The 144,179-nt window shown below is 40.4% G+C and overlaps 3 protein-coding genes across 3 annotated transcripts; all 3 read left to right on the top strand.

Annotated features, from left to right (window-relative positions):
• The first annotated feature begins 64,301 nt into the window (after window positions 1-64,301).
• Window positions 64,302-67,574, top strand: Npvf (neuropeptide VF precursor). The gene is made up of 3 exons (XM_042684958.1): window positions 64,302-64,439; window positions 65,657-66,063; window positions 67,523-67,574. The coding sequence occupies exons 1-3, from the start codon at window positions 64,302-64,304 to the stop codon at window positions 67,572-67,574; spliced, it is 597 nt and encodes a 198-aa protein (XP_042540892.1).
• A 14,691-nt stretch (window positions 67,575-82,265) lies between these two features.
• CUNH7orf31 (chromosome unknown C7orf31 homolog) lies at window positions 82,266-116,883 on the top strand. The gene is made up of 10 exons (XM_042685011.1): window positions 82,266-82,527; window positions 83,212-83,366; window positions 93,886-94,062; window positions 97,739-97,810; window positions 99,961-99,990; window positions 103,786-103,967; window positions 106,835-106,923; window positions 111,172-111,343; window positions 111,620-111,711; window positions 115,785-116,883. The coding sequence occupies exons 2-10, from the start codon at window positions 83,233-83,235 to the stop codon at window positions 116,589-116,591; spliced, it is 1,755 nt and encodes a 584-aa protein (XP_042540945.1). The 5' UTR covers window positions 82,266-82,527; window positions 83,212-83,232; the 3' UTR covers window positions 116,592-116,883.
• An 8,184-nt stretch (window positions 116,884-125,067) lies between these two features.
• LOC122112201 (cytochrome c, somatic) lies at window positions 125,068-126,835 on the top strand. The gene is made up of 3 exons (XM_042685060.1): window positions 125,068-125,175; window positions 126,397-126,573; window positions 126,665-126,835. Exons 2-3 carry the CDS (start codon window positions 126,405-126,407, stop codon window positions 126,811-126,813), a joined length of 318 nt encoding a protein of 105 aa, XP_042540994.1. The 5' UTR covers window positions 125,068-125,175; window positions 126,397-126,404; the 3' UTR covers window positions 126,814-126,835.
• Window positions 126,836-144,179: the final 17,344 nt, after the last annotated feature.

Genomic DNA, 144,179 nt, shown 5'->3' with positions numbered 1-144,179 from the left:
TTCAATTATTTCTGGGTCACTGCAGTACAACAGGGACCAGATGAATCCCCAAGAGTCTTTCTGCAGTAGCTCAAGGATGCCCTGCAAAAGCACACAAATGGGACTCAAAGGGCACAGGAAGAGATCTTCCTAAGACAATTCCTTACACAACTGGTGCTAGATTGTCATAGAATACTATAAAAATTGGTGGCCGAAGGGAAGAAGAGCCTGGCGGTTCAGTTAATACTGGCAGTAACTGCTGTCTATTAGGACAGATTTGAAAAAAGAGAAAGGAGGATAAGCATCAGGAGACTAATTATAGCACTGATGGTATCTTCCCCTGACAAGGGTTCTAGTCCAAGGACCTCTTTCCAATGTGGACAGGAGGGCCATTTCAGAAGGGCTTGTCCCCTAAAGGATAAAAATTCCAAGACCCTGACCTGACTGCAAGGGAATCATTGGAGGGCTCAATGTCCCTGGTTTCAGCAGACAGTCAGGAACATGGCCCTGGCCACAGGAATTGGTCTCCAGGCCTCCCATCCAGGCTCCTGTTACCACTATGCATACAGAGCAGGATGAGCCTCCTGCTAAGAGCCCCGTTTTTCAGCTATTCCTTCCTCTCCTGGACCTGGATCCTCTGAAAAGATTACTGTTGGAGGCATACTGGACCAGCCACTAGAATGTTATTTCACTGAATCCTTGGCTTGCTCCTGGGGAGATTAAGTCACTCCTTCCTAATTGTGCCTGAAACTCCCACCTGACTATTGGGAGGAGATTTATTGTTAACTCTTACCTCCTGGGGAATTACTTTGTGTGTCCACGTTAGAGGCCCAAGTGAACCCTGTAGTATGGAAGGATGGACATAGAGTAGGCAGAGCCCTAATGGCAGACCCAGTCCAAGTCCACTTTAAAAGGCCCTCTCATTTTCCTCATCAAAGGCTGTATCCTTTGGGGCTGGAGGTGAGAGAAGGTCTCATTGTTATTATAGACAGAAGAAGGGAGTGAGAGAGTATCCTAACCAACACCTTCTGTATTCAGGGACAGTAGAAGAACAATGCCAATCTTATCAACAGGCCGAATGGCTCCACGAACAGCCTAGATCAGTAGCCAAGCTTGGGGCTAGATCTAATCCTGATTACCCTCCATGACCCAGTTCCTGCCCTTTTAAGAATCCTCCTACCAACCCACATGCCCCTCAGTACATGAATGGATCAAGAAAATGTGGTATATATACACAATGGAATTCTATGCCTCCATTAGAAAGAATGGCATTGCCCCATTTGTTAGGAAATGAAAAGACTTGGAAAAAATTATATTAAGTGAAGTAAGCCAGGTCCAAAGAAACATAGGTCCCATGGTTTCCCTTATTTGCAATAACTAGTATATGTCTGAGACAAGCAGAAAAGTTCAGATAAGATGATGTTAAGCAAAATGAACCCCAAGGTAAGGACATAAGTGGTTTTTTTTCTTTCTTGCTATTGTTTCTAACGTATTTATAAGGTGATTTTTTTTTCTTGCTTTGTATGTCCCTCCCCCATGGTATAACCCCTGTTTTCAGTGTATTTGATGTTGGTATTATTTGGGGAGGGGAAGGGAAAAAGCAAATTGTTTAAATAGGGATACAGTTTGACCCATTGCAACAATGAGATGTACAAGATGCTATGTCAAAAAACAAACTTTACAATTTAGGCAGAGTAGGGGGGCAGAGGGAGGGGAGTGTAGTTGTGGAGATGGGAGGGAAGGGCTGGTAGGAGAAAACCAAAGGAGGAGGCAACAATGCTTGATAAGAAATGTACTCATGGGGGGCTGGGGGTTTAGCCCAGCGGAAGGGCGCCCGCCTGGCGCGCGCAAGGCCGTGGGTTCGGTTCTCAGCCCTGGTTTAAAAAAAAAAAAAGAAATGTACTCATGGGGCTGGGAAGTTGGCTCAGTGGTAGAGCACTTGCCTTGCATGCCTGAGGCCATGGGTTCGATTCCTTAGCACCACATAAGCAAAAAGAAAAAAGCCGGAAGTGGCGCTGTGGCTCAAGTGGTAGAGCGCTAGCCTTGAGCTGAAGAGCTGAGGGATAGCGCCCAGGCCCAGAGTTCAGGCCCCACAACCAGACCCAAACAACAAAAAAAAAAGAAATGTACTCATTACCTTGCTTATGTAACTGTAACCCTTCTGTACAGTATTTTCACAATAAAAAATTTATTAAAAAAAAAGAATCCTCCTATTGCTGCTTTTTTGCCCTTGTATTCTAAAACTAGTAACCACATTTATCCTCTCACTGACAAAGGTTAAAAAAAATGATAACCTACTACCATGGATCTTTGGATGTTCCCTTCCTTCATAGCAGGCCCTGATGGTATAGGGAAACCTATGTCACCCCCTTTCAGCAGAAAGGAGCAAGAAAGACCCCTATGCCCTTTCTTCTAACATTTAGGGCAGACAGTGACTGAGAAGAGGAATTTGATGGGAAAACCCATGGTCAGTGAAGGATTGAGGCCTGCCTTATTCCCCAGGGTCAAGCAAAGCACCAGCTGTATGCTCATGTGCTTGTCTACAGACAGGTAATTCCAATTTTGGCCCCAGGAGAAAATAACCCCCACACCCATCAGTCCACTGTGGGTCTGGTCAAGGACATCGCCCTTGATCCCAAGGAGACCTTAGCCAATTTTTTATTCTCTGTTTCTTTGTTAAGCCCTATATAGGCCCACCCCAAAATCCAGTCCCTAATGCAATCTCAAACCCGCAGGAATGTATGTGCCCCTTGAAGTTCCTCAAACAGTCCTCACCTGTTGAGGATTGAGTCTGGCCTATTCCTTTTCCATTTTCCTCCATTTTCCCAACAGTCAGTGCCTTACAACACTTTCACTGCAACCCTTCCCCAGGGGCCAAATCAGTATTGGGAAGTTTATCTGTCCCCACCCAACCAGCTAGGAGGCTCCTGAGTCCTACTGACATTCATAGAAACAGACCCTTCTCTGCCTGGTCCCCAGCTCCTGGAAAATACCCAAACTACTCCTGCCTGCTTAAGCCCTTGCCCGTGTTCCCATGGACTAATCGGTGTTTGCTGTGGGCCACCTGAGACCCTGCTCTAATTCAAAATGGCCAACAGGTCTTGGGGGAGGGACCAGCCAAAATGGACTACTGATTTCCCCTATCTTGCTCTTTGCTCTTTCAAGTGTCTCACTTTGCCATAAACTTTTATTCAAGTTAAACTCTCAAGTTTTTCTGCTGTTTCTGACTTTATTTCTTGAGAACAAGGATCCACCTGCTCGTGTATCACCAGTACCAGCATACACATACATACATACATACACACACACACACATACACACACACACACATCAAGTTGGGTACCTGTGGTTCACACCTATTAATACTAGCTTCTCAGGAGGTTGAGACCTGAGAATTGAGGTTTTTGAGCCAGCAAGAGTGGACAAGACTCTTTATCTCCAAATAACCAGAAAAAAAAAATCTGGAAATGGAGATGGCTCAAGTGGTAGAGCATGAACTGAGTATGAAAAAAAAAGGTAAGCAAGTGTTGGAAGCTTTAAATTCAACCCCAATACCAGCAAAGGAAAAAAGTGCAGTACTTTAATTCTTGACCCCACAGGAAACAATCTGACAAGATCCTCAAGAAATTGAGTATCAGTGTAAATTACTTCTGTCAGTGAGCAAGGGTGATATGAAATGAGACATTTTCAGGGGGAAAAAACAAAGATACTAGATAAACTATAATATTTAAGAGCCAAACTCAAGCCAGATGCTATTTGCTCATGCATATAATACTGGCTAGACAAGAGGATGAGATCTGAGGATCATAGTTTGAAGCCGGTCCAGGCATGAAAAAAAAGCAAAAAGTTCCAGAAGTGAAACTCTGGCTCAAGTGGTACACAGCACAAAAACTAAGGATCAGTGCCCATCCCCTGAATTTAAGTCCCAATAACTGACATGGGCAGGGGGAGGGAAGGGACCACAAATGACATAAGGGGAATTTTCAAGTAACTACAACCAAAAAGGAACTCAGTAAATCAGATAATGCATCATTGGGGTCTACAGGTATTTACCGTGCTAATATGAAAATCATGAGATCATTATGAAAATCAGAAGTGAGACCCTGAACCCATACAGAGAAGGAAGTTAAGACTTAGACTCCTACATACACTCTAGTAACTGTTTTGTGTTCAAAGGAAAGGAAAATGTTCCAAGATATCCCAGGGAAAATGAAGTCTCAAGTGTTTTGGGCCTCCAGACCATATATGTGCCAAATGTAGATACATGCTCCAAATAAGTGCTATCTCCATGGTGTTAGAATCTTAGACCAATAAATTACTGAAAAACGTATTCTAGACAAGTAAAATTCCTCTAACACCAGTAGAAAACATCTCTGAAAGGTAAGTCCTACCACAAGGGCACAAATTGTGCATTATTTGATGCACATGGACCAAAAATAATCTTAACCAAAAATGAACCCAAAAGCAAGAATTAAAACCACCTCAATGGGTGGGGTGTAATTCCATGACAAACTGCTTGCCTAGCAAGTACAACAGCCTGAGTTCAATCCCCAGTACCAAAAAAGAAAAAATTTAAATACATTTTTAATTTAAAAAAATATACTTCTGATATCTAAAATTACCAGTCAGGGCTTCATGCCTATAATCCTAACTAAAAGGAGGCTACATCCAAGAATCATATTTCAAAGCCAACCCAAAAGTCTATGAGATTCTAACCTACAATTAACCAGAAACATTCCATAAGTAGAGATATGGTTCAGGTAAAAGGCCCTGAGTTCAAGCCGCAGTTTCAACACACACACACTCACACACACACACACTCAAATAAGAACTTGAGGGGGAAGGAATATATTGCTATCTAGGGCTTTTAGAAAGCATCCACTCCTGAGAGTGGGATATGGGGCAAGGAATGAGAAAGGTTTCTCTAACAGGTACTGTAAACCTCAGAAATTTGAAGAACATGAAATATGTAGTCGTTTTTGGAGAAAGAAGCCATGGTCAAATATGCTGAAGGCAGAGAGGGATTCAGTAGTACAGATATGTATGTTTTGGGGGGGATGCCATAACAAATACCACATAGTAGACAGCTTGGACAACAGAAATGTATTGACCCACAATTCTGGATGCTAAAGCCCAAATTGTCAGCCACAGTCTCATCAGGGCTGGTTCCTCTGAGCACTGTGATGGAGAATTTGCTCCCCGCTTTTCCTAGCAATCTTTCATATCTCTCAACTTGTGGCCACATGATTCCAATCTTCACATGACATTCTCCCTGCTGCTGTGTGTTCAAACTTTCCCTATTAGCTGTTGGATTAGGATGTACCCTCATGACTGCATCTTTATCATTTTACAAAGACCCAGTTTCGAAATTGGACCACAATCACAAGTACTGAGGGCTAGAATTTTTGTGTCTTGAGTGGAGTACAATTCAGCCCCCTATCCAATTAGCCCCTAGCTGACCCTAACCAAAAATTATTTCCCTTCGCCTTGTCACTGTAGATCCATGCAAAAGTACACTTGCAAGCCAGAGTCTGGTGGCTCACACTGTAATCCTAATAGGATTAAGTAATCTGAAGAGGCTGAGATCTGGGGATCAAGGTTCAAAGCCAGCCCATGCAGAAAATCAATGAGATCCTTATCTCTTTATTAGGAAGCAAAATGCCAGAAGAGAGTGTGGCTCAAGTGGTAGAATTCCAGTTTTGAATGAAAAAGCCAAGCAAGAATGGGAAACCCAATCAAACACATGAAGAAATGCTATACATCGCTGGATATAAAGAAAATTCAAATAAAAACATTTGAGGGCCCATCTCACTACAGTAAGAATGGCCATCATCAAGAATACAAACCACAGATGTTAGTATGAATATGGATAAAAAGGAACCTAATACACTGTTAGTGAAAATGTAAACTTGCTCAACCACTCTGGAAAACAGTTGGGAAAGTCCTCAAAAGACTAAACATATAACTACCTTATGATGTAGCAATACCATTCTTGGACATTTATCCAAAAGATTACAAATCAGGATAGAGCAAAGCCACCAGCACAACCATGTTCATTGTTTCACTGTTCATCATAGTCAAGGTATGGAAACATCCCAGTTGCCCCTCAATGGATGAATGGATCAAGAAAATGTAGTACAAACAATGAAATTTTACTCATCTATTCTAATATTACATCATTTTCAAAGAAATAAGTGGACTTGAAAATTATGTTAAATGAAATCAGGACCAAAGAAACAAAGGCTAGAACTAATATATAAATGTACAAGTAAGCAAGTGTACACAAATGTATTAACTCAAGTATGGTATTTGCAGGGGAGAATTCAAAATGGTATAATTCCTTAGAAAGACTAACTCATAACTTAACTAAAGAAGTGAAGGGCCTCTATGATGAAAACTTCAAAAACCTGAAAAGGAAATCAAAGCCAAACTTAGAAAGTGGGAAAAACATCCCATGCTCCTGGATTGGAAGGATCAATATCGTGAAAATGACAATACTTCCCAAGGCTATCTACAAATTCAATGCAATACCTATCAATATTCCAACCTCATTCTTCAAGGAAATAGAAGAAGCAATCTAAAAATTCATATGGAACAATAAAAGACCCCAAATAGCAAAAACAGAAAGAACAGTGCTGGAAGAATATCAATACCAAATTTCAAACTTTACTACAAAGCCATAGTAGTCAAAACAGCTTGGTACTGGCACAAGAACAGACCTGAGGACCAATGGAATAGAACTGAAAACCCAAAAATGAACCCACAGACCTATAGCCATTTAATCTTCGATAAGGGAGCTAAAAAAAATAGAATGGAAAAAAGACAGCCTCTTCAGTAAATGGTTCTGGTAAAAACTGGTTAATCACCTGTAGAAAACTAAAACTAGATCCTTATATATTACCCTGCACCAGAATAAACTCCAAATGGATCAAAGACCTCAAAGTCAAAGCAGACATCCTGAAAATATTACAGGACAGAATAGGAGAAACCATAGGTCTTCTTGGCAGAGGCCAAAATTTTCTTAATAGAGACCCAGAAACACAACAAATCAAAGAAAGATTGAACAAATGGGATTGCATGAAGCTGCAGAGCTTCTGCATGGCAAAGAACATAGCTAGCAAGATCAATAGAAAGCCCACGGATTGGGAGAAGATCTTCACTAATCATACAACAGACAAGGGTCTCATATTTAAAATATATTTGGAACTCAAGAAATTAAATCCCCCAACAACAAATCCTCAAAGAAACAACCTCCCAATAAATAAGTGGGCTAAAGACTTAAAGAGAGACTTCTCTGAAGAGGAAAGAAGGATGGCCAATAGACACATGAAGAAATGTTCAACCTCTCTAGCCATAAAAGAAATACAAATCAAAACAACATTGAGATTCCACCTTACCCCAGTTAGACTGGCTATAATCAAGAACTCTAATAACAACAGATGTTGGAGGGGATGTGGCCAAAAGGAACCCTACTGCATTGTTGGTGGGACTGTAAACTTGTTTAACCACTTTGGAAAGCAGTATAGAGGTTCCTCAAAAGACTACACATAGAGTTCCTCTATGACCCAGCAATCCCACTTTTGAGCATTTACCCAAACAATTACAAACAAGACCATACTAAGGTTACCAACACAACTATGTTTATTGCAGCATTATTTACCATAGCCAACCCAGATGCCCCTCAGTAGATAAATGGATAAAGAAAATGTGGTATATATACACAATGGAATTCTATGCTTCCATCAGAAAGAATGATATTGCCTCATTTGTTAGGAAATGGAAAGGCTTGGAAAAAATTATATTAAGTGAAATAAGCCAGGCTCAAAGAAACATAGGTCCCATGGTTTCCCTTATTTGCAATAACTAGTACATGTGTAGGCCAAGTAGAAAAAGTCAAAAGCTATGTACATATGACCATATAAGATAATGTTAAGGGACTGGGAAGGTGGCTCAGTGGTAGAGCGTTTGCCTTGCATGCCTGAGGCCCTGGGTTCGATTCCTCAGCACCACATAAGCAAAAAGAAAAAAGCCGGAAATGGCGCTGTGGCTCAAGTGGTAGAGCGCTAGCCTTGAGTTGAAGAGCTGAGGGACAGCGCCCAGGCCCAGAGTTCAGGCCCCACAACCAACCCCCCTCGCCCCCCCGCAAAAAAAAAGATAATGTTAAGCGAAATGAATCCGAAGATAGGGACACAAATTTTTTTCTTGCTTGCTATTGTTTTTAATATATTCACAATGTACCATGTGATTTTGTTGTTTCTTTGTATGTTCCTCCCTCATGGTATAAATCCTGTTTTCACTGTATTTGATGTAGGTGTCCTGAATCTTGTATATACACTTCTCTAATTCGGAGAGTGAAGGGATAAAACAAAATCCTTAAATACGAATGCAGGTTGACCCATTGTAACAATGAGATGTACAAGACATTATGTTGAAAACAAACTTTACAACTTTGGTGGGGGGGGAGTGTAATAATTGTGGAGGTGGGAGGGGAGGTATGGTAGGGGAAAAAACAAAGGAGGAGGCAACAATGCTCGACAGGAAATGTACTCATTACCTTATTCATGTAACTGTAACCCTTCTAGACAGTATTGTTACAATCAAAATGCAGAAAGAAAGAAAGAGAGAGAGAGAGAGAGAGAGAGGGAGGAAGGGAGGGAGGGAGGGAGGGAGGGAGAGAGGGAGGAAGGAAAGGAAGGAAGGAAGAAAGAAAGACAGGAAGGAAGGAAGAAAGAGAGAGAGAGAGAGAAAGAGGGAGGGAGGGAGGAAAGAAAGAAAGAAAGAAAGACTCACAATCAAACAAGATGAATATCAGAAAACTGGTACTTGAAAGGTGTTAGGGAGGGAAGCCAATAGGAGGGAGTCTAGATGAAGAGAGGAAGGGAGGGAGAGAATGCTGTCATAATATTCATATCTTATGAAATTAAGAAAGTTGAGGGGAGGGTTGGGTTGGGAGAGATGGGGGAGAACGATGAGTGATAAAAAGTGTGACATGGATTAAAATGCATTGGTTCATAAGCTGATTTATTGAATGGTAACTCCCGTGTGCAACTACCTAAGAATAGAAACAGATGCTGGCAGGAATGTGGGGGAAAGAAAATCCTAACTGGTGCAACCACTGTGGAAAGCAATTTGGAGATTCCTCAAAAAAACTAAACAAAAAACTACCCAACAATACCAGTCTTGGGCCTTTATCCAAAAGATTACAGGTCAGGATACAGTAAAAACTGCTCATGTACCCATGTTCATTGCTGCACTATTCAACATAACCAACTCATGGAAACAGCCCAGATGCCATTCAATGGACTAATGGATCAAGAAAATGTGAGAGGGCACCAGTAATCTTACCTACTCAAGTCTGAGATCTGAGACCTAGCTCAAAGCCAGCTCAGGCAGGAAGGTCCATGAGACTATCTCCAATTAACCACCAAAAGTGAAGCTATGGCTCAAGTCATAGAGCACCAGCCTTGAAATGTATTGGAGGGCAGGGAGGGTCACTTTTTCTCCTTCAAAAAGCTATGGGACAGCTCCAAGGCCCATAGATTAAGCTCCAGTACTAGCACAAAAAAGTGACATATGCCACTATTAATTTTATTTTACTCATCTATCAGGAAGTCGGGCTCAGAGACAAAGTTTTCATGTTTTCTCTTATGTGTGGATATTAGATCTAAATTATAAATATGTAAACATACAGGTTTGGATTTTTTTGTTTTTTTTTTTTTTTCCGGTCGTGGGGCCGGAACTCTGGGCCTGGGCGCTGTCCCTCAGTTCTTCAGCTCAAGGCTAGCACTCTACCACTTGAGCCACAGCGCCACTTCCGGCTTTTTTCTTTTTGCTTATGTGGGGCTGAGGAATCGAACCCAGGGCCTTGAGCATGCAAGTCAAGTGCTCTACCACTGAGCCACCTTCCCAGCCCCAAACATACAGGTTTGTATGTAAACATACAAACACATTAACTAGAGTATGGCATATGCAAGGGAAGATACCAAAAGTGTATTTAATTTGGACAACTTAACAGTTAAACAAAATGAAGCTAGATCATCTGGGGATTTTTGGTTGGGGGTGAGGTCAGGAGCAAGAAAACAGACAGTGGGCAAATACAGTCATATTCAATGTACATATGTGAAAATGGAACTCGGTAAATTGAGGGATGGATAGGGTTGGAAGGGATGGGGGATTATACTTACAAACTGATTGAATTTTATAACTTTGTGTAACTAAAGATAATTTAAAATTAAAAAATTTTATGCCAGGAGTGTGAGGCCCTGCGTTCAAACTCCAGTACCACAAAAATATAAGTAAAAATAAAAATAACACCACATCAGAAAGTAATTGATCAAGATCATGACTACTATGAATTAGCATGCCTTAGTACAAACAATAATAGAACAATTTGAATGGGAATGCAGTTTTATTTTAACCTCAAAACACATTACTAGCAGGATAATTTACAGATAAGAAAACTGAGGGCAGGGTGGGGATATGACTTAGTGGTAGAGTGCTTGCTCAGAATGCATGAATCCCTGAGTTTGATTCCTCAGTACCACATAGAAAAAGTCAGAAGTGGCACTGTGGCTTAAGTGGTAGAGTGCTAGTCTTGAGCTCAGGGACAGTATTCAGGCCCTGAGTTGAAGCCCCAGGACTGGCAAAAGAAAGAACAAAAGAAAGAAAGAAAGGAAGGAAGGAAGGAAGGAAGGAAGGAAGGAAGGAAGGAAGGAAGGAAGGAAGGAAGGAAAGAAGAAAGAAAGCTGAAGGGAGTAACTTACATAAAGAAACTGAAGTTCATAGCTCATAAGTATCAATAAAATTGAGTACTGAAATCTAGCTCAGTGCTTATTCTGTATCATATTGTTTCAAATGTATGATTAATTGGATCAATTCTTTAACCCACATAAAATAAGATAGAGATGAAATTTTTCTTCTATTTCATCAATAATCACAGAAAAGAAAGTAGGTAATGATCTTTATATATTCAAGAATTCTTTTTGATAAAAAAAGGACAAAGAATTTAGAGACAGCTAGATAAAATAAGAAGCAGGAGGTAAAAGCCTTCTGAATGTTTAGCATGCTGAAAATATAAGGATGCCTTGGAGTTCTGGGATTTTTTCCCCCCAAGACAGACATTAGGCAACCACTAGCACATCAGCTGAGAATAGCTTTCGCTTTTCCTCCTGCAGCCCTTACATGGTGCTCTGACAGCCACATTAAGCCAGTAGCCCACAAGCCCTCACATACTCTAAGGAACTGGGGTATCGCTCAGGCATTGCCACAAAGCTATAATTTCTCATTTCTTACTCCTTCACTAAATTACAATTTAAATTCCATCATTCAAAACTGCCTGATCTTGAGCCAGATACATATATCACCAAAAGGCATTAAAGGCTGACCTTTTATATCCCCAATAAGAAATGTCATGAGTCCATCACAGAATCATAACTCCCTCTCAAATCAGTGCTAAGAAGGATTTGAACTTCAAAGGAGAACTCTCTAATTACAAGTAAAACTGTGGAGTTTTCTGGCAACCTGGCTTAAAATTCTGAATTCTTGGGGGGGGGGGGGGAATGAGATTTTTGTTTCAGAGCAAAAATGAGTAAATAGCAGCATATCACAAAATGCTACATACAAAATTGAAAATGAATGCATTGATGCATCTCTCTGAAGGCAGTCCTAAAATTATTGGAAATTTGCAAAATTAGTAACAGTTCAGCAGAGGCCCTAAAACCCAAAACAATTATCCATTGGCTCTTGTGCTGGCTAAGCTTTACATCTAGTGGCTTCATCAGTATAGATACTACAGAAGCTCTGCCAAGAGTACTGTGGGGTTTGGTGACTTCCGAGCTTGCTCTTGGAATATTTATCATTTTTGCTTGGTAAATAGCTAGCCCTTTGCCAATAGGGAGATAAGCAGGCAGCCTTATCTGTCTCACTATTTTCAAAAGGTTTTTTATTCCACAGCACACTATGAAGCATCTATCTTCCTTACCTCAGATGACCATCATGCCTAGGAGAGTAGAAAGGAGGTTTTGGAGGCGTCTTTTGTAAAGATGATTTATTGAAACAAGAAAAAGCTGCAAAGAAATCAAGGAAGACAGCACTGAAGCAGAGGTTCAAGCGCAATAGCAGCTCTATGCCTCAGTGTTAGAACAGCTGGTGGACAATTCTAATTGAAGAAGGAGAACACTGGAGTCTCCATCTTCATGTATACTAAGGAAAATCCATGAAAAAAATCAGGAGGGTTTCACAGCATTCATTTATGTATTCGTTCATTTTATAAATATGTATTAACTCTAAATATATCTACATATATTATACTACATATACATGATATTTGAGCTAGGCCTTACAATTAGTACAATTTGGACATCTACACTATTGGGAACTAAAGCACTCTTATCTCTAAACAAATGGCTAATTAAATTATTGAACTCGACATGCTTCTCAACCTTCACTGCATCTATCAATCATCTGAGGAGAATTTTTGAAATACTAATGCTGGAACTTCAGCCTCAGATACAGTGATTTAAACGAATCTGAGATGAGACAACACAGTAAAACCTTGACTGCTATTTGGATAATCCCTGGGTTACTGTAAAGTCACTCCAGGTAATGGTCAGCCAGATTTGAAAATCTGGACCTAACACAGGGAAGACATGGAGATCAGGGTTGAGCTACCTTTATTTTCATATCAATACAAGAATCCAAGCTTGCAACATAATGAACTATAGATGGATAACATTTCCCTGCCAAGATGTATATTCCCCTATAAAGAAGTGGGAAGGGAGACTACACTGAAATATCAGCTTTAACATAGGTATCACCCTTTGGGAATTCTATTTTCCAGAAGAGCTAAAACAGGATATCATTTGACACTATGATTGAATCTCTGCTACAGCAGCTCTTCAGAGTAAAAGCCTAGGACCCCCAAACTGACAAATTTGACTTCTACCATATTCCATTGATTTGAGCAATAACAAAACCTGCCCACATTTGAGAAGAGAGGAATAGATCCCATGTCTTGACAGACAAGTGTCAAAAAATGTACAGATTTTTTTTAATTCTACACAACTTGTGAACCTACTATCCCTTCTTATTCTCTCATCAGTTATTTGAGCTTTAAATAGATTTTTCCCAGTTCTTTGAAAGCAAATAGAAAAGAATAATAATGATGCCATTTTTGCCATGTATGCCTTGCTTAATAATGTTTTTTTCCCCAGAAGTCATGATCAATTTTCAATGAACTTCTCTGTCCAGTCTCCTTAGTGGCCAAAAACATACATGTGCAATTGTAGGTGGCCAGGACAAGACATAGTCAGTGAACCAAGGAACAGGTCAGGTCACACACAAGGGTCAAACCCATAGTGTGGGCTTTACAGCCACTCCAGAATCTTTCCACAAATTTTGACTGTTGGAATTCTGCCAATGTCAGCCCCACAGTCCATAATGACCCAATGCCCAACAGTTTCTGCATCACTAAATGTTCTTGGGGCTCAGAAATCAATATCTAATCACACTTAGCCAGAGCCCAGCATTCTGTGTACTCAGCAGCAGGCCGTTTTGGTTGCTGGGTGTATAAAAGTTAACATGAGAAACAGAACGTTTGTTGGAATGAGCTGCATTAAAAATATTACCACCGTGGTGCAAATCACAAGTCAGTGACATTTATTGAGTGCTCACTTTGTGAAGGAACTACACTACCAGGAATTTCAAGATGATACAGAGGAAATAGAATTCCTTTCTTGACCTCAAAAGCTAATGGCACTACTGTTTTCTCCCTCAGCCTTTCGCCAGGAACACAGCATCTCAATTACTTCTCAATATCTTACCAGCTCTAAAATCCTTTTTCAGAGTAATGGGAATGTCAGCTACTCCTGCTATCCTGGCAAGCAACTGCTAGTCCTTTCAGAGAGAAGCACAATGAGAGACCAACTTGGTCTTTTTTTTTTTTTTTTTTGGTCAGTCATGGGACTTGAACTCTGGGCCTGGGCATTGTCGCTCACTCAGCTCTTCAGCTCAAGGTGAGTGCTCTTTACCACTTGAGCCACAATGCCACTTCTGGTTTTCTGATGGTTAATTAGAGTCTCACAGACTTTCCTGCCTGGGTTGGCTTTGAACCGTGATCCTCAGATCTCAGCCTTCTGAGTAGCTAGGAGTACAGACGAGCCACTGGCGCCCGGCCAACTTGGTCTTTTTGAAGCAGTTATAGGCCCTACCTCTGGCCACATCCTTTTTGTCCCTTCTCTATCTCTAAGCTACTTAATTCCCAGTGACTCCCTAGCCAAATCCCTGCGGAAAGGCCTAGAGTAGCAATGATATCCCTTCCCTTTTTCGTAGACGGCTTCCACATCACCTAGGACATAGATGCACCTGACATTTCCTAGGGAAGGACGTCTTAACTTGTAATGTGTAGGAGTCATCTGGGAATTGCTGACATTGCAGGTTCTAGCTCAGAAGATTTCAGGAGGGTAATGCCACGTCTGCTGGTCCTCTCACCACACTGGAGTAGCTAAGATAAACGTTACTGTGGGAAAAGTTCTACCTTCTCCAGGAAGGTTCAAAGGAAGACTTTCAAGGTGAAGGCCATAAATGTCCTCTTTGTGTCCTTCGCTCTCCCTCACGTAAATACTGCGGAATATATTCCAGTTAAGCCTTAAAAAGAGCCTTGGGAACTTCAATTCTCCATATGGCCTCACATGTAAAATATCACCCAGTTTATAAACATTGACAAACAGAAAATATTAAACTGCATTTGAAAGCTTTCCAATCCACACTTACATAGTAATTGTCAAAGAACTCTTCAGATGAGTTGTCTTTTTTTGATACAAACAAACCAAAAAAAAAGAAAGGTACATGTTTACATTCCTTACAGGTCCTGAAAAATTGGAAATATTAAGACAGAAAGTTAAGGCTCAAATCTTTTCTAAATTAACTACATTTAAATTCATTAGAAGCAAGAGGGATTGAGTATTTACATTTATTTGGTTCAAATTATCTATCTATTTTCTACCATTATCTAATGGTAAATATTGAGTTTAAACTTGAATTTCAACTTTATTGAGTTGAAAGATGTCTAGGAGATTTCTAGACCTAACTAATGGTTTAATCTATTGATTGGTTGAAAATCTGAACTGACTGTTAGGTGGTAGCAGAACTGTAAGTGAAGCCTCACTGAAGGAAGTGGGTTGCTGGGGTCATGCCTTTGAAGGGGATCTGAGTACTGGGCCCTTCTTGTGATTCCTCTCTGCTTCCTGGCCACCCTGAGTTATATGCTGCTAATTTCATATTGCCCCTTACCTCAGGCCCAGTACAATGGATCCAGTCAACCTCAGACTGAAACATCTGAAACCATGAGCCAGAATTGTTTCTTCCTCCATTTCAGGCACTCTTCACTACACAACAGTGAGCAAAACCTAACACACTCTCAACTGCTCAAATTATGATAACTTACATTGTTGTTGTATGTAGTTTTTTCCTTGTCTTTCATATTCCTTACCCATCTATCATCTGGGGTCATCCTGTCTCTGAAAGCCTGTAAAACTGGCTCAGCTTCTCCTTCTCCCTCCCTAGAACACTTGCCTTATGAAGCTGAGAAACAAATTAAGTATAATTCTAGCCATTCCTATGTTGTATACTGCCTCTACTGAACTATAATTCTGTTTTTCTCCTTCAACTAATTTATTTCCTCTAGAATCTCCTTAATCAAACCCTATTCCTATTATCATTTCAAGCTAGAAAAAAATAAAGCACTTATGTTTTGAATGACATTCACTGAAGATCCTAAGTTGAAAGCTGTCCAGCTGTACTATAAACAGATTTCAAACACAGATCTTATATCACTATTCTTGATCATTCTATTAGCTGTCCTCCAATATAGCAGGATGCCTCACTTTCTCTACTGTTCTTTTTTTCCTCTCCATACTACCAACTTCTCTTCTTGCCTCAGAACAACTCTACATTCTCAATTCCCAATCTATGCCAATCTTACTTTTGTATTTCACAAACTTAAAATGCTCTCCTATGCAAAAGAACCATCAGGTTATCAGTTTTTCTGTAAGTGGATCCACCTCCTTGGAGCCATATGTAATTTGAAATGGTATTTTTGTTGCATTAATAAAGATGATCTCCCTTGACTCAATAAGATGGGATAGGAAAAGCAAGCATTAGTAACATAATCATAGTAACCTAGTAAGCTGCAGAACCAGGGCTGAGAGCAGGCGTCTCAAATCTATACTGGTGAGACCATAGGTGACATTTTACAGTCGGGGAAGTCATTAATTTTCTGAGGTCTAAATGATAGAAATTTAAATTGCCACTATAAATTACTTGGTTTCTCCAAAGACTTATTTGCAGGGTTAATCAACAACTTTTATACAATTGCTTCTACACAGAGGTCACAAAAGAACATTTTCTCCCAGATTTTTAAGGGTGAAATATCAGGTTTTGAAAGGCAAACCATTAGGCAGGGAGCAATAAAAATGACTTTTTTCTTGCTACCAGCTCTTTTTCATAATTTTAAGTCACAATTACCACATATCTTTAGGAGTAAGGAGAGAGGGTCTGATAAGGTATATAAATGATAGGATTAACCTTGATTTCAGATAACAGCCATTCCAGAGTAATCCCTATTTCTTAGATCCTTCCCAAATTATCAGACCAAAGTCTAAATCCTTATTAATAACCTCATGATAAAATAGGCCATCGAGTACATTCACCCCTATAGAAATGAGCAGTACCACAACTATCACTGATACAGCAGTGTTCTTTATGACCTTTCATTAGGGGACATTCACAGGAAGTTTGTGTGTGTGTGTGTGTGTGTGTGTGTGTGTGTGTGTGTGTGTGTGTGTGTGTGTGTGTTGTGGTGCTTGAACTCTGGGCCTGAGGGCTGTCCCTCAGCTCTTCAGCTCAAGGCAAGCTCTCTCCCACTACAGTGCCACTTCCGATTTTCTAGTGGTTTATTGGAGATAAGAGTTTCACGGACTGGGGCTGGGAAGGTGGCTCAGTGGTAGAGCACTTGCCTTGCATGCTTGAGGCCCTGGGTTCGATTCCTCAGCACCACATAAGCAAAAAGAAAAAAGCCAGAAGTGGCGCTGTGGCTCAAGTGGTAGAGCGCTAGGCTTGAGTTGAAGAGCTGAGGGACAGTGCCCAGGCCCAGAGATCAGGCCCCACTACCGGACCCAAAAAAAAAAAAAAAAAAAAGAGTTTCATGGACTTTCCTGCCCAGGCTGGCTTTGAACCGCGACCCTCAGATCTCAGCCTCCTGAGTAGCTAGGATTACAGGAGTGAGCCACCGGCTCACAGGGAGTCTTTAAGAAGGAAGCTGAGAAAAGTAGGGCCATGAATGTCTCCTTTGCTGGAATGCAGTAGGAATGACAGTGTGATTCAAAGTAAGAGAAGCAAAAAAACATACATAGTGCTAGGCACTGATGGCTTACCCCTCTAATCTTAGCTACTCAGAAGGCTGAGATCTGAGGATCATGGTTCCAAGCCAGCCAGGGCAGGAAAGCCTGAGAGACTTTTATGTCTAATTAACCACCAAAAAGCCAGAAGTAGAGTTGTGGCTCAAGTGACAAGAGTGCTTAACTTGAGCAAATAAAGCTCAGGGATATCACATAGGCCCTGAGTTAAAGCCCTAGGACCAGCACACAAAATATATTCATATATATATACAAAAATATATACACATATATTATTACTTTGTATATATAATTTTACATATATTATATATGTAATGAGAGAGATGAGATTTATTAGTGGAATATATCCATCTGATTATGGAGGTTGAAAAGCCTCACCATAGGCTGTCAACAGGCTGGAGAATGAAGTCCCAAGCCTTCATAAATAGGGAGACTGCTGGTGTAATTCTCAGTTGATTGAATTGTACCCAACCACATTGACAGTGGCCCTTCCACACTCAGCGTACCAATTTATACAACAATCTCTAGAAACGCCCTCTAAGCCCACACATTGTGCTCAAAAACAGAACTGCCTGGCATCCCTTTCAGCTGAAGAGGCACGGGCTCAGAACCTGCTGAAGCCCTGAGAATACTGAAAAGACTGAGCATCACTTCTGCTTTGCCAGCTAAGTGTCTCTTAATCCAGTCAATCTGATGCCTGAAATCAGCTAGTAGGGCTGAAAAGGCAGCCATGTGGCCATTTGCACAAGTTCATGAAAACTTATGTTAGTAGAATCTTTAGGAGAGGGTGATTAAATGTTCTTGTGTACTTTACTGCCACCAACCCTCAAAAAGTGATTCTTCTCCAGTTCAGATCTTTATATACTCTTCATGCCTTACCTGCTATGCTGTATCTATCTATTTATCTATCTATATTATTGTAAAGATACTGAACAGAGGGGTTACAGTTACATGAGTAAGATAGTAAGTACATATCGAGCATTGTTACCCCCTCCTTTGTTTTTCCCCTACCAGCCCTTGCCTCCCTACTTCCCCAACTTGCCCACCCCCCCATGCCTGAAGTTGTAAAGTTCGTTTTCAACATACTGTCTTGTACATCTCATTGTTACAATGGGTCAACCTGTATCCCTATTTAAGCATTTTGTTATTTCCCTTTCCTTCCCCAAATTAGAAAAATGTATATATAAGATGCAGGGCACCGGAATCAAATAAAGTGAAAACAGGTTATACTGTGGGGGAGGAACATAGCAAGGAAACAAAAGAATCCCATAGTACATTATAAATACATTAAAAACAATTATGCTATATTTTTATATGCAGAAATTTTGAATACAAATTAACATGCAGACTCTCATCTAAGGATTCCTGGCAGATTAGAACACCACCTGTTCTTGGCTTTCTCCTATTAAGCATTTAAATTGTTCCTCATCTAAATTGAATTTGCTTTTATTATTTTTTGTTTCCCATATCCCTCGCTGTATGTTAGCAAATAATTGTTTAATGTGCTAAAGCAACACAACACGTGGTTGTTCAGAAGGGAAAGAGCAGAGGGTAGATAACCTGAAGCTCACCTGTGTAAGGTACTTTGTTTTCTCTTCCATAAAATGAGATTAAGATAAGGTCACTAAATTTCTCAAGGTAAAACTGTCACCCCATTTCCCTTTGCTACCTTCTCTTCTTCATATCTCAAAAGAGGAGCCCCTTCAATCTAACTCTACCATTTATATTTGAAATCAAATTCCTCCTCCTGACTTCTAGCAGAATATAGTTCTTTCCCTTCCTTTAATCTTTTTGTTATATTAACTTCTTCCATTGTGTACCAAATGCAAACTGCAATTCACTCTCAAAGAAGCAATTGACTTTAGTGGTTTCTCATGATTCAATTAATAGACTGTCTCTTCAGTGGGTGCACTTGAAAATCCATTCCAACTTGCAAGTGATTCGGACAATATTTTCTGTATTGTTATGGTTGGTGTTTTTGGTCAATAATGTCACAGGCTGGCTAGTTATAAAGAAAAGTTTATTGTGACTTAGAGTTCTGGAGGTACAAGGTCCAAAGCCAGCATTTGGTAATGACCTTCTTGCTAGAAGAATCCCAAGGTGGTATAAGACTTCATACGGCAAAACAAAGGGGGCATGCATATGTGCCCAAGTCTCATCTGTTCTCCATCTTCTCATAGTCACTAGAATTACATCATGGGGGCTCCGCCCAAACGACCTTGTCTAATCCCAGTACCTTCCAAAGACCTCACCACTAAACAACTAGTAGGATTAACATTCTATCTCAGTGCCCACAGTGGCAATCAAACTCCTGAATGAGTTTCATGGGGACAAACCACATCCGAACCATGGCAATAGGTATCAGATTCTAAGGGTTCAACACAGATTCAAGAAAACATTCTGATGTCAGTGGGGCAAGTGTTAGAAATTGACGGATAACACTGCATGCAGCATTTAAGAACTTGTTTGTAAACAACCATATTTCTATTTTTCTTTGAAATTAATCAGAAGCTTTAATAGAGACCTTTTGGAGCACAAGATTTGCATGAACTTATTTAGTTAACATTTTAACATGTGAGTTGAGTCTTTTCCAATAAACTGCTTACCTTTTTGCCTTGATTTGTGATTTTAGGAACTTCTCTTTTTCTTCAGCTAGAGATACATATAAGATGACAGCTCAGCAGGTGCCAGTGTCTCATGCCTATAATCCTAGCTACATAGGAGGCTGAGATCTGAGGATCACTGTTCAGAGCCAGCCGGGGCAGGAAAGTCTGTAAGACTCTTACCTCCAATAAAGCAGAAAACCAGAAGTGGCACTGTGGCTCAAGTGGTAGAGCGCTAACCTTGAGCTGAAGAGCTGAGGGACTGCACCCAGGCCCAGAGTTCAAGCCTCACGACCAACCAAAAAAAAAAAAAAAAGATAATAGCTCTCCTTTTAAAAAGGCTAGACTGAACTGATGATTCTTCTGCAGGTCCAAGAACAGAAAACCAACATTTGCATCTCTAACATGGGAAGTAGAGTTTTGATCCTCTCTATCCCAAAATAGAAAAATGGGTTTTTCTCCTCTGCCTAAACCCACACTCCTAGCAAGCCTCAAGAATAAGGAAAAAGCATTGACAGGCTGACTAAACCAGAAGCAGTTTTCAAAATACTCTCAGTAAATTTTACACTATCAGTAAATTTTACACTTCTGGCAAATCAGAAGAGGTATTTACACAATCATCTTTATATTTCTCTCTGTGGTCATCTACTATGTCTTTACATAATCTTTCTTGCCTTTCATATATTCCAAAAACTTTATTGTGCACTTACTGTATACAAGCAACCATTCTAGGCCACTGCTTCTTAAAGTATCCCCAGATTAGCAGTATCAGTTGTACCTAGGAATGTGTTAGAAGTGCACAGTATCAGGCCTAATCCACACCTACCTAAGTAGATATTCTATAGGCAAGCCTTACCACTGTGTGTTTTAACAAAACTTCATGTGATTTTGATGTGTGCTAAAATTTGAGTCACTATTCTAGGCTTTGAGAACATTGTTTGGCCCCAAAAGATTCTCTAGCTAGTAGTACAGACATGTAAATGACTCATTCCAGTAAAACTAATAAGAGGCTAGAGGAACAGCAAAGTGGGATGATCAGTAGCACTCAGAAGTTTACAAAGTAATATGAAGGAAGGAATCAAGCAAATAACCATGTGTGAGATCTCAGTAACCTCACCTCTCTGGGTCCTGGTATGTTCCAGGGGCAAAACATCCAAAGTGCTGAATGAGTACCTAGTTTAAAAAGATTCCCAAATCTTCATGTTCCATGACTTTTCTCCACTCCTCAAACCTGGAATGAAGTATTAAGAAGACTTGAACAGATCTAGGAAAGGGCTGTTGTGCTTCATTTTCTTTGAGGAAAAGCAGTATCTCTCCTCTGAAGATGAGTACTAAGAGTACCTTTTACTTAGTTCAACCAATCTTTACTTCCTATGGAGAAAAAATGTGATGAGCAACCCTCCTTTCTAATAGAGAAACCTCATTGTAAAGTCTCCATGAATGGGCTGGGATGGTAGCATAGTGGTAGAGTGCTTGCCTAACATCCATGAAGCCCTAGAAGTGGCACTGTGGCTCAAGTGGTAGAGCACTAGCCTTGAGCAAAAGACACTCAGGGACAGTGCTCAGGCCCTGAGTTCAAGCCCAGGACTGGCAAAAAATAAAAAATAAAAAAAGAGTCTCCATGCAGACCTTCATGAAAACATGAACACATTCCTTAATAGCTACCACTTGACCACTGCTTCTTTCACACTCAGAAAGTGACTCGTTTAATGTTCATCAATGATTTTATGACCAAAACATCTTTTCTTTCTAAAGAAGAAACCTCCAAATGTTCTGAAGATATAATGATGTTGAAGATGTGATGATGCTATGGGTTGATTTGTAACTCCTCTCCCCCCACCCTCACCCCCAACAACAACAACAGCAACAAATCATATGGCAATATTCAAACTCCCAGTTTCTCAGAATGAGACCTTATTTGGAATAAGAACAGTTGCAGGTATAATAAACTTAGCAAAAGACAAGGTCATGCCAGAATATGATTGATATCCTTACAAAAAGGGAGCATTTAGACCCACCTGCACACAGGAAGAATGCCATGTGAAGATAAAGGCAGGCCTAAGTGATAGAATTAAACAGACTCTCCCTCACAGTCTGCAGAAAGAACCATTCTACCATCCCTTGATTTTAGACTAACTGTCTCCAGAGCTGAGATACGCTATTTTTTTTTAATCGTGCAGGCCACTTAGTTTGTGAAACTCTGTAACAGCAGTCTGAACAAACTAATACCTGTAGCTTCATCACAGTCTGAGGGACATTGGACATGGTGGCTTTGGTGATATTCTATAGAGGACACAAAGAAAAGTCAGTGTCTCCCTGACTCTACCAAAGACAAAACAAAGTGCTAGCATGGCACAGGCTTCTGTGCTATAGCAGTGAGTCTCTGTGTTACTCCCAGTGAAACAGCAGAAGCCTCTGGCACAGTGTAATGCATAGGAGATCCAGTAGTAGCCCAGAAGGAGGGCAGACAAGTAGGAAGAAAGAGGAAAGTTGAGGCTGCCAACTATCTGAAAAGGCATATGACAACCATCTTCCTCAGGGGAACTCTCCAGAATACACTGGGGCCATTGCTCTGCAGGAGGCACACTTTCTCCATACCAAAAACAAAAGTCACTAAAAGAACCAGTTTAATCTGATCAACATCTTCATTAAGAAAATGACCCATAACTTTTGAGTTCTCTACTGGGATTGCTTTGTTCATCTTGGGAAAAGCAGTATAATCTCACTTCCCATATCATTAAAGCAGAGCTGCTAACTGGAATCATCTTGCATCTGGAGAACACCAGAGTTTGGCAGCATTGCATAGAGGATGGGAGGAAATGTGTTCTGAAAAATGTAAATAGTATCAGTCAGTTATTTTGACAAACTAGTCAAGTATAACCTATACAACTCTTTCAAGATGAAAAAAATGGGAAGTAAAATAAGGAAGAAAGAAAAGCAAATTGTGATGTAATAATATTGAATTTTTTAATTTTTTTTTTTTTCGGTCGTGGGGCTTGAACTCTGGGCCCAGGTGCTGTCCCTCAGCTCTTCAGCTCAAGGCTAGCACTTTACCACTTGAGCCACAGCACCACTTTCAGTTTCTGGTGGTTAATTGGAGATAAGAGTCTCATGGACTTTTTTGCCAGAGCTGGCTTTGAACCTCAATTCTCAGATCTCAGCCTCCTGAGTAGCTAGGATTACAGGCATGAGCCACCGGCACACGGCTTAATTTTAATTTTAATTTAATTCTAATTCTAATTTTCTATATGCCTTAAATAAAATACATTTACTGCAAAACGGAGACTTGTCTGATTCCACAAAGTTTTGTTCTTTTTAATGGATCTATTAGAGCAGGGAAGCCCCAATGTATGTGTGTCGGGTGTCGAAGGTGTGTGTGTGTGTGTGTGTGTGTGTGTGTGTGTGTGTGTGTGTGTGTGCAGTACATATATATTTCACATACATATATGTGCTTGTACATTCATGCCTAATTCAAGCCTCCTAAATCAGCTTGAGACCAGTGTCTCCTGAAAAACTCTGAACACTGACTACACTACAACAGACATAAGGAGAATGGATCCTGTAGGTTAAAGGACTATAGTGTTCATAAATAATTATTTTAAATATATAACAACTCAAGTATATTAGTTTGAAGTTAAAATTATACCACTGCAATTGTATAACTAACTAGCTTAGAAATACCTAGTGTATTCAAAATCTAATACAGCTGTTAATACTTATATATTCTGAATCATAGAAATACTTCATTCTTTCTCTTCTGACCTGACATTTACTAACATCAAGAACTAAGACAAATAATTTTGTTTCTGTTTCTCTTCTTTCTCTTTTTGTGGTACTGGGGATTGAATAGAGGGCTTGATATTTGCTAGGCAAGTACTAAACAACTTCAGCCATGCTCCCAATCCTCTTTGCTTTAATACTTTTCAGCAAAGTCTCACTATATTTTCCCTAGCTGCCACCACATTCTTGCTCTAGATCATGGATGGACAAACATTCTTAGTAACGGACAAGATGGTAAATATCTGCAGTCTTATTAGCCATATAATCTCTGTGCAATTATTTTGCCATGGTAGCACAAAAGCAGCCACCGATAATACATTGATAAATGGTCAAGCCATGTTCCAATCAAATTATTTTTACAAAAAAATAAAACAGGACAGGTCATAGTGATGAATAGATCATGCACAATTTGCTGCCCTATATTTTAGATGATACTCCCTTACCAAAGAAGGACTCTCACTAGTCTTTTTCAAAGACTATCAGACTGTTGTGTATTTTGTCATTCTTACCACTGTTAGGTAAATTAAATTGACAGCCTACTAGAAAGAGCAGCTCGTGGTTTTCAGGCAAGGGAAAGGTCTATTTGCAGGCTGCCTCTGGTCAAGTTGGAAGCCCACGCAGCAGGAATAAAAAGGATGGAACCACAGCCAGGCCAGACTTATCAAGGCCAGGGGCGGAAGAAAGTGTGGCCACACCAGCTGTGGATGTGATCTCAGGGAGGGGGGAGATGACTGCCTTCAAGTGTGTCAGGTACCTAGGTGACATAGGTACTGGGCAGAGATTTAACCAAGAAGAGGGATGAGTCTGCTCTGCCTTCCCAGAGTGGACCTTACAACCACTGAACTGGTTTACACAATAATGCATTAATATGGATTGTTTTCTGGGTGCAAAGAAAAAATATATAAATTATGAACACAGGCTCACTCTTGATATATGCAGCAAAGAGGAACATATCCGAGCACTTGCAGAACTGATATTCTTGCCAATATCTGCACTGATTCAGCCTACACATAACCATCCAGGGTCTGCCATAGCTCTGCTTAGCATAAAAGTTCATGAAATGTTTTATAGATATGCTGCATATTTGGAATCATCTAGAGAACCTTTCTTTGTCTATGTTCCACATCATCTAATCAATTCAGCTCACTTCTCCAAACTAATCTAATATGTAGTCACAACTGTCCTTTCCTTGTTGATAACCTTTATTTATAAGATGTTTGCATCAATGTATTTGCATGGTAGCAATTAATTGCTATGAGGCACAGAAAGTCATGCAATTCCTTTCAACAGTGGCTCATAACTCAAACATTTTTGTTGACTCAGACTCAGGAATCCCTTTAATTAACATTTGATTTAATTATCTGCCTTGGTAATTGAGCTTGGATAGCATTACCACCACATTGTGAGTGAAAAGAACATTGGACTGTGAGTCAAAATGCAAATATTAGTCCCATTTCCATTGCTTTTTCATTTGAGAGCTTTAATAAGCTAATTAAGTTCTCTTTACTTCTGTCTCTTCTTGCATAAAATAAAGAAAATAATACTTTCTCCACTTACCTCGCAAGTTTAATTATCAAACATGGACATAGATTTGAAGGTTACTGTTTATACATATATATATATATATAGTGTTATTATATAGAAAGATATTCACAACATCCTATTAACATAGGTAGCAGATTTGTATTACCATCTAATCATAAGTTTTCTGGAAGAGACCTCAGCAAAATCCTAAATAATGGTCATCTCTGTGTGGTAGAATTATAAGTGAAATTTATTATGCTCTTTTTCTCCTTAGTTGTAATTTGTTTTCTATAGTAAGCAAGCACTACACTATTTATATAATAGTCAAAGGCAAATTTCAAAACAATGGCTTGTTGAATTGTTTTAAAAACACAAGCTAATTCTATAAGAGTTGAAAAATCTAGAAGATTAAAACGCACTTACTGGAGTGTTGTTAAAACTTAGAAGAAGAGATGCAGTAAGCCACCTTAAAGGTTTCACTCTTACATTGCATGATTCTTGGTACTCATGAGTTATCCTGAAAAGCAGAACTTTATGCTTCAGGCAACATTTTTGAAATGCGAATCTCCATGGCTTTCTATTTTTTTGTGTGGGTGCGTGTATGAGGCTTGGGATTTTCCACAGGCTAAATAAGCATTCTATCACTGAACTATATCCTCACTCCTCCAGAGCAATGTATATAAAGGATTTAAATTACCATGAGCCATATGATTAGATGTGAATATTAATCAATTTTGGCTAGTACTGCTAAGATTTCTGTTATGGTGTTCTTAAAATGAACAACTTGAAAGGTTGTTGAATATAGGACCAAGATTTTAAATTTGAAACATTTGAATGTAAATATATAAAGAATATATTGGGCCAGCTACTAGAGAGGCAAAGATTAGGAGAGTCATAGCTTCAGGCCAACCTTGTCAAAAAGTTAGCAAGACCTACCTCAGTCCATAATCCAGGCACAGTGGTGTATGCCTGCGATCCCAACTACACAGGATTACACATATAGAAGGATCATAGTCTGAGGCTAGCCCTAGGCAAAATCATGAAATCCCTATCTGAAAATTACTAAAGCCAAAAGAGTTAAGGTCATGGCTAACATGTTAGTGCCTGTCTAGAAAATGTGAGAAATTAGACATGTTTATTTTCTTTAAAGAGAAGTTAAGGGAGAACTATACAAGAGTTAGATCTTACACTGTACACTGAAATTCTTTCAAATGTTTTTCAGAAACATTAAGGCTAAATCAAAACATGAGGAATATATTTTTTTATATTTTTATATGTGAGGAATATATATATATATATACACACTGTAAATAAATTTCTTTACCATCGTACATTATCATCAAATAGTAGCAGCACAAAAACATTTAACAGATAGTCAAGCTCCCATGTAATAAGAGAAATGTGTATCAAACAGATCTTGGAGATAAGGACTTGTTTCTAGCAAAATCATTAAAAGGACTTGTTTCTAGCAAAATCACTAAAATGTGAACAGATTCTGCTCATATGCCTGACTGTTGAAAGAGAAGGAGAATCTTTTAGGAAATAGGAAAGAAATACAATCAATCAATCAATCAAAGGATTTCATTAACTTCCTGCTTCCATAAACCTATTTTCTCTGTAAAGAGAGACTCAAACATCTGCTCTAGAAAAAGCAAACGGAAAGGAAGGAAGAGGCCTCATAAAAGTACTGGGCTAGTATGTACAAGCACTCATCTGCAATGTTTCCAGAGGCAAGGAGGAACAGCCTGCCTTGAATATCCAAGTGGCACCATCCAGTACGTAGGAGACCCATATAGAAGGGTGGAAAATGAGGAAGCTGGCTAGCACAGACATGCTTTCCTCTCTTCTTCCTGGTTCCATGAGGTCAGGAGCTTTGGCCAGACACTCCAGCCACTATGATATTTCCTCTCACCTAAGCCCCAGAAACAGTGGAACCAACCTACCATGGACTAAAACCTCTGATAAATCATGATCCAGAATAAAACTTTCCTCCTTTAAACTGTTTCTCATGGGTAATTGCCACAGTAACAAGAAGCAAACCAACTTAAGATCTTGGAGGGATGGTGGCAATACCAGTTTTCTCAGATGGCAATTTTTCCCTTTCTTTCTGACCTCATAGACACAGTTCACTTCCCTACTCATAGCTTTTCCTCATTTGGCTCTGCTTCTTCTCATTTCATTTTTGTTGTTGTTGTTGATGATGATGATGATGTTGTTGATGATGTTGTTGTTGAAACAAGATCTCTCTGTATGCCAAGGCTGCCCTAGAACACACATATCTCCTGCTCAACAATCTTAGTGGTAGAATTACAGGTATGCACAACACACCTTTTGAATCCTACAGCATCTTTGACTTGTATGTGCATATGTGTGTCTGTCTGTCTGTCTGTCTGTCCGTCTGTCCTAGGGCTTTAACTTAGGACCTGAGCACTTTCACTTACCTTTTTTGCTCAAGGCTAGTTCTCTACTACTTGAGCCACAGCTCTACTTCTGCCTTTTGGGAGATTAATTGGAGATAAGAATTTCATGGACTTTCCTGCGCATGTTGGCTTCAAATCATGATCCTCAGATCTTAGCTTGCTAAAAAATAGGGTTATAGGCATGAGCTGCCACACCTGGATGACATTTATGATTCTTAAAAGCAAATGGAATCCAGAAAGGCACCCTTACTTCAAGATGTATCTACTCCATTACAGCAGGCTTTAGGAATTTGCATCTCAGGGAGGACTCTGATTTACTTTTGTTGACCCTTTCTTTATAGAGGGGCTATTATCTCTGTACCCTTCTCTATTTTCATCAGTTCCTCCCTTTATCATGATTGATTTAGGATTTTATAATCCTTATTTCATCAAAGTGGAGTTTGTTTTTTGCTTTTGTGCTTTTTGCTTTTGAGTGGTTTCTACAAGGAACTTGAGGAAAATGCCAGATATATACTATAATATTCACAGCAGAAGTCTGGCTTTTTCTACTTCCTCTGGCCCCTTGCTTCATGGCTATTTTCAAACTCTTCTTTTTACCTCCCAACTTTAAGAAAATAAAAGAGCTTCTTGTGCTTTATGCCCAATCTACCAATATAATGCTCTCTTCTTGTTCATACTTACTAAATGCCTACTGTGGATGGAGTTCTATATTCAGATCTAGGATTAACATGTTGGTCAAGATCAAAATTGTCCCTGCCCCCGCTGGGTTTATAATCTAGAAAGAGAACCAAGAACTAAAGAAGCAACATACATAATCAAAGGTCACTACCCCTACTTCCTCATCTTCTATTCACTTTTTGGCTCTCTGCAATCAATTGTCTGCCTATCAAGTCTGCTTATACTGTTCAGATTAAGGCTCCAGGAAAATCTGCTGAGTAACACATCAGTCTCCATCACACATTTCTTCTCCATGGTACACCTTACAATTCTTTTCTTATTGAAATGCATCTCAAATTTCTATGATCTCCCTTTGTGCTCTTTTTCCATTGGCATCTGCACTTTTCAATCACTTGACAATTTCTCATTGAGGTAGTATTCTCTAGAGCTTTGGTCTTGGCTCTATTTCTTCTTCATTCTGTATGTCCTTCCTAAATGACTTCATGTACTCCATTGTGTTGACCACTATTGCTCTTATAAACAACTCACAAATCTGTGCCAAAGCTCAGACTTCTCTCTTGAGCTCCAAGTTTATATAGTAATGACCTACTAGACATCTACAATTGGCTATCTCTCCTTCAGTTCCAACCAAATAGAAAATAATGCTTCCAAAGCTGGGTTAGTGGTTTTCCTATATAACGCATTACCCGGAACTGAAGTCAAACATTTGTCCTTATTTATCTTCCAACTCACTTTGACTGCCTTCATGCAAACCTTCACCAGTTGAGGCCTGGAGAGTGCCATAGACTTTCAGCTGGCTTCCTGTCATATTAGAACCCTTTCCCAGGCAGTATTTCCACCAATGCCAGTGCATTCTTCCTAAAATACATTTGTAATAATGAAAGCCTTTTGTTTTTCCTCTCATTAAATGTTTTAAATCTTGCATGATATAGCCTCTGCCTACCATCATAATTGTGTCTTGTTCTTCCCTCTCTTCCTTGTCCTGCACTCTATGTACCAAATTATTCCTCAGAACCATCATGATGGCTCAGCCCAGTGCCACCTAACATCCTGGAATAATACTTTCTGGAATATTTCTTTTCATGGTATCACTTCCTCCATGTTTCCTCCTAATGAATTCTTGTTCAGTCTATAAGAGTCACCTTAAAGAAAGCTCAGGGACAGTGCCCATACCCTGAGTTCAAGCCCCAGTACCAGCACAAAAAAAAAAATAATAATAAAGAAGAATCAGGTCAATCACAGCCTAGGTAACAAGATCATTCTAAGCTATACATCATGACTAGGGCTAAAGGCAAAGCAAAAGAACTGGGTACTAACCATTCACTTACCCAGGACCCAAACCCAGAGCCCACACATGTGTATGTGTGAAGAGAAGGGCCCCACTTCCTTATTTCACACAAAAAGGTATAGGGTAAAGTCACCCAACATGGGCCCAGAAGACAACACTGGCTCAGGATTAAGGAATGTGAGACAGGTTAGCATGGTAGAAAGAAAAGAAGAGCAGGAATAGGAATACATCATTGGCTAGTAAGACATGTCGAGAACTAAGTTAGGATGGAATCGTGTCTGGCTGGCACTGCTTCCCTAAGGGCCAACATAAGAAGCATCACCTTGGGAGTGATCACCTAGAAGGCTGGTGGAGTCAATTCTCAGGCTGCCCTTCGTCAGGACCTGTGCAAGAACTTATATTAGACACTGGCCTCAACCTGTGGGCCAGCATTGTTGCTCCCCAAGAGGCTCAGGCAGAACAGCATCATTGTTTTTCTCTCCTAACCCCCTCAGGAAAGAGGATTCTATTTTTACTGTACCCTTTGGGTTTTAGAAGGGAAAACATGGGTTTAGGGTCCTGTGGACTGATAGGCCGCCTCCACCAGAGCCATAGCTAGGAGCAGGGATAGCAGTAGCAGAAGGGTTGAGATTTTAGGGTACAGCTACGCTTGCCAGGTACTGGTCAGCCTCACTGCTAACCTCCTGTCCAGGAGGTTGCCTGGGCTGTGTCACTAGACCTTGATTCTTGAGCAGACTCTCCTGGCCTGTCTTCTATCACCGCCTCTGTCCCTGTCTTTAGATTCAGTCCTTCCCCAGCACACCACCTGCTCCTGAGCCCCACCATCTCCCTGTGACAGGGGAACTTTGTGTACTGTGTCTTGGGCCCATTATATGAATCATGAGCAGAGTTCATCTATTTTCAACACTAATGTTTACGAAATAAAGAATATTTCAAACCACAAAAAAAAAAAAAAGTCAGCTCAGAGCTAGCTGTCTCCCAACTGAAACCCTGGCTGCCCCGTGGCCCCCACAAAAGTGTTTTCTCTAAGTTCCTACTTGATGTCCTAGATGCATCTAACAACCTCTGACCCACTGTGTTCGAATTCTGTATTTATTCAGGTGGCCTTTGACTAGGGTGAGAACCATGAAAGTGTTCGTATTCCTCGTTGCACCTCTAGACCTTCCAAAGCTCTCAGGCTGGTGAATGAATGAGAAAGTGAGTGAATTAACAAACTGTGGAAAATTTACATTAGTTGGTAGGGAAAGACATTTTGTAGCATTTGGTGGTGCTAAAAGATGGGATGTACAGTCCTTTCTGGCCATTAAATGTTTTACATCTGCTCTTTCTTGACGTGTTAAAAGTTAAATCAATTTTCCAGGAAAACATGACTGTTGGTGTAAAAGATGTCATGAGGGAGTATCACCCTTCCTAATACTTCCCCACAGATGAAAGGGAAAACTGTGCTTACCATACATATGTGATGGTGTCAACTACAAGCTCATGCCCTTTTTTCTCCACACCTTATTGCAGACTAAATAAGTATATTGGCTAGGGCTCAGGCCGGAAGTAAAGTCAGCATGCTCTTTGCATGTTGGGACCTGGTCAGCCTCAGCTCTGAGTTGAAATAGATGATTAGGGACCAGGAGGGGCCAGGACCAACTGATAGAAAGAGTAGTATGCCCTGGCTAGGCGAAGGTCATCACTACAGCAAGGAAACAGCCAGATCCACTCTGAAAGACAGATAGTGGATTCCAGCAATGCTATGATGAAATCAACAGAGGTTCCAGGACACACCTAAATCCATACCTGTTAATGGTCATAAGATGGGCATCATATCCTATGATAGAATCCCTCTTGAGGGCAAATGCAGAAACCAAAGGCCCTGGGAAGAGTCAAGTGTAGGTTTAAAGTAGACACAAGTTCCAAGAAGTAGCTTTAGAAGATACAAAACCACACACCACATTGAGGGCACTATATATTGACTGTAGAGCAGTGGCATTCTTGTTGCATTAGATAAGAGCTGTGCTCAGCGTTGGGGGTTGGGTGCCCAGAACCACATGCCCTATATAATCCTGGTAACAGAACCAGAACATGTTGGTGAAAGTGAACTTTACACCATCTACTCCTGGCTTCAGAGTACTACAGAAATCACACCTGACCTCCCATCCCAGTAAGGATGCTACGGTCCCTAGCATAGGTTAAATTTAAGTCCTGCTGCTGGCAGTTGTGTTGCTTACATGTCTGAAGAATGACAACAAATACAAATGAGGTATAGAAATAGAGACTTCAGGAACAGCGTTGGATCCTTGAAGGAAGAAATACCCTGGAGTTCCCTTTAGAAGTTTGGACCCCAGCAGCCGGGAGGGTGTGTGAGCTCAGTGCTGTCTGGCACTTGTAGCTGAAGAAGCTCTTCAACAGGAGTGTGCAAGTCCAATTTGGCAGGTGCTCACAGCTGCACTTGTAAGTGAGGGCCAAATACAAAATCTTCTGAAAGAGTCTCACTATTCTCCATGTGATCATCAGATTTTATAATGAGATTTCTTATTTTTTTTTAATTTTTCTGAAGGAGAACATACACTTTTTCTTCATCCCTATTCCATTTTGTTTCACAATCCCTTTACATCACCTTCAACCTTTGGGATAAGGGAGAGGTGAGTCTGGCTGAATGGCAGCTATACCACTTGAAGCCACCTAGCCAAAGGACATGAGAAGCCAGCCTCTGGAAATCCAGGACTCCCTGTTCAGTGCAGAGAAAAGGATTCTGAGACCAAAATTCCATGTGTGCTAAGAAGTCAGCATACTCCTGATTTTCCCTTGGGGTAGAGTCTCCCCTCCCTCCCAGCCCCTACCCTAAACTAAAGCTAGAAATAGCGCCTACTTAGTCCAGTTTTCCCAGCAGGCTCACACAACCATTCTCCATGATTGGCTCTGAAGACATTCCCTGCTGTGTGTTTGTCACAAAAACAAGCTGAAAGCTCTAGAAAGAAGAGTGGTTATTTAAAGGTAAATAGGAAGAGAAGGTTGGAAATGTTTGATCTCATATGTAGATGTAGCCTTTGTGTTCCCTAAGTAATTACTTTTGAGTTTACTTTTTCCTAAAAGTGCACTGAGATTTGAAGGTTAGTAAGAGTGAACACTAAAATTAGGCATTACGTGCAAATGAGTCTCTCAGGAAAAAGAGCCAAATAAGAGAAAGCTGAAAGCAGTATACTAGTTGGAAAAACAAAACAAAACAACAAGGCTTCATGAGTAAACATACAACTAACTCCGGTGTGTCTATCAGACTTTATTAACACCAATTGACTCAGAGTGGAAATCTCAAAGTTCGGGGGAAAGTCTTTGGTTTTCATATAAGAGGACCACATAAAAATCCAGATGCCCCCATATTTCTCCATTACAAAACCTTCTCGTATGTCTGTATTCCAGACAATTTTGAATCACGTTTCTGCAAGGTACAAACTAATAGCCCTGATGACGACTGTCAGAGATTTCATTTGAAAACACTATCAAACCAAGAAGGTGGTGGCCAAATTGGAAAGGATGTTTGATCCTCTCCCAAGTTTCCACGGCTGTGAAGCAGAGCTCAACAGTAAATCATTCTTTATAGTCAGTTCTTCTGTTTCTGAAGAGCAAGAAATCATTTTAGAAGGCATTTCTTTTTCTTTTTTCTTCCAAGAGCTTCATAACCCTGGCACGCAGCTTGTGAAATTGAGGACCAGAGAGAATGGGAATCACAGCCTGAAATAATCATCTCCCAGTCACGGCAATGGATCCTAAGTGTTAAAGGGACTTAAGACTAAATGAGCGTGATGATGTTTCATAAGAACGTTATGTAAATCTTAAATGGAGATAATGCTCTTCTCATTATACTTAGAGTTGTAGAGATTATGGCCCTACCACCCTGCTATAGAATAGTAGCTTTGTTTCATTGCTTCTTGAACCCCCAAATTGAATGGTGTAACCATCACCATTACATGCATGAACTCAGTTTTATTGCTAACTGGGACATATTGAAAAGCATGAGACATTTCCTACCATTGTTCCATTTGCTATCCCTTTGTTTTTAGAACAGTGCATTTCTATTTCCCTTGCTATTTACTCAAGCAGAAGATAGTAGAAAGTTCTTACTCCTCCTAAACTCAGAAATGGGATTCTCCCTCAGAGGCCCAATTGCCGTTTCAAACAGAATATTCTTATTTTTGGAGATTCTGTTTTTAATTCACTCTTTAGAAAGTCTATTTTAGAAAACACACATTCTCTGGAGCTAATTTGTTCTATATGATTCCAAAAAGGGCAAATTCTACCAGCAGGAATTGAGCAAGGACATTAGCGTGGACATTGGAATGCTGTCTTCAGGGATAATGATATTTAACAACTCCGAGATGGAGAAAATGGCCCCCCTAATATCCCAGCTCAGACTTCCCTCTGTTATCACTCTTATGCTCAGAAGCAATCAGATGCATGCAACAATTGCTTTTTAAGCACAGCTGCAGTAACTTAACAATATTTCTCATAACACAAAAGCTTAGGGTTTATGGCTATTGTTTGTTTTGCTTTGTTTTTGAAACCAACTTACACATCTCCGTGTACTCTCACCTTGTGTTGAAAATGTTTGGAAGTAAAGACTGTGAAGGTATATTAAGACTAAGAAGAATGCTTTCTAATCTTTGGAAATGCCTAGAAAAATAATGCATATATAATGGATATGCAATACTCCTGCAGCAAAGAGTGAAGACAGCTTTGCATAAATCTGCTGGTGATTCCGTATTTTAGATAATAACATAAAGTGGCAATGTGTTTGGGGTTTTTTTTGTAGTTATCTCTTTAATTCTATATATTATCTTAAAATCTGAGCTAAGTTAGATATTTTTCCTCCCTTTAACCCACAAAAGCATTGTTTCCAGAGATTTGACTCTATCCTCTGTGGAGGAGGAAAGGACTGAAGAGCAACGATGAATTAATTCATACTGAATTCTCTATGCAAGGCTTTACCTTGGTAGTCTTGCAAATCATTGCTTTTTTGATAAGTATTGTCTGCCCCCTTGTGGAAAAAATAAGAGACTGCACTCATGTCCAGGTACACCCTCTGCCTTCTAGGTTAGCAACTGGTACTGACCTAGCTTCCTATATCTGAGCAAGTTTTTCCTGAATCTCTTCTGTCCTACTTTCTTCCCCCTCCATCTTTTTGTCCTATTTTTCTCTCCTCTACGTCCTTCCCTCTTCCTTCCAGAGCCTTGGAGGTCATGAGTGCTTAAACTGGTGCAGACCTGCTATCTGGGGAAAGGATCTAGATTGTGCTTTAAAGAATTTAGACAGCTCAGTTTTGATGTACAGAGCATAATCGCCTTCAGGAATAATACCATAATACAGAGCCTGGCAGAAACAGAACCCATCTGTCCTGGTGAAGCAGAGAGACTATGGGTTAAGAAACTTAAGGTTAAGCACATGGGTGTATGGCTGAATGGGAGCCCAAGAGTTTGAGACCAGCCTGAGCAATATAGTAAGATTCCCATTTCAGTCAAAAAAGGAGAGAGAAAGAAACTGAAAAAGAAGTATGGAGACTTGTTTCACTGACCTTGCCTCAGTCTGTGGAATATACAAATATAGTATGATGACTTAGAAATCTGGATATAACGGGGGGGGGGGGGCAGATGGGAAGGGATGGGAAGGGGAAACAAAGGAGGAGGCTACAATGCTTGATAAGAAAGGTACTCATTATCTTGCCCATGTAATTGTAACCCCTCTGTAAGGTATTTTCACAATGAAAAAAAAAAAGAAATCTGGACATAGACACAGCACCAGAGAGAATCACGAGTTAAGTAAGAAAAGGATGTTTATTATGCAAGTGCAACCTCAAGATCAAACTCTGTTCTTCCCATGGCTAGATTCAAGTCAGCTTAGTGTCCCTGAGCATCCTGAGCAACCACTTCACCCTTAACATCGTTTCCATCATTATTTTCCTACACAGAAACCTTCAAAGATATGAATCTTCAACCATGCACTGCCCTCAAAGTCCATACATCTTATATATTCACGATTCTCTTGTGCATACAAATACACGTACACCACACCCAACCATAGTCTCAATCTACTTGTAATCTGTATTTTAGCTGCATTTTTTCCCTGCTCATTCCCCAATGTCCAGCTTTTTCTTGTCTCTGAGATTTTACATTTGCCTCCAAATAGTCTAATAGTATGCCTTAAAGTCCACAAGCTTTTGAGAAGCTAGGTCAGTCTAGAAGCCCCTTTTATTTTGCAAAACTGAAATTGCATTAGTGCTTACAAAGCATGATCTGTCAGCCAGGGAGTTGTAAGTTGAGGGCACTTCTTACCCATATGAAAGTCTTATATTGAGATATAATACGTAGACTTTAATACAACTGTAATTTACAGAGCTATTAATCTTCCAAGGCAGGAGGTTGGGTGAGGGTAGAGAGGGTGAAGTGTTCATAAACTACCAAGGAAGAATTCAAGAGGCTTATGCTATTGTCAAGATCCTGAGATGGAATTATAGCCCTATAACTCAAATTTTGCCAGCTCTTTCCATTCTCTAATGGATGTGTTGGGGACTTGGTTTCCGGCACAATTTCCATATGTACCCTGGGGCTTGCACTCCCTTCCAATTATGCCAAGAAGCCTCTTACATAATCCACCTCAGGTTACAAGTCATTTATTTGTATCTTTGTTAGGGGAATTCAGAAGGAGGCTTTCCTCGGACTCAATCTCCAGAAATATGGTGGGAAAACCTTCCATAGATGGCACTTACTTCCATATCATTTCCATGCGCACTGCCCCCAGATTTGACAGCATTGCTGTCACCTCACACAGGAGAAATAATACATCACGCATTAGATTTGGGAAGACCCAAATCTAATAAGTACTGCACCAAATACCTTTGTTTGATCTTTGTAATGAAAATCTAGAATGTTATTTATCTGAATACAATCCATGAATCTCCTACATCAGAATCACCCAGCATGATTTGAAAACACAGAGTCCTAGGCTGCACCTTAAACCCATACAATGGAGCTGGGCATGATGGTGCCTGCTTGTAATCATAGCACTTGGGTGATTTGAGGCAGGAGGCTAACGAGTTTCAGGGGAGTCTAATAAGTTCAAAGATTCCTGGGGATACATCCTTAGAATATGGATGTGTAATAAGTATTCAGTTATTCTTATCTGAGCCACATTGGAGAAGCTCTCTTTCAAGTATTTTCTGCTTTCCTTCATTGTGCTAAATGCTGTTCTCTAAAGAAGAGCTACCCACCTCTGTTCATGTATCTACTCTACCAGACTTCCAACTGATGGTCCTGTAAATGTATCTCTGCACCAGTACTACCCCCTTGTTCCCCTGGTAGGTCCAACCTGGACTTTTCTTACCCATATGAATACTAGGTGAGCATCTAGATTTCCCTTCCACGCTTCTGTCTGACAAAAATTGTCTCTTATCTCTGCCCAATTTTCCAAAGATTTTGCTATTCAATGACTACCAGTTTAATGGCTAAGCTATGCTAAACTATTAAGTATTTTACACTTTAGCTGAGCTAAGGGTCACATTCTGGGACAGATAAAGAGGGTCCTAGCCTCCTTAATCATTCCAGTTCTAACCCATCTTTACCATGTGCTAGCAGCTTTCAAATTTTATTTCAAAAAATGGCTTACTAACTCTGTTAAAGCCCTTAAAAGAGCTTTAGGGGGCTGGGAATGTGGCTTAGTGGTAGAGTGCTTGCCTAGCATGCATGAAGTCCTGAGTTCAATTCCTCAGTACCACATAAACAGAATAGGCTGGAAGTGGTGCTGTGGCTCAGGTGGTAGAATGCTAGCCTGGAGCAAAAGAAGCTCAGGGATAGTGCCCAGGCCCTAAGTTCAAGCCCCAGGACTGGCAGAGAGAGAGAGAGAGAGAGAGAGAGAGAGAGAGAGAGAGAGCGCTTTAGGAACTGAAAAAATAAAATATATATGAACAAAAGAATGGGTTACTGTTATTCATCTCAGGCCCAGCCCTAGTTCATGGATAGGTGGCAGTAATTTTCCTGGTTTTCCCTACATGGTTAGAAGCAAAAAACAAAAAACAAAAACTAAGTTTCTTGCACTAAATGGATGTGGGATATGTCCTCTGAGTGAAGGGCAGCTGCTGCCTATAAGCCACCCTGTTTGTATTTCTCCATCCTCATATGACACCCTAGCTTGCACTGACCACACCTTGTGGGTATGGTCTATTGAAGGTCATCTAGAGAGAATTTTATATAAAGGCAACAGGTCCAGGAAGGAAATCTCTCATATGGCAGAGATGAGACTGGACCTGGACCTTCTGATTCTCAGTGCAGGATGCCACGCTGTCTTGAGGTCACTGTTTCCAAATATCTTTGGTCCATTTTTGTACCATGCCCCATGCTTTGCTGGTGCTTACCTGTGTGGATGGCTGCTTTCCCTGGTGTTTGATGTTATGTTGCCATTTGGCTTGCTATAACAAAGTGGGCCACGTGTGGCTCTTACCTGTAATCCTAGCTACTCAGGAAGCTGAGACCTGGAGAATGGAGATGGAAGCCAGCGGGGCAGAAAAATTGGCAAGACTCCATTCCCAATTCACCTGCAAAATACTAGACTGGAGGTATGGTTCATGTGGTAAGTATCAGCTATAGCAAGAAAGCTGAATAAGAATTTGAGGCCCTGAGTTCAAGCCTTCATACTACCATACACAAAAATAACAGTTGGGACCAATTCCTCCAAAAAGATGGACAATAATCCCAAAAGGATATATGGCAACACATTCAAGGAGTTTTTCCAAAACCCATTATTTCAAAAAGACACAGCTTAAATATCTACACGTTAGGTGATATAAGAATACTGAAATCGGACCCACAGATGGCCTTTCTACATGATTTCCTGGAATGGTTTGGGACAGGAGTTTGTTTGGGATGGGATTTTGTTTGTTTGGAGGGGGAGATGTGGTCTTGCCTTAAAATTCCCATGAGTATGGAAAATGCTAATTGAAACAGAGTACATGTATTCGTTAGCCTGAGCCTCTGAAGAAAAATCTTAAGGGCCGGACACCACTGTCAACTAAATATGATGTACAATATCAATATGTGTAACTTAGCCTAGTAAATTTGCAAACCAAATCTGAGAACATTTGGTGGCTTGATTAATTTGCTTTGCCTACTGGCCATCTGTTCTTGTCTCCAGGAGCTTGGGATGTGGAGCCCTGCTGGCTTCTGCTGACTGAGCAGCTGGAAGCTCTCCTTCTTTAGAGTGAAGGGTGGGTCTGCAAAGGAACAAAGGTCCCCAGACCCTGCTCCTGGGATCCTGCTGTGTGCTTGGAGAAGCAGCTCTTCCCATATGCCTTCATATCTACTTTTAAATCTCCTACCTGGGTTTCAAGCTAATGTACATCCACAGGTTCTGCTGTTTTCTATCTTCTCAGAGAAAAGTTAGGGCACTACTGACAATCAGGCCTTTGTTTCTTTGGGGCTGAGTGGTAGAACGTCCTGTACAAATTTATCATTTTTCTCAATGTATTATTTTCCATAGCAAAACTTGCATCCTATGCAGCACTTTTTCTGAACTAGGTGTTGAAAATATCACTCATCTCCAAATACACTTCACTTGCCTCATTCAGTATCCATCAAAAACGTGCGAAATCCTTGAGGAACGGAGCTAGACACTAGAGATTCCCAAGTGGAAGCATGCTCCTTGGTCCTCAAGTTGCTCACAGGCCAGTAGAGGAAGATAAATGAAGTCATGCTACAAATATGATAGTGTTGCTCAGGAAATGCATGGCAAAGACATGGAACTCTCCACTGAACTAATTCCACTCTTCTTCCATAATTCCTCACCACAAAGTCCGGGACGACTAAATTGGTCATGTGATCACCTTTTCCCCCTCTCAGGAAAACAAGTTCAAATAATGTCTATCTATCACTTCCAGGCCTGGGACTTAAAACATTACACATGTGCTCTACCTCCTCCCTACTTCTCATGAGCTGGAACCTGATAGGCCTTCAGGGAAGTATCAGCCATGAAGAAGACAGTGCCCCTAAGGAATGGGAAAAACAAGACGAATGGGGTCCTGAATGACTCCAAGAGCAAATGGACCCCACTTGTCCATCTTGGACTGTTTTCAGAATGAGAATGTACTGTTGGCTTACCTTGATTAAACATAATTTGTGTACTACATTGGAGGGGCTGAAAAACTGTGGGAAAAGCCGGGTGCTGGTGTCTTACACCTGTAATCCTAGCTACTCAGGAGGCTGAGATCTGAGGATCACAGTTCAAAGCCAACCAGGGCAGGAAAGTCCGTGAGACTCTTATCTTCAATTAACCACCAGAAACCTGGAAGTGGCGCTGAGGCTCAAGTGGTAGAACACTAGCTTTGAGCTGAAGAACTGAGGAACAGTGCCCAGGCTCAGAGTTCAGGCCCCATGACCAATCAAAAAAAAAAAAAAGAACTGTGTGAAATAAACATAAAGTTCTCTATCTGTGGTCTAGGTGTGGTGACTCATGCCTCTACTCCCAACTACATGGAAGATAAAAGTAAGAGAATAGAAGTTCAAAGCATGCCACCAGCAAAAGTACAAAATCTTATCTAGAAAACTAATGAAAAGAAGGGCTGAGGGTATGGTTTAAGAGGTAAAGTTTCTGCCTAAAAAGCACAAAACCTTGAGTTCAAACAATAATACAGGGGAAAAAAAGAAAACCTTGGCACAAATTCATCAAACACTAATGTTGTTTTATATTTTCTTTATCATTCTGTCTATATAGGCAAATGTGTGTGTGTGTATATTTCCCTCTGAACCATTTGTGAAAAAGTTACCTACAAGAAAACTTGTATGTGTTTCTATATTTTAAAAGGCATACTGTTACAAAAATCATAGTTATTAAAATTTAGGGAAAACAATACTGATGTCCAACTATTACACCTTATAGACCTTTTTTTTTTTTTTTACCAGATGTCTTAATACTATCTTTTAGAACAGGAAAAAAAAGAATCTTTTTCATCTTTCATCTGGAAGAAATCCTCAGGATGTCTTTGTGTCATGATCCTAATATTTGGAAGCATAAGGCTGTTATTTTGGAGTCTCTCTCTTTCTCTTTCTCTCTCTCTCTCCATTATATATATATATAGATATATATATAGATATATATATGCATATATATATGTATTCAGACTATTACCCATCATGATATGTACAGAAAGTGTTAATTTACGACCTCTTAGTATCATTACAAATAATTACAAAGCAGAGAGAAGGAATGATAGGTGGGTTATAATGTATTTCTTGTCCTAAATGGTAAGAAATCTTCTGGTCCATTCTCCTCCACATGCAAGCATATAACATACAAGGGCCCCAGTTATCCAGAGATTTAACTTGTTTTAGATCACAATTATTGCTTTCATTTTTTTTAAGTTACTAAGTATGTAGTTTCAATCTTCACATATTTTAGTTACAGCCCAGGCTAATCAGGCATGCAAATTTATAACAGTCTGATTAGAAACACATCATGCTAGACTGTGTCTTTGTAACCATTGCTAGATTAAGAACTCAAGAATGGCTCAGGACCATTATGTCCTAGGTCCCTTTGGATCAAGTTGATACCTGGGAAATGCACTAATCAGACAAACCTGGGTTTGCTATTAGGGAAAAGGCTATTATGCCCATGAATGATCAGCATGGAAATTCTAAATTTTTCCCAAGAGGTCCACATCACTGTGTACCTCCTTCCTACCTGTTCACTATTCAAGAGTAGCCAAGAAAAATAAAACTTTTCTTGAGATATCCACGTGGCCAAACTATCTTATTAAAGTACGCAGCCTAGGAAAGCATGAGGCCCATAGGTCAAAACCCATCTGAGTGGTTTTTGAGAATGTCATTCCAGCTCCCAGCAATAGATGGATGGTAAGGAACACTGAATGTCCATTCAGTCCTTTGACTATGAGTGCATTTGTTAAACGGTCTTTGCAAATGATCCAGAAAGCCTAACACATGACACAACTTTAAGGGACACTGTGGTGGGGGACTAGGGTTGGCTGATTGGACTGGAACAGCAATACCATAACCTGAAACAAATGTCAAAGCAGTGAGGCAAGAATGGTAGTCTCAAAAGGGGGGAGTCCCTGCTTTGATATAGTCAATTTCCCAGGAACAGACGGAGGTAATGTCCCATGAAACGTGGCCTACTTCACCACAGAACAAGCAGGCCAAATCTTGGCAGGAGTCAAAAGAATGGTATGCAGTGGAAGGCCCTGCATTAGAAACGTCCAGTCTGTCATGGTGAATGCGTTGCCATTTCTTATGAGGTGCTAAAACCAGGCAGCCATGTGAGCCATTTCAGCTGCTCAGTTCTAATGGTCTGATCAGAGAGCACACCCTTATGTTGGGCCCAGACTCAAGTGACCCAGACTGTCAATCTGCAGGTACTGTTTGTTCACATCATTCTTGGCTCTAGAGAGGGCTGTCTTTAGACTTCTAGTCTTAGACTTCCAGATCGGCCATTCATAACAGCTCAAAAGTCACAAAGAATCTGGCTTTCAACTCAGCCCATCTTAGCACAACTGGTCTTCTAGAAATGTCAGTGTGGTCAGACGGCTATTGCTGCTACTTGGCTGAATTTAATCCAGGGTTTTTGATAAACTTAAGTGAATCAAGGGATCTACTTCTAACAGCTTTACTTCTAGCAGAGGAGTGGGAGATAAAGTTGCTTCCCCAAAAGATAACTGCCACATTTTCATATAAAACTTGGTGGCATCTCAGGTGCTACCTGAGTGGCACTCTTGGACATGCCATTTCAGCTTGACAGAGACAAGCCTGTTGGACCCTTCTCACCTAATTCTGTTGAGTCCAGGCTGATCTATCCTGGAATAAGACAATCTATCCTGAGAGTCACAGGACTCCATCAGAAAGACTTTCAATTTCAACACTTTAGTAGCATGTTAGCAGCGGCCTGGTGCAACTCCTTTGAGTTTCACAAAATGCACAGCAGAAAGATGAAACATGTTTTGTCAAGTGTGGGGTGGGGTGCTCAAAGAGAGGAGGCAGACAAACAGAAAGGTAGGATGGGTGAATCCAGTCACAATATTCATGAGTAATGAGGGGATGATGGGTAGAATTGGAAGAGACTGGGCGAAAATGATGGAAGCGGTGACATTGATCAAGATGCATTGTACTCACACGTTGACATGCTAAATTAAAACTCACTTTATACAACAACTTAAAGATAATTTAAAAATAAATAGAAACAGGAAAGTTCAGGAAATATGGACTGGGTGAACTTGTTCACCACTGTATAAATTTATGGAATTATCACAATGAAACCTCCTTGTACTATCAATGTATACTAATAAAAATGAGAAGGGGGGGAGGGAAAAAAAGGTAGAAGGAAAGGGAGGGAGGGAGGAGAAGGAAGAGGGAAGGGAAGGGAGAACTTGGTATCTGATCAGAAAGGACATGCTATACCAAAACACAGTCCCTCTTAGTATTATGGTAGTTACTGTGTCCTCTACTAAAGCTGAAGTTTCCCTTTCCTCTGAATGTATATGTTGTTTCTCTTGGATCTGTCAAACAGCCCCTGCAATAGTTCTGAACAGGAAAATTTCCTCTGATAGGTATAGGTATTCACAGCAGAAGTGTGTAAAACACCATGACCAATCATGCATGCAACAGTAGAAATCTCAACAGTGCATTGGAGTAGCCCAGAACCCTCATCTATTAGACCACTCTAGCTTCCTTTCCCAACTTTGTCCTTGAACTCAAGCATCAAGGTGTCTAATCCAAGGGCACACTAGAATCTAGCAAGGGTGAAGAACTTTGTTTTTCTTCTAAGGGACTATTTCAAAACTTAAAACATATACAAAAATATCAATACAAGACTGGGAAGATGGCTCAGTGGTAGAGTGCTTGCCTTGCATGCCTGAGGCCCTGGGTTCGATTCCTCAGCACCACATAAATAGAAAAAGCTGGAAGTGGCACTGTGTCTCAAGTGGTAGAGCACTAGCCTTGAGCTGAAGAGCTGAGGGACAGTGCCCATGCCCAGAGTTCAAGCCCCATGACTGACAAAATATATATATATACATATATACATATACATATATATCAATACTGGCCATTGGCTGCTGACAAAAAGAAGCATAGGTAAGTTCACAACAGTATACTGGAAATGAGCTTTACAACTTGGGGGGGGGGGGGCAAGGAGGTGGAAGGGACAGGATAGTGGGAGAACAATAAAGGAGGGGGTAACAACACTCGACAAGAAATGTACTCATTGCCATAGTCAAGTAACTGTAACCCCTCTGTACAGCATCTTTACAATAAAATAAAATTTTAAAAAAGAAGCATAACTGTCTGTCCTATCATGTAGCAAATTATTTCCCAGGTCTTCCACAGCCCAAGGTCCAGATGTTTTCCACCTGTGGAGCCAGCAATCTGCAGACCCTGCTATTTCCCAGCAGGGAGGACAGAGCTTAAATGCTAGCATAGACTGGACTATGGTGGGAGGGTATGAATCCTTAGCCTTGCTGTTTAATCTTTCAACCCCTCCCCCTAGATTCAGTGCTTGAGTATCAACCCTCATATGCCTTCTGGTGTCCAGCAAGGGCCAGACTCCAGGATCCCCTTTTTCCTTCCCTTGTACAAACGTGTTTACCTTTCCACCATACTCTTCTGCATTACCTTTCAGCTGGGTTTGTGGAACTTTGTCATCTGTCCACAAAAGGAAAAATCAACCACCTCTACTCTGAAGTGTGGTCAGTTGTTGCTTTTAACTATTCAACTCCTAAGTATCTAACTTAACTACTATATTAACAAATAGGACAGAGAAAAATCCTCCCTCCACCCCTATGACCCCTACCTTTCATATGCATACCCTTTTCCCCCATTACTTGGGCAAGATTATCAGCTATCAGTTCCTAGGGACTTCCCCATCTCTCTGAACCTGGTTTATGGAACACTTGCCCTTCCTCTTCCAGAAAAACCACATTTCCATCATTGCATCCTTACTACCAAAACCATCACCACTACCATTTGATTTTGCACTACTTTTTTTTTTTTTATTTGTGAACATACCGTACAGAGGGGTTACAATTACATGGGCAGGATAATGCATACATTTCTTACCAAGCATTGCAGCCTCCTCCTTTGTTTACCCTTCACCTCCCTTCCCAGCCTCCCCCCTCCCCCCCACCCAATCCTTCCCCTCCCCACTGACATTGTAAAGCTCATTTTTGACATGACAATTTGTACTTCTCATTGTTGCAACAGGTTGATTTTGCACTACTTTTATAAGGTAGCCTGTTACTGTTTTGTGGACACTTGCAGAAATCATTGAAAACCTTAGGTCAGTGATTTACAGTAAACATACTTGTATGTGTGGTCTTAGAATTGTATGAGAATAACACTGAACTTCAAGAACACGATGCTTTTATAAAAGTGAGCAGTAAGTATCTTGCTTTTTGTCTCAGAGGGAGCCATTCCCTCCTCAACGTTGTTTGAGACAGTTACAACCCTGAAAAGTATTCTGAGTTAATAGAAATCAGAGGATCATCTTGGCAAAACCCAACCTTCTAGAAAAAAATAATTGCAAATGCCTACATTATAGCATTTCTCAGTACAGCCAGCTTCAAGTTACCTCCGTGGTATCACAAATACATATTATCATCTTTTCATAGTTTGCTTACATGTGAATACAAAAACATTCTTCAAGGATCTCCAAACAATTTCTGGAGAAGTCTGGGAAGAGATTTTGAACTATAGTCATGAAAAAAAGAACCCCAAAAATCAAAATGCTTAGAATTGGCATATGATAGACTCACCCTCTGGAGAGTAGTCTCTCATTTCTCTTTCTGCATCTTCTTTTTTTTGTATGTTTTTATTGTAAAAATGCTGTACAGAGGGGTTACAGTTACATGAGCAAGGTAATGAATACATTTCCTATTGAGCATTGTTGCCTCCTCCTTTGTTTTCCCCCTACCATCCCTTCCCTCCCACCTCCACTACTCCTCACCCACCCCCCCACTGAAGTTGTGAAGTTCATTTTCAACACTGTGTCTTGTACATCTCATTGGTACAATGGGTCAACCTGTATCCTTATTTAAGCATTTTGTTTTTTCCCTTACCCTCCCCAAATTAGAGAAGTGTATATACAAGATGCAGGGCACCGGCATCAAATACAGTGAAAAAAGGGGTTATAGCATGGGGGAGAAACATACAAGGCAACAACAAAATCACATGGTACGTTATAAATGCATCTTTTTAGTGAGCCATTAAACCACTGCTTGTAAATTTGAATCTGTAGTCATTTTTGCATTAACTAGTTTTCATTTTCTTCACCATATATATCACTCTTTTAAATATCCTGCACATTGTTTTATTTTGTGGGTTCTTAGCTTTTTTTAACCATCTCATTGTCCTTAGAATGTAAAAATAAAGCATTTTGTTCACTCTACCCCGTCCCTAGAATGGTAACCATCATGTGGGAGATAGTCAATAAAAATGGAGTCAATACATGGATTCTGATTCTTGATTTAGTGCCTACTCCACCTTTTTTATGTGCCTTTGCATTTAGTTGAATTACAGATGGTAAGTACAACAAGTGGCAAAGAGAAGCTCCGATTCTTTTGTAATTAAAATTTGATTGAATTTCAGGACATCTGATACTCATCACTGCTCTTATATACTATGTGAAATCAAACAAGTTATTAAAGTGTCTCATGCCTACTTCATCTAAAGTATATAAGGATCTCTGAAAGAGCAGCTTCTATTTTCATTATCATGTCTGGGACTATGCAGTGCAGGCTATAAACTAAGGTCAGTTTCTATCTCATCTTTCTTTCTGAAGAGCAGAAGAAGAGATGACCAGAGCTGTAGATTAACATTTATTTCTAGCACCTATTGGAGAGGTTCAGCAATCATGAAGATTCTTTTAAGACAATTTCTTATTTCCTCTAGTATAAGATCTAAACCATTACGCTGAAAAGTTTCCAAAATTCATCACCCATCCATTTTTTTTTACCTATAAAAAAGGGGCCAAAAATACCTACCTTACAGAAGTGTGGTGATAACTACACATCTGGGGTTCTCAAGCCCTGGTATTCCTGCCAGATGGTTAACAGTGAAAAATCCAAAGAGCAGAAATTTCAGAGTTATACACACACACACACCTCAAACGCAATTTCTCAAAGTCTTCCACGTGATTCTGGTGCATACTTAAGGTTTCAGAACCAAACCTCTTCATACAACTACTTAAAGATAAGAAAAACTGAGAAGCACTGACAGATGAAGTCAACTGACATTTGGTTCCCCCTCAAATGTTTGCTTTTTACTTTTTCATGCGGTTCCTTAATCACCCAAATCCATTCCAGCTAAGCTACAAAATTATTTATCTTTATCCTTCTTGACAGATGTGAATATTAGATGGAAAAGGAGGAGATTCTGCTCAAAAACTCAACTGTTAAGGCTGGCTCTGACTCCTGGTTCCTTTTCTCTCTATTTTTATTAGTAATTTTTTAACTTTAAGTCATTGTACAAAGGAGTTTCAATTCAACAAGTCAGATTATGAGCACAATGCATCTTGATCAATGTCATCCTTTCCATTGCCCCCCCCATCTTTCCCAACCCTATTCCTACCTTCAATCCTCTATAATTTTTGCAACTTTACTAAATTTACATTTATTTTCACTAAATTTATATTCTTCTTTTTCCTATGTTCTTTTATTTGTCAATGAGTTGTTTCAATAAACTATTGTATACACAAATGAGTGGCTAACTGGGCAAATTCTAAGAAGGCCTGTAATGCTTACAGTTAGTAACCCAGAACCATTCAACATTGGACTCAGACTATGCAGGTAGCCCTGGACAAATTAGTCTTGGCAGAGTTGAAGGTTTTTCGAAAAACAATGGAGTTATCAAGAATGAATTCTTTGCCTGTAATCCTAGCTACTAAGGAGGCTGAATCTTAGGATTTGCAGTTCAAAGCCAGACCAGGCATAAAGGTCCATGAAATGCTTACTCTCCAATTAATCAGCAAAAATAAAAGCTGAAGTTGGGCTACAATGGTTCAATCCTGTAATCCTAGCTACTGAGTCTGAGAGATGAGGATTGCAGTTCAAAGCCATCCCAGGCAGGAAAGTCCATGAGACTCCAATTAGACATCAAAAAAGCCAGAAGTAGAGGTGTGACTCAAGAAGCAGAGTGTGAGCTTTGAGCAGAAAAGCTCAGGGACAGCTCTGGGCCCTGAGTTCAAGCCCCAGGACTGGCACAAAAAGAAAACAAAGCTGGAAATGAAGCTATGGCTCAAGTGGTATAGCACTAGCTTTGAGCGTAAGAGCTCAAGGACAGTACCCAAGCACTGAGTTCAGGATTGGCGTGCATGCACATGTGAGTGCACGCACGCACGCACACACACACACACACACACACACACACACACACACACACACACACACATGAATCCTTGCCAGGCACGTTGACTCACTCCTGTAATTTCAACTATTTGTCAGGCAGAGATCAGGAGGATCAAAGTTGGAAGGCCAGGCCTAACAGAAAGTTTGCAAAACTCCTATCTCAATCAATAAAAAGCTGGGTGTAGTGTCTGTCACTGTCAACCCAGCTAAATAGGAAGAGTAAATATGAGGAGTGAGGTCCAGGCCAGCCCAGGCAAAAGTTAAAAAATTTTAAAAAAAGGATAGCATAGGGGTGTGGGGAGAGCTGGGAATGCAACTCAGTGGTAAAGTGTTTGCAAGATCCTAGGTTTAATCTCCAGAAAAGCATACAAGTCTGAATTTCACTTTGTGCCTTCTATGTGTCGAGTACTAGACATGCTAGGTATTCTATAGTTGGTAGATGTATTCATAGATGTAGTCACACATTTTCCATTGCTACATTAAAATACCTAAGGCTGGATAATCATAGATTTTAAAAGAGATTCATTCACCTGACCATTTTAGAGGCCACAATTGAGTAAACCCACTGGTTCAGCTGCTTGTGCAGGTCCCATGGCATATCATGATGGATAGCCAGAGAACAGGGAGTGGGCTTGCCCTTCTTTAACATTCTCTCATGAGAGCTACCCGGGGCCCTACATTAATTTCTCCCCTTGGGCCCAAGGGCAGAGACCTAATTACCTTCGCTAAGTCTTACCTCTTGAGGCCAGGGAGAAAGTTTTCAACACATAAAATCTTGAAATACATTGTCTTATTTAAAGCAAAACATTGAATTAATTATCTCTTTCCTTTTGAGCACTTTTAGATACTTCTAACATTTTCAACAGAATTTTGCAACATCCACTCCATACATAGATCTTGCACTGTAATCAAATGCTTGTACAGACTTCTAGGAGAGGAAAAGGACTTCAGAACTTGATTTTCAACAAACTCCATTAGAGCTCCTCCATTCCATTAAGTGCACAACATCAGTTGGAAAAATGGAGTTAATTTTGCTGCAGTTTTAAAGAAAGTGGAAATAACTTCTAAGCAGTAGTGTGCTGTGCTTTGGTGGTAGAAGGTTCTTAGTTCATATTTAATTGAAAAGACAAGTCATTGTTGAATTTTGAAAATCCTGAAAGAGTTTTTAACGTAATTTAATGTAGCGTTTTATAGTTGCTTTTGTAGTTCTAAATTTGTGGTGAATATCGAGGGATACATATGCCTTCTGATCTTAGATTTAATCAGACCTCTGGCTTGCTTGCATAATAGTTTATGGTACCTTTGATGATTTGCAGCCAACCTAGCACTTTTAATAATTTACTGTAAAAGCATTTAATTTTTAATGGACAAGAATAGGTTAGAGGTAACTTTCACATTGGTAAGTGCTTTCCTGAAGAGTAGGCAAAAGAAACAGTATATTTAAATTCCAAACATTATTGAAAGGCATGCGTCTTTTATTACCAAAATCAAATGCATAATTAAAGAACATACCTAACCCAAACTATTGTTCATGCTTTATTTAACCATGAGATAGCTTTGCTTTCATGATGTTATCATAAGAACATTTTTCAAATTCTCATCTGCCATACTGTTTTCAATATTCTTTCCCACTAGCAAAAGCATAACTGCCATATTTTGTTACATCTTGCTAATCAAGAAAAGCCCAAAATGGTTTGTGATGTCTGGTACATTAAAAAAAAAAAAACTATCATTTTACATGAACTTTCCTTCAAAGTTTTTCTAAGATCCCCACATAAATGTGCATACCTAGAAATGATTTCACAAGTAGTCTTAAAAATATCAGAGTTTCCATGTGGGAAGAGAAATGGTAAGATGCCAGGATAAATATTTTTTAAAGGCTTGATGGAGAACAAAAACGTATCTTGCCTTCAGAGGCCCATAAAACAAAAAATGTTGCAATCACCAAATAATCCCTTTCTCAGATATGCCATATGTAAAAATAAGAATGGGCTTTTCAGAACTGCTTTCTGGGGAATCAGCTAACAATCCACAGCTCTGGAAACTCTTCGACCTGTCTTAACATTCCACAGTTGACGGTCCCAAAGCTTACCCTGAAATGGGCTACAAGGAAAACTCTGATGGTCAAGGGTCCAAGGCTGTGAACTGTTTCTGGAATACCTCTGGAATTCAGACGTCAGAGCAATTGCTTGAAAATGTGAAAGTAGTTTCTTTGTTTTGGCTTTCAAGTAGTCTTGAATCTAAGCCCCGTTCTAAAGGATTGGCTCCAGAACACTTGGGTTCTTCTCAAGGAGTTTGTGTCTTGTCAAAATAAACCCATCTAAGATGAGTGTTTGAGGATTCAAAGACCAAAATTTGGTTTCTGAGGGTGAACCTACAGGTGCAAGGTTCAACTGGTTAAGGTTCAATGTCCTCAATCTTCTGGCTTCCTGGGGAGGTTATCTATAATAATTCCTTTCTCTATTAACCAGATTTTCATCTCTACCCCAGCTAATGAACGGGAACTTCTGCACAGGTTTCATTTCCTTTCAGGTTTGAGAAAGCAGGAACTGCTCAGGGGCATCTTAATCAGGTGACCCGATCAGAACCACACATACCTTCTCTTTTCTCCAGCTCTCAAGTTCTTTATCTTGCATAAATAAGTTAGGCTCAGAGAGACAAAGGATGAATGCATATATGTGGGATTACTCTAAATTGAAAATATATATCATATGCGTATATACACAAATGTATTAGCTAGACTATGATATATTTAGGGGAGAATTCTAGTGATGCAACTCCCTTCAACTAAAGTTGAACAAAATAAATTATCAGGAAGTTTGAACTTGTCACAGAGAGCTTCACAAATTTAGCTTTCTCACCAAGCCTTATTCTTGGCCTGGATCCTTACATTATCCCAAATTTAGACCAACCAAATGGATAAAATGATGCACCAATATTTATATTGGTCAGGTTAATGGCACAGAATTGGAGTGCTTAGAACAAGGGAGGTAGATTTTTTTTTATCCTAGTGCATCTTTTACAAAACATAAAAATTATGGAATGAAAAAGGGGCAGGAAGGGGAGAAAAGAAGAAAGAGTGGGAACATGTTCAAATTACAATAAAAATTACAATGCTAAAACCTAGCATGTATCAGAAAAAAAATAAGAGTTATAAATGAAAAAGCTAAAAGCATAATGTAACCAAGTCTATAATTCTATAAATATATAATGGTAGGTTTTAATGAAAGGTGAAAAGGTCTATAAATTCTAGTTTATCTCTTAACAGTTAAAAGAAAGGTATGTTCAGAGTTTCAGACATAGTGAATATAGATGAGAAAATGTATCTTGCTGGAACTTTCCATATGTACCATTTATGTCTGCATCAGAGAAAGACAGACTGAATAACAGCCCATATCTTTTTTGGGGGATGAGGGGGGAAGATTAAGTGATTAACTATTTCACATCTATATCCATTCAGCCAACTACAAGGTGATTAGTCACTATAATGGAAAAAGTACTTAAAAGGGTTCATTCATTACTCACACAATAAACACATACCAGAAAGGTAATCTTCCTGTTTATGCGCCCAAGTTTCATTCATTCATTTATTTGTTCACTCTCTTGGCATTTTTGAGCTTTTACAATGAGCCAGATACTTTGTAGGGCACTGACAATAAAAACATACTTCTTAAAATCAAGTCAATTGAACCTTACAAATGGAAAAAGGAAATTTAATTAGGTCATGAACTAAACATTAGCACTTTTTTCTTTTTTTTAATTTTTATTTATTTTTTATTGTGAAAATACTGTACAGAGGGGTTACAATTACATGGGCAAGATGAGTACATTTCTTATCAAGCACTGTAGCCTCCTCCTTTGTTTCCCCTTCCCATCCCTTCCCATCCTCCCCCCACCCCCCACATAATCCTCCCCGCCCCCAGCACTTTTTTCTTAATTCCATGTAGCCATACATACAGGAAAACTTCACATCCTGCCTTAATTCCATGTAGCCATACATACAGGAAAACTTCACATCCTGCCTAGGGCAAATGGAGATACCTCCACAGAGGAAGTAACATATGAGCCAGGATTTGAAGAATGAATAGGAGGTGAGCACAAACTATAATGAAAATCAAATCCTAAAAGTAAAAAGAATAGCTAGTTTCTTAATTCCTCCATTAGACCAGCATTTCTAAAAAAAATTTTTTTTGGGGGGTCCAGTCGTGGGGCCTGAACTCTGGGCCTGGGCGCTGTCCCTCAGCTCTTCAGCTCAAGGCTAGCGCTCTACCACTTGAGCCACAGTGCCACTTCCAGCTTTTTTCTTTTTGCTTATGTGGTGCTGAGGAATCAAACCCAGGGCCTCAGGCATGCAAGGCAAGCACTCTACCACTAAGCCACCTTCCCAGCCCCAGCATTTCTAAATTTTTGTACAATTGTTTTATTCAACTAATATCTACAATCAAAAGAAAGTTTAGGAGACACCAATTTCTAAAAGATGTTCTTTGCAAGAGAACTTAACATCTCACCAAAGTTATACCAACCAAATACATGAAATGATACACCCAAGGTTACAGCAGATATTGCATGGATATAGAACTGGGGTAGAGCCAGTGCTCAGTACACAAAACAGGAGCCCAGAATGTTGTAATTTCTTGGGGTTAATTAAGGAAAACTTTTTTTCTTGAGGGTCTACTCTTCTGAGTATATGCCTTATATCTGTATTTGTGGTCTGTGTTCATGGACTTATTTGAGTAAGTATTTTAAACTGAGATAAGAAAAGTTGCTGGGTGCTGATGGCTCATACCTATCATCCTAGCTACTCAGGAGGATGAGATCTGAGAATCCAGGTTTAAAGCCAGCCCATGCAGGAAGGTATGTGAGACTCTTATCTACAATTAACAAACTGGAGGTAGATCTGTGGCTCAAGTGGTAAGAGTGCCAGTGTTGAGCAAAAAAACCAAGGGACTGTGCCCAGGCCCTAAGTTCAAGACCCAATACCAACACCAACAACAACATAAAGGTAATCACTTGTTTTTAGTAATGGTTAGAGTCTTTCTAGGAAAAAGTAGGAAGTTTTAACATGTATTATTACTAATATCAACACTGTAAGCATTCAAACTCTTAAAAGTTGTCCTTATCTTCGAGGATTCTAGAAGATATGCTACCACTTTATCCTGCTTTAGATGACACAGGAAGACTGGAAAACTCAGAGTAAGGTGACTAGATTATTCATATGAATGTAATTACAAACTAGGTAACTTCCAAATAGAAACCCAAAAATTAATTTTCTTCTTTGCATAATGATTGAAAAATAGATTAAAATTTAGTTCTTCCCTCCATACTCACTTCATGAAGGTAAAATAGGATGTGTTGATTTAAGCCTTTTCTATTGGTTAAAAAATAGTACAGTTTATATTTTGAGAATCACTAAATATTATAAAAGGTAAAGCAAGAAATGCCAGTGGCATAGGTAACAGGGATAAAGACAAATGACTTAGTCACCCATTCTATGAAGAGAACTCCAGAAATTGCAGATAAAAGAAAACTTCAGACCTGTTAGATGACACTATTTAAAATACATTCTACCTTTATTATAGGCTAGCAAAGAACTATTCAATTGATGAAGGCAAATTTAGATCTATGACTTACATTATCATGATGAGTCCTCTATTAATATTAAAGTTCTATCCATTACATTGGACATTTCCCTAAAGAGTTTTTAACATGTCCCTAGTGACTACCTTAATATATAAATCCTCATCATCCTGAGAAGCCAATACAGAATCCCTACTTGTAACTTTTACTATATGCCATCTTTTTTTTTTACTAAGAGAAAGTTTAGACTGGAGGTATGGCTCCAATGGTAGAGCACCAACATGAGCAAGAAAAGAGAAAGTTGCCCTCTTCAGATTATCATGTTACATGCATTCACACATCCTCTCCTTCAGCTCTTCCTTTTCCTTTTTGTTTGCTGACAGTAAAATTAGCAGCACCAAGAAGGCTGCTCTGTAGGCTTAGGAAACTTGGCTCAAGCTGTTAGTACAAGCAATAAATGCTCACCAGCTTCTATTTGGTAGCTTGTAAAATGATGGATACCATAACTCAAATTCTTTGGTCAGTGGCCACAGTCTGCAAATGTCACATGGCATCAAAATCACTTGTCCAGAGATAGAGAGGATGATGCAATGAGACCGTGGGACACAGAGGTCAAGTCTCTGGGTGCTAATTCACCATGCAGTAAGAGCTATGCTGCCCCAGCATTGCCAATGTGACAGTAATCTGGGACTTGCCAAATCCAAGAGGCTCCAGATTCAACACTTTAGAGAGGTGGGGATGAGGGGAGTATGTAGCAGGCTAAGACTCATTCATAGTTTTCTTATTGGCACAGAATCTAGCCTCCAGTCTGTATCTCATTTCTTCTTCCTCCTCCTCCTCACACACATATACACTTGTTATCACTAGAAAACTGGGGGAATGAATCATCACAGCAACAATAGCAGCAACTAGTAACAGACTTTCACCGGGAGCTTGCTGGGCTGAGGACTCAGGGAGTCACACTGAGAATGTGCTCAGATCTTCAGATGGGTTGTTGAGAACCTGAGGCCATGGACAGAACAGAGGGCACATGGATTCTGTTCTTTTGAGGCAGCTACCCTCTGGCTCACAGCTTTAGTTCACCCTAAATTGGACCCAACCCTCAGCACCCTCCTCCAGTCCAACTCCCTTCATTTTGAGAAAGTAACAATTCCTTAACTCTTGAGAGTGCATGTATGTCCTCTGCTCAGGGTACCCCAAAACTTTTTCTTCCTGTCTGTCCAAGAAAGGTATAGAGTAAAACGGCCCCAAATCTTTTAGATGGAGAGTAACTACTGCTAAGCAATGTGAGGGAGAAATTACCTGACAGATTTTTCATTCAAAACTTTATAAATTTTTAAATTTCACTCTTTCAAAATGAGCCATAAATGGGTCAAATGATATAGAATAGTAAAATGGATGTGATATGAATTCTTTATAATTATGGAAATGGTAGCTTCTTTATTGGTCATATGAGTCACATAACATGTAATTCCCTGTCTTGGGGTTATTAATAATGGATACACAGTTATCAAATTGTTCTAATGAACACTTCTAAAATACTTTCTGTCACTGGAAGCAAATATTTTATTGTAGACAGATACGCTTGTAGGAGTGAACTAAAATGTTCCATTATTACTACTTTTAATTTAGTGTAAATACTGTCATAAAATTAACAAAGAACAATGAAGCCAACTACCAGAAGAAGATATATTATATGTGAAATTATAACACAGGAGTCTCATTTTTACTCTCTCCAAAATAAACACTCTTTAATGATCTCTACACAGTTTGTTATATAAAGAAAATGAATTCTGGAAAATGAATTCACCAAAGACTCCCCGAGTGTCAGACAGAGAATGACAAGTTTGCCAACTTAGTAGAAAAATAAACTTTCTTGTTCAAAATGCAACAAACCAGTTTCCTCTGTTTCAAGGCACTCACTTGACCTTAGTAAACTCAGTGGGAAGAAATGAGGCAAGCCAGGACTGCCATGGCAAAATGAAGGGTGTGAAGCGTTTAGGAAAGAGGCCCAAGTTGAAAACTTTTAACACCATCTGGTATTGAAATTCTCAGGAGAGTGTTTTCTATCTGGTGTGAGCATAATGGTTGGAAACAGAAGCACCTCCAAATGCCAGAGAGAAACACCTGAGCCAGGACTTTCACCTGCCACGGGAGAATGGGAATCTTGCAGGCTCTCACCATTGGCACTGTTTTGATGGATATATGGAGCAATATCTGGAATTTTGCCCTCCGCTGCCTCTAGGGAAGAGAGATTTAGAATTTGTTTGGTTTGGGCTTTTATCCCCCCTTTTTCCATCAAAGTCCCACATGAGCTACAAAAATATCACACAAGAACACCTGCTTGCAAAAACAAAGACCCACATGGCACCGCTCAGGCACTGTCTACTGATACCGCCTGGCTGGGACAGAGGCCTCCTCTGCATGTTTGCAGAGAAACTGAAGAATACCTGCACAACACAGCATGTCCCGTCACCCTCTCACTGCAACTTACAACTCAGATTCTCACCAGCTAGGGAAATCACTTTTTCTCTACACAGGCCATCGCAGTCCGAGGGAGAAGGGTTCTATTTTCCCCAACACCCTATCTAGCTTATTGGAATAGCTCTTGTATTGTCTTCCCAGCGATACCACCCACTTCAGCGTTACAATAGTACCTTCTATGTTAATCTAATGCCCATGATAGGTTCAGGATGAGGAATTTTATCTACACTGGACCAATTAAGAGTCCTTCGTTGTACTTAGACTCTTGAAAAAGAAAATATTTGTGAGGTAGCCAAAATTAAGGCTATGTCAACTCAGAAGGTATTGACAAATGGATACAGAATTTTTGAAAAAAAACTAAATAGTAGTAGAGGGTAATACAGACAAAGAGAGCAGATGTGAGAATTTCAAGAGAAAAATCTCAATAGTGATTTGAGTCCAGTCCCATGTGTAAGACATCACAGGGTCCTTAATATAAATGGTTCATTTTGCTTGAACACATCAGATATTTCAGTAACATGTAACCACTGTGTCCTGAGTAATATCTAGTAAAGGAGAAGCCTCATACTGCAGCTGCACCAATAGGAAACTTCAATCATGAAGCATTTAAAGAACAGACTGCTTAACAGACAGGGAGCTTCAACGTGTGATTTTTTTTCTCCTCTTCTAGTTCACACTGTACTCTGCTTATCATGCATACTGTATTAGTGTTCACCAAGATTCTTGAGCACCTTCTCCTTGGCTAATTTCATTTAGATAAGATCAGTTTAAGATACATATTGGGGATTAGGGAGTTAAAGTGGTAAATATAAATAAGCATATCAGCCAAAAGTATAGGAAAACATAGGAAGAGCTATTCTACTGCACTTGCTGCAGAGATTGGACAGTGAGGCATGGATGTGGGGGGAAGGGGGGGAGGGGAGGCTGTCATTAGGAACCCATATCACTCTCCCAGTTGGATGGCTCCAAAGCATAGGTGGCTGGATGTTCCTATAAATGAGCCACAGAAGAAGGCTCACTCATACTGCTCTAGATCATTCACATCTAGTTTACTGGAAAAAAGTTCTTATATATAAAAGTTCTCATAAGTTCTTATAAGCTCTTCCTAGATCTACAGTACCTGTTTGTGTATCTAAATATGTTCTAAAATCTTTACCAACTTCGCTTTTCTTTTTATTATAGATTCTCAAAGGGGAACTATCTGATCTCTTAAATTCACTGATTTAAAATCTGGTAAGTTTTAAAACCCAATATGGAATTAAATCCATTAGCTATTTAATAAGAATTACATTAACATTTATTTAGCTCATTTAACCTCAATTAGTACAGATCTTTCAGTCTAGATTTTATAGAATCAAATGATGCTAGAAAATCTGCTGTAATTAAATTTATGGCCAAAGTCACTGTAGGTTTAAAATTTATATTTCTAAGTGCACCTCCACAGATAATAGTAACAGTTTGCCTGAAGGTTTTTCTGGTATTTTGCTTCAAACTAATTGAGTTTTATTTATTGTGTAATTAACTGAGTTTAACCAGCAGAATCTCCTTGCTGGGGTTCCTGGCTATCCCAGGGAATTATCCTTTGAGAGTTCAACTAGTTTAAACAAACCTCCTCTGAAGACCATAGTGACCCAAGTAGCAAGACACCTACCAGACCTAAGGTAACAAGAACTCATAGGTAGAGCAGAATTACCAAAGCCAAAGAGCTACTAACAGAAAGAATAATATCAAAGAACCAGTAATATTGATTGCAAGAATCATCAGAGATAGTCCAGCTTCTGCCCAGAGTCTAAGCAATTGCATGTCTACTGGGGACCTTTACAAAAGTTCTTACCAATTAAGCTCAGAAGCACGAAAACCCTACTTTAAAAAATCAGCAAGGTGCTGGTGGCACATACCTGTATTCATAGTTACTCAAGAGGCTGAGATCTGAGGGTTGAGTTTCAAAGCCAGCCTGGGCAGGAAAACCAGTGGGACTCTATCTCCAACTAACTATCTAAAAAAGCCATAAATGGAAATGTGGCCTAAGTGATAGAGCTCTAGCCAGGAGCAAAAGAGCTCAGAGACAGCACCCAGGCCCTGAGTTCAAGTCCCAGCACAGGCACAACAACAACAATAACAACAACAACAAAGTCAACTGAATAACTTTTTGCATAGTCCAGTCAGTCCCCTTTCATCCCAATGAAAGAGCACACGGGAGGTCCACATTACTCATGATACTCATTCTGATTAGCTCCCTATCTGCCTTTGGGCTCTAATTTAAGAGGGAAAGGAGTTGTCCCTGTAAGGATCTTCATAACACACATCAATTGTTTAAGCATCAAATCTCCTCTCCAGAAAATGGTTGGCCCAACCAGTGGGAAAGAATAGCATATGGAGGGCTGGGAATGTGGCTTAGTGGTAGAGTGCTCACCTAGAATGCATGAAGACCTGGGCTCTTTGTCTCAGTACCACATACACAGAAAAAGCCAGAAGTGGCACTTTGGCTTAAATGGTAGAGTGCTAGCCCTGAGCAAGAGAAGCTCAGGGATACCCCCCAGGAGCTGAGTTCAAGCCCCAGGACTGGTTAAAAAAAAAAAAGAAAGAAAGAAAGCCGGGCGCTGGAGGCTTACGCCTGTAATCCTAGCTACACAGGAGGCTGAGATCTGAGGATTGCGGTTCAAAGCCAGCCCGGGCAGGAGAGACCGTGAGACTCCTATCTCCAATAAACCACCAGAAAACCGGAAATGGTGCTGTAGCTCAAGTGGTAGAGCGCTCGCCTTGAGCTGAAGAGCTGAGGGACAGCGCCCAGGCCCAGAGTTCAAGCCCCACGACCGACCAAAAAAAAAAAATCACCTATGGATTGGGCTAGGTCTTTCCTAAACGATTACAGTCTTAAATGTAAGGCTCACCAAAAGGAGACCACCACATGTTTCAGGCAGAAAAGAGTTTATTGGGGGAAGAACAAACTGCCGGCCGACATGAGATGGTGGTGTGCAGTGAGAGAAGAGAAAAAAAATAGGGAGGAAGAAGGGAAAGAAGAAGGTGTGGAAGAAAGGAAGAGAAGAAAAAAAGAGGGAGAGGAAGAGAAGGAGGGGACTTGTGGTTGAGAGGGATTATATAGGGAAAGGCAGGGAATTGGACCACAGCGGATAAGGAAATGATCTCAGACCACAGCGGATAAGGAAATGATCTCAGAGCCTAGGGAATGGCTCACTGTCCAAAGGAGATGTGTTGGGGGCAGTTCAGAATGTGATCTCAGCAGATGAGGAAGTGACCTCAGAGTGTGGGGTCCTTTGCTGACTCACAGTCAGATGAATGCTGGTTTCAGGCAGGTAATTTACTCACAAAGAGGAAGGGGGAGTAAGCTATTGTCCTGGGCAGACCTAACATTAAATTTCCTTTTTCACTGCAGCAAACTAGTCTTATAAAGTATAGACTACGTATGAAAGCAGAATCCTCCAAAACACACAAAAAAAATGGTGTATGTACCATTTAAGAAATTAAATTAAGATTTTAAATTATCCTGCTCAGATTTGTAATGACAAGATGGCTACTTGCTTATTTTTAAAATATCAATCCCCTCTCTCCAACAAGAAGAAAAAAAAAAAGAAAAAGAAAAGGTTTTGGTTTCTATTTCCTATATTCATGTTTAACTAAACATCTGGTCTTCGTCCCTTATGTATAAAATTCTGAGTTTTCTTGAGTTTTTGGCACAAGGTACCACCACCCCCTGCCAGGCTAGTAAAATCACACATTCTTCCTGTAAGAGAAAAAAAATCTGTCAATAAAATGAAACATTCAAAAACGTACAAGCTCAAATTAGAAAGCTAAACTGTAAGAGTAATCTTGCACAATTGCTCTAAAAACTTTACATACTGTTAGAAAGATCTAATGTGGATACTGAAGGTTCACTGAGTATACTGCTCTAAAATATGTTCTTTCGTTATAGGAACCTTGCCATTTAATCAACCTTCTGAAATAAATCATGTGAATTAATTTTTATAAATATTTTATATTTACTCTTGTATAAATTGATTCTTTAAGTTACTCCAACTTGAATTGAATTTCAACAACTTTTATTTCTCAACAGCATGGAGGAATAATCTTTGTCTCACAGTCTCGTCAGTACTTCCAGACCCTGGCATCGTCATCTATCATAGTGAAAAGCAGAGAGGTCAATACAATCTTGCCATCAAAATATGACGGCTCATTATAACAAGCTGCTCATAAATCTAAGGCCAAGGCACTATAATACATTGTTAAATAATTTTATTCAATTTGCATATTTTATTTAGAGCAAAGTTAGAGATTTCATGTTTTTTGCCACAAACAGCACAGAAATGAATTATGTCCTAATACTAACACCCATCTCTGAAGAGGTCCTGAAATTAGTTAACAAATGGTTGCAAAATACTTTGTAAACATAAATTGCAAAGTAAGATTCCCATAAATTCTTTTGTGTAAATCAACAATTGGATTCCAGTTTGATGACAAGGAAGAAGCACTATAAAAGCAAGCACTGTAAAAGGGTCAGAAGCCTGGAATTAAATGGCTAGGCTAAGAATGAGAAGAAAGGTTCTATAACCAGGTTCCTCTGGATATTAAAATTAACCACCCCTTCATAGACTTCACCATGGCTTCAGGAAGTAGACTATCTACATGTGGAATGAGCTGCCCCTTTGACACAAAGATTTCATTGATGTTTTTATTTATTTTTAATTTATGTATACCCAGGGCCTCACACATGCTAGGCAAGACTTCTACCAATGGGGTATACCTCCAGCACTAATGATTTAAATAGTTCATTGCAGCCTATGGTGGGGAGGGAAAGGACCTCGTATTCTAAGTATTTTGCTAGAAGCAAATGTCCTAAATCCTAATTCAAGTCCCCTGTTTCCACACTAAGGGCAATGATTTCTCACTCCTGCCTCCTGACTTTCAGAGCAGCTAATAGCCACAGAAAGGTAATAAGCAATCAGAGAACCCTTTTCTTTCCCAACATCTGGCTGGTGAGAGACCCCATGGCAGTGTCAGGAAGCCCTTCCTGGGGCTGTGCAGTCTCTTTTTCATACATTTCCTGGTATTTGGACACTGGTAGGGCCCATCAACATGGCATGATCCATTGAAACACATTGAACATGTCAAGCTATAGGGTCAACTGTAACTGAATAAACCTAAAGCCATTATGGACTGTAATTGTTGAAAACTAGAAACAATACAACTGCTCATTCACTATAGAATGGGATAATAGGAGTGAATAGTGAATATCACAAAGATTCTGTCTCATATAAGAGGATAGGTGGTAACCAAGCCGGTGGATTTACTGCATCTCAACTGCAAATCTACCCTTCTATACATGCTTTGAGAATGTGAAGTTGAGCCCAGTGACCATTTCTCCTTTGCCACTGGTACATTTGTAGACTTTGTCACAGAAGGCCCTGGATCGGGTACTACACTAGCAGGCTTCCCCTGGTTCAGGTGTGAGTCCTTGCTTCTACCTGGCTACTAGTGGTACATGTAAGGGTTTTAGTTCTGTGGTTCAGTGGAAGAATTCAAGGAGTCTCACTCAAAGATACCCCAGAAGTTTTCTGACAAACTTTTAATCTGCACCCAAGAAGGTTTCTCCTCCTTGTGACTGTGGACAAACTCTGGCCTAAGCAATCCAGAAAATCTGAAAACCTTCTATGGGAACCGAATTCCAGCCTGTTCATTCCCTACTTTGATATTCATCCTCATCCCTAGTGTATTCTTTTTTACTTACTTTAAGTTCATCTTCTGTTATAACTATGTATAGTAATTTGAAGAACAAGTGAATACATATGGTTTCTGGGACCTGAAAATATATTGGACCCTGACTGATGCAGTACTGTTCACTGAAGTGGGAAACAGGAGGAAAGCCAGGTACCATTTTGGACACCGTGAACTTGAGATGCTCATGGGACACCCACGAAGCACCAAGAAGAGTGTGTTTGTGGAACTTATGGTCAGAAGTGTCCAAGCTGGAGAGAGATTTAGTTACAAGTGTTGGGACTTTTGAAATCTTAGCCAATAAAGTATGTACTTGAATATTCTTTTAAATTGTGTGTGCTCATGTATCTCATCAAGAAGTCTAAAACCAATTAACCCCTTTATGCATGTGTAATAGCACATTGCAACAGAGTTTTTGTTTTATCTCATTTTACTTTATTTATTTACTCATTTATTTTCAGTACTAGAGATTGAACCTAAGGCCTCACATGCTAAACAAGAGACTCCTCTACTGCTTGATCTTTGCATGCACCACCATGCCTGACTTCCCAAAGATATGTGTTGATTTCCTACTGTACATATTAGGTAATATCATTTTACACTGATTAATGTTTTCAAAGCCAAATGGAAACATACTCCAAACTTGGAAGCTTACCCTAGTGGAGACAGGCAAGCATTAGTCACACATGCTACTCAGGATATTGACTGAAATCAGAAAAATCGGATAACAGATGTTAATCTGTTACCAGATGTTCCAATACCCTGAGTAGCAGAACTAAAACTGGTGAACTGCCTAAGTCCCATGTTACTTGAAAAAGAAAACTAGATCAAAACAAAGCTTGAATGAGATCAAGGCTGGTGCTTTTAGCTTTTTCCAGAGTATAAATTTGGTCAACAAAACTTGCCCCTCACTTCACCCATTTCTCAAAAGTTTGGATCTACTGACCACAAAACAAAAGGAACTTCCATCAGCAGTTTGCAAAAGAACAATTTGGAAGAGAAGTATATTAAATCCTCAGGGAAATTAAACCCAAATAATCCAATAACAGCATGACAAAATTAACACTAAACTATGAATTGAATTAATTGCCTCCTACTGTGAGGATCCTTGGCTACCCTAGAATAAAACAAATGGAGCCAATGAAGCCAATTGCCTTAAGAGAAATCATAGGCCAGTGTGATGTGAAGGCATTGTGAGAGGGTTGCTTTTCAACACTCTGGCTTATTCTAGAGATCTTCAAAACAGATAAAGGTCCTCATTTTTACCATCCCATAATTCAAAGTCTACACAGAAAGTTAGTGAAAGCTTAGTGTTGGCCACATTCTTGATGACACAAAAGCCATTCTATGTTTAGGAGTTGCTGTGGTGTTAGAAATCCACATCAGTTCTTTTCCTCCAGGGCTAAGGGACCATTGAGACTAAAAGATAATGGCTTCTCTGGATCCCAGTCTGGGGACAGATAAGGCAGGTCTTTAAGAATACCAGTCCGCTGCTCCGAAAGAGATTCAGTGTGGCATTTTAGTACGTGTATGTACGCATTTATTTCCGTAAATTCTCTTTTAATGCTATGATGTCAGGATGCCTGCGGCCAAGTGAGATTACCTAAATAATATGGGTCCTGGGACCAACAAAATTAGCATATGTGTGATTTACCTAGGCTTTGCTAGCGTGCTTAACTTAAGAACTTTAGAGAAGGAGGTAGGATGTAACATCTTAATAAAAATAAAATCTGGTGATTTCTACAAATTTTCCAAATAAGACCCATAAGGCAAAAAACAAAAGGCCAGGACAGCCTCCAACTTCTGAGATAGCAGGTTTGTCAAAATGCCTACTGAATATTTGCTCTTCTGCTGATCATTCTTGTTGCAGCTGACATTTACTCTTGAAGCTTTTTAATAACCAAACAACATTTTACAAAAAAATTAATTCATGCCATTTATTGAGGTATTGCATGACTTAAAATTCTTTTATGTTCTTAATTTTGTGTGACATTTTGAAAATACTATGCCTAACTCTTACGTTTGAATTTTAAAAATAATACAGCTAGCATGTATTGAATCCTTTTTTTTTCTGCCCTCAAACAACTGACGCAAACACTGCAAACAAAATACTTCTTATTTGAACTCAAAGAAAGCATCCTGTTTGTTTGGAATCTTAATTGACTGTTGCTTCAATCCTACCTAATTAAAGGAGCTTTCATAATGAGGAAATTACTTTCAAAGTTAATGAATCTGCAAGCACAAACATTGCTGCCCCCCCCCAATGAATTACACACGTTCTTTCAATGCATACTTTAGTTACAACTCTAATTAATATTAGTATTTAAAACGTGTGGAAATTATTTCATTATTACAGAAAATTTGCTTTTGTTTTTGTAGACTATAAAAGCACCACGATTTCCCATCTGTAGACACTGGGCTGCACATATTAACTTAATATTGGATTTGGACAAAATGGAAATTATTTCATCAAAACGATTCATTTTACTGATTTTAGCCACTTCAAGCTTGTTAACATCCAACATCTTTTGTGCAAACGAATTAAGGATTTCCCATCATTACAGCAAAGAAAATTATGACAAATATTCGGAGGTATGTTTTTAAATCTATCTAATATGCCACATATATGATATGAAATGTTTACCTTATATCTAATGCTTTTGTAGAGAACAAGGAATAAGTGTGCTTATTTGGTAAAACTTCAGAATGCTGTAACAGTATATTGATACAACTGTTTTATTTAGAACCAGAAAACAGCCTGCCTCTCTAATGCCAAGTTCAATGCGATATTTACCAAGCACATGGTACAATTATATATTTTCAGTTGACTCAAAAGTATTTCTAATAAGTAGTGGTGCTAATAATAAGATCTGGGCATATTTTCAGTAATCCATTTGAATAGTATTAAGCTACAAATTTAAAAATGCTTTTATATTTTCTATTTAGCCATTACAAGCTGTTAAACAGGTTACTTAAGATTTATCACAAACTTATTTCTAGATGTTGGACTTGCAATTTATCGTTTGTTTTTCTTTCTTTGGGTTTTTATATTTTTTTCAACTGCTGAAGTTAATACGTATTTCACTCAGGCTACAATTAGAAAACACTCAAAAAACTTTTCTTTGGATAAACTCAAATGGTTAAAACTAAATCTAAGCAGCCACTGTATTTTAAATGGATCCACACAATTTGTGTGTTTGCAGTACAGTAACCCATAAAGCTATTGCTTTACTAAAAAGTATAGTTTATATTCTAATTAAAATAATTGGTCTTTTGATACTTGTTTTTAAGATGCAATTCTGAGTATGAAAGTGTAAAGAAATTCAGTGAGACATCTTACAATCACACTCTAAAATCTGGCTAGCATATGTTTCCATCTACCACTTGTCCCTTCTCTAAGGTTTTGCTAAAGTCAAAATAAAAATATACTTTTATAGTTTCTACAAAAATGTAGAAGTTATTTCATAAAAAATACGCATCAAAAAACTGAGAGTAACAAGTGAAATAAACTTTTGCCTCATTTCAATACTTCATTATGTTCCTGCTGCTTGAACATATTGCTGTATTCACTATATGTATTTTATTAATATTTTATAGCTGTCTTACAATAGCCAAGGGACAAGGAAACTAGATTGCTTTAAGAAGCTTAATACAAATTATTTATTTAAAAATTCTGCACATAAGGACACAAACTTTGTTTATAGCTTTAACAATCCTGTAGATTAAAGTCTAGATTTAAGTTAATTTGGTGCTTAAATCTATGGCTTATAACAATAATAAACTACTTTAATTGTCATTTCTAACTATAGCCTAGTGGAACCCCAAATGGGAGAAAGGAAAGGAGTATCAATTTTCAAGAACTGAAAGATTGGGGACCAAAAAATGTAATTAAGATGAATACACCCGCTGCCAATAAAATGCCACACTCAGCAGCCAACTTGCCATTGAGATTTGGGAGGACCATGAAAGAAACAAGGAGCCCTGGGGAGACTGCCAACCTGCCTCTGAGATTTGGAAGAAATATGGAGGCAAGCATCTTGAGATGTGTTCCTAACCTTCCTCAAAGGTTCGGGAGAATGACAACACCCAAAAGTGTCACCAAGACACTGAGTGATTTGCTTCCAAGGTCCATGCATTCACTGCCTGCCAGTGAGTTATTTTACTCTATGACCTGCCAGCACCAAAAACTTCAGAATCCTGGCCAAAAGCTACCAAGGTAAATACCTGAAAACCAGTCAAAGTGCTCAGGTAATTGCATAGAGCTGGTCCAGAAACTTATAAGAGGATGACTTCTTTTCAAAATGAGTATCTAACAAAGTTTCTTAGAGAAAGGCAATGACACAAACAAGTTAATGCCCATAAAGTAAGAAGTATACAAGGCCAGGTATAATAAACGTAACTATAGAAACATAAGGCTAACATGGTTCCCCTAAGACACAGATGGTATAAATCCCACTACTCTAGAAGCCACACACTGAGTCCATGCAATGACAAGATTAGAAAATTAAACCTAGGACATATTATCTGACCACTTAACTCACTAACATAAAGTTCCACATGAGCGTTATCCTCAAGTCCAAAGAATAGCATTTCAACAACCCAGAGCCCATAGTCAAAATATTTTTCTTCCCCAACTGTCAATCAAATTGTCTTTTTTCTTTTTTCTGGATATCATTTAATGAATAACTCCTGATGTAATCATTCTTTAACAGGTAAGTATTTATTATCTACTACATATAAATTGGGGTATAAGTTACTACACAAGATTAAAGTTTTACTATCATTTTCTAGTAGAGAATATATGTTAAGAAAAACATTTTTTATATAAAGCAGAATGTAACACTTTAGTTAAAGCCTGAAGATAATAAGGTACAAGCCTGCATCACTTTATCAGAGAGAACTCAGAATACTCGTGTTTTTTCCCTCATGATTCTTATCCCCATATGACTTATTATATGTTCCAGTCTATATAATTTCCTTTCTATAAACCCCATAATTTTTGTGCACTGCCATTTTCCTGTACTGCCATTTTCCTGGTGCCTACATCCATGTCTGCCATATAGCAAGCCCACAGTCGTTAATAGAATGAATGATAAAAGAGTGTCACCAAGAAGGGCCTGCAGTGGGCTTTGGGGAGCATGGGGGGATGCCGCGGGAAGAAAAGGTCCAGAGCATTTGAAGAGCTGGAAAATCAGCTCTACTTTGAATATTCAGAGACTGGCAGAAGAGGATGATTTCCAAGCAAAAAGGAAAAGAGTGGCAAAGATACTACAGCCAACTGAGCCATGAAGAGCTGAGGTTTCTATTCCACAAGGCTCTATTCCACAAGGAAGGGACAGAACATGAGGTAGAGAAAGAGCAGATTGCAGACATGCAGGAGCCAGACAAGGACTTGAGGCCATGAGGACAGCAATGATTGCCATTTTTGTTGAGGACCTAGGAGTAGAACTAGGCAACTAATCAAGTGTTGAGAGTGGGGTGGTAGTGTGGGAGAAAGATGAGCTGACACTAAGTTTTGAGCCTGTTTGCTTATCAAAAATTTAACTTCCGTGAATCGTAGCACTTATTTCAGGAGAAGAAGTATCAGGCAATTAGGACTGTAGAACTTCCTTTTAGATGCTTTTGAATCCTTGTCGCTTCTATGGTCAGAACACTCTGAACTGCTTACATTTCAGGAGACTGATATTCAAGGAAATAGAGGATGCAAAAGGGAAAGAAGAGAACTAAGAAGTGTGGATCCATTCCTAAAGATGCTATGAAGCTGTGAACTGTAAGCTACAAATGGTTTTATGGTGAAGACAGCAGGAAGAGGGGCCACACTTTTTGGATGGGTTATGTCACTGAGGGCAATTAATCCTGATCAGTGTAGCTTATCTTAAAAGTTCTTAAATAATTTACAGAATATTTATAATGTAAAGTTGAAATCATTGTCTAAATAAAAAGTATTGTAAGGTAGACGAATGGAGGGGTAAGGGGAGACATTGCACTCAAGAATTCATTGTATATATCACAAAATTAACAAAGATAAGGGAAGTGGTAAGTCGAAGGGGGATGAAAATGTTGAAGAGATGACACAGATCAAGATGCATTATATACATAAACTGCTTTGTTAAATGGCAAAAAAAATCCAATACATACACTAAAAAAATTAATGAAAGTGAGAGAAGGGGTGAGCTGGGAAGAGTGGGTAAGAAGGTTGAAAGGGGTGACACCAATCAAGACCCACTATATTTATAAACTGTTTGTTGAATGGCAACTCCTTTGTACAACTACTTAAAGATAATAAAAATATTCAAAAAAGAAGATTGTAAGTAACTAAGAAACATCTGAGAGAAACGGGGCTACATTTGATTTTTTTTTAATTAAATAGAAGAGTAATCTCACAAATATTACAATGAAAATTAACAGGATAAACCTGATTGACAAGTTGAATAACAAATTGAATAACAAATCGCTCGTGAACATCTGCTGTTTTCTATTTCACTGTTATTTGAAATGTAAAACTTATCATTTCTCCATATACTTTATAAAACAAAGGAAACTTAGAGTTCAGTGATATAGAGGGCAAAATGCAACTACTAGTTAATTCTTTTAGTATCCCTTGCATCTAAATCCAGAAATTCACCTGTGTTGATCTTTGTTCCTCATTTAACATGGCAATTTTTTGACTAACAGCGAGAAAAAAAAAAATCTGTCCATTTTTCTACTAACAATTTATAAATTCAATAAACCACAACACAAATGCATAATGACTCAACTTGAGTCCTAAGAATATGAAGTCTTTAATCAGATGTAACTAGGTTATTGAACAGCCTCAATTCCATAGGGGACACACAGGAAATAGTTTTCTTTTCTCCCATGGTACCCCTGCTGGGTTGTGCAAATCTCCCACTCCAGCTGGGTAGAGATCCCTTAATGATACCCTGGACAGCTTCTGTAACTTCCTTGGTCACCTCTTGATATTAAAAAACTTTGTCAAGTGAAGTTGAAGACACCAACCCATAAGCAAGACCAATTGTCTTCTCCTCCATCACTAGCTGAGCCAGGGGGGCAGAAGAGGAGCACCTTCTGCTCTCTCTGACTCTCCTTCCTCCCCTCTTCAGAGAGATGAGAAATGGTAGGCCTGTGGAAAACAGTCTCCCCTCCTATCTTCTTCCAAGTGTTGATGTAGGCAAAGCAGGAAAGGAGATATAAAGCCAAAGAGAAGCTGTTACTTTCTTTTGATATAAAGATGGTACAAGACTGACAGGGGCCTTTGCATTGCCCGGGTCATTGGCCTGAGGGACCTAGATTTTAGTTAGTTGATCTCTTTTTATTCATCTTATCTGTTCTTTCCTTATCCCCTTCTACCCCCTCTTCCCCCACTCCACCATGGGTCCTGGGGCTTGAACTCAGAACCTCTCCTTCTTGCTTGTTTTTTTTTCACTCAAAGCTGGTGCTCTACACCTCGACCCACAGCTCAAGTAAAAAGTCTCATGGACTTTTCTGCCCTGGCTGGCTTTGAACTGCAATCCTCAGATCTCATCCCCCTAGGATTACAGGCATCAGCTACTGGTGTCCAGCCCCCAATATCCTCTTATTTCCAGAAAGAAAGGCTCAAGGTAGCCACCTTCCCAGTAGCCACTTGGTGCATAGAAAATGCAGACAACCTGGCCCTGACAAGGGCACAAGAGAAGGCTCCCCTCCAGCTGCCATCCCCTCTTTCTCCCAGTCTCTTGTTTAGGAGGGGTGGGTGAATCAGTAAATCCACTGCCTAAGCAAACAGCCCGTCAGAAATACCCTCATGGCCCTACTCTGTATAAAAGAGTATCTTCAGTCAATTTTCTGTTGCTATAAAAATATCTGAGCCAGGCACCAGTGGCTCATGCCTGTAATCCTAGTTACTCAGATCTCTCATGCCTATAATCCTAGTTACTCAGATCTAAGGATTGTGATTCAAAGCCACACCAGGCAAGAAAGTCCATGAGACTCTTATCTCCAATTAATCACAGAAAAAGCCAAAAGTGGCATTGTGGCCCAAGTGGTAGTGTGCTAGCCTTGAGCAAAAAGAGCTCAGGGACAGTGCCCAGGCCCAGAACTCAAACCCCAGGACCAACACTAAAAACAAAGAACAGCCACCAGACACTGGTGGCTCATACCTGTAATCCTAGCTACTGGGGAGGCTGAGATCTAAGGATCATAGTTCAAAGCCAGCCCAGGCAGGAAAGACCTTGCGACTCTTATCTCCAATTAACCACCAGAAAACCAGAAGTAGAACTATGGCTCAAAAAGTGGTAGAGTACTAGCCTTGAGCAAAAAGCTCAAGGACAGCACCCAGGCCCTGAGTTCAAGACCCTTGACCAACAACAACAACAACAACAACAAAAAAAAAAAAACCTGAGACTGGATATTTTGAAAAGAAGTTCATTCAGCTAACCATTTTGAGATTCAAAAGCTCAGCTTTAGTAAAGGCCTCATGGCAGAAGGCATCATCGTGGTGTGAGCAATATGAGAATGGAAAGCATTCAGGAGAGCTACCAGGCTCGTTTTTGACAACTCATTCTGACCAGAATGCATCTAGACCTATGATACCTGCATGCTTTCCAAAGGCCATGACCTTGTGCCCTGTTCACCTCCCATAATGCCCTACCTCTTTAAAGATTCCTCTACCTCAACACGGCAACACCAGGACCAAGCTTCCACATATGAACCTTTAGGGGACAGCTTAAACAATATCCAAATCACAGAGAGCTTCTTCCAGAGGCAGAGGCAACTGCAGCAGGCTCCCTCCATATCACATAGCACAGTCCCAGGCTCCGCCACCTCCTGGCAAACCGTTAAGAGTGTCTGGCTCCCAATATCCATGATTTTATTTATAAATTCGGGTAATTTAGTGCTCTATACCTCTAGATCTGGTCCCTAGCAACTAATTCTGAACGATAGAGAAGTTTCATGCAATTGCTGTCGCTGGAGGCCCCCTCCCCCTCTGCTGGCCTTTGTTGCTCAGCCCCGAATCACTGCATGGCCTATAACCCACGCATGGCAGTGGTTTGATGTTATGCTTTAGCAGTGGTTTGGCAGTGGTTCTCTCCAAGCAGTCACCTGGTGAAGACGTGTCCTCAGTATAAGAGTATGGAGATGTGAAACCTTTAAGAAGAGGTGCTTAAGCCAGGTGTTGGTGCCTCCTACCTGTTATCCAAGCTACTCAGTAGGCTGAAATCTGAGGATGATGGTTCAAAGCCAGCCCGGGCAAGAAAGTCCATTAAATTCTTATCTCCAAATCAGCAACAAAAAGTTGGGATTGGAGCTGTGGCTCAAATGACTGAGTACCAGCCTTGACCACAAAAGCTCAGGGACAATGCCCAAACCTTGAATTCTAGCCCCAGGACTGGCACACACAAAAAAAAAAGTAAAATAAAATAGGGAAGAGATGTGCACAAATCTTTCCCTGGTCCTGGTTGGAAACACAGCCAGATGTCATTAACTTAATCACTGCTCTCAAACCTTCAGACTTCCTTAAAAAAGCACACCAGCTCTAATTAGCTTGATTTAGCCATTCTGTTGTATACAAAAATCATAAAGTCACTTTGTACTCCATAAATATATGATGCAACATAATGTTGTGATGTATACTCGATGATGTCAAAAAACAAAATGGACAACATAAAAAATCATCTAAAATTCATTGTAACCAACATCTCAATCCATAGCCAGTCATTATTCTCCATTTTTCCCATGCTGAGGGCCTGTTTAGAGATAGGAATATTGTTAAATTATGTTTCCCTCTAGCCTCACCTCCTTCCTCTTTGAAACCTTTTCAAACCCACTGGCTTTTTACAGTAGCCTAACATGTAAAATCGAAGGGAATTTAGAATGAAAGGCAATGGGATAGGAGGACCATTTGCACCAGGATGGATGGATTTACTCTCAGGACCCAAGGGATGGCTTCCACCTTTTGTTGGAGACTCTCCCTGCTCATGTCTATCTCCCACAAGACAAACTAAGCTAGCTTGAATCATAGCCCTTGGCCCTGGCCCGTTTCTCTTCTGAGGTCCTTTTGCATAGGGTTGGCAACAGCTGTAGCAAATATCCCTCCCCCACAACCCACATCTGGCCTGTACAACTAGCTTTCCACACACTTGTCTCTATGGCTGATTCCAGTCTCCTCAGCTGTTTTGAGCTTTTTTCCACTACATGGAATGGCTTTCATCATAGGAAAGCTCCTTCCTTGATAAAGGGTAAAATACAAGCCTAATTCCTACACCTGGGTATTGGTAGGGAGGATTCACAGCAAGATGACAACTCTCCAACAAAACTCTTCCCAAACCCCAGTAGGTAAGGGAGTTGAAGTTGGTAATTGAACCAGTTTCCCAATCACTTCCTTCAAAAAGTCAGTTGGTAACTGAATTTCCCTTCTATAATGTTCGGAGGTTTTGATTCAGACTTTTGACATCCTTTGTAACAATGTGGGTCTCTCTTATGAGAGACCCAAGGAGTTTTTCTTTTTTTAATCGCATTAAGAATATGGCAATAGAAGACAATTCCAGAATTATTAGAAATAGTTGATAACTAATGCAACTTACAAATGAATACTGTTATCAGGTTGGCCATTAAATGCTGAGAAGATGATTCTGAAACAATCACAATTAAGGGATTTGGTCTGAACTTCCTCAAAACACTAACCTCTTACAGTGGCATAAAACAGCAGCACGATGGAGAGGTATTCTCCTTGATGTGCTTGCCCAGACACAGCTTCCAAATAGTCTATTCTCCCCTCCCCTTCCTCTCTAATCTAACACTGTCCTTCACTAAGAAGATCCCTTGGAATGGTCCTACCTGAAATCCCAGCTAGCCTGTAATGGGGAACAGTGGGGGCTTTGGGGAAGGCTAGGGGGGAAAAAGGCCTGATAAGGCAATAATTTTCATGGACGGTGAATTTCCTGTGATTTCAATTCACCATTTCATATATCATGCAATGACAGGAACCTTGAAAAATACAAAAAGAAAAAAAAAAAACCAAAGCACCAATTCTGGTACAAATTATTCAGCAGGAAAAATGAAAGGTCAATGTTCACCTAACTATGACCAACAAAATGAAATACACAGAAAAGGTGAGCGTGCTGGCCCCCACTCCATGTGCTCCTTTCTCTTCCTGGAGCTCTGCTTAGAGTGTGACACTCTTCCTTTGGAAGTTATATTATTTAATGAACACACCAAACATCCTGGAAACGTTTTCCTACTTCTCAAAGGCTCCTCCCACTTAAGATCATTTTATGACACAAGTCAAACTTGGATGCAGAAAATCTAAATATTGTTTTAACTAAGAGACTTCTTTCTTTCTTTTCTTAAAAAGGTCAGGAGCAATGTAGTTGTGAACCCATGTGGGAACTCCACACAGCCATCAGGACCCCATTTTCCTGTCATCTCTCTTTCTACTAGGTTCCCTACAAAGCTATCATGTCCCTGTAAGGTAACAGACAGGGAAGGCATTGGTGGCTCATATCTGTAAGCCTAGCTACTCAGGTGGCTGAGTAGCCTTCATGGTTCAAAACCAGCCCAGGCAGGAAAGTCTGCAAGACTCTCATCTCCAAAATAACCAGCAAAATACCAGAACAGACTCATGGTTTAAGTGGTAGAGTGCCAACTGTGAGCAAGAAAGCTGAATGAGAGCATGAGAATCTGATACCTCAGCATCAGCACAAAAACAAACCTATTAAAGGATGCTCCTTTTCAAAACTTTGAGCTACTTTCATCTTCTTCGTATATGACTACCCAATCTAAAACTGAGACTCGGAAGTGCAGTCTGTCCATTGGGCACAGTGCTTCCAGCTGCTATTACTACCAAAACTAAAGAGAAATATAGGGTGGGCAAGTAGGCAGGTCTGCTCACTTCCTAGTGACATAAAATACAGAAGCTATTTTTTTTTCTTTCACCAGACACCAGTGGTACCATTGGCATGTGAGGCTGGACAAGTCTTGTGATGGCGACCTGGTACATCCTGGAATACAACAGCATCTACAGCCTCTACCCACTAGATGCATGTAAGCTCACTACTCTGTGGTGGTGACAACAAAAATGTCTCCAAACACTGCCAAATCTCCCAGTGTCCACATCATCCTTTAGGAGGGACCACAACACTAGGTTGTCTTACACACCTCTGTGAGGTGAGATCTGAGATCTGAGAGTTGCAGTTCAAAGCCAGCTGGGGCAGGAAAGGCTGTGGGACACTCATCTCCAATTAATCACAGAAAAAAACAGACGTGGTGCTATAGTCTTGAGCAAAAGGAGCTTAGGGACAGCACCCAGGCCCAGAGTTCAAGCCCAGGACCATGTACAAAAGAAGTTAGTATGTCAGGGTCCACCAGTACAAAATGTCCTAGCTTTCTCTTCCTCTTCCTCAGATGGATGTATGGAGCCAAATAGTAGAAAATGTAACCCCTTTAGACCTTAGAGTCGGGATTCAGTTAATAAAGCACCAACTTCTTTTTGTTATTTCTCCATCTTTATTATATCCAAAGCTAATTTGAACTTAGTGACCCTGAGCCCCTGAAGTGTTTATTAGATGTTGTATACTTTATTCGCTGTTAGAAAAAATTTTAAACTTGCAACCTCACCACATCCCGGTGGCTCACGCCCATAATCCTAGCTACTCAGACCTACCTGAGACCCGAGGATCACAGTTCAAAGCCAGCTAGTGCAGGAGAGTCTGTGAGACTCATCTCCAATTAACCAGCAAAAAGCTTCAAATGGCGCTGTGGCTGAAGTGTAGAGAATTAGCTTTGAGCAAAAAAGGCTCAAGGACATCACTCAGACCCTGAGTTCAAGCCCCAGGACCTGAACAGGCACAAAAAGAACAAAAGAGAGATTTCATTTGCCGTTTAAAAAATTGTTGCAATGAAATTTATTGCAGTAAATATACTTAACATGAGAGACAATTATAATGGCCCATATGTTGTAAACCAGCTATTCTAGAAGCAGGTATCAAGAGTAAAGCAGACAACAAAATAGCAAGAACCCATCTCAACAACTAAGCAAGGTATGTTGAGTCACACCTATCATCTCTGTTACATGGGAGGATTTCAGTCAGAGGACAGTCCTGGACAAAAACATAAGACTCTATTTGAAAAATACCAAAAGCACAAAAAGGCTGGGGACATGATTCAAGTGGTAGAGCACCTGCCTGCCAAGTGCAAGGCTGAGTTCAAACCCTGCCAAAAAATAAAATAAAAATATATAATCATGAAATACACCATCTTGAAGTCCACGGTTCAGTGATATTAAATACTTTTACTTGCCTTTTTACATAGCCTTCACTATTCACTAATGATGCTTATACTAATATCTTCATAAGCACACCCAAGCTTTAGCATTATTTTGGCTGCCAAAAATAAAAAATAAATCGGGTAAGAAGAAAGTTGGCAAGGAGAAAAAGGCAGACAAAGAGGGTATGTGGCAGGGGAGTGGGGAGAGAATGCAGTCAAGACTCCAATGTATACCCTACAAAATTAAGATGACGAAAGGGGTGGGAAGGGGAGAGATGGGTGAGAATGGGTGAAAGGGGTAACTCTCATCAAGATACATCCCATTCGTAAACTGCTTTGTTAAACGGAAACCCCATTGTATAACTACTTAAGCTTTAAAAAAAAAAACATCAGGCTGGGAAGGTGGCTTAGCAGAGTGCTTGCTTTGCATGCATGAAGCCCTGGATTCAATTCCTCCATACCACATACACAGAAAAAGCCAGAAATGGCAGTGTGGCTCAAGCGATAGAGTGCTAGCCTTGAGCAAAAAGAAGCTCAGGGACCGGGCCTAGGTGCTGAGTTCAAGCCCCAGGACTGGCAAATATAATTAATTAATTAATTAAAATTTTTTAAATATATTTGGCGGTTTTTAGAGCTGTCCTAACTCTTATGGACTTGGCTATTATTTATGAATGTCTAATTTTTCACCACAACAGTAAATTATACTACCTTTAAGCATATCTCAATAAGGGGATAACTAATATTTTCTCTCTGGATCTCTTTATCATCTCTCCAGCTCTGGGTTCCCGTGGGGCCAGAGCTCAGCACTTATCTGGAAATAGCTGGGATGCAAAGGCTTCTGGGAGTAGTCGGATTTATTCCAGAGCAGCAATGGAAATGAAGGGTTTGATGGGTTTAATTTACTTGAGAAATGAAAAATGATCAACAGTTATTCCTATGTGACTTTCTAACCCTCTGTTGCAATTGCCAACCTCCTTCACATTCTTCCTTACTTTATTTATTTGCTTCCCTGGACTTTTTATATTAAGGTCAATAAAATTTAGAAACTTTGTGCTTAATGTCGGAGAAAATAAAGTCAAAAGCTATGCCCAAAGATAACTAATTAAAAACATTTCCTTAAAGAATGTATTATGGAATTTTCTTTGTATAAAATTAATGATATACGCCTACTCCTGAGTAGAGCTTAGGAAATGGGAAAAATTATTACCCATATCCACATCTTAAAACAGAGGAACTAAGGAATGAATGTACCAAACAGGGAAATTATCATTAGAATCAGGGGTAGAATTAAATTATAACTAGATTAATGTAAGGTTAACATTCTCTTTATGGAAACAGAGAAATATTATTTTAATCCTAATGAAAATTTGTCACAAAATTTATTTTACTTCTGGATAGATTTCGAAGCACTGGTATATTGTAGTTAATAAAACATAAAATATGCAACAAAAGTAATTAGCTACAGAAAGGCACCAACATAATATTCACACTGCTTTTAAAATACAGTGTAGCTTTTCTCTTGTAATTTAAGGCACTGAAATGTAATCGACATGCAAAATTACATTTTACCACTAGAGGGCAGAAAATGTTCCATATTTTTAAGTCACCAGTTTTACATTCTTCTACCAAAACAACAGTCACCTCTACCAACCACCACAACAAAGTCTTTAGGATCTTCTTTTACTCTATATAATATATGCAGAATATTCAGGTATCAGCCTTAATTTTTTAATTTTTAACGAATAATACACTGCACCTCAATTTAACAGCTTATAAAAAATAAAAGTAAGTATCTTTTTTTAATTTTGCATCAGGATTATAGCTAAGAATTAAGGACCACTTATTAGCACAAGGGAATCGATACATCCTGAAGGAAAGGCAGAAGACTTACAATACAGCAGCCCCGCATCTATTGAGAAAAAAAAAAATTCTTTTTATGTTAAAATACCTATGGCACAATGCAAAAGTGCTATACATTATAATAATGAAATAGTTACTGAATTCACAAAGCTATCAGATTGCTAAGTAAGCTATTTGTACTAGACGCTCTAAATTTCTATGTGTACATACATTCTTTTACCACAAGCTAATAATTGATCTAATTGTGGCAAACATGGTTTTAGTTTCCTCTTAATTTATCTTGATGATCTGAATAGCATTTTTTTTCTTCCTTCCCAAGGAAGCCACTTGCATTAAAAAGACGAAAGCATTACTTACTCTGATTGGAAACCACAACCTCTTCACTTTTTCACTCTCATTCATTAAAACACAACGTAGTAAATTAAACTACTTGGATTTCAGTCTAAGTGGGTGAGGTTTTAACTACTGCCCCTTCAACCTCTTCTCCCAGTCAATCTTGGGACAGAGAGAGGGTAATGGTGGCAGGCTGATGGAGGAATGGAGCCAGCAGAGTGCTGAGGTTGTTCATCACTAACTTCAGTGACTTCTGATACATGAGCCTCTCACTTGCCAATCAAAACTGTGATGGCTTTTACCTTGCATGACTTTACCTGCAACGGTAAATCATTTCTGCAGTGTTGTTTCTGAATCTAGACAAATGTGCTTTCTCGATTCCTCGGGTCTCTATGGGCTGTTCACTCTAAGACTAATAAACCACACGGTGGTACAGACAAGCTGCTGTTGACACAGGAAAGGGGTGACCCTTCTTATGTACTACTAAGAGCTATGCATTTCTAAAAGCAAGGCTCTTAGACTTGTATCAGCCATGTGCAAGGAAAATTAATCATTCTGGTTTGTCAGGCACAGTTCTAACGACAGTTCTATGATGGTCTGCTGGGGCTGTCATAACAAAACTCTATACATGGAGAGGATTTAAAAAAAAAAAAAAAAAGAGGAATTCAGTCGGATGCCTGTGGCTCACGCCTGTAATCCTAGCTACTCAGGAGGGCAAAGAAAGTCCTTGAGACTTATCTCCAATTAACCACCAGAAAACTGGAAGTGGCACTGTGGCTCATGTGGTAGAGTGCTTGCGTTGAGTTAAAGAGCTCAGGGACAGCGCCCACACCCAGAGTTCAAGCCCCATGACTGACAAAAAGAAAAGAGAGAAATTTACTTTCTCACAATTCTAGAGACTGGAATCTGAGATCACAATGCCAGGGCAGAGAAGTTCTGTTGAATGTGGAGCACATGGGCAGCAAAGATGGCACTGGGAGGGGGTTGAGTGGGCAGACCCCAATTGATCTTCTGATCAGTGCCTAACCAGCCCGTGAAGGCTCAGGTGAATGATAGGGTGACCTTGACAGTGATTGGTTCCTCTTCCTCCCTTACCATGCCACCCACCCTTGTTGTCTTTAAAAGGGGCTGCTCTCTGTTAATAAACGAGTTTTTCTACCTGCTGGATTTGGCTCCCCGCTGTGTCTGATTGTCTCCTGGGCTGAGGGAGGCTGGGGAACGGGGCGAGCGCCGCACTTACCTTTCCTCGGACCCCGTCCGTCTTTTGTGGGACGGACGAAGACCCAACAGTTGAAGGCTGTCTTCTTGGCTTATAGACAATTAATAAGTATAATATCACTGTGCATGTATGTTCACCTGCCTTCTCCTTATTTCCTTATGTCTATCTTTGGTCCATATAGAGGGACAGCTTTCCCTGTGGCTCTGTCTCTCTCTGTCTCTATCTCTCTCTCTTTTTCTCTCTCTGACACATGCACACATACATGCACATACATATACACACACATACACACACACGTGCATACACATGCACTTAGAAGAGAAAAAGCCATTTAACACTGGTATCAGTAATTATTTTTTTTGGATATTACAACCAAACATCAGGTCATAGTACAAAAGCAAATTAAGTAGGACCACATCAAACTTAAAGGCCTCTGCATAGCCAAGGAAACAGCCAACAACTCACAAAATAAAACAGAAACCTACAGATTGGGGGGAAAGTATTTGCAAACTAGGTATCTGATAATGGGTTAATACCAAAAATATATATGAACTCATACAATTCAGGGCTGGGAAGGTGGCTCAGTGGTAGAGCGCTTGCCTTGCATGCATGAGGCCCTGGGTTCGATTCCTCAGCACCACATAAGCAGAAAAAAAAAAAGCCAGAAGTAGCACTGTGGCTCAAGTGGTAGAGTGCTAGCCTTGAGCTGAAGAGCTGAGGGACAGCGCCCAGGCCCAGAGTTCAGGCCTCACGACCGGACACACACACACACACACACACAAATCAGGTATATTGGCATCCTGTAAACACAGCAACTTGGGAAGAGGTGATTGGGAGGGCCCAGATTTTTTTAAAGACTATTAAAAAATAATAACTAAAAGTATAAAAGGACTAAGATTGTGGCTCAAATGATAAAAGCACCTGCCTAGCAAGAGTGAATCCCTCAGTTCAAACTCCAGTACCATAAAAAAAAAAGGAAAGGAAAAGAAAAAGTGACATTGACAAAGATGTATTGCACATTGAATTGATATGTTGAATAGAAACCCCTTTGTACAACTACTTAAAAAAATTTAAAGAAGAAATTAAAACTAGAATTACCTTATAACCCAGAAGGCACACAACCAAAAGAACTGAAATCATCTCTTAAAGGATACCATTCACAATGGCCAAAACAGGTAAATAAAAACTTAAACTTCAGGACTGGGAAGGTGGCTCAGTGGTAGAGTGCTTGCTTTGCATGTGTGAGGCCCTGGGTTCGATTCCTCAGCACCACATAAGCAGAAAAAGCCAGAAGTGGCACTGTGGCTCAAGTGGTAGAGTGCTAGCCTTGAGCTGAAGAGTTGAGAGACAGCGCCCAGACCCAGAGTTCAAGCCCCACAACCGAAAAAAAAAAGAAGAAAAAAACCAAATCTTAAACTTCCATCAACAGGTAAAGAAATGAGCTACATATATACAATGGAAGATTATTCAGTCCTAAAAAACAGGGACACCTTATCACTGACTATAACATAGATAACACTGAAGTAAAGTATGCTAAATAAGCCACACACAAAAAAAAATTGCATGATCTCACTTATGTGTAGAATCTGAAAAGACAAATTCAAACATAGTCATGTGTTTCTTAACAAGATATACTCTGAAGATGCACTGTTGGGTGTCATTGTGTGATCATAGAGGGTATTTATACAAACTAAGAAGCTACATCACTAGGTGGTACAGTCTCATGGGACCACTGTATTTTATGTGATCCATGGGTGACCTAAATATTGTTACATAGCCCTAGAGAACAGTCGTGATCAGGGCCAAGAATAGGGAGGAAATGGGGAAACCTAGGTCATAAGACACAAAGTAGCAGACATGTACAACCAAATGTACAACATGAGGGCTTACTACAGTTTGCATGGGCCCCCCAAATGTTCCTGTGTTAGAAACTTAATCTTCAAGCTCACATGTTAATGATATCTGGGGATGGGACCTTTGTGTGGTAATTAGGATTCAATGAGGTCATGAGGGTGGGCCCAGGACAGCACACGTCTTATAACAAGACTTACATTAAGTCTTATAATTCTAAGTCTTATATAAGTCTTATATAAGACTAAAGTCTTCATAAAGACTATTAGAAGACTATTTCCTCTTTATAAGAAGAGGAAGAGAGGTCTGAGCCTAGTACCTTTATTCTGTCTCAACACACAATGCCTTCCACCATGTTTGAATGCAGCAGAAAGGTCTCGTTGGATGCTTTGCTGATGCGGGTACCACACTCTTGGACCTCCCCAGATTCCAAGCTAAACAAAGTACTTTTTTTTTTATTATGAATTACTAAGTTTATGGTCTTCCTGAATAGCAGCAGAAAATGGGCAAGGATAGCTACATAAGGCAAAATAATGATACTAAAATGTCTTTTGTAGCATACATTTAAAAGCAGACCTCCCACACCCATACATAATTGTCATCCTCATATGTAGATATATAAACTGGAACTAAGACTGTAAGTTTCACAATTTTTAATGCATATTCTTGAATCACTAGAGAGACTCCCCAATACACTTAGGCAAGAAATCAGATCCTTTTTTTTTTCATTTAAAAACTCTTCTTTCAAATTTCATTTTGGGGAATGGGCTCATTTTTTTTGGGGGGGGGTCCGGTCATGGAGCCTGAACTCTGGGCCTGGGCGCTGTCCCTCAGCTCTTCAGCTCAAGGCTAGCACTCTACCACTTGAGCCACAGTGCCACTTCCGGCTTTTTTCTTTTTGCTTATGTGGTGCTGAGGAATCGAACCCAGGGCCCCAGGCATGCAAGGCAAGCGCTCAACCACTGAGCCACCTTCCCAGCCCTAAAAACTACTCTTATTTGCCAAAGAGCACTGACCCCTTCAAACACTTACTGCCTTTTCTAATAGAACTATGTTGAAGGTCTCCCTAACAGATTTAAAAGAAACGCCGTAAGCAATCATCCAAGCTACACATTCTTCCTGCATAGTTTAAGTGAGGACCGAGGTCTCATCAGGATTTGGAATTGTTGTCAAGCAAGGACAGAGTATTCTAAGGCAAATATGTTCTTTTCATTCCCAAGTTTCCCCTTTCCTGTTTGAAGGACTACCACAGCCTCCCAATGCCAACATGTACCTCTTCCCGTCCCGTTCATTCCCGGAGGGGTACAGGGTGGTGCTGGCTTCTGCCATGACAGCCTGGAGAGCCTACAGGTGCAGAAGGATGGTTCGCGTTAGTTTCCTTGGGGGTTGGAGAACAGCCTGGGGGGATCGGGGTAGGTAGAGGCATCCACAGGCCCCGGCCCACCCGTGCATTCGACACACCCCTACCCCTACCCGGGATGGAAGAGCGGGGCCTCTTGAGAGGGGGTGGCCTCAGGTGTGCGTCTGCGGGATGCCGCTGACGCCACTCCTGAGTTCGCCGGGGCCAACCTGGCCTGGTGCCCCGGGACTTTGTCCGTATCTGAGGAGCCGCCCCACCCCTCGGATCCCCCGGACCCCTCAAGCCCTCAATCCTGGAAGGGGAAGAGAGTTCCTCACAGCGTCCGCCAGAGGGCGCGCGAGGGCGGCTCCCTGGCGCGGCGGAAGGCGGGCCCGGGTCCCGGAGCGGGGGGACGGGGCCAGAGGCGGGAAAGCCCATTGGCCCCCTCTCCCTCTCTCCACTTCCGGTACCCTTTCGAATTCCCGCCCATCCGGGGAGCGCTCGGTGGGTTAGGTCGCAGGATCCCGGGAGCCACCCGCCGCCGCCGCCGCCGCCGCCGCCGCCGCCGCCGCCGCCGCGCGCCGAAGCCCCCACCCCACCCTTTAAGGATGCATTACCTAGCGCCGCTGTCACCGGCGCCGTCACAGGCACCCACCGCCTCACCTGGCGCCTGCCCCGGCGCCCCCCTCTCTCTCCCTCTCCCGCACCTGCCAGCAAGCTCCCGGGGGCCGCAGGTGCGGACGACCGCGGAATTCCACGCCCCGAGGACGCCCACCAGCTCGAGGGAGAGGAGGGGGAGGCGCGGCCTGGTTGGGGCTCCTACGCCGAGATCCCAGGTGCGGTGCGGCGGGCCGGGCCTGGCTCCGAAGGGGTCCCCGGGGCCTGGAGACCCGGCCTGGGCGCCCGCGCGGCGCGTCCCCGTGTCCGCGGGCAGGGGAGTTGGGGGGGGGCTCGCCCGCGCGGTTGGGGGTCCCAGAATCCTTTTCTTTTTTGGGGGGGGGTCCCCACGTAGGCTGCACACCAGTCTGCACAGATTCTTGTCTGGATACCGCCAAGTCTTTAGGTCAGCTTTGGATTGTTGATGGTTCTTCCTGATTTGCAGAAAGACCACGGGAGGGGCGGGGGGGAGGGGGGAGTTAAAAGAAACAAACATCAGCTTCCTAGTTATGGTTACAGAAATGAGTTTCAGGCGATGTCTGCCAAGTAGTGGGCCTTGCGTGGACCCCACAGGCCAGCCAGGAAGTGTTCAGAACCTTAAAAGCATCTTCCACGTGGTGGATTTGTCTCCGTGGAAATTCACGTCCCTAGATTTTGATTGGGTGACTATTTCTTACTCGTAGTGGGACCGCCTGGCCCACAGCCTTTCCCGTGAGAAAAGGAAGCTTCTCGGCATTAACTGGTTTGAGCCGTTTGGCCATTGGAAATGGATCTCTTGACTTGCGTGACAAAAATCGATATGCTGTTGACAGTTTCCCATGATACTGTTTCCCAAAACCAAATGTGCGCTGCTTCTTTTCCAGATTGTGCCTTTGTAGGCAAGCATGGAGGTGATTCACGGCACCCCCTACTGTTGCCGGGAGCTTGAAGGATCTGACATCCTGTCAGACACCTTGTACTCAGATGAAGTGCACACTCCCCTAGAAAAAAATGTTCGTCCAACCGCTTCGGAGGACAGGTAACACAAAAACTAGAAAAAGTACATTTAAGGGCTGGGAAAGTGGCTCGGGGTATAGTGCTTGCCTCGCATGCATGAGGCTCTGGATTCGATTCCTCAGCACCACATAAACAGAAAAGGCAGGAAGTGGCACTCTGGCTCAAGTGGTAGAGCACTAGCCTTGAGCTGAAGAACTGAGGGACAGTGCCCAGGCCTAGAGTTCAAACACCACGACCCACAAAAAGTGCATTTAAAAGAGGGTTTTAGCCGGGCTCCAGTGGCTCAGGCCTATTATCCTAGCTACTTGGGAGGCTGAGATCTGAGAATTGAGGTTCAAAGCCAGCCTGGGAGGGAAAATGCATGACTCTCCAATTAGCCACCAAAGAGCTAAAAATGGAGCTGTGGCTCAAATGGTAGAGCATGAACCATGAGCAAAACAGTTCAGGGATAGGGCCCAGGCCCTGAGTTCAAGCCCCAGGATCTTCTCTCCCCGCCCCCACCCCCAAGGGTTTACTAGCCTGTGGCTGTAATCCAATCTACTCTGGAGGCTGAGATCTGAGGATCAGGGTTTGAAGCCAGTTCGGAAAGAGAAGCTAGGGCTGGGAAGGTGGCTCAGTGGTAGAGTGCTTGCCTTGCATGCATGAGGCCCTGGGTTCGATTCCCCAGCACCACATAAGCAAAAAGAAAAAAGCCAGAAGTGGCGCTGTGGCTCAAGTGGTAGAGCGCTAGCCTTGAGCTGAAGAGCTGAGGGACAGTGCCCAGGCCCAGAGTTCAGGCCCCACGACCGGCCCAAAAAAAAAACAGAAAGAAAAGCTGGTGGGACTCTTCATTTAACCAGCAGAAAACCAGAAGTGGTTGCATGCCAGGCTTGAGCAGAAAAAGTCAAGCAAAAGTGTGAAGCCCTGAGTTCAGGTCCCAGTACTAGAAAAAGGAAGTTTATTACTGTAATTTTTAAATGTACTCTATTGTATTCATTGTTCTAAGGCTCTTCTCATAGGAAAGGCAGAACAAAAAAAAAAAAATCATGACAAACCTTGTATTTTCCACATCTATTAAGCCTCCCAGAATCTAGAATGATCACTTCCTGACTTTGCAAATTAATCTATTTTCATAGTTTTTTTTTTATTTAATGAAGTGTGTTGTGGTGGTTTCCTATCATCCCCTAACACCATCAAAATACCCAGAATCTGTTACTCATATTTAAAATTTTTGCTTTACTAAATTTCCTGTGACACATGTATATATTATGACTAAAATCATGTCTAACATGCCCGTGACAACCATGTGATAACTCTTTTAATCTTCATGACAATCATATGAGAATTACTATTTCCCCATGTAACATAGGAAGTATCAGATACACCTAATTTGTAATGTCATCTTTTTCTGCATATGGTTTACTTGAATTATTGGGTGAGACATCAAAATGCTTAGTAAAAAAAATTGTGTTCTTGTTTTATTGTTTTTCACTTTCATCTCTTTTATTTAAGAATTTTTAATGCTAGACTCCTGTGGATCATGCCTGTACTCTTAGCTAATCTGGAAGCTAAGATCTGAGGATTGCACTCCAAAGTCAGCACTGGCAGGAAAATCCATGAGACTCTTTTTTTTTTGTCGGTCGTGGGGCTTGAACTCTGGGCCTAGGCACTGTCCCTCAGCTCTTCAGCTCAAGGCGAGCGCTCTACCACTTGAGCTACAGCGCCACTTCGGTTTTCTGGTATTTTATTGGAGATCGGAGTCTCACGGTCTCTCCTGCCCGGGCTGGCTTTGAACTGCGATCCTCAGATCTCAGCCTCCTGAGTAGCTAGGATTACAGGCGTGAGCCACCAGGGCCCGGCTCCATGAGACTCTTATCTCCAATTATTCACCAAAAGGCCAGAAATAGAATTGTAGCTTAAGTGGTAGAACATTAGCCTTGAGCAAAATATAGCCCTTGGACAGCACCCAGGCCCAGAGTTCAATCCTCAGAACTGACACCTAAAAAATATTTTTGAGAAATCAGACAAGAGGCCACTTGCTTTCAAAATGAGGCTTTACTACCACAGGGTCTACTCCTTCCCCGCCCTCCCCAACTTACTTCTGGTGAGTCAGCATTTTATGACACAGGAGTAGTTCAGTCAACCAATTTGGAGATAGGAATATTCTAGAAGTCAGTCCTATTCTTAGATGGCCATCAATTCCAGTAACATAGAAGTAACAGAATATCACAAAAAAAAAAAACTTGCTGGACAAACTAGGGATATTTGAAGAATACATGTTAGTAAACACACAAACATTTAAGAATATCAAGTACAACACATGGAACTTTGTTTAATTTAACTGTTCCCACATAAGGGAGTGGCAGCTGTAGAAATGATGGAGGTTTTAATATTTTCACATATCTTCAAAAGTTTAGGGAAATATCCAACTCTTCCAATCTAGGAAGAACAATCCCCAGCTTACTACACTATGAAACATAAAAGTTGACAAACTTTTTTGAGTTCCAATTTGGACATGTTTCTATCCTCATCTTCTGAACCCATTGTAGTTGCCCTGCAACGTTCTACTCCAGTCTTCATTTTCATCTTTACTGATAAGAAAGACTTCCTTAAGTCTTTATTTATTTATTTATTTAGTGGGTTGTGGGGCCTGAACTCTGGGCCTGGACACCATCCTTCAGCTCTTCAGCTCAAGGCTAGCACTCTACCCCTTGAGCCACAGTGCCACTTCTAGCTTTTTTTTTTTTTTTTTTTTTGCTTATGTGGTGCTGAGAAGTCAAACAGGCCCACTGAGCCAACTTCCCAGCCCCCCGTAAGTCATTTAAAAAAAAAAAAAACTTTAAAACTTTAGAAGGGTCAAGCATTTCTTCCCACCTAACACTGGATAAAACGGTGGAGAAATCTTGAATATTATTTTACTTGGTTCTGCTGAAGGATGTCAAAGTTAAGGATATAAATACAGATAGAGGTAGATAAGACAAACACTCTGGCTAGCAGGAGTAGAAAACTTCTGAAAGAGTTGTGGGTTTTTGGTTGTTTCTAATTTCTAGAAATGACATTTTAAGTAGTAGGACAAACAGGTTTCAATTCAACAAATCCATTCCTTTTTTTTCTTTTTCTTTTTTTTGTCAGTTGTGGGGCTTGAACTCTGGGCTTGGGCGCTATCCCTCAGCTCTTCAGCTCAAGGCGAGCGCTCTACCGCTTGAGCCACAGCGCTACTTCCAGTTTTCTAGTGGTTTATTGGAGATAAGAGTCTCATGGACTTTCCTGCCGAGGCTGGCTTTGAACCTCAATACTCAAATCTCAGCCTCCTGAATAGCTAGGATTACAGGCATGAGCCACTGGCGCCCAGCTCCATTCCATTTTTAACTGTTGTGATTATTAGATAAATTACATTCAAATGAGGACATTTTTCTTCCTTGTAATTTCTACCTGTTGATTCCCGTTCTTCTCTGTAAAGCCATGCAAAATCATAACTCATCGCTCTAGGCTGGCAACTCTTCGAGAGTTTGGAGATTCTTTCTGCCTTTCTGAGGCATTTCTCTAGACTCTGCTTGTACTCTTGTGTCTAGGGAGTCATCATCTTGATCACACTTGATGGATCTATTCCAGTTTAGAAACATGCCCTTTGTACTCCCAAAGAGAAAGAAAGGTTCTTAATTATTAAAGGAATACATGTTCCTTATAAATAGCTTAGAAACCATGAGACTTTATAGAGGAAAAAAAATCCTCCATTTTTTCCAACAGAAAAGATCATGATATTAAAACACAAGAAAAGTTCTCCAACCTACTTTTACTCACAATATTAATCACTGTGTTAATACCTCTTCATTTTAAAACAATTTTTATCTTTAAGTAGTTGAACAAAAGAGGTACGTTTAAGCAGTTTATAAATACGGTGCATCTTGATCAGTTGCTCCTTCAACATTTTCACTCCCCTTCCACCCACTCCTTCCCTCTTCTTAATTTTGTGGTATAGACTGAATTCCTCACTGCATTCTCCCTCCCTTCCTACTTCACATACCCCCTCCCCCCCTTTTTTTTTTTGTCAGTTGTGGGGCTTGAACTCTGGGCCTGGGCACTGTCCCTTAGCTCTTCAGCTCAAGGCTAGTGTTCTACCATTTGAGCCACAACAGTACTTTTGGTTTTCTAGTGGTTTATCGGAGATAGGAGTCTCACGGACTTAGCAGGCTGGCTTTGAACTGTGATCCTCAGATCTCAGCCTCCTGAGTAGCTAGGATTGTAGGCTTGAGCCAGCAGCTCCTGGCTACCCACCCCGCTATCTCTGTCCCCTCCTTTGCATGTACCCATTTCCTGGTGCTGATTTTTGGGGGGCATTGACACAGTCTTTCTAAAAGATGATAGTGTCTTATTCATTTTTTTCATGAACTATTTTTATTTTTTTCATAGAAGGAATGTTTTTATGTTTGGGGAAAAGGACTCCAGTCACTTCTGCTTTGTTGTTTTTGCTCATCTACTTAATTCACAAGAATGGCTGTCAGCCCCAAATTCCAGCTTTTTTTTCAGTTCAGGGGACATCAAATTAAGCAGAATCAAATTAACCTTGGATCAGAGGAAAATCCATGCAGATCTGAGTGCTCTGGAATGGTCCCTTGTCTCTGACACAAAAGGAATCTGAGTAGGAATTTAGCACAGTCATAGCTTAATGAATTCACCGTGCCTTCAAAAAGCATTCATGAGCCCAGACACTGTGGCTCACATCTAGAATCTTAGCTACCCAGGAGTCTGAGATCTTAGTTCAGAACCAGCCTGGAAAGATAAACTGAAGAGACTTAGATCCAAATAACTAGCAAAAATCTAGAAGTGGAGATATGCTTCAAGTGGTAGGGCACCACTGTGAGTAGAAAAGCTGAGCTAGTAAATGAAAGTGTCAAGAGTTCAAGAGCCAGTATTGAGGGGGAGGGGGAGGGGGGAGGAAGATGGAGGGATGGAAGGAGGGAGAGAAAGAAAAGCATTCATGGGTAAGCTTTTCACTGAAATATTGATTCCCTTTACCTAAATGGTCCAATGTTTTTTTGTTTTTTTTGGGTCTGGTCGTGGGCCTGAGCTCTGGGCCTGGGTGTTGTCCCTCAGCTCTTCAGCTCAAGGCTAACGCTCTACCACTTGAGCCACAGCGCCACTTCCAGCTTTTTTCTTTTTGCTTATGTGGTGCTGAGGAATTGAACCCAGGGCCTCACGCATGCAAGGCAAGCGCTCTACCACTGAGCCACCTTCCCAGCCCCTAAATGGTCCAATGGTTGGTTAGTGATTGACCCCAAAGCCCCAAAATGGTATTGCCTCTAAAAGAAGCACCTTTGAGGAAGTACTGTTAAATGCACAATTGACCAGCCACTAACAAACTGAAGACAAAATTATTTGAAACAACATCTAAGTACAACCATAATCCTGGTTAAATAATTAAAATCTGCATTCCTTTTTGTTTCACATCAGTTTTCTCACAGTCCCTAAGCTGAAAAAAAACCAGGGTATTCAAGTGTTCTCAGAACCTCTCCTCCTAACTCCTTGGTAAAAAGGAGCTACACTTCCAGAAGATTCTCTTTCCCTAACAAGATTCTGAACTAGTCTTGAAAATATCATGGGTAACCGTACCACCTCTCTGTGATTATGGAATACTCATTCAGGTTCTGTTCTGGCTCTGTGGCTTTGAAACCAAATCTCAGGGTACCTTGAAAACAAAACAACACAGAGCAAAAAACTTCTGTTATTGTTTTTACGGGATTATTCTTCCTAATTATGAAGACGAACATGAATCTTACCATGTTTTAGCTCTTAGCCGCTTAGTTCTGCAACCATAGACATACTTAAAAGAATGCCCTTTAAAAATGCCCTTTGGAGTATTTTCAAGGAATTTGGCAATTTTAACAGTGATACAAGATGATTTCCTTCTATCAGTCTACTTTTTCTATGAGAGACAACTGTCTAGTTGTACTGTTACACAGGATTGATTTAGAGATGTTACATGGAAATCACCTGAGGACCCTTCTAAAGTTACAGATTCCTAGTCTGACTCACTGGGTTTGAAGAGAAAAGGGAATACGTCTGGTAAAGAAGTTTGTTTGTTTGTTTTCAATGTATTTTGAGAATGATTGGGCTAGCAGAAAAGTATTAAAAATACTAAGGAAACCAAAGTTAGGGCTCTGGCTTATCCAGTCATTAAGAGAAAGCTAATGTTTTATGCCTTGACTTATTTATTTGTGTTTTGGAACAATATACAGTGGCCACTATTTTAATTTTTTGGGTCCGGTCGTGGGGCCTGAACTCTGGGCCTGGGCGCCGTCCCTCAGCTCTTCAGCTCAAGGCTAGCGCTGTACCACTGAGCCACAGCACCACTTCCGGCCTTTTTCTTTTTTGCTTATGTGGTGCTGAGGAATCGAACCCAGGGCCTCAGGCATGCAAGGCAAGCACTCTACCACTGAGCCACCTTCCCAGCAGTGGCCACTATTTTATATAATCCCTTCCTTAAGAATGTTAAGTACATTAACAGCAGAATATTATTTTGTATTTTAAAATGCCAGTAACAACTACCACAAATCACCACAGAATTTTATGCATTTTTAAAATATTGTAAAGGTGATGTACAGAAGGGTTACAGTTACATAAGTTAGGTCTTGAATACATTCATTTTGAACTCCCTCATTTTCCCTCAGTCAAAATTCTATATACTAATTTCAAAATTAGTTCTGGATTCCCTCCATAAGAGAATATATCTGTCTCTCAAACATGTAAATAATTTCCTGTGTCCATAGTTTTCAGCATGAGTAATTTGATGAGAATCCTCTTTGTTATAGTTTTGGGGTTTTTTTGGCCAGTCCTGGGGCTTAAACTTAGGGCCTAGGCACTGTCCCTGAGCTTCTCTTGCTCCAGGCAAGCACTCTACCACTAAGCTACATTCCCAGCCCAGAAATACATGTTATTTAAGCTTCTAAGTATAAGGAAGCTGAGATCTGAGGACTGTGATTTGAAGCCAGCCCAGTCAGAAAAGTCCTTGAGACTCTGATCTCCTCTTAACTACCAAAACAAAGTGTGTGTGTGGGAGTGGGGGAGTAGAGCTGTAGCTCAAGTGGTAGAGCACTATGCTTGAGCAAAAAGCTAAGGGACAACACCCATGTCCTGCTGAGTTGAAACCCTAGGGCTGACACACACACAAAGTTATCATAAAGCTTTTTACTTGTTTTTTAACCGGTTTCCTCTATATAGTACTATGAATATTAAAGGTAAGGAATAAGACCCTAAAATAAAAGAAATATGTTTATGTATTACCCTTTAGATTTTTTTTTTTTTTTGGAACTTACCAATTTTAGGTGGATGTCAGCCTAAATGATTAACATTTTTTACTGGCTCTTCTTCAGGGACAAAGTAATATAAAGGGGTCAGATGTTGAGAAATCAACTCATTTAGTATTTAAATATGACTTTCACAAACTTAAATATTAGAGGCTATATTATCATTAATCATAATGTGCTTAAGTAATTTTGACTTGTCATGTCCCTCATACCCTGTTGATCAAAGTCAGAGAGCTAGTGGGACCTTTGAGATCTGAGCACCAGCATCTCTATCATACCCTGAATCAATGGTCACCAATATTCTTCCTGACTAGCTAGTGCAAAGGTTTGGTAAACTTTCTCTGTAAAGATCTAGACAAATGTTTTAGATTCTGTGTCTGTCCCTGCTACTCTACTCTGCCCTCTGTGATAAAAGCAGTCATAGATGATAGGAATGGTCATGCTGTTGGATTGAGGTAGATGGATTCAGCTAGGAAAGAGTTAGCCAACCTTTGATCTAGTAACATATGACAATAAAGAACAATTATAAGATACTCTTTGAGTGTTATTTCTCTATTTTATTTATCAGTGACTGTAGGGGGATTACATTGTTACTCATTAATACTGACAGAAAATACAGTCCCATGTTCAGGCCTACCAAAGCTATTCTTCTGTGTTTCTGACTGGCTCCCTGTTGCTCTGGGAATATAGTTCAAAGGCTTACCCTGCCCCATAGGATACTGTCATTGTTTTCCTGTTACGCTTCACCTCTCACCATGGCTCTTTTCGAATGTGCCTCACATTCCTAAATTCCACCTCAGCTCTTATAATCTAAATGCAACCCTGTATTCACAGCTCTTAAGGTCTCAGCAAGTTCCACTCAAGTCTTTACAAATCCAAGCCCTATCTAATTTTTCCAAAATGTATTGAAATTCCCAGGATGAAGGCTAGGGTGTGTAGCACTTTAAAATGGGAGGAAGAGGAGAGAGGTAGCATTAATCAAGTTGGCATTGTACTCAGTCTGACTTGTGGAATTGAAATCCCTTGTACAACTACTTAAAAAATAAATCAATCAAAATAAAGTCTCACGGTCACTTTAGGATCCTGCAGCACATTGACTTTGATGCAGTTTCTCCAAAGCAATTCCTCAATGTCCTTTTAAAGACTTTTTTTAGAAAGTTTGTGAGCCTGGGGTACTGCACTGGGTTTCTGGGAAGAAGTAGCTCACATCATATATATATATATATATATATATATATATATATATATATATATATATATGAATACTTCACATCATTTATAAAAGTTTGCTCATCTTGAATTGATGACCAAAATATAAGCACTAAAACCATAAACCTCTTAGAAGAAAACATAGGGATAATCTTCATGATTTGGGGTTTGGCCATGTGTTTATAGATGAGACAAAAAGTTAAACAAGGAAAAGAAATAAATTGTGTTTCACATAAGTGAAAAGAAAATCACAGGGGAAAATGTTTGATATGTATCTAGATAAACATAAACAACTATAACAAACATTAAAGCAACTAGTTTAAAAATGCATAGGATCCAAATGGATCCAAAGAAGATTTACAAATGACCAATAGTAACATGAAAAAAATATCCAATATCATTAGTTATTAGAAAAATAAAGTTTAATAAGTGTAGGAAAATTAAAAAAAGAAAAATAAAGTTAAAACCATATTAAGATACCACTTCACATATATTCAAATGGAGATCCAACCCAGGGCCTCACACTTGTTAGTTAACTACTCTACTACTAGAACTATTTCCCCACCATTTTGTTTCTTTTATAACTGAAAATAACAAGTGTTGGGGAGAATGTAGAGAAATTAGTACCTTTGGAAATGTGAAATGGAGCAGCGCCTGTAGCAAACAGTTTGGTAGTTCAATAAATTAAACACAGAATTAAGGTGTTCCTTATATATTCCCAAGGAAGTTAGAAGCAAACATTCAAACAAAACCTGGAAGCCGGGCGCTGGTGGCTCACGCCTGTAATCCTAGCTACTCAGGAGGCTAAGATCTGAGGATCATGATTCAAAGCCAGTCCGGGCAGGAAAGTCTATGAGACTAATCTCCAGTAAACCACCAGAAAACTGGAAGTGGTGCTGTGGCCTTGAGCTGAAGAGCTCAGGGACAGCACACAGGCCCAGAGTTCAAGCCTCACGACCAACAACAACAACAAAACTTGAACATTATTCATGAAAGCCAAATATCCATAACTGATAAATGGCTAAGCAAAATTTCATGTATCCATATTGGTAGAATGTTTTGCTGTATAGCTTAGGCATATCTGTGAGTAAACTCAAAGCCACTGGATTATGCACCTTACATTGGTGGATTCTTCAGCACATGAGTCATGCCTAAAGAAATGTATTTCTCGGGCTGGGAAGGTGGCTCCGTGGTAGAGTGCTTGCCTTGCATGCATCAGGCCCTGGGTTCGATTTCTCAGCACCACATAAACAGGAAAAAAAAAGCCAGAAGTGGCGCTGTGGCTCAAGTGGTAGAGCGCTAGCCTTGAGCTGAAGAGCTGAGGGACAGCGCCTAGGCCCAGAGTTCTACGACTGGACCCAAACCCCCCCCCAAAAAAAAAACAAAAACAAAAAACAAGAAATGTATTTCTCAAAAGAAATACAGCTATTGAAAAAGGAATCATGTGTAGACATCTCAAAATTTCACTTCATTCCTTCAACAGTCCCATGATGATGACACCCCAGTAATCAGGATCTATTGTGATCTCCCTAACACAGAGAATTAGGTGTTTTGAAAATGTGAACTAAAAATATTTAGCAAAGTTAGCCAGATTCAGAAGAACAAAGATCACATTTCTGTCATGTGTGTGGTTGCTGGATCCCAACTGTAAGCATAGATGTGCACGCATACAGGATTGTGTGATCAGTCTAAAGTACAGTATACATGTATGAATACCGTGGCAAAGCCCCTGTGAAAAATAAGCATACACTTGAACAAAAATGAGGATCCAGAAATTGAAACATGTCTTGTCTGGGGTGTAGGTACTAGTGAAGGGGATGGATGAAGGAAGAAGGGGATAGAGAGTGAATATCGTTATATAGTTGCATGAAAATGGAACAAGTCTCCGAGACTGGTTTGGGAATTGGTGACTGACCATGGTGCATTGTCTACTTAAAGAGAGGTAGTAAAATGTGCAAGTATTGATGTGAATAAAAAAATAAGTAAAAGCACTTAGTAAGCAATCGGAACTTTAGGTGCTGCTGAACAACTTCATCTCATTTTTCACAGGTACAAGGAATTAAGGAACACACTCCAACAATGCCGGCTTCCATGGGGCAACGAAAGGGAGTATGGTGGCTTAATGTCTGTTACACTTCCTGATGAACACCGACAAAAATGTGAATCGCCTCCTGTCCTGGCCAAAGGACATCAGCATTATGGATTTGGTGGAGAATCGTGGACCAGGTAACTGAACCTCTGCTGTTCACCCCACCAGGGTTCTGTTAGCCATTTGTCTTTATTTCTTTTCTTTTTGGGGGAGGGGGAGTCCGGTCGTGGGGCCTGAACTCTGGGCCTGGGCACTGTCCCTCAGCTCTTCAGCTCAAGGCTAGTGCTCGCTCTACCACTTGAGCCACAGCGCCACTTCCAGCTTTTTTCTTTTTGCTTATGTGGTGCTGAGGAATCGAACCCAGGGCCTCATGCATGCAAGGCAAGCACTCTACCACTGAGCCACCTTCCCAGCCCCCATTTGTCTTTATTTCTACTCTTAGTCCTTTGTTAACAAAAATCTTATTCCTTGTGCTAACTTAGGTCACAGATAAAAAAAAATGAATCATATGATTTCTAATTGTGAAGTACATAAAAAATCTGTTGGCTTTTGCTAGTTTTTTGGACTGTCCTTTGAGATTGTTTTTAAGTATTGTGACCAGAATTTTTTTTTTTTTTTTTTTTGGTTGGTCACGGGGCTTGAACTCTGGGCCTGGGCACTATCCCTCAGCTCTTCAGCTCAAGGCGAGCGCTCTACCGCTTGAGCCACAGCTCCACTTCTGGTTTTCTAGTGGTTTATTGGAGATAAGAGTCTCACGGACTTTCCTGCCCAGGCTGGCTTTGAACCGTGATCCTCAGATCTCAGCCTCCTGAAAGCTAGGATTATAGGTGTGAGCCACTGGTGCCGGGGACACCAGAAATTTTAATTCCCTCACTTATCTAAAATTAAATAGAACTATGAGAAAGAGACATAAATAGGAGAAGTTATATTAAAAGTGTTTTATTTCGGCAAAAAACTGGCCTAACTTGTACAGATTTTCTAGTTTGGGGTGTTTTCATGTATAATTTTTTTCACTATTATTTTAGTCATTATAATCAGCTTGGCATTATTTTTATTTCAATATTTCAATAACAATTATGAATATTAAAATCACTCTTTTAGCAACTGTTCAAAACACAAATTAAAACTAGAGAGATCTGGGCACTAGTGTCTCATACCTGTAATCCTAGCTACTCAGGAGGCTGAGATCTGAGGATTGTGGTTAAAAGTTAGCCCAAGCAAGAAAGTCCATGATACTTACCAGCAAAAAAAAAAAAAAAAAGGAAGGAAGTAGAAGTGGAAGTGTGGCTCATGAGTGAAAGGCTTAAGGGAAAGCATCCAGGTTCTGAGTTCAAGCCCCAGTACTGGCACCAAGAACAAAAACAAAAACTCATAAAACTAAATAGCACCCATAGCTCACACCTACACTCTTGCTATTCAGGAGGCAAAGATTAAGGAAGATCAAGGTTTAAGGCAAAATTTAGGAAAGCATCGTAGATGAGGCCTAGTCTTATTTGACCACCACCACCCAATCCTACTTCTTCCCTTATAAGAAGGAACTATTTCTACTTTGATGTGTCTCCTCCCGTACCTTTTAACTTATTTACTTATTTACACAATTATACATATACCTGTTAAAAATATACAGTGAAGGAAGTAGAGCTGTGGCTCGAGTGGTAGAGCACGAGCCTTAAGTTCAGGAACAGTGCCCAAGCCCTGTATTCAAGCCCCAGGAATGGTACACACACACACACAAAATATATATTTTTATATATATATATATATATATATATATATATATGGAATCATTTGATACATAGAATTAAGCAACTTGGATTGTTTTCCTCATTTTCCAGTGTCTAGATAGTCTTATGTTACTAAACATGGATATACTTTGTTATTTTTAACTTCTCATAATAGTCTATAAAATAGATGCATCAGAGACCATTTACCCTGTCATATAGTGTTCCTTTATTTTTTCTTATATTAACTGCATTGTCATGAATATCTTTGGATAGGGCTTCTTAAGCTCATATGTACCTTTCTCTTGGGAAAATCCTGTGTGTGAGTGTCTTTAATTCAGTAGATATATTCCACACATGATTTCTATTCTTTCTGGCAGTGTCTAGAAGTACATATTTCCTTATTTCTTTGCAAACTGTATTATAGTTTTAACTTGTATAATTTTTGTTCATCTAATTAGTAAAACAGGTATCATGATTCTCAGAATGTATTTCTCATCACTGAATAATTTGTTTTATGTATGGCCATACATTTCCTTTTCTGTTCTTATTCTTTGTCCATTATTATTGTTTTTATTTAAAGATTCTTATTCTTATATTCTAGATTATAATCCTTTTGTATAATTTTCTAACTTCTGTTTTATTTGAGATCTTTATGCTTTCTTGTATCAAACTTCATTTTGCTTTTTGGCTTTTAAAAGAAAAATCTTGGAGCTGGGAAGGTGGCTCAGTGTTAGAGTGCTTGCCTTGAATGCAGGAGGCCCTGAGTTCGATTCCTCAGTACCACATAAGCAGAAAAATCTGGAAGTGGTGCTGTGGCTCAAGTGGTAGAGCACTAGCCTTGAGCTGAAGAGCTGAAGGACAGTGCCCAGGCCCAGAGTTCAGGCCCCACAACCAACAAATTAAATAAATAAATAAATTCATACATACATACATACATAAATCTTGGCCAGATGCCAGTGGCTCACACCTTTAATCCTAGCTACTCTAGAGGTTGAGATCTGAGGATTGTGGTTCAAAGCCAGCCGGGGCAGGAAAGTCCATTAGACTCTTATCTCCAGTGAACCACCAGAAAACTGGAAGTAGCATTATGGCTCAAGCTGTAGAGCGCTAGCCTTGAGCCGAAGAGCTGAGGGATAACACCCAGGTTCAGAGTTCAAGCCCATTACCAACCAAAAAAAGAAGTAAGGAAAGAAGGAAGAGAGGGGAAAGTGGCTCAGTGGTAGAGCGCTTGCCTTGCATGCATGAGGCCCTGGGTTCGATTCCTCAGCACCACATAAGCAAAAAGAAAAAAGCTGGAAGTGGCGCTGTGGCTCAAGTGGTAGAACACTAGCCTTGAGCTGAAGAGCTGAGGGACAGTGCCCAGGCCCAGAGTTCAGGCCCCACGACTGGACCAAAAAAAAAAAAGAGAGAGGAAGGAAGAATAGAAAGATTTTATTTATAATGGTATTCCAGCCAAGAACCAGTGGCTCAGACCTATAATCTTAGCTACTCAGAGCTGAGACCTGGAATGTCATGATTCAAAGAAAGCCTGAGCAGGAAAATTCGAGACTGTCTCTAGTTAACCAGCAAAAAGTGAGAATCTTTCTGCCTAGATTAGCCGCAAACCTCAATCTTCCAAGTCTTAGCCTGAATTTATATATATTCATGGCTATCTTTGTCTGTCTTTTGTTGTCATTTTCTTTTTGGCAATACTGGGAATTGAACTCAGAATCCTTACTCTTACCAGCAAGCACTCTTTGACATGAGTCCCACTCCTCCTCCAGCCTCTTTTTGTGTTATTGTCAAGATTGGGTCACACTTTATGCCCGGACTGGTGTGGGTTTCAACCCTCCTATTTATAATTTTCTGTGTTGCAGGATGACAGAAGGGCTCATTACTGTTCTCATCCATTGTGCTTCCCCTGTAGCTGGGATAGCATGCATGAGCCAGCTCAGCCAGCCACTGGTTAAGTTGGTGTCTCATGAACCACCCTCTCCGCCATCCTCTCCCTCCATGGCCCCTATGCAGGCTTCCAGTCTGCCTTTTGCAGTCTTCCCATTATACTGTTAACTTTGATCTTGAAGAATTTATCTTTCTTATGTCTTTTCAGAAAGCTTCCTATTGAACAATTCTACTACTTGACACAGAACAAAAAAAGTGACCTCTATGGAAATGATTCTCTGTAAGTCTGGGCTCTCCACCCCTTCTATGAAATCAAATAATCTTAATGGAAATGGGTTACATGAGAAATCAAAAAGGCTTCCTAATAGGCACTTAGAGAAAAAAATATTCTGTTTTATTAAAATAGAGACCGTTAATACTGGAAATGAAGAATAAATAAAAAGAAGCGAATAAACCAAAGGAATGGCTTGTAATATTTAAGCAAGTCAACAAAAAATAAGGGCTTACAGGTCATCTTGATTTGTTTCCCTTCCTTTCACCTTCTCAATCTAAACAAATTCTGTTGTATTTCCTAAAATATTCATAGAAAATACCATAGTGATAGCCAACAAAATTTTAATTGGAATTTAGGGAGACAGAATCATTATGATCATTTATAAATGACTCAGTAAAATCACTCCCTAAGTATCTTTTTTGAATAAGGAATATCTTTTAGTTTGTCATTGTAACTTTTGTGTATTTTCCAGTATATCGAATTAAATTTCTTTTGCTCTCTGAAATACTTTTTCATAAAACACATTGGTACTGCAGTACCAATGAAAATAGCATTTCTACACCATTACTAAGATATGTCTGTGCTGGGATGTTGCTCAGTGGCAAAGTGCTTGCCTGGCAAGAACAACATCCTGGGTTTGATCCCCAGTACCACAAATCAAAAGACAAAAAAAGCCAGGCACTGGTGGCTCACGCCTGTAATCCTAGCTACTCAGGAGGCTGAGATCTGAGGATCAAGGTTCAAAGCCAGCCTGGGCAGGAAAGACCGTGAGACTCCTATCTCCAATAAACCACCAGAAAACCGGAAGTGGCGCTGTAGCTCAAGTGGTAGAGCGCTCGCCTTGAGCTGAAGAGCTGAGGGACAGCACCCAGGCCCAAAGTTCAAGCCCCATGACCGACAAAAAAAAAAAAAAAAAACCAGTTACAATAACAAAAGCTTTGTCCTATTTTTAGGGTAAAAACTTATTGCAATATAGCATTGGGCCACTAGATGGAGCCAAAAAGACTAATTTGTGTTTGCCTTGGCCTTTTGCATGAAACCATTTCATTAATCTTGCATGCTTTCCATCTAGAGAGTAGCTCTTTGAACATTTATTACTTTCATTTTACCTTCCCAAATTTAAAATTTTTTAAAATATGTCTTTTTTATTTCATTTTGATATAGTATCCAACCTCGTAACTGGAAATTCCTTAGCTATTCACCACCCTCCCCACATCTCTCCAACTCAGCTAGATAGCAGGAGTACAGGAAATTATTCTGTTTAGTTACACACCCTCAAACATAAGAACTCAAAAGATATAAAATTTTATGACTCATGAATTATGTATTATAAATATACATGAGTCATTATGTGATTGACATACTACTTTCTAGTGAATATGTTCTAGCATGGAGGAGCGGTAACTAAATACAAGGGTACTAATTTTTACCATGGAATTAATAATATTACAACTACTACTACATGCCTGCAATTAAGTGATGAAACATGTAAGTGGATAAGCATTCCTCTCTAGTAAGTTTCCTGTAGGGGAGGGGAGAGGCCCTCCCCGATACGCTGGTTTTCTTTGCACACAGGCCTGGTTCAGAGTACTAAGTAAATACACAGCTTGTAATGAGCTAGTTCAGAAAAAGCCTAACTCCAGGAACTCAGTTAGTTTTGTTCTTTCCTTCCTGTTTACTAGGCAACATTTACTATCCTAAGAGATCAACAATCCTGAGACAGAGCACACTCAGTACTTATCCTCTCGGACCAGGCCACATGGGTGGCTTTAGGTCATATAATTGAATTGCACCACATGCAGGTTGCCAGGCTCCCTAGAGTTCTTTGGTACTGCCAATTAGGAAAGTGAAGGTCAGTGAGACACAGAGCTCTGGAGTTATTCACCCTGTACCTTCTCTGGAAGGGAAAAATGCAAAAGGGATCACTAAGGCTGGTGTCAGAATAAATGGAATGAAAAATAATATACAACAGAGATATGGAAATGTCACAGTTTCAGAGACCTTAGTAAAAATGTATTATAACAATAGCTTAATAAGAATGAGTTGATAAAAATATTAATAACAATAGGACTGTATCTGTTCTTAAATGGACTCGTTAGTAGGAATACTACTAACCTTTAATTTAAATTAGCTTTTTTTTCATGTTTTTATTCTAGATTGCCTAAACCACCTACTTCAACAGTAGAGTAAGTATATAGCTTCTATTTTCCTCTCCTGTTATAATCAAGAAAATAATATTGGCTGTTTTTAATTATTTACGTGGTTGTAAGGATAAGTGAGGTTTATGATACTTGGAAGGGGAAGCCAATGCAAGTCCAAGATAATATTGTTCTGATTTATCCCCAGTTACACCCACTGCCAAGCTTTACATTTTTCTTTTAGTATCACTGCTTTAGAATATAGGAGCATTAGAAAGTAAGGAATTCCCATATACTCACAGCCAGTGTCACCCACTATTTACATTAATGTGGCACACATTTGTTAATGAACCAAGATTAATGCATTACAATTACCTGTAGTCCATGTTTTACTCAGATTTACTCAGTTTTTTTCTTCCTAGGGTCTCACCCAGGACATCACAACATTATATTTAATTCACATGCCTTCTTAAGTACTTCTTAGCAGTGATAGTTCTTAGACTTTTCTTGTTTGATGACCTTGGAAACTTTGAAGATTGTAAGTCAAATATTTTGCAGAGTATTTGCTTCCAAATGATTTTGACTGATTTTTTTTTTTTTTTTAAACAGTCCTGGGGCTTGTATTTGGGAGCTGGGGCCTGTCCTTGAGCTTCTTTTGCTTAAGGCTAGCACTCTACCTGCCCGATATGGCAGAAAATAATCGTTATATATCAGCCTCCTGAGTAGCTAGGATTACAGGCGTGAGTCACCAGCACCCAGCTGATATTTTTCTTTTTTTTTCTTTTTTTTTTTTTTTGGGTCCGGTCGTGGGGCCTGAACTCTGGGCCTGGGCACTGTCCCTCAGCTCTTCAGCTCAAGGCTAGCGCTCTACCACTTGAGCCACAGTGCCACTTCTGGCTTTTTTCTTTTTGCTTATGTGGTGCTGGGGAATCGAACCCAGGGCCTCAGGCATGCAAGGCAAGCGCTCTACCACCGAGCCACCTTCCCAGCCCCGCTGATGTTTTTCTTATAATTAGATGAAGGTAGTATGTTTTTTTGAGTGGAAGCCTACCACATCCAGGTTACCTGTTGTCAACATGATTTATTACTGTTGGTGTTAACTTGATCACTTGGCTTAGGGCATGCTTGTCAGGCTCCCTCACTGTACAGTACCCTTGTCCCTCCTTTCCATACTGTACCCTTAAGGAGAAAGTCACTGGGCATATACAGAAAGCAGCTGGAATTAGATGTCACTTTCCAACATCAGAGAACTCAGTTAAATGAGTTGTCATTCTTCTGCATAAGAGATGTACTAACTTTGCTATTTATTTGTTTTGTTGGTCCTGGGTCTTGAACTCTGGGCCTGGGCGCTATCCCTGAGCCCTTCAGCTCAAGGCACGTGCTCTACCACTTGAGCCACACCGAAATAAGAATTTCATGGCCATTCCTGCCCAGGCTGGCCTCATATTGTGACCCTCAGATCTCAGCTTCCTAAGGAGCTAGAATTACAGGCATGAGCCACCAGCACCTGGCTAACTTTGCTATTTATTAATCATTGTTTTTTAATTGTGGGCTTACCGGTTTTTGTCTTGGTTTGGTTTTGAGGGGTTTTTTTGTTTTGTTTTTTTTGGCTTTTGTGTTCTTTTTGTACTTAGGTAGTATTTCAATGCTACTCTATTTTGTCCCTTAAGTTGGCCATAAGATCTTTGAATTTGTGCCTGTATTCTTTTGACATTTTTCCTATCCTTGCTAGGTTTAGGGGTGGGTATTTTTGGTTTGTTTTTGTTTGTTGTAAGTATGTCCTTATTTTCTGACACTTCAAGATCATCTTGTTTATTTCCTGTCCCTCTCCTGGAGTAAGCCATAACTAAAAAAAAAAAAAAAAAAAAAGTTCCTTTTATTGGGAACTACTATATTTAAAATTTAAAAAAAAAAACAGATCTCAATACTAGGTGTTTTGGGTTTGTTAACTGAAATTGTTTCAGTTAAAATAAAGAGCTGTTTCAAAGGTTATCAGAAATAAGGTCTAGGTCATTTCTGTTCTGTTTCATTTTTAAGGGAACAACTGTGTGAAGAATCTTTTGTTGTTTTTTTTTTTTTAATTCTCTTTACAAGAGTAAGAGAAGAAAGGCCTTTTTGTCTAAGTTACATTTTGGGGGCTCACCATTCCACTTGTAGTCTAATATGTTTCAAAGTGGGAGACTAGAAATCCAAAACCAAGACATGGGCAGAGATGGCCTCTTCTAGACCTGTGAGAGAGAATGTCTTCCACATCTTGCATCTGACACTCTGGAGGTTTTCTGGCAACCTTTGGCATTCCTTGGCTTGTAGATGTGTCTGCTGTGATCTGACTTTATCTTCACATTTCTTAGCATGTGCTTGCCTATATCCGAATTGCCCTTTTGATAAGGACACTAGTCATACTGGATTAGGGGCCCACCCTACTGCAATTACATATAATTACATATAATAACTAATTACATATGGTGAATCTCTTTCCAAATTGGGTCACAATATAAGGTTTTGGAATTAAGACTTTAACACATGGATTTGGAGAGAAACACGGTTCCACCCATAACCCATACATGGGTCTTGGTCTTTTACTTAATTATTGGGTTATAAATAACATTTCTTGGTTCTGTGAATCTCTTAATCTTTTTTTTTAATCTCTTAATCTTGATTCTTGATTTTCTTCTAGTTTACATAGCTCCTACTTCTTTTTCTTTTCTCTTAACCTGTCAGTTCTCCAAATGATAGGAAAAGTATATCACTGTATTTTTAATTGTGACCTTCATGTTTTTATTCTTTCAGTGTTCTAGCCATTTTGCCTTTTCTAATTTCAAAACAGTCTGAATATATAAACAAGCAGCATATTTTATTGATCAATTGCTCAAAAAAGCAGATGGCCTGGATTAAAGGTTCTATTCAAGATAGTTACCTTAGCCAGGTGCTAGTGACTCACACTTGTAATCCTAGCTAACTCAGGAGGCTAAGATTGAGGATCACCATTCAAAGCCAGCTCCAGCAGAAAAGTTCCTGTGAGACTCTCATCTCCAATTAACCACTCAAAAACCAGAAGTGGTGTTGTAGCTGAAAGTGGTAGAGTGTTAGCTATGAACAAAAGAGCTCAGGGACTAGGCCCAAGCCCAAGTCCTACAACTGACAAAAGGAAAAAAAAAAAAAAAGATGGTTACTTTACTGAGCTAAATGCCCAAAATAATTCTATAAAATAAGGTACCTGAATCCATTTAATATAAGAAGCAAAAATGTAAAACAACTAGAAAATCTTTGAATACATTCTAAAAACTAAAAAATTCCTGTTACATGTGCTTATGCTATGGAAGTTATTCACAGATGATTAGTTATGATTTATTTTAAAAATTAGATTTACAGCCAAATGCTGGTGGTTCATACCTACAATCCTAGCTACTCAGGAAGCTGAGATCCAAGGATTGAGGTTCAAAGCCAGCCTAGGCAGAAAAATCCAGTAGACTCTCATCTGTGATTAATCATCATCAACAAGCCACAAGTGGAGATGTGGCTCAAGTGGTAAAGTGCCAGCCTTGAGCAGAAAAGCCAGACAAGAGCACAAAGCCTTAGCTGAGTTCAAGCACCAGTACACACACACACACACAAAATTTAGTTTTCATTTCACTTTGAATATTAAGGACATTTCACATGTTTTATTGTAGATAATCTAAGAATGCTAATTCCATGAATGTAGGAACTTTCTGGGTCTCTGTTCTATCCCTAGGAATTAGAATGGTATCTGTTACAACAAAGGGTCCCGATAAATATTTGATGACTAATTGTTTTCATTGCATTTCTTTCCCTTCTGTTTTTGTTTTATTAACTAAATCTAAGAGAAATCTGCTTGCCATATCCAATTGAGCACCCCTACCATACACACATATGTCGCAGAGCCATGTTCCCAACCTTCACGTCGCCAAAGGACCTGTACACTGGCATTAAAGCTCAAGCCCATCAGCCTTTTCCTCCCACAATGCCAACCAAGGCCTATGATTCAACAGTTTTGAAGACAAGAGGTAAAAATGTAACTTGAAATGAAGTCCACTTATTGGGGTTTATTCAATAATAAAATTAAAGTGAGTCACGCCAAGGACTCAAAACACTGATCTGTAGATTAGTAGGTGAAGAAAGCCATCCTCGACTGGTAACTGCACTACGCAATCAACAAGGACCCTAACTATAGACCAATTAAGTCAAACTCTGCAGATACTGCTGATGCTTCTTATTTATATATAGTATCCCAAGGTAGAATCAGAAATTCAAAGTTTGTAAAAATTGGTTGCTTTATTCTACTTGTATTTTTGGTTTTTACTCTTTATTCTGTCTTTTTTATTACCTTTAAGTAGTTTACAGAAAGGTTTCAATTTATGTGTTAGTCTGTGAGCACAGGACATTTTGACATCTTTCTCCCCCCTCTCTCCCAACCCTACCCATCACCTCAATTTTCCTAGTTCTTGTTCTCTCATGAGGCTGGCTTTTAAAATTCCATCCTAACTAAGGTAATGAGCGCAAGGGACCATGATTGGTCCAGTCCTGGAAGTCTGTTCATGAGGCAGCAATTATAGTTAAATTGAATGGCCACCATTGTAATAAGTCTCAGAAAGTCATGGGAGCTATTTATTCAGGTCCTCTTTTCATACTGGAGCATCTGCCCAGATGTGTGTATTAGAGAGGATGGAAGACCCCCCACCAGTCATTGAGTCTCCTCACAGTAGATACCTATGCTGAGAGGACCTGAACTTGTGGGAAGACAAGAGTGACCTCTGGGGAAGGACTGAAAATATTAGAAAGAGGGCAACTAAAGGTGACAAAAGGAACATGGTAGGCAGAGATAAATATTGTCTAAATGAAGTTCAATTGAAGGTAAGACAATCTCAAGAATTGTCCTATCTAGTAGTACAGTTCTTTTGACACAAAAAACAGGAACAGAATACTATCCTCCTCAATACCTTGTCAGCAGACAGTAATGTTTGGAGAAGGTGTGGCAGAGGGCTTAAGAGCATGAACTCTGGAGTTGGGGTGTAATTCTAGATCTTCACTTCCTATGTCGTGGGCAAGGTTTTTCTCTGCCTCCACTTTTCAGTATGTAGAATTAGGAATACTGGTGTCAACTTCATAGATATACAGATGTTAGCTATTAGTACTTTCTTTTTCTCTTTGTTGCTCAGTGTAGAATCTTAAGAACTTTTTCCCCCTGAGTTGGCTGTGAACCAGGATCCTTAGATCTCAGCCTCCTGGATTATAGGCATAAGCCATCACCACCCAGTTGCAATGTTATCTTTATTGCTCTGCTATCTTAATGTAATGACTGCAGTACTGCAGTGTGGGTGCATGCTGAACTTCCCCATTATCTCTCAGGCCAGTCAGCATCAACAAAGGCATTGTGAGCTGTGTCAGATTCTGTGACTGTTTAGTGTATTATCTTAGGGGAACAAACAAGGGAATGCTTTGCAAAAGATTCTAAGAGAGGAAGTCTTGACAAGTGGATACTTTTGAAATTACATTTAGTGCATAGTTAGTAAAAATTAGCAGAAATATGTGTTAAATTCATAAAAACCACCCTTAAGTGTACTTGAAAATAAGAAAATGATAGAAATACATTGTTCTCCCAAGCACCTCCTCTCTGACCTCTTACTCTTATGAGATTGTAAACACACATAGTACACTGAAGTAATCTTTATGACAAAGATCTTTCCATGAACTAGTACTGCATTAGCTCTCTATTCCAATTTATTTTTATTAGAAATAAGTAGCAGGTAGGTTAAGGCTATAGAAGCAGATTGCCTGAGTGAATTCTCACCTATTAGTGTGATCTTGAGAAAGTTGCTTATTCTCTCTGTGCCTCATCAGCTTCTTCATTCATTACAGTACATTTCTCATAGTAATAATATGAAAATGAGTATGATAGTATATGCGTGTGTGCATGTGTGTGTATATATATATGCACACACATATACATGCACACACAAACACACACAATACATAGTAAGTGTCCAATAAATGCCAGCCTTTTTTCTTACTACATTTGAGTGTGGGTCTTCCGAGCATTCTTTAATGTGAAATCTTGGATGAGACCTAAGGAGGCCATGCTATGTTTCATAAAGTTTATCATATTATTAAACCTCCAAAAGTTATATTTTTTTAACTGTTCACTCATTCAGTATCTTTTTGTCAAGGATGTACTAACTCTATCTTAGAAAACACTTGATATTTAGGCAGAGAAAAGCTAAAACAAGTAGTAAAAAGGAGGTTGGGAAGGTGGCTCCATGGTAGAGCGCTTGCCTTCATGCATGAGGCCCTGGGTTCGATTCCTCAGCACCATATAAGCAAAAAGAAAAAAGCCAGAAGTGGTGCTGTGGCTCAAGTGGTAGAGCGCTACCCTTGAGCTGAAGAGCTGAGGGACAGCGCCCAGGCCCAGAGTTCAGGCCCCACGACTGGACCCAAAAAAAAAAAAAAAAAAAGTATTTGCTGAGCCTCTGGAAACCAGAATAAGGTTCAGGAAACTTTATTATACATCTAAGGATCTCTCTCATTAAGTACTAGATGTCTCTCCAACCCCCTGGCCCCAGCCATGGCTGCTAAGACTACTAGCATTAGAGACTTATTCTCAACTATGTGGCTTACTTTGCTCACACAGGGGCTCCAGAATTCAAAAGCAGGCCGTATCTAGGCTTGGGAGTATCGAGCAGGTGATAGAGTGCATGTCTAGCAAGTCATGTTCTAGAAAAGGAAATGTAATGCTTAGCTGTCACTAACAGCTACAAGCTACACCAACATTTGTCTCCATCTAGATCGTCTTCTTTCATTACATTCATAAAACCCATTAGCTAAAAGACTATTCTTTATTTATTCAGGATAACATTCCTTTCCTTAAAAATTTCAGGTAATCCTTACAGATATGAACTGATTGACTATCCCATGGATTCAAAGAAGAAAGCATTAACTTGGCCAGGTCAAGGTGTTTATTATGATGTGAGTATCTTGCAAAATGTGTGTTTAACACCGTTATATGTTATAGACTGTGGTAGACAATTTGCTCCAGGAAAGTTAGAATGAACTTGTGACTTTAAATGAGCATCATTATTCCACAATACTGTGAAATTCAGGAAATTATGTAATCACTTAATCACAATCAAAAAAAAAAAAAAGAACCTCGGGGAAGGTAGGGAGGGAAGGGATGGTGGGGGGAAAACAATGGAGAGGGTAACAATGTTCAATAGGAAGTGTACTCATTACCTCTCTCATGTAACTGTAACCCTCTGTATAGTATCTTTACAATAAAAAAAAATAAAATAAAATAAAAGGGCTTTTTGCCAGAAAAAAAAAATATGTGTTTAAGATAAAGTATAATTGACACTTATCCAGTAAGTGTATAAAAATTTAAAAGGTGGACATTTTGTTTTCTATCGAGGTAAAAACGTTGAAATTTTTACCATGATTCACCTCATCTTTATTAAACCGTTCGTCAGCTTCTGGTAGCAGTGGAACACTTTCGCAGTTACAGAACGCAGCAAGGTTATCCTCAGGAAGAGTGAGGAAGGACGTTGTTTCACAGTGTCCCTGGCCCTGTTCTTAGGACTCATAATATGTGAAGTCATTCTAAATATGCATAGAGTAAATGGGAGGTTATTTACATGTGTAAGCTACTATCATGCCAATCGTAATTTTTTACATTCCTAGCAAGTCTAACATAAAACAGTGGTCACCATTTGTTAAGAAATTACATACACTAACCACTTCTGATATATATCATTAAGCCCTTAGAAGGACCAATATCATCAATACCATTTTAGAGATAGGAACAATAAGGCTCAGATAGCTTTTTTTTCCCCCAAGGTTTTGAACTCAAGGCCTCACACTTTCTATCCTGGCATTCTACCACTTGATCCATAACCCCAATTTTTACTGGTTATTTTTGAGATAGGCTCCTGAGAGTTCTACCTGGGTTGGCCTCAAACCTCAACTAAACACTCAGTCTCTTGAGTAACTGAGATTACAGGCATGAGCCACTGCTGCGTAGCTTCTGATGGTTTTTGACTATATCATGATCACAAAACTCAGGTTTGTTAAACTCTAGGCTCTGCTCTTAACCTCTCTGGCATAACTTCATGTGGATTAGTACAGGAAATTCTAAAACATGAAGGAAAGTATCTAGACATTTGAAAATAATAATAACTGCCATTTGTTACCCATGCAGCTTAGGAGGGGCAGTTCTAAGTGTTTTCCATATATTGTTTGTACCCAACAATCACAACTTCTTAGCGTAAAAGTGGTACTAATACAATATACTTACAAATTAAATGAGATCCAATAAAGAACCAGTGCTAAAATGCTAAAGTCTCCAAATGACAATAAGCTCTCCACATTAAGACTTTACTTGCTCCCTGTTAAGCCTCAGTAAGCCTAATTGTTCAAGACTAAAAAAAAAACAAGATCTTTTTAAAATTTCATTTAACACAACAGTTTGATTTTCTGATGTTTTACTGATTTATTGAGCATTGGTTCCTTGCCCAGAGCCCTCAGGACTTTACACATCATTTCAAGTATAGGTATTGGATAATTGTTTCATATTGAATATCACTCTTTTGTAGACTGGAGAATCTGCCTACAAACTAACATGTCAGGAACTGGAATCCCTCCTCCTCCTATATCAGACAGAAACTTTGCCCTGGGCACAGTGTACTTCACAAGTGAACACTTCCCACATGAATGATTTCAAACAGCTCCTCTCTCACTAACCCTTCAGTATAACAACACTTTACTACACAGAAAACTCACCAGCTCCCCACTCAAATATTTCCTGACTTCCTAGGTTATACTAAATCACATTTCCTATATTTTCTGTGTGCAGTAGCCTATATTTTAATAGGTAACTACCATTAGTTTAACTTGCCCCATGTATTTCTTCCTTTTTTTCTTTTCTTTTCTTTTTCTTTCTTTCTTTCTTTCTTTTTTTTTTTTTGTTGTTGTTGTTGATTGTGGGGCTTGAACACAGGGCCTGGGTGCTGTCCCTGGGCCTCCTCTCTGTGCTCAAGGCTAGCACTCTATCACGTTGAACCACAGTGCCACTTGCAGTTTTCTGCTGGTTAATTGGAGTTAAGAGATCTCGTTGACTTTGCTGCCTGGGCTGGCTTTGAACCACCATCCTCAGATCTTAGCCTCCTAGGATTTATAAGTGTGAGCCTCTAGTACCTAGCAAGCCATGTATTCCTTAAAGGTGTAGAGGCAAAATCCAGGACAAACTTCCAGGTACCTTTTACCAGGAGTACAAAATGCATGTATACTTACTGCTTCAGCCTTTCTGGGTTGCTAGGAGTCATGCCACCTTTATGCCCCAGAACTTTAAAGGGACCATCTCTGATACGCTTGCTGTGCCCTTCCCTATGGGGCAGGAACTTCTGGGGGTCAAGGAGACCCTATTTCCATTTGGGGCCCACACTCCCTGGGCCACAAAATTCTCTGTTCAATTAACTCCTGGGAACTCTTTCTCAGGTTTAACTTTACTAGAGTTAGTGCTATTGAGCCAGTACACACCTGTAGGCCAAAAGGGAAGCTATGGATGGCCATGGTTAGAAGTAGGGGTGATGGGAGGATCAAACAGGTAGAAGAAAGCAATGAGTTACTAAGACAGGGGTAGCATCTGGCTCTTCCTAAACCACCAATTACTGGTACAGAATTCAGTATTTTAAGGAATCTAAGGTGAACCTGGATTTCAAGCTATTGTGTCAAAGTAGAAGATATGTTTTACTTAACGGTTTATTTGCTTGATATAAATTAAACCCTTTAGGAGCTTGATGCTGGTGGTTCACACCTATAACCCTAGATACTCAGGAGGTTGACATCTGAGGACCATGGTTCAGAGTCAACAGAGACAGGAAAGTCCATGAGACTCTTCAGTTAACAACCAAAAAGCCAGTCATAGAGCTGTGGCTCAAGTGGTAGGGTGCCAGCCTTGAAGCTTAAGACCCAGTTCAAATAATACCCCGAGTTCAAACCCCAGCACAAAATTAATGAACTATAAATTGTTTAGACAGGATATGACTTTCTATTTGCATTTTAACCTTGGGCTCTGAAAATGTTAAGGGTGTGCTAAACTACTAGCACAACAAATGCATAATATTCAAAAAATGTATGCTGCCATCCATATTTCTGCTTCTGATGCTTGGTAGTGTCCACAACTCTGCACTGCCACTCAAGGCTCAGTTCCTGAGGGATGACATGATCTGGTCTCTTCTTACTCCCTCCATCTCCATTCCCAGTCCTACATATCCATTCAGTTAGGATCAATCTCTCCCCATGAACTTCCAAGTCATTTTCTTAACCTCTTGTATAGTAATTTGTGTTCATCTCTCCTCTCCTACCCAAGATGCTTCTGGATGGCAGAATCTGGTCTATTCTGTTCTCCTATACTACTGTGCACATATAGGTGTTTAGTAAAGACTTACTCTGAGTATTATCAATCTAAGAAAAGTGAAGTTCTAAGTAAGCAGAAAGACTGCAGTGAAAGTTACTCATGCATACCTCTGGACAATGCAAATCAAACATCATAGTTTTAGGTATCTGAAAAGATGAAAATTGGATTTGAATGATTTTGAGTTATTTAATCTTCATTAGAGAATTGTGAAATATATATGGTTTAATTTCAGGCAGGACAGAAAAAAAAATAGAAGGCACATGATTTTGACTAAAATTAGCTGAAACTGCATCTCAGTCTGCATTGTATCCCTAAAAATATTTCACTAGAAGTAGAGTATCCAGGGATATTTCTCCAATATAAGTTATTAGAGCATTTTAAAGAAGACTTGACCTTTGTTTTTTTGCCAGTCATGGGGCTTGAACTCAAGGCCTGGGCACTGTCCCTGAGCTTCTTTTGCTCAAGACTAGCACTCTATCATTTGAGCCACAGTGCCACTTCCAGCTTTTTCTATTTATATGGTACTGAAGAATCGAACCTGGGGCTTCATGTATGCGAGGCAAGCACTCTGTCACTAAGCTACACTCCTAGCCCAAGACTTGATCATTTCTCTAATAAAAATATTGTGCTTAATTCTAAGTATGGTGATAAGTAGAGCTACCATGCCTGGCTTATATTAAATAGTAGTAAGAAAATAAAGAATATAAAGTATCTGACTTCAGCCTAGAATTTCCTTTGCCTCTTTTCCTGATGAGACCTTACTAACAATGACATTAATATCAATAATCTTTATGTTCTTATTCTAGTTTCCTAAATGTGTCGACAAAAATAAACCAGTGTTCTATCCCAAACCTCCTAAAACCTATGCTCCTAACCCTTTAAACTCATGGGATTCTCTAAGCTCCATGAGAGAAGCCAACATCCAAAGAAATCTTGAGAGGTCCCACTGGATCACTTCATATAATCATGATTTCACAGGTATGAGTTCAATACAAGTAAAAAATAAGAACAAAATCAAGATATTCAGCGAATGTCATCCCAAGCTTTCATTTTTTAGTGTATTTGCATTTCTCAATCTAAGTACAAATGTAAATTCAGGTGGGGTTTAACTTTCTTATAATGTATATGTGGAAGATAAGATTAATTTTCATTTGATTGGTTTTAGTTGTATTCTAAGGGAAAGGTCACATTTTTCTATAAAGGATAATTTAATTATTATTATTTACAAAATAATGAGACAATGTTTCCATTAAGGTCTTGGGCCCATGAACCCCCTTGAACTGGATGATTACCATGAAAAGGAGGTAGCAGAGCTAACTGGAGAGATAGGATTTGACCCACCACCTGTAAGTCAACTCTCAATTATTTGAGGGAAAAGTATCCTTGTACCAGAGTTTTTCTTGCTTTGCCCATCTTCTGTTTGTTTTATGAGCATTAGCAGCCAGCCTAACTCATTTTGGAAGTCAATTCAGAACTGATTAATTTGTATCTATATTTTTTCCACTGTTAGAAAAAGCAAAACTTTTCTTCACATGGCATTTTTAAACATTTTTATTATGCTGCTGTGGTTAAGGTACCTAAGGGAATTGGTTTATAGAACAGAAGAGCTTTGCTAGTGACTTAATGAGATTCTGGATCTTATATATATCTTGTATATTGAATTTTTGAAGGGATGAAGAGTTCTTCCTAATACAATAATTGAGAATTGGCTGAATTACAACCAAAAGCCAAAACATTCTCTGCATACATCAGTAGATATATTTGTTGTTCTTTTTGGCAGTTCTGGAGTTTGAACTCAGAACCTTGCGCTTACTAGGCAGGGTGAGCCACACCTGCAGCTTTTTCTTTTTTGTTTTTGGTTGGTCGTGGGGCTTGAACTCTGGGCCTGGGCACTGTCCCTCAGCTCTTCAGCTCAAGGCGAGCAGTCTACCACTTGAGCCATAGCGCCACTTCCGGTTTTCTGGTGGTTTATTGGAGATGAGATTCTCACAGACTTTCCTTCCCAGCCCGGATCCTCAGATCTCAGCCTCCCTCCTAGCTAGGATTACAGGCATGAGCCACCAGTGTCCAGCATGCAGCTCTTTTTCATACTGGTTATTTTTGAAGTAGGATCTTACTTCCTGCCCAGGTATCATCCTATTTTTTACTTGGACTGTGATCCTATTTTTCACTTCCCACCATGGCTACAATGACAAGCATGTGTACCATATTCAACTTCTTACTGTTGAGATGGTGTCTCATGAACTTTTCTGCCTGGCTTGCCTAAAATCACAGTCCTCCCTATTGCAGCTTCCCATGTAGCTAGTGATGAAGGCAAACTTAGTACTTCATCAGTACTAAGTTTTTATAATGACTTGGTAATTGATTATATGGAGTGGCTTGAAAGAATCAAGTCCTTTGATAACAAAAGCTAGCTTAAATTATGTAAATGAGATGATCTAGTAGTATATATATATATATTGTTTTATTATATTTTATCCTCCATAATTGCAAATCTTGAGAACAAAATATCTTCAAAAACATAAGTTGTAGAAAGATTGCTTCAGAATACATTTTGAAAGAGGATGAATAGAGAATCAAAATAGATTGTTTTCAACTATGAAAGTTGAATGAGAAAACATGTTAAAATTTTTTTGGGAAGAGAAGAAGGAATAGTCTTAGATTGGATTGAACATATGAAGTCCCCCTCTGTATAACTAATGTAAGCAAATAAAAAAATAAGATACAAAAAATAAAGATGCATGGACTGGGAATTTGGCTTAGTGGTAGAGTGTTTGCCTCACTTGCATGAAACCCTGGGTTCAATTCCTCAGTACCACATAAGCAGAAAAAGCCGGAAGTGGTACTGTGGCTTAAGTGGTAGAACGCTAGCCTTGAGCCAAACCAGCTCAGGGATAATGCCCAGGCCCTGAATTCAAGCTCCAGGACTAGCAAAAATAAAAATAAAAAATAAAGGCCCAGTTGAGAGCCTGAAAAAAAATTGTACCAATATGAACTCTTTTTAGAACTCAACTGAGCATATTCATGTTATATTAGAGTTTCAGCATTTCCTAATGTGATGGAGATAAAATGGAGTCATAGACTGCCCTTTATTATTCATTTAGGGATTTGGTTTTGATTCTTTTTTTTTTTTTTGGGTCCGGTCGTGGGGCCTGAACTCTGGGCCTGGGCACTGTCCCTCAGCTCTTCAGCTCAAGGCTGACGCTCTACCACTTGAGCCACAGCGCTACTTCCGGCTTTTTTCTTTTTGCTTATGTGGTGCTGAGGAATTGAACCCAGGGCCTCATGCATGCAAGGCAAGCGCTTTACCACTGAGCCACCTTCCCAACCCCTGGTTTTGATTTTTCACTTGCAATGGGCATTCGGATTTGGTTTTGATTTTTCACTTGTAATGGGTATTCTCTATCAGGAAAGATTACATACATATACTCTAACCCTGTCAGGGTTATGCATATCAGATGGTTTACTCTGGTAAAGCATACTTTAGTAATGATAAAAATAGATACGATTTTTTTTTGTATAGAGTAAAATAAAGGTACTAAAAGCTACTTCTGACATAATAAGATACTGTTGAAATCTGATATGATCTATTCTATCCTTTACTTCAGTAACATATAACAGCACATCTGAGAGAAGGGTTTTTTTTTTTCTTGGTATATTTTCTCAAACTTAATTAGCTAAAAGGCACAATAATTTGTTGACTCCATATGGGAAATCCTTCAACCATATATAATTATGTACAGGCTAGCTTCTAATACGATGATTCTGAATCCATCTTAACCTCCTGTGGGTTTTTTCCTCAATCACTTATTTGACCACTACATAGATTCTTTGATTAACTCTTTACTAAGCTTACTCTTCACATAATCTAGCCAATCTTCCATCTTCTAACTATCCATCAATACATTTTTTTCTTCATATATTTTAGGGTATATTTTTGTTCTTCACTCATAAACATTTGACATACATATCATTAACCAGAGCTCAGAATTTATTTGCAATTTCTTTTTTTTTTTTTTTTATTCTTTGGGGTCCGGTCCTGGGGCTTGAACTCTGGGCCTGGGCGCTGTCCCTCAGCTCTTCAGCTCAAGGCTAGTGCTCTACCACTTGAGCCACAGCACCACTTCTGGCTTTTTTCTTTTTGCTTATGTGGTACTGAGGAATCGAACCAGGGCCACAGGCTTGCAAGGCAAGCGCTCTACCACTGAGCCACCTTCCCAGCCCCATATTTGCAATTTCTTTTAAGGTGAAATACACATTCATTGAGCAGGGCAGCAGTGGCTCGCACCTGTAACCCTAGCTCTCTTAGCAAGCTACTTAGTAAGCTAGAATTACAGGTGTGGGCTATTGTTATTTAGAGCCAGAGGATCCAGATTCAAAGCCACCCCAGGTAGAAAAATCAATAATACTCCGTCCCCAAAACAACCAGCAAAAAGCAGGGATACTGACATGGCTCACAAGCCAGGCAAGCTCAAAACCCTTAGTTCAAGCACCTGAAACACTGGGGAGGGTTGGGAGGGAATTACATTACATCCTTTCACTGAAATTACATAAATGTTAAGAGTACTTCCACTGAGTTTTGACAAATATGTACACGTTAGTAACTCAAACTCCAGGAGTAGAGCGCTAGCCTTGAGCTGAAAAGCTGAGGGACAGGGTCCAGGCCCAGAGTTCAGGCCCCACAACCGTACCCAAAAAAAAAGAATCTTTGCCTGGTCTAATGAAACACACTTTGACTAAGACTTAAACAACTCTACACAGAGTTAGTAAGTGTCATTTACTGGTGATGGTTATAATTTTATTCTAGTGATTCCTTCATAGCTTTGAAAACATGAAAGAATTCCCACATATACATGTGTCTTTGTAGCAAAATAGAAAATCTGTCCATTCCTATTATCTAAAGCTAGAAAGGAAAAAAAAATGTGTTTATTTGGTCCAAACTTCAGTGTCTTTTGGGGAAGTGTGATAATAGTATTTGAACTCAATAATAGTATTGACTCCCATTTCTACACAAGTGCTCTTATCACATGAACTGTTCCACTAGTCCTGTTGGCACTGATGATTCTTGAGATAAGAATCCCACTTTATGCCAGTACTGGCCTTGATCCTCCTATATGTGCTTGGATGACAGGCATGTACTACTATATTCAGGATGAAATAAGTGTCTCCAAAATTTTAATCCAGCCAGCCTTGAACCTGGATCCCCAATCTCCACCTTCCAAGTAGCTAGGATTACAGGCTTGAGCCACCACACTCAGAACTGAAGTATCTAATAGAACCTGCTATGTGCATGCTCCAACCCATCTCATATTTATTCAGTGAAAATGGTTATGACTGTTGAGCTCTTGTTTACGGCAATATCTTTCTAATGCTATATTTATTCACTTTAAAATTTCTCCTTTTTATTCCTTCACTATAGCAAGAAAAATTCCACCCTGTCTTAAGACCCCCGAGACCTTTGGACGGGCGAATTTCACGACTTCTTCAAGACCGACGTCCTTTGGAGGCTATTGTCCAGGAAGGACCAAGTTCTTGCCCAGATTGTACACCTAGAGTTTTGTGTAATTTTCATACCTTCATCCCCAGTTCTGCAGAAATGATGGCCCTGAGCGATAACACAATGCCTGGCCTGGTTCACAAAACCAAAGATATTGAAGAGAAGATTAAGGAAGAACAAAGTTTGCTGTCTCCCTGTACACTTCCGACTTGTGACTTAACCAAAGACCTGACTAACATTTATGACTTAAAATCACTTCCAAAAATCACAGATACTAAAAAGACAGATGCTTTGTACTGGAGACAGCTGCCTTTAAAATCTCCACCCATACCTTACTATAAACCAAATTACCTTCAGTATGATCATCTTAAATCTTCCCTACGTGATCCACTTACTACGTGTCCAACTCCTCTCACCCTTAACTATAGAATGTTACAGAATAAGTCAGATATGGGTACTTTTGCTTTAGAACATTTTTTAAATAAGCCAGATGAACAAGAGGACAAAGACAACGATGACACGAAGTCTCTTCTGGGTTGGATTCCTAAGGTTGAATCGGTCAAGTCTCACACCAACTTACTGGATCTGAAGAACTCTTTTTCGAAAAGTAATGCACAGAAGCAGTTCCATAATTCACTGCTGGGAGCTCACAAAGACCTCAGGGATAAACTGAATCCAGGAATGAAACATCAATTCTTTGGCCATAATTCTTATTATTTCTATAACTGAAACATTCCTTCTTCCTTTCAAAACCCAACTTCTTGCAAGAAAAAAAAAATAGCAGTGTCCTTTTTTGCTGGGTTCTGTTTCTAGATTAAGCCATAGCAACCTTGTTAATAGGTTTATGTTTTCAGTAATTTAAGTTAGGATCTAGCCAGGAACCCAGACAAACGTGATATTCTGACTTCTTAAAAAGTTTAACAATTTATGAATAAAATATTAGAGCCAGAAAAAAAAATGAGTAGTCCGTAATCTCATTTAAAATCTACTCTGAAGAAGTTTTGTTTGGTTATATGGAAAAACGAACTTTACAACTTTGGGGGGGGGTGGGGGGGGGGGTTGGGCGGGGCAGACAGGGATGGTAAGGGGAAACAAAGGAGGGAGCAACAATGCTTGATAAGAAATGTACTCATTACCTTGCTCACATAATTGTAACCCCTCTGTACAGTATTTTCACAATTAAAAAAACTTATTAATAAAAAAAAAAGTGGTTTTACAAATCACAGCAGGAGAAAAAAAAGTTTTGATTTTTTTGTCAGTCATAGGGCTTGAACTCTGGGCCTGGGCACTGACTCTGAGTTCTAGTGCTCTACCACTTGAGCCACAGTGTCACTTCTGGTTTTCTGAGTGGTTAATAGTAGATAAGGGTCTCTTGGACTTTTCTGTCTGGGCTGGCTTTTGAACCTCAATCTTCAGACCTCATCCTCCTGAGTAGCTAAGATTACAAGTGTGAGCCACCAGGGCCTGGCTTAAAGAAGTTTTTTAATACAATTTTGTTATTAGGAAGGTGTTGAACAGAGAATTTACCATTTCATAAATCAGGTAATAAGTGCAATCCTTTGTGGACAAGATCACCCCTTCCTTCGCTTCCTCCAATTTTCGCCCTTGTCCCTACAACAGGTTATATAGTTCATTTAGCACTCTAAACGATTCCAAAAATCATAAAAATGTGTACAAAAGTTATGTCATAATTTTATGTGAAATAAAACGCTAAAAATAAGTCCCATTGACAAATAGCAATACAGTCTATAGCACCTTAATAAAAATAAATACATCAATATTGTCTCCTTTTTTGTATGTGTTCCAGTTCCTAGTCCTGAGGCTTGAACTCAGAGCCTGGGTAGTGCCTGTGCTGTTTTGTTCAAGTATAGTGCTCTACTACTTGAACCATAGCTCTATGGCTTCTCAGTGATAATTTGGAGATGAGTCTCACAGACTTTCCTTCCTGGGTTGGCTTTGAACTATGATCCTCATATCTCAGCCTCCTGAATAGCTAGGATGATAGGAGTAAGGCACCAGCACCCAGCCAACATTGTCCTTTTTACATAAATATTTGCACAAAATAATACTAGGTAAAAAATACTAGTTAATACTAATACTGGGTAAAAGTGGCAAAGCTCAAACCTCAGTTATGAATGATGGATGGTTCTACAAACTCATCACCTTATAAAGTAAACCCCTTGCCCATTAATGTAAAAGTAGAAAAGAAGGTCAGTGGAATCAGTGAAAACCAAAATGGTCTTGCAAACTTTACAGGTTATTTCCATTAGCTTCCTTAATAGACAAACAACTATTTCATTCTTTTCTTTTTTTTTCTTTTTTTTTTGCCGGTCATAGGGCCTTAACTCAGCCTGGACACTGTCCTTCAGCTCTTCAGCTCAAGGCTAGTGCTCTACCATTTGAACCATTGAACCATAGCAGATTTTTCTGCTTATGTGGTGCTGAGGAATCGAACCCAGGGCCTAATGCATGCAAAGCAAGCACTCTACCACTGAGCTACCATCCCAGCCCCGACAAACAACTATTTCAATGCTCAACTTGGAAGTCTTGGTTTTTATTTTTATAACATAATTTGAAAATTATATGTCTTATGCAGGCAATACTTAAAGACATTAAGGTTTGGTTCCAGAGCACCACAATAAAGCAAATGCCACAACCAGGCAATTTACATTTTGTTTTCACAAAGCATACAATGATGATTATACTATTGTCTAGTTGAGTGTGCCATACTAGTATGTCTTGAAAATAACAAATATTCCTTAATTAAAAGTAATATATTGCTAATGACCATCGGAGTCTTCGTAAGTCTAGTTTAAGACTTAGTAAGTCATAGGCTGATCTTGCATGGATGTTCCTGTCTGCTATCAAGAGTTTGCTTTAAGTAAACCAACAATGAGTTTGTTGCGCTGTTTGATTCTTCTTTCCATGAAGGATTTCTCTGTAGCATGGGATGCTGTTTGATAACATTTTACCCACAGCAGTCGTATCACACTTTCACTGCTTTATTAAATAAGCTTGTGTCATATTTTCAATTCTTTGTTGTCATATCAATTATATACATAGCATCTTCACCAGGAGATTCCACCTCAAGAAAGATCTTTATTTGTTCATCATGATAGTGCAACACGATAATGTTTCATTATGATAGTACAATTCTTTTTTGTGTGTGCCAGTCCTGGGGCTTCTCACTGTACATCTTTTGCTCAAGGCTAGCATTCTACCACTTGAGCCACAGCACTACTTCCAGCTTTTTCTGTGGATGTGGTACTGAAGACTTGAAACCAGGACTTCATGCATGCTAGGCAAGCACTCTTATCACTAAGCCACGTTCCCAGCCCAGTGCAATAATTCTGTCACATTTTCATGCTCCATTTCTAACTCTAATTCTCTTGCTACTTCCACCTACATCTTCAGTTACTTCCTCTAACCCCTGAAAGACAGCCATGCAGGTTACAATCAACTGCTTCTGAACTCTCATTAATAATAGAGTTTGATCAGCAACCATGAATCATTAGTGTTGCGGATGGGGGTGGGGGTGGGGAAGAGGACCATATTAGGCCTTGAACTCAGGTCCTCACACTCTCATTCGGGCTTTTTTTTTTTTCACTCCATGCTGGTACACAACCAATTGAGCACCTCCACTTCCAATCTTTTGCTGATTGGAGATATGAGTATCCTGGACTTTCCCATCCTAGCTGACTTTGAACTTCAATTTTCAAATCTGTCTCCTGAGTAGCTAGGATTACAGGATTGGGCCACCAGTGCCTAGCATGCATGCTGTTAATGTCACATACAATGGTAGAACCTTTCCAAAAAGGTTTCAACTTCCTTTGCTCAGATCCACTAGAGGAACTGATACAACAGCTGTAACCTCATGAAATTTCTTAGCCAAGCACTGGTATCTCATGCCTGTAATTCTAGCTATACAGAAGGCTGAGATCTATTCTTCTTTAACGAAGTTTCCTTTTAGTCCCAGGATGAGTTTTGCCAGATATTCTTCTTGAGATATATTCCCAGAATGTGTTCATTTGGGGCTCTAGACAGATAATGCAAGGTTAAAAGCATGGTTAGCTACTATACCCCGTGGGGAGTGAGACCTCAAATAACCTATTGATATTGTGCTTATACTTAGCTCCTGGCTCAGCTAATTTTCATTTTTTGCCCCTATGCTTTAGATTTTAACTTGTTTTTATTCTCATGTCACCTGTTATTCTTCTCAACTCCCACTAAAGACTACCTCTTACATTTCTCACCACTTTTCAATACTGTTGTTGGAACAAGCGTCCAACACAGGAACTGCGGGGGGCCAAAGCATATCCAAATCATAGCAGGTAGCCCTTTGTTTAGTTATCTTCTTCTTAAAGGAAAATTAAACTTTTCTTTCATTTCCCTGAGAAACAATTCACAATTTCTCAAGTGTCAAGTTCCACCTTTCTACTGTGTACATTTCAAAGCAATGGCCTTATACCTTCTAATATATTCAGAAGGTGAAAGAGGACTTAGGCCCTGTATATTTTCCAACAAAACAGAAGGGAGAGAAAGGTAGATGGTATCTCTAAAGGCAGATGGTCCTCTGTAAACAAAATAATTTTTATTTGCCCTTAGAATGGATACTATGAAATGGCATTTAAAATATTTAGAAAAACAAAAGAAAAATATATATAGTGAACCAAGGATTATAGATAGTAAAGAGGCAAAATTTTCAGAAAAGCCAGTTTATTGGAATATAATCACCGAACCATATAGTAAATATATGTTTTATAATGTTGGACAATTATATATGTACATTATTTCATATATATAATTATACATACATAAGATTATATACACATGTGTATATATACATATTTTTCTGTACATTGCTTTTCATTAGGGCCTCATGCTTGGTTTTTCCCAGTGTATGGGAATTCTCAGGAACCAGAGTTTCTTTTTATTAGAAATCAGCAAATGGGGTCTGGGAAGGTGGCTCAGTGGTAGAGCACTTGCCTTGCAAGCATGAGGCCCTGGGTTCGATTCCTCAGCACCACATAAGCAGAAAAAAAAAAGCCAGAAGCGGCGCTGTGGCTCAAATGGTAGAGCTGAAGAGCTGAGGGCCAACGCCCAGGCCCAGGGGTTCAGGCCCCACAACTGGATCCCCCCACCCCCCCCAAAAAAAAGAAATCAGCACATGGTGCCCATTTGTTCATTATTTAAGACAGTCTTTCTCTGGACTGCAAATAGAATAAAATCAAACCCTAAAACTATCTGAGGGTAATGGTGTTCGTGAATTCTCAGGTGATACTTTTCCCTCTCCCTCAGTAGTAAGCTGGTTCATTCCTCTTGTGGCAAATAGACTGTTTTATCCTTTATACTCAGGCATGCCAAAATTATGCAGAGATCTTCTCCAAGGTTTCCTCCAGTCCTCCACTGCCCCTCATTTGACTTCATTTTGCTGAGCTGCTAGTACAACCTCAGACTCTTTCACTTCAGCAAAGGTTCTTAAGATAGCTCTGGAATCTGCATACTGATCACATTAGGTTTTAGTTCTTGTTCTCTGCCCTAAGCTTTCCCTCCAACCACCAGATTTGTTGGGTTATTTTTTTTTTGGTACCATAACTAGAGCTTCTACTCAGGTCCTCGAACTCTCACTTGGCTTTTTCTTACAAGGCTTGCATACCACCACTTACAGTATTTTGGTAGTTAACTGGAGATAAAAGGTTCTCTGATGCGGCTGCCCAGGCTTGCTTTGAACCATAATCCTCAGTTCTCAGCCATCTAGTAGTAGTAGTAAAGGCTAGGATTACTACCAGCACCAGGTTCAATCAGAAAAATTTAATTTTTTATGGCCTTAGTACACATTGTTTTTTCTTTTGTCGGTCGTGGGGCTTGAACTCTGGGCCTGGGTGCTGTCCCTGAGCTCTTCAGCTCAAGGCAAGCAGTCTACCACTTGAACCACAGCTCCACTTCTGGTTTTCTAGTGGTTTATTGGAGATAAGAATCTCAAGTACTTTCCTGCCTGGGCTGGCTTTGAACCATGATCTCAGCCTCCTTCCTAGCTAGGATTACAGGCATGAGCCACCAGTGCCTGGCCTTAGTACACATTTTGACAGGAGAGATACAGAGATTTTACCCGTTTTTTGTTTTTTTTTTTTAAATCAGGGAGGATTTTTTTTTTTTAAATCTGTCATTCACGATGTTACTGGAAGGAAAAAAAAAATAAAAGGCACTTCTTTAGAATAGCTACACCTGACACAAGCCACCATCCTAAGGGACAGATTGAGGTAGGAAGAACAGAACAGACAGGAATACAAAACAAAGCAATATACTGAATGTTCTACCCAGCCAATAATCTTGGGTATCTTGGATAAATTGTAAGCATTAGTAAATCAATTTAGTACTTGAAAGCATAAATACTATAACCACAGAATGTAGAATCTGTCTTACTTAGGAACAAGTGATGTTAAGTGTTCATTTTTGTTGTTCTTTCTCCATCTCTTTCAATAGCAATCTTTATCCATAATTTTCTTATAAAAAACATTAAAGCTGGAACCAGTGATTCAAGCCAGTAATCCTAGCTCCTCAAGAGGCTGAGATCTGAAGATCAAGGTTGGAAGCCAGCCCAGGTAGACAAACTGGAGAAATTCTTTATCTCCAATTAATCTGGAAACAAACAAACAAACTAGAAGTGAGAGTGTATCTCAAGTGTTAGAATACCAGCCTTGAGGGGGAAAAAGCCAAGGAAAGCAGGAGGCCCTGATTTCAAGCTCAAGTACAGTACACAACACACAGACACACACACACACACACACACACACACACACATACACAATTTCTTTATCTGATTTTTGTTGATTGTGGGGATTGACCTCAGGGCCTGTGAACTGTCCCTAAGCTTTCTCCCTCAAAGGCTAGAACTCTACCACTTTGATCTACAGTCGCACTTCTCATTTTCTGGTGGTTAATTAGAGATGATAAGAGTCTCCTGGGAGGAAGTGGCGCTGTAGCTCAAGTGGTAGAGCGCTCACCTTGAGCTGAAGAGCTGAGGGACAGCGCCCAGGCCCAGAGTTCAAGCCCCACGACCGACAAAAAAAAAAATAAAAAAAGAGTCTCCTGGGACTTTTCTGCCCAGGCTGGCTTTGAACCTCAATCCTCTGATATCAGCCTCCTGAGTAGCTAGGATTACTGGCACTGGCCTGGTTTGGTTTTTGATGAGGGGCACAGTAGAGAAGTTTAGATTTGTACTATACCTTGAGTTACCCCTAGTCCTTGTTTGCTTTACTTTCAAAAGTTGCATTTTTGCTCAGGGTGGTGTTGGATTGTGCTTCTCCTAGTTAGATCTCCCATATAAGCTGGAATTAGAAGTGTGCATCTACCCTCAAGCTTGGCCTATTTGTTGAGACAGGTCTAACTATGTGATTAAATTATGATCCTCCCAACTTCTGCCCCTGGAGTAGCTGGGAGTACAAGCATGCACCAGGCCATAATTAAGGAAGAAGTACATTGTCTTTTGAGTATGGGTAGCAATATCAGGACGTGGCAATTTGCAAGGTTTATTTTTTTTTCTGTTCAGATTTTTGTTTAAGAAAAAAACGGGATAGTTTGTCAAAGGAACCTCATTAAGACACACACTTAAATACTCAGTATCTTAAACTCCAAAAGCCATAAAAGGTCCTAACTGTCATGATTTCTGCTATTCTATAGGAAGACTATGATAGTTCTGTGTGGTATGAAACAAAGAAGAACTTGGAATCAGGACTTGGTTCAAAACAAGCAAAAAAATCTCCATGAGTGTGGGTGTCACATACACAAATTCAACAACAGTGGATTACATACTATGCAATGAAGCCTACAACGTTGCATATATATATATATATATATGATATATTCTTGTCATTATATCCTACTATAATTATTGTATTATTTTTATTAGTGTACAAGGGGGCTTGTGACATTTCCACGCATGTATACAATATACCTTAATCAACTTCACCCTCTATACCAGGCTCTCTTACTCCCTTCCCGCTTCTTAAACAATTTCAGGCAGCTGATGGAGCCCAGGCCTGCAACCCTAATTACTTAGGAGGCTGAGAGGATGGAGGTCAAAAGCCAGCCAGAGAAGCAAAGTCCATGAGGTTCTTATCTCCAATGAACCAGCAAACAGCTGGAAGTGGAGGTGTGGCTCAAATGGTAGAACGCCATTTTTGACCAAAAAAACCCCGAGAACCCCAGGCCCTGAGTTCGAGCCCCAGGACCAGCACCCCCATCAGCAGGCCCCGCTGGTCTCTGGTCAAGCCGGCAAACAAGCGACTTTGACCTTAGTTATCCTCACCTGCCCGCCATGGTTAGCCCAGCCCCCTCCCCCGGGCAAGCCCCCCAACAAAGCCTGCTTTGGGGTGCCGGCACCCCATCTTTACTGTGTAGTAAGTACGCGGTGGGGGGTAAAGGAACCGATTGGAAACGGGGCAGGGGAGGAAGAAGGGCGCCTTCGAAGCCTTAAGTGGAAGCGGTAGGAATCAAGCCCGCCGTGTTAGGAGGGCGGAAGGACCGTGAATCCTCTGGATCTCCGCGGACCCCGGGGCGAGTCCAGCCCTCCCTCCGTGCCGGGACACCGCGGCCGATCTTCGCGGGGGAGGGCCGGGACGCCGGCCCGGGAGGCCCGCCGGCGCGGACCCTTCTACCGGCCCCCTGCGCGCCCGCCCCGGACTTGGGACCAGGCGCGGGCCGGAAGAGGACAACACGCGGCCGGGAAAGCAGGCGGGGCCAGAGCCCGGTCACGCGTTCGGGTCTAACTACGAGTCTGGAAGCGCGTTCCCCTCAGGAGCCCGGGTGGGGCCAGCTCCGGAAGTTGTGGCCGATCCGGGGTGAAGGGCGCAGGCTGACGGGAGGTAGATTGGAGACTTCCAGGTGACTCCGGGCGACGCCCTTCGTCCACCCGAACCCCCGCCGCACCTGCCACTTCCCGTGCGCAGGCGCACGGAGGCCGCAGGGTGACGTCATCCTCCAAGCACGCTCCCGACGTCCAACTTCCCAGGGCCCGCCGCGCTAAGGGCCGGGCAAGCGAGGCCTCCAGAGAAAGGGCACCCACGAGGCGCATCCTATCCTGCTAGAAGGCACACAGGCGCGCAGCCCGCCGGCGCCGATGCTGGAGCCAATTAGATTGCGCTACGTCATCACGTCCCAGCCGGTTCGGCCGAACGTCGGGCCGTGGGAGGGCAGCGCGAGTGCGGTTGCACTGACAGCGGTACATAGGCGCCGGCCGGCGTGTCCTTGGGCTAGATCGCGGGACGTCTGCCTGCGGAGCTGTTGTCCTTGCTGTGATCACGAGGAAAGAGCGGTGAGCCTGGGGTGTGGAGAGGCAGAACTGTGGGAAACGTAAACCTGGGAGATGGGCCGGGTAGCTCGGGCGAGCCGAGGTGGCGGGCGGGCAGGCAAGGCCGGGACCGGCACCCGAGCCAAGGCGAGCCGGGTCCGGGGGCGGGAGAGGTGAGGGTGTCCGGCCTAGGGTGCAGCGGAATCCCCGCTAGGAGCGGGTACGATCGCTGGGCCGGAGGCAGCGTGGATGCGGAGCCGAGGAAGACGCGGGTGCTCCCGCTGCCGGAGGCGCCGGGCTAGACTTCCTCCGGAGAGCCCGCGTTCGAGAGGCTGCTTCCCCTCGAGTAAGCGGTCAGCTTTTTCCTCTGCCAACGCATCTCGATCGACGGGTCCTAGCAGCCTTCTCCAAAGGGATGGATGGGCGACCTCGTGGTCATCCCACGGGGATCTCATAGGTGAAGGGTGGGGACGGCCCTGTCCCCCTCAATGACTGGAGTTTCACAGGTGACCTGTTCAGGCAGGTCTCTTTTTTACCGAATTTTTCCGTGCAGGTTCTGTGGCTTGAACTCAGGGCCTGGACGCTCTTCCTAAGCTTTTTTGCACAAGGCTTGCGGCTGGACCACTTGAGCTCCACTTATGACTCTTGACTCTCTCCCTCTCCCTCTCTCTCCCTGTCTCTTTCTCTGTCCTTAAGACATAAAAGAGTTTAGTGGACTTTACTGGGTCGGTTTCTAACTGTGATCCTTAGATCTTAGCCTCCTAAGTAGCTAGGACTAGCGGGTGAACCACTGGTCCCCAGCCAGTCTCTTTTGCAAATTGATGTGTCTTGTCTTACATACAAAGAAAAGGAGCATTAAATTGTAGCACAGATAAATTGGCCTTCTGAAAAGTTGGGTGTTTAGTAGTTTTGGTTTACTATAATTTTAATACAACTTTAGGTTTGTGACCTTTTTTTTTTTTTTGACCTTGACCTCATCTTTTGAAACTGAAGATTGAGCCAGGTTCCAACTTTCACCTACTTGGGCCTGGACATCTATTCCTGTACTATCCTGTAGACATAAAGATCCTTTTTTTTTTTCTTTTGTTTTTAAGGAATTTCTCCTAAATCATGTTTTTTAGCATGAAGGAGTAATGGAAATGTACCAAGTAAAACGAGATTCCTTCTAATACTGAGTGACTATAGGTTTTCACTGCATTTGTTGCTTGGCAAAAAAATTACTTTGGGGGTCTTTTTTTATTTTAGAATTGAAAATGGGTGATGTTGAGAAAGGCAAGAAGATTTTTGTTCAGAAGTGTGCCCAGTGCCACACCGTTGAAAAGGGAGGCAAGCACAAGACTGGGCCTAATCTCCACGGTCTGTTTGGTCGGAAGACGGGTCAAGCAGCTGGATTCTCTTACACAGATGCCAACAAGAACAAAGGTACAATAATAAATTGTACAGCACAAATTGCATATGGCAGACTGTTACCAGGAGTGCAAAACCCCTACTAATGCATCCCTTTTGTGTTTAGGCATCACCTGGGGAGAGGATACACTGATGGAGTATTTGGAGAATCCCAAAAAGTACATCCCTGGAACAAAAATGATCTTCGCTGGCATTAAGAAGAAGGGAGAAAGGGCAGATTTGATAGCTTACCTCAAAAAAGCTACAAATGAGTAATAGCCACTGCCTTAGTTATTTATTGCAAAACCCCAATGTCTCATGGCTTTTTAATGTGTACCATAATTCAATTGGTTTCTAATATCAGATTTCAGATCATGAATGGCTGGCAGAATATTTTTGGACAGTCCTGATTTAAGTAAAACTGGCTTGTGGCTAAGTGAATATGATCTTTAAAAAAATAGTCACTTTTTTCCCCCTTCTGTCATATGATTGGACTTACTAATGTTCAGTTTTTCAGCAAGGTAGGGAATAATACCATCTCCAAATCTGTTAAAGATTGGTTTTATATTCAGATTTATATGGCTAATTATGAGAACGTCATTAAATACTGAGGAAATCCCTTTACTGTCTCAGAATCAAGCAAAGCTAACCTGTTAAAGGTAATGGCTGAAGATGAAGAACAATGTCTATATTTTTGGTCCTGACTACACCAATTTAATTAGAATTACCTTTCTCTGAAATCTGCCTTTTACTTATTGAAAGTCATTTTAGTGTGGCTTATGTATAAATGTCAAATAAAGAATATTTAGCACTTGTCACATTTTATAGTTGGTCTATAAGTACAGATGCTTTTAAAAGTGACTGATAAGATACAATACGGACTTTATTTTTGAATTCTTTACTAAGACAGACCAAGTTATAATTCTGGATTTTCTTAATGCAGCTGTTCAGAAACAAAATTGTGGAACTACTGTGTATGTGTGATTGATAGTGGTGCTTTTGCCAACTTCTTAGAGAAAAGGTTTCAGGTAGAGGAGATAATTTGTAAATTATGTGGCCATAAGACAAGATAATTAAAGATAAATATTACATGATCTTTTGGTTGTGCTTGGTTTAATGACTGATGCCAGAACTTATTGTTAAAAGCTACAGTAACCCTAAATATCAGTGCAGCAGTGTTTCAGTCACCTGACTAGATTCAGCGGTCTTGGGTCTTAGAGGTCAACCAGAACTAGGCTATAACTTAATTTGTAGAATGAGTTTTTTTGGCCAGAGTTATGCAAAATAAGCTTCTGATGTGTAGAAGTAAACTACCTATAAATCATTTTATATACCATGTGTGACTTAGACACATGAAGAATACTAAGTCAAATCTGTTACTGTTGGTGAAACTCTATCTTTGTGGGATGGTGAGAAGGCTGGGAAGAGGTCTCCTTAGTGGTATTCAAGCAGATAACACTAGGTTTACACTGATTATTGGGTTCCAGATTATTTTGGTTAGATTTTGGTGTATTTAAGAAATTAGTCATACCCTAAGCCAGCCTATCTCTTAAAAGTCTCAGGATGTTGAAGCTAGAAGAGATCTTTGATGTGCATCTGTTATACAGATAAAAGGTGAAGTTAACCTAAACTATATAACCAAAGAACAGCCAAGATCAGAACCAGGGTACCCTGACTCGTTTTAGTTAGAATCTTCTGTTCCTAGACACAGTAATGAACTTTTTCTCCTTCTATTCGCTAGAAATGCAGCTATGTTCCACTTGAGAATATTTAATGTGTATGTAAGCTTGAGTTTAACATCTTAGATTTATTTAACATTCTTAAATAGTGTAGAGAATATGCTGAGCATGACACGAGAAAAATTGTGCATAAGAGCAGTGTGTGTTAATAGACAATAGCCTGTAAGCACTATGATTCATTCATCCCAACACTAAGGAGACTGAAACTGCATGATCCTAAGCTCAAGGCTATATAATGAGCTGCTGACCAGCCTAGCCTCAAGTTCCTGATACCAAAGAAAGAACAAAGTTGAGTAGTTGTAACAAATTGTATAGTCCACAAATCCTAGTCTTTCTTTTTTTGGGTACTGGTGCTTGAACTTGGGATCTTGCTTGGCTAGTATGCTGCCACTTAGGCCAAACCACTTCTGGCTTTTTGCCGGTTGGAGATACTCTTGTTGTTGTTCGGGGTTTTTTTGTTTGTTTTTTGGCTGATGCTGGGGCTTGAACTAGGGCCTAGGCACTGTCCTTGGAACATTTTTTGCCCAAAGCTAGTCCTCTACCACATGAGCCATACCTTCACTTTCTTTGGTGAATAATTGGGAGGTGAGAGTCTCATGGACTTTCTTGCCCTGGCTGGTTTTGAACTGTGAGCCTCAGATCTCAACCTCTTGAGTAGCAGGTATGAGCCACCAGCACCCAATCCTAGTCTTTTTTCTTTCTTTTACTATGTGGCATGTTAAAAAAACAAAAAATCGCTTGGTCCTTGGTTTAGATCTGCTTGGCCTGTCTGAATAACAACCCTAAGCTATGTACCAGTTGCTCTTTTCTGTGAGCTACTCTGAAGACAGATCTGAGAATTGAGGGTTGAAGCCTGCCAGCACAGATGTAGCCAATAAACTCTTATCTCCAATTAACCAACAGAAAACTGGAAGTGGAAGCATTGCTCATAAGTACCAGCCTTAAGTAAAAATCCAACCAAAAGCATGAGACCTGAGTTCAAGCTTCAGTACTGACAAACATGTACAAAACCAAAAACTCACTTTTGCCATTTGGCGAATAAGTCCCTACTTAAAAGAGTCTTTGAATAACAGGTGTAAAAATCCACTAATTATGATAATCACTAAAAGCTTCACATTTTATCAAATAACTTGAAAATTCCATAGCAAAAAAATTAACTTCGATGGTTGGCAGTAGTAACCTGAGTCGAATCCATTGACTGATAATCTAGGTTTGAAACCCTTGATCACTCATTTTTTTCATCTCTCTTGCTTTAAATTCTTTTTGCATTTGTGTGGAGCAAAGCAGCATAAAAATCTTTATACACATGTAACTGAAATAATGTTACTAATCTCAATGCATACATTAGAATGACATTTCCCCAAATTCTCATTTCTTAACACAAGTCACTTTGTACCAATAGGTGTATTCACATTACACTTCATCTTCACCACTTAATACAGCGTGCAGGAGAGGTGCTGCTCCTCTTATAGCTCAGCCGAGTACTGCAAAAGGTCACTAGGATTCATTACCTGAGTGGTAATATCATGTGTACTGACACTTGTATTTCCACGGTACCTTCTAGAACTCCATGTAAACTAGATCATCATTTGCACACTTCTCTAATAGAAGCTGGGCTTCTCTGAAAACATCACAAGTACAGCCTATCCACTCTTGCACACTGTCTACAACAGAGGCATCATTATGGCCTCCTCCAGATGATCACTTCCTCTATCAGTTGTATAAGGATGAAATTCCTGACATGTATGTATATGGGCCCTTGCTATCATTTCTGCACGTCTGAACCATCATTACAACCTGAAGAAGTGTGGCTGCAGCTCTGGGCCATCCAGGCAGACAAATCTGAGAGACCCTTGCTTCCAGCTAACCAGCAAAAAGTGGAGTTGTGGCTCAAGTGGGAGAGCACCAGCCTTGAGCAGAAAAAGCTAAGATATAGTGTGCCCAGGCCCTAAATTCAAGCCCAATTACCAGCCCGCCCCCCCCCCCAAACAACAACAACATCCAGGTCCCCATCATTATTTTGTGGCCTCCCTCATCTAGGCTTTAGAGTTTTTGTTGTTATGGTTTTTTAAATTTTTTATTGTGAAAATACCGTACAGAGGGGTTACAATTACATGGGCAAGATAATGAGTACATTTCTTATCAAGCATTGTAGCCTCCTCCTTTGTTTCCCCTTCCCATCCCTTCTCATCCCTCCCCCCACTCGCCCTGCCTCAATCCGGCCAATGTTGTTAAGTTCGTTTTTCAACATAATGACTCGTACATCTCATTGTTGCAATGGGTCCACCTGTATCCCTATTTAAACGGTTTGTTTTTTCCCTTCCCCTCCACAAATTATACCAACATCAAATACAATGAAAGCAGGGGTTATACCGTGGGGGAGAGACATACAAAGCAACACAAAAATCATTTTATAAATATGTTAGAAACAAACACAAGAAAGAAAAAAAAACACTTGAATACTTATCTTGGGGTTTATTTCACCTAACATGTTTTTTTTGGGGGGGGTCCGGTCGTGAGGCCTGAACTCTGGGCCTGGGCGCTGTCCCTCAGCTCTTCAGCTCAAGGCTAGCGCTCTACCACGAGACACAGCACCACTTCCGGCTTTTTTCTTTTTGCTTATGTGGTACTGAGAATCAAACCCAGGGCCTCATGCATGCAAGACAAGCACTCTACCACCGAGCCACCTTCCCAGCCCATCCCTAACATCATCTTATCTGACCTTTTCTGCTTGTCTCAGACATATACTAGTTATTGCAAATAAGGGAAACCATGGGACCTATGTTTCTTTAAACATAGTTGTGCTGGTAGCTTTAGTATGGTCTTGTTTGTGATCATTTGGGTTGTTGTATATTTTTAAATCACTGCGGTACCTTCTGCATGCTATGTCACCTGAGCTTCTGCTCTGTGAAATGCCTGGGAGCAGCCTGGCCATCTGCTTCCTCAACTTTCACAACTGAGCCTTCAAGTGAGAACCACACACTTCTACAGTGGGCACCATCTCTGAGTCAGCTGAGTCAGTAAAAACCCTGCCTTTTCTCTGTCCTCCCTTTCCCAGTCTTGTGGTTTTCATAGATGACTGTCCTCCTCCAGCTATCTCTCTCCACCCTCCGTCTCAAGTCAGATGGTCTTGCTTCCCATTTTGGATACAAATTCTCTGTTCCAAACTACAACAAAGGCTTTTGTCCCTGCCCTACACCTTGAACAGTGTTGTTCTAATTTAGAGATGGTACAGAATGTTCAATGACATCTTGATAGGAGCACCAAATGCTAGAAATGCCTGCACAGTTAGCCTCATATCCCTGGCCAACCTCCTATCTTCTGCATTCCTCTGATACTGAAGCCAGAGGAACCACACACCTGCTTTCCTTTCAGTGCACTAACTTTGCATACAAGCCATGCTTCAACAATCCAGATGTGCTGTATAGGTAAGTTCTAGAAATGAAAGCTTTTCTTAGTCAGCTTACATTTAATGAAGTTGTGCCTATTCCCACCTAAATTGGGCACGTAAAGTACAACCAGACCAAGAGATGACAAGTCTTTTGCTCAAGGCCGATCAATACTCTACCACTTGAGCTACAGTACCACTTCCAGCTTTTTCTGTGATTAATTAGAGACAGTCTCACAGACTTTCCTGCCTGGGCTGCCTTTGAACAGCAATCCTCAGATCTCAACCTCCTAAGTAGCTAGGATTACAGGCATGAGCCACTGGCGACCAGCTTTAAATGCTTTTTTTTTTATTAGTGAACTTTGGATGTAAACAGCCCAGGAATCTCAGCCCTCTATTGACACTGAATAGTGGAATCATAAGCATATTAACTTTTGTGTACCTTAGATTCATATCTAATTAATATAATTTTATTAGCCCACTAGTTACATTAGCATGTCTGGCCCTCAGTAAAAACTCAGAAGTTAGCTCTCTGTGTGTGTGTGTGTGTGTGTGTGTGTGTGTGTGTGTGTGTGTGCGTGCGCGTGTGTGCACACGTGCTCGCGCCAGTGTTTTGAGGCCTCACACTTTCTTTTTTCTCAAGGCTATTATTGCTCTACCACTTGAGCCATATGTCCACTTCTGACTTTTGCTGGATAGTGGGAGATAAAGTCTCACATCTGTCTGCCTGGACTGGCTTCAAACCTTGATGCTCAGATCTCAGCCTCCTCAGTAGCTAGGACTATGCTCATGAGCCACCAGCACTTAGCACAGTAACAGCATCTTGCTGTGTCTTTCAGAGTACTAATATATCTATAAAAGGACAACATTGTCCAAGTATAGCTAGTGGGTCAACTGGAAGTCAGAAAATCTTCTTTAAAACAATCTGACTTGGGCTGGGAAGAGGTGGCTCAGTGGTAGAGTGCTTGCCTTGCATGCATGAGGCCCTGGGTCGATTCCTCAGCACCACATAAGCAAAAAGAAAAAAGCCGGAAGTGGTGCTGTGGCTCCAGTGGTAGAGTGCTAGCCTTGAGCTGAAGAGCTGAGGGACAGCGTCCAGGCCCAGAGTTCAGGCCCCACAACCGGACCAAAAAAAAAAAACAATCTGACTCAGGGCTGGGAAGGTGGCTCAGTGGTAGAGCGCTTGCCTTGCATGCATGAGGCCCTGGGTTCGATTCCTCAGCACCACATAAGCAAAAAGAAAAAAGTGGAAGTGGCACTGTGGCTCAAGGGGTAGAGCGCTAGCCTTGAGCTGAAGAGCTGAGGGACAACGCCCAGGCCCAGAGTTCAGGCCCCACGACCGACCGGACACAAAAACAAAACAAAACAAAACAAAAAAAAAACAATCTGACTCAGCAAAGAGACTTCCCCTTTACCTCTTGCCCCACCTCCCCTCCTGCCTGATGCCCTGATAGATGGTTGTGCTTTTCTGGAAGCCATCTTGGATTAGTGGTACCTCTAAGGATGGCAGAATGGAAAGGTGATGACATGCATATTGATGATAGGTGAACTGCCATACTACTTCACCAGTTTGAGAAACTTCCTGCTTAAACCATTGTAACTTTAGTATTCATTGTATGCATCTCATTTTAATCCTGATATACCACCCCCCCTCATAAAATATTGTCCCCTAAAATTTCAACATATGTTTATATTTTTTCCCTTGGTAACAGTCAAAATCACGATTTGAGCAGTACACACGCCAGTGACTTCATATCTATGTCTACAGGCCAAATTTGTCTCGAAAAGTCACATATTTAATTGCCTTTAGACATCTTGATTTGATCCCTCAGACATACTGTAAGTAGCTGAAATAATTCCTTGAACCCTAATCCCTGAAAACTACTTGGTACTTTATGAATGTAATTAAGGATTCTTTATTTGTGTATGTGTCTATGCCAGTACTGGAACTTGAACTCAGAGTTTGGATACTGTCTCTTACCTTTTTTACTCAAGACTGGTGCTCTACCACTTGAGCCACACCTCCACTTCCAGCTTTTTGCTAGTAAATTGGAGAAAAGAGTCTCATGGATTTTCCTGCCCAGGCTGACTTTGAACCACAGTCCTAAGATTTCAGCCTCCTGAGCAGCTAGGATTACAGGTGTGAGCCACTGGTTCTTGGGTATATTTATGATCTTGAGATGGGAATTTATTCTGGTCTATTCAAGTTTAGGCAATTACAAAGTGCCATATAGCTGTGCACCAACATCCCAAGCCAAAAGAGAGCTGGAGGCCCAGAATTCAAGCCCCAGTCCTGACACAAACACACAAAAAAGGTCCTTATAAATGAAGGAAAAGAGAACAGAGTCAGAAAAGACAATGTGACCAAGGAAATGGATTAGACTGATGTGACCATAAGTCAATGAATGCCACCAATTTCTAGAGGCTGGAAGAGGAGGGCCACCAATTCCTCTTTTGTCCATAAGGAACCAGCTCTAATGGTACTGTGATTTTAGCCTACAAAGGACTCCCAATTTTGGACCTCTGACCTCCAGAACCATAAGAGAATAAAGTTTAAAGTAACATGTTAAAATAGCTATGGAACATCAATGCAGCACCTCAAAGCTTATATCACCAAATGAAATTCATTTACTTTCCCCTCAAGCCTGATCTTCTATTTCCTATCTTTGTTAGTAAATCACACAAAATGGAAATTAGTCATATTGAAGTAGACACAGTTACCCCTCTCTAGTAACATGTTCCTTTCAAAGGCCATTTTGCTGGAATATGGCACTGTGGGGCTGCTCCTGGGTTGGGGGTGGACTAGGTGAGGCTATCTGAATCGATAGCAGAGAAGCCCACCAGGCATTTAAAAAATAACAATACACAAGGGGTAGTAACAGAATGTCATGATTTCTGTACAACTAGAAAGGAATTGCCAGCCAGGGTCTAGTGGCTCAGGCCTATAATCTTAGCTACTCAAGAAGCTGATATCTGATATCTGATCCTCATTCAAAACCTGTGGGAACAGAAAAGTCCACCAGACTCTTATCTCCAATGAACCACCAGAAAACTGGAAGTGGAGCTGTGGCTCAAAGTGGTAGAGTGCTAGCCTTGAGCAAAAAGAGCTCAGGGATAGTGTCCAGGCCCTGAGTTCAAGCCCCATGACCAACAGTAAGAAAGAGAGACAGGAAGAAAGAAAGGCAGGAAAGAAAGAAAAGCAGGAAAGAAGGAAAGATAGGCAGGCAGGAAAGGAAAGAGAGAAGGAAAGAAAGAAAGAAAGAAAGAGAGAAAGAAAGAGAAAAAGAAGAAAGGAAGGAAGGAAGGAAGGAAAGAAAGGAAGGAAGGAAGAAGGAAAGAAAGAAAGAGAAAGAAAAAGATGAGGGAGGGAGGGAGAAAGGGCGGGAGGAAGGAAGAAAGAAGGATGAGAGAAAGAGAGAAAGAGAAAGCAAAAGGAATTTCCCACCTGCTCAGAAGTTGACATCAGCCCACTTGACTTTTTGTATATCTGATTAATGTCTATTTTTGGGGGGGGGGGGTCCAGTCCTGGGGCCTGAACTCTGGGCCTGGGTGCTGTCCCTCAGTTCTTCAGCTCAAGGTTAGCGCTCTACCACTTGAGCCACAGCGCCACTTCCGGGTTTTTTCTTTTTGCTTATGTGGTGCTGAGGAATCGAACCCAGGGCCTCATGCATGCAAGGCAAGCGCTCTACCACTGAGCCACTTTCCCAGCCCTATTAATGTCTATTTTATAAAAGCTGGTTAGCTTGTATAAAACCCAGGGTTTCCCCTGCCTTGCAATCCAAATTTCTGGTACTAACCTGGGTAGGTCTCTAGCAATAAACAGCTCTCTGTAAAGTGGTCTTGATCTAAGTGGGTCTGTGTTGCCATTACAATATATCCTATGACTCTTCTACCCCCTTATCTTTCACTCATCACTGGGTGTTTTGGGTTTTAGATATTAACTACTTTTAAAATCAATTCCTACATTGATGAAAACAAACTAAGCAACTGAAGGGTAGCAACGGGAGGGAGGGAATGAGAGGGAAAGAGGGAACAGCTTACACTAAGCAGGAGGAAATAAATGTACCTATCACCCAATGTGGAAGAAATAGTTGTATTGTCAAATTCACAAACTTTATAGACCATGAAAATGACAATTTGCTTTGTGAAGGTTGGAATGTGTCTGACTTTAACTAAGTATCACTATCCCACAATACTGTGAAATTTGTGAAACTTATGTAATCACTTAATCTCAATAAAAATTATTTTAAAAAATCAATTCCTAATTTAATCCTGTCAGCATGGTTTTCTTTTCTTTTCTTTTTTTTTTTTTTGGTCAGTCGTGGGGCTTGAACTCTGGGCCTGGGCGCTGTCCCTGCACTCTTCAGCTCAAGGCCAGTGCTCTACTGCTTGAGCCACAGCGCCACTTCCAGTTTTCTAGTGGTTTATTGGAGAGAAGAGTCTCGAGGACTTTCCTTCCCAGGCTGGCTTTGAACCTCGATCCTCAGATCTCAGCCTCCTGAGTAGCTAGGATTACAGGCATGAGCCACCAGTGTCTGGCTTCAACGTGGTTTTCTATCTGTACTATTCACCATGGAACAGCAATTCTCAGCTGGAGTAAACTGGACTAGGGTATTTGGCAATGTCTGAAGACACTTTTGGTTGTGTCACCACTGTTAGAGGAGTGCTACTAGCTGGCACCTAGATTTCACAAGGGAATTATTGAGTAGATGCTAATGGTTCCCCAGTGCACAGCACAACCCTTTAACAAATTATCTGGCTCAAGACACCAACAGTAAATAATGCCAAAGTTGAAAACCCTGGAAAGATAGACAGAGAGACAGACAGACAGAGACAGACAGACATGCCACAACCCCCAATTCTCTGCTATGCACTAGAGATTAATCAATGTGTAACTATCTTGCTAAACAAAGTCAAATATCCTTATCTAAAAGAATAATGGCAACTTTTTTTTATAGCTTTGATAATTTGTTCTCCAGTTAGATAGGCGCCGGGTGTTCTCTGTGCCTGTCTTATTTAACACTCAACAATCTTGAGCAAGGAGAGTGGAGTATGTGCTATTAATTATTAGGTGATCCAACTCCACTCTTAAACTCTAGGGAACCAACAGAGTCTGGGAAACTGAGGTGAGTCTCAAACTCCAATCTGGGCTTCACTGCAAGACTAACAAAAACTCACTTTATTAGGAAAAGGAAGCTGAAAAATAGGAAATTATTCATTAGTTAGTTGTAGAATTAAGATGCAAAGTCAGAGCTCTCTAGCTCCGAACTTCCTGACTCTTCATTCTCAGAAACTGATGCCACAATCAATTTCAAACCCTGGCTAGTTATCACAACTGTCAATGGGTCCTCCTGTGAGAAAGTACAAGTTTCCGAGTGATCTGTCAACTTGACAGAACAGCTAAAATGTTATGACAACATGGACATTTTTTTTTTTTGGTCGGTTGTGGAGCTTGACTCTGGGCTTGGGCACTGCCCTCTTCAGCTTAAGGCGAGCGCTCTACTGCTTGAACCATAGCACCACTTCTGGGTTTCTGGTGGCTAATTGGAGATAAGAGGCTCATGGACTTTTCTGCCCAGGCTGGCTTTGAACCGAGATCCTCAGATCTCAGCCTCCTGAGTAGCTAGGATTACAGGTGTGAGCCACCGGTGCCCAGCGTACACGGACATTTTTTGAAACTGATAACAAAATTTAAGAATATGACTTCCATCAACAGATATATATGTAATAGAATATTATACAGCCTTTAAAAAGAAGAAAATTGTTTTGATTTTTTTGTGACAGATCTACAGGACTGTGTGTTAAGTAAAACACACAGAAACATGAAAATTGTTCAACCTTATTTATATGTAAAATCAAAACTGATTGAACTTAGAAAAAAATGAAGCATAACTCTTGTTACTGAAGCTGACAGGTGATGAGGATTGCTTTGGCCAAAGCATGCAAAAATGTAGAGATTTGGGGCTGGGAAGGTGGCTCAGTGGTAGAGCGCTTGCCTTGCATGCCTAAGGCCCTGGGTTTGATTCCTCAGCACCACATAAGCAAAAAGAAAAAAAGCTGGAAGTGGCGCTGTGGTTCAAGTGGTAGAGTGCTAGCCTTGAGCTGAAGAGCTGAGGGACAGCGCCCAGGCCCAGAGTTCAGGCCCCACAACCGCCCCCCCCCCCCAAAAAAAAGAAAGTTGAAATGCGCACTCATTATAAGGCTCATTCCTATAATATAGCTACTGACATCTCAGAATTGTGGAGTGAAACCAACCAAAGCATGCAAATCTGCCATACTTTCATCTCTAACCAGTAAAAAGCCAGAAGTGGAGGTGTGGCTCAAGTGGTAGAGTGCCAGCCTTGAGTAAAAAGGCTGAGTGAGCATGGGAAGGCTTCAGTGCTGGATGACTATAGTTTATGAAAATGTGTATTTCAAAATTGCTGAAAGGAGATTTGAATTTTTTATTTATTTTATGTTTTATTTTTGTCAGTCATGGGGCTTGAATTCAGGGCCTGGGCACTGTCCCTGAGCTCTTCAGCTCAAAGCTAGCACTCTACCACTTGAGCCACAGTGCCATTTCTGGTTTTCTGGTGGTTTATTGGAGATAAGACTCTCATAGACTTTTCTGCCCAGGCTGGCTTAGAACCATGATCCTCAGATCTCAGCCTCCTTAGTAGCTAGGATTACAGGTGTGAGCCTCTGGCACCCAGCTGAAATATTTTCATCATGAAAAAGTGTCAAGCAGGTGAGGTGATGTTATTCAGCTTCCTTTAATCTTGCTAAAATGTATACATACTTCCAAAGAGCACATGGTACCCTATAAACACATGCAAATATTATGCTTCAGAATTAGTCTGTGGCTAAGAAAACACAAAGCATATTGGAGGCCTTAAGTAGCTTGCTATATCTAAAAAAGAACAGCAAAGAGATTCTTGGTTTATCAATTGATTTGCCAGGAAGGTCTAAGTAACCACCAAATCTATTATGGCTTGAATATGAAACTCACAGGCTCATATGTTGAATGCTTACCCTCAGCTGGTGGTGCTGTTTTGGGGGACTGTGGAAACATTGGGTGGGGGGGGGTCTGACTGGGAGATGTAGATCCCCAAGGTCATGCTGTTGAGGACTGTAACTGGGCCAGGTCTCTTCCTTTCCCCAACACTATGAGATGCGTAGTTATTGCCATATGATTCTGCTGCTATGCAGCACAGGACCAGAATCATCAGAGCCAAGAATGTAGGCTGGAATCTTAGTTCTTTGAAACCATGTGTTAAAATAAATCTTTCCTTCTTTTAAGTAGATTAACCTCAGGTGTTTTGTTACAGTGACAGAAAGCAGGCTAACACAGCTAGACAGAGTTAGGGTTGTCTCTTAACTCTAAAAAGAAAAAAAAAAAGATTTACTTCACACATGCCCATTTAAATTTTTCCTGAATTTACAGAGAAAGTAAGGGAATAGAGAGAAGCCATGAATTATATTAACTGGGTTTCTTCTACATAGTTGGAAATGCTGGGCTATGTTCTTTGTGCGGTCATAGGAAGTAGTTACTGTGGAGTCCAGAAACATCTACAACCTTTTGTCCCCACCTCTCCCCCAGTCTGAATCCCTGGAGGACACAGCTTGTGTTCTATTTATCTTTGTGGCCCTCATAGTCAGTATGCTATTTAGAAGTAAGAAATTAATATATAGCTGGGTACCAGTGGCTCATGCCTGTAATCCTAGCTACTCAGGAGGCTGAGATGTGAGGATCATGGTTCAAAGCCAGTCAGAGCAGGAAAGTCTCTGAGACTCTATCTCCAATAAAACATTAGAAAACCAGAAGTGGCACTGTGGCTCAAAGTGGTAGAGTACTAGCCTTGAGCTGAAGAGCTCAGGGACAGTGCCCAGACCCAGAGTTCAAGCCCCATGACTGAGAAAGAAAGAAAAGAAAGAAAGAAAAAAAGAAAGAAAGAAAGAAAGAGAGAAAGAAAGAAAGAAAGGAGGGAAAGAAAATAATAAATATTCCATGAATTAACATGCATGGTCTTCCCAATTACATTTTTTTGTTGTTTTATTGTTTTGTCGGTAGTGAGGCTTGAACTCTGGGCCTGGGCACTGTTCCCTCAGTTCTTCAGCTCAGGCTAGCACTCTACCACTTGAGCCACAGCGCCACTTCTGATTTTCTGCTGGTTTATTGGAGATAAGAGTCTCACGGACTTTCCTGCCCGGGCTGGCTTTGAACCTCAATCCTCAGATCTCAGCCTCCTGAGTAGTGAAGATTACAAGCATGAGCTACTCTAGAGTCCCAATTACAATTTAAGTTCTGTGGTGGTACAGTCAGGTACAGTCATCTCCTGATTTTTCTTTCCCAGTCCTGGAGCTTGAACTCAGGGCCTGAGCTTTATTTGCTCAAGGCTAGTGCTCTACCACTTGAGCCACAGCACTGCTTCTGGCTTTTTCTGTTTATGTGGTACCGAGGAATTGAATCCAGGGCTTCATGCATATTAAGCAAGCATTCTACCACTAAGCCACATTCTCAGCCTTCCTGAATGTTTATTCTGCATGCTGCAGTTAATCTTATTTGATTACATGATCTGGAATTCATAGACTCCCTCAAGAATTGAAGTCTTCCATTGCAACAATGAGATGTACAAGTCGTTATGTTGAAAACGAACTTTACAACTTTGGGGGGGGGGGGAAGCAGAGAGGATCGGGTGGGGAGGCGGGGGGAGGATGGGAAGGGATGGGAAGGGGAAACAAAGGAGGAGGCTACAATGCTTGATAAGAAATGTACTCATTATCTTGCCTATGTAATTGTAACACCTCTGTACAGTATTTTCACACACACACACACACACACAAACATGTTAAAAAAAAAAGAATTGAAGTCTTGGGGCTGGGAAGGTGGCTCCGTGGTAGAGTGCTTGCCCTGGGTAGAGTGAGGCCCTGGGTTCAATTCCTTAGCACCACATAAGCGGAAAAAGCCAGAAGTGGTTCTGGGTAGAACCACTAGTGGTAGAGCGCTAGCCTTGAGCTGAAGAACTGAGGTACAGTGCCCAGGCCCAGAGTTCAGGTCCCATGACTGGCAAAAAAAAAAAAAAAAAAAGAGAAAAGAAAAAAAGAAAGAAAGAAAAACATTGTTACCAAAAAGACTCCTGAAAATAGTTCCATTCAGCCAGATTAACAGGCCTGCCCCGGTTTACAGAAGTTTTTGGGTCTCCAATCTACTATGCTGCCATTAACCTGACTCTTCTTTTGGTCTTCAATTCTTTTATGGCTTCTCTATCATTGTTATTGACTAGCTGATCCTTCCCCACTCAATAACTGTCAACCTTGTTAGTTCCTACAATAGAAATTAAGGTAGGTATGTGTGTGTGTGTGTGTGTGTGTGTGTGTGTGTGTGTGTGTGTGTGTGTGTGTCTGTGTCTGTGTCTGTGTCTGTGTCTGTGTCCATGCTGGGCTTAACTCAGGGTCTAAGTGATGTCTCTAAGCATTTTTATTCAAGGCTGGTGCTTTGAGCCACACAGCTCCATTTCTGACCTTTTTGGTGGTTAATTAGAGATAAAAGTCTTAAAGACTTTCCATAGGCTGACTTCAAACTGGGATCTTTAGATCTCAGCCTCCTGAACAGCTAGAATTACAGGCATGAGCTGCCTGTGCCTGGCTAGGAACCATTTTTTTTTTTATAGCAAAGTCACTTTATAGGTCTCCAGCTTCCCCATTTCTATCCTAATTGGTGGTTTACTTTTATTCCAGAAACAGCTGCAGCCTGTGTTCATGAGCTGGCAGCTCTTGGAAGGTTCTTTCTCTAAGAAGCTGTTGGTGGCATGTTTGATAAGAGCCTTACACAATGTTCAAATTAAGCATTTATTTATGCTATGTGAAAGAAAAGTTAGAAGAATTTCATGTCTGTATCTAATTTGTTGAGTTCTGGTTAGTAGATCCTGGATATTTGCTTGGGATTTACTACTGAGCAAGGTGTAAATGATGAATAGCTAACCTTCTCACTGAGATTATGGAAGTTTGTGAATCTCTCTCTTCACAGTGAGTTTCCTGTCTCTAACTAAAAAATCTGTCTTAGAGGTTTTTCTTCCTAATGAAGTCTAAAACTGTGACTCTTTGTAAATGACCCTCTACCAGAACAATACTTTCTTTCTTCTCTTAGAATCACCCAGTATGGTAACTTCACAGTAATAATTATTTTCACATCGCCTTGATTTGGCTTTGCATATTTGTTCTGATTTCTTCCTAAAAGAATCCATATAAACTGCCAAGCACTGGTGGCTCATACCTATAGTCCTTGCTACTCAAGAAGCTGAGATGTGAGGATCGTAGTTCAAAGCCAGCCTAGATAGCAATCTATGAGACTGTGACCTCCAAATAACCAGCATAAAGAAACAGAAGTGGAGATGTGACTCAATTGAAAGGGTGCTAGAGCAAAAAAGCCAAGCAAGAGTTTAAGGCCCTGAGTTCAAACCCCACTATGGGCATGCACACCTGTGTGCAAACACACGCAAACACACACACACACAATCCATATGAATTTTAAATAAACATTCTATAGGCTCTTAATATTTTACATAACTCTCTCATTTAGTTCTCTTACCAGCCTTCTGAGGTAGTTATGTTTTCTTTTCTTTTTTTTTTTTTGATCAGTCATGGGGCTTGAACTCTGGGCCTGGACGCTGTCCCTCAGCTCTTCAGCTCAAGGCTAGTTCTCTACCACTTGAGCCACAGCACCATTTCTGGTTTTCTGGTGGTTTATTGGAGATAAGAGTCTCAGGGACTTTCCTGCCTTGTCTGGCTTTGAACCTGATCCTCAGGTCTCAGCCTCCTGAGTAGCTAGGATTACAGGCGTGAACCACCAGCACCCAGCTTAGTAGATATGAATGCTATTCAGTAGATTAAAATATTAGAGCTTTGCAGGTCTAAATAGTTACCCATGTCTGCATTTCTGGTGATTACAGAAAGGAAGTCTTCAAGCCAAGGTTATCAGCAACTTCCCCCTTGGACCCGCCTATGTGGAGTCTTTTTTCAGGCTCTTGGAGTATGCGATGTATCATTTGGGGAATCATGGAAGGGTGAAACCAACTCCTCGCTTTCCCCTCTCCTTGCTCACCCTCTCCAACTCCACCTGCCCCTTACTTATTCGATGCAACTACTTGGGTTCTCTCTGTTTTCATCCACGGGCAATAGCCATAAGATATTTAATGCTTAATATATAAAAATACCTCTTGGAAGCCTGAAAAGCTAATTTAAGTTTATATACCTTAGCAGCATGTTACTGGAGCAGATAAGATTTGGGGGCTTCAAGGGAAGAAAATAAGAACAGTGTTGGAGAGAGGAGAATGGAAGGGAAAATAATGATCTGAAGAAATTCAAGCTTTACTCCACTTTTCCAGGCACTGTATGGGTGTACATATAGTTTTGGGGCGTAAGAGCTAGTAGCCAAATTCTGATACTTCCCATCCAGTAAAAGACACATTTTCAAATACTCCTCGGCAGATCATGGAGTCAGTCGTGCTTGGTCACAGTGAACACAAGAGGGCGATAGACTCCACAACAATGTACAGGCCACTGCAGTCCATGCAAAACATCACCTGTATTTAGTTTCTTCCTAGTAATACTGTTTAAATCAAGCTCAATCTACTGCTAATTTTGTAGATACCGATCTCATTTTTAATTGTATGATCTTATTGCCTCTAAGACTTGTCAGTCTCTACATTGCATATTTTAAAAGTTCTAACATCAAAAAGCCAGTCAGGCACATGGGCCCAGACAAAAAGGTTCCGGAGGAATCATAGGGACTACTCCAGCTTCCTTCTGCATGAAAAGCCCTGGTGAAACTTCAAATTTTGCTTTCCCTTAAGACCTAGAGTGTGTTAGCTGGAGACTGGTAGTGATCCCCCACTCCCCATTTTAAAGACAGGATCTTACTAAGTAGTCCAGGCTGTCTTGAACACTAACTCCTGCTTAAGCCTTCTGAGTTCTGAGATTACAGATGTGAACTACCATACTTAGCACTTATTAACTTTTAACTCTTATGTTCTGGTTCCCTGCTAACAAAGCAACCTCTAATAATTGCTTGGCTTGGCATCTCATGGAGCATGTAAAATCTAATTAAGTTTAAAATTCTAGCTTTCTATGGCAAAACAAAACATTGAAAATACTACAATGGGGCAGTTACATTTTAGGAGAGTTTAAAAACAAGCAAAGTTTTTTGCTTTTTTTTTTCCCCCGTCTTGAACTCAGGAACTGGACATGTCCCTGAGCTTTTTCACTCAAGGCTAGCGCTTTACCCCTTTAGCCTCAGCTCTATGTCTACTTTTTTGTGATTAATTGGAAATAAGAATCTCATAGACTTTCCTACCTTGGCTGGCTTCAAATCATGATTCTCAGATCTCAGCCTTCTAAGTAGCTAGGATTATAGGCATGAGGTGTTTTTTCTCCCCGCCTTAATGCCAATACTAGGACTTGATCTCAGGGCCATGTGATCTTACTTTGGATTTTTCTGCTCAAGGCTGGCATTTTACCATTTGAGTCACAGCTTTACT

Source organism: Dipodomys spectabilis, unplaced genomic scaffold, assembly GCF_019054845.1.
Source record: "Dipodomys spectabilis isolate Male_0828 unplaced genomic scaffold, ASM1905484v1 ptg000092l, whole genome shotgun sequence".
Classification (NCBI taxonomy): Eukaryota; Metazoa; Chordata; class Mammalia; order Rodentia; family Heteromyidae; genus Dipodomys; species Dipodomys spectabilis.
The sequence above is the reverse complement of the archived record's forward strand: the minus strand, read 5'-3'. Positions and strand labels throughout refer to the sequence as shown.

What these genes read in the sequence shown, in the direction of transcription:
- Npvf (XM_042684958.1), top strand. Translation starts at nt 64,302, where the DNA reads ATGGAAATTATTTCATCAAAACGATTCATTTTACTGATTTTAGCCACT. An exon ending in ATTATGACAAATATTCGGAG is followed by an intron (nt 64,440 to 65,656) that starts GTATGTTTTTAA and finishes TTCTAACTATAG; the next exon opens with CCTAGTGGAACCCCAAATGG. An exon ending in CCTGGCCAAAAGCTACCAAG is followed by an intron (nt 66,064 to 67,522) that starts GTAAATACCTGA and finishes CTTACATTTCAG; the next exon opens with GAGACTGATATTCAAGGAAA.
- CUNH7orf31 (XM_042685011.1), top strand. Translation starts at nt 83,233, where the DNA reads ATGGAGGTGATTCACGGCACCCCCTACTGTTGCCGGGAGCTTGAAGGA. An exon ending in CTCTATGGAAATGATTCTCT is followed by an intron (nt 97,811 to 99,960) that starts GTAAGTCTGGGC and finishes TTTTTATTCTAG; the next exon opens with ATTGCCTAAACCACCTACTT. An exon ending in TAGGATTTGACCCACCACCT is followed by an intron (nt 111,712 to 115,784) that starts GTAAGTCAACTC and finishes CCTTCACTATAG; the next exon opens with CAAGAAAAATTCCACCCTGT.
- LOC122112201 (XM_042685060.1), top strand. Translation starts at nt 126,405, where the DNA reads ATGGGTGATGTTGAGAAAGGCAAGAAGATTTTTGTTCAGAAGTGTGCC. An exon ending in AGATGCCAACAAGAACAAAG is followed by an intron (nt 126,574 to 126,664) that starts GTACAATAATAA and finishes TTTTGTGTTTAG; the next exon opens with GCATCACCTGGGGAGAGGAT.